Source organism: Saccopteryx bilineata, chromosome 7 (genome assembly GCF_036850765.1).
Source record: "Saccopteryx bilineata isolate mSacBil1 chromosome 7, mSacBil1_pri_phased_curated, whole genome shotgun sequence".
In the NCBI taxonomy this organism is placed as follows: Eukaryota; Metazoa; Chordata; class Mammalia; order Chiroptera; family Emballonuridae; genus Saccopteryx; species Saccopteryx bilineata.
This window is the reverse complement of record NC_089496.1, coordinates 97,293,844-97,427,950: the sequence shown is the minus strand read 5'-3', so window position 1 is coordinate 97,427,950 and position 134,107 is coordinate 97,293,844. Positions and strand designations below refer to the sequence as shown.

At 42.5% G+C, this 134,107-nt stretch overlaps 1 protein-coding gene across 2 annotated transcripts; it reads right to left on the bottom strand.

Moving 5' to 3' along the window:
• Positions 1 to 33,388: 33,388 nt before the first annotated feature.
• SMC3 (structural maintenance of chromosomes 3) lies at positions 33,389 to 72,886 on the bottom strand. Of its 2 annotated transcripts, none has more exons than XM_066239081.1 (29): positions 72,747 to 72,886; positions 71,761 to 71,836; positions 65,657 to 65,704; positions 64,197 to 64,256; positions 62,582 to 62,653; positions 62,157 to 62,236; positions 61,828 to 61,906; positions 59,363 to 59,480; positions 57,527 to 57,702; positions 56,922 to 57,002; positions 56,525 to 56,689; positions 56,127 to 56,248; positions 54,683 to 54,896; positions 50,546 to 50,649; positions 50,266 to 50,365; positions 49,687 to 49,847; positions 49,172 to 49,313; positions 46,580 to 46,730; positions 42,546 to 42,698; positions 39,759 to 39,910; positions 38,841 to 38,999; positions 38,103 to 38,210; positions 37,513 to 37,621; positions 36,740 to 36,987; positions 36,441 to 36,653; positions 35,944 to 36,135; positions 35,617 to 35,794; positions 34,389 to 34,495; positions 33,389 to 33,802 (listed from the first exon to the last, which is right to left on the bottom strand). In XM_066239081.1, exons 2-29 carry the CDS (start codon positions 71,767 to 71,769, stop codon positions 33,731 to 33,733), a joined length of 3,573 nt encoding a protein of 1,190 aa, XP_066095178.1. In that variant the 5' UTR covers positions 71,770 to 71,836; positions 72,747 to 72,886; the 3' UTR covers positions 33,389 to 33,730. The 2 variants fall into 2 exon arrangements, with proteins under 2 accessions (XP_066095178.1, XP_066095177.1); XM_066239080.1 differs by having other exon boundaries at positions 64,197 to 64,264; positions 65,666 to 65,704.
• Between the last annotated feature and the right edge of the window lie 61,221 nt (positions 72,887 to 134,107).

Here is a 134,107-nt window from a genome sequence, read left to right as displayed (position 1 = left end):
TTGTCAAAAGCATTTGCAACAGCTATAGACATAGTCATACTTTTTCATACATTTATTATTATAATGAGCTATATTAATAGTATCAAATTGTCCTTACACTCTTATATAAATCCCACTTAATTATGGTGTATTGTTTTTAATGTCCTCTTAGAATCAATTTGCTAATGTTTGATTTGAGGTTTTTGCATAAATATTTAAAAGTAAGAGCCTGACCAGGTGGTGGTGCAGTGGATAGAGCATCGGACTGGGATGCAGAAGGACCCAGGTTCGAGACCCCAAGGTCGCCAGCTTGAGCGATGGCTCATGTGGTTTGAGCAAAGCTCACCAGCTTGGACCCAAGGTCGCTGGCTCCAGCAAGGGGTTGCTCTGTCTGCTGAAGGCCCATGGTCAAGGCACATATGAGAAAGCAATCAATGAACAACTAAGAAGTCACAACGAAAAACTAATAATTGATGCTTCTCATCTCTCTCCATTCCTGTCTGTCTGTCCCTGTCTATCTCTGCCTCTGTAAAAATAAATAAATAAATAAAAATTAGTGTTTAAAAGTAAGATCTACACATTTTATTTTTTGTATTTGTTGCATTTAGATATCAATGTTATATTTACTTCATAAAAAGAGTTTGAGTGTTTTCTTTTTCTACACTCTAACATCAGGATTATCTGGTCTCTCAAGGATTGGAAAAATTCCCCTGTGAAATCATATGATTTTAATCATGTGTGTGTGTGTGTGTGTGTGTGAGAGAGAGAGAGAGAGAGAGAGAGAGAGAGAGAGAGATGTTTAATAGCCTTTTCTGTTTTATCTATGGAACTGATTCTTGGATAAGTGAACTGAGGACCCCCAGAGGTCCTTATAACCCTTTCAGAATGACTGCAGATTTCCCCTTTACAACTAAATATCTGCATGAGGTTTCTATAGTTTTCAAACCAAATAACAGTTAGCAAAGGATTGACTGCAAAAACAGACATGTCTTGGCCCTGGCCAGTTGGCTTAGTGGTAGAGCATCGGCCTGGCGTGCAGGAGGCCCGGGTTCAATTCCCGGCCAGGGCACACAGGAGAAACAACCATCTGCTTCTCCATCCCTCCTCCTCTCCTTCCTCTCTGTCTCTCTCTTCCCCTCCTGCAGCCAAGGCTCCACTGGAGCAAAGATGGCCTGGGCACTGAGGATGGCTCCATGGCCTCTGCCTCAGGCGCTAGAATGGCTCTGGTTGCTACAGAGCAACGCCCCAGATGGGCAGAGCATCGCCCCCTGGTGGGCATGCCGGGTGGATCCCGGTCAGGCGCATGCGGGAGTCTGTCTGACTGCCTCCCCGTTTCCAACTTCAGAAAAATACAAAAAAAATAAACAAAAAAAGACATGTCTTTCATAAGCCAAACATTAAAGAGACTTGCAGATGTAAAATAGTCATATTACTAATTACTAATTTATTTTTGTGGAAAATATAGTTATTTTTCTATAAATGGGTTTTTTTGTTTTTTAAATAGTTTCATTTTCTCACTTTTAATATCTAATATGGTATTAATAAATATAACCCATGTAAACAAATGCTCTTTGGGTGTCTTCAAAATTTCTTAAGGGTGTAAAAGTGTCTTGAGATAAAAAAAAAAACCCTGAAAACTGCTGTTTTATGTGAATACTTTTCTATCTTTACAATGGACAATTTTGTTAAATTATAAATTAAGAATTTTATGTTTATTGTCAAGCCTATTCAAAAAGAGTTCTGCAAAATAGTCTTTTTTTTAACTGTATGTATTTTATTTTATTTTAAAATTTTTATTTATTGATGTTAGAAAAAAAGGGAAAGAAGGAGAGAGAGAGACGGGAACACTGATCTGTTCCTGTCTGTGCCCCGACCAGGGATCAAACCGGCAGCCTCTGCGCTTCGGACAATGCTTTAATCAGCCAAGCTCCCTGGCCAAGGTGAAAAATATTCTTTTCCAAATGTTATCTTTTATATCTTTTATATATTTACATATTTTAAAATGTTCTCTTTTCCAGTGATTAGTATGTTTCTGTCTTTTTTTTTTTTTTTTTTTTGTATTTTCTGAAGTTGGAAACAGGGAGGCAGTCAGACAGACTCCCACATGCGCCTGACCAGGATCCACCCAGCATGCCCACCAGGGGGCGATGCTCTGCCCATCTGGGGCGTTGCTCTGTAGCAACCAGAGCCATTCTAGCGCCTGAGGCAGAGGCCATGGAGCCATCCTCAGCGCCAGGGGCCAACTTTGCTCCAATGGAGCCTTGGCTGCGGCAGGGGAAGAGAGAGACAGAGAGGAAGGAGAGGGGAATGGGTGGAGAAGCAGATGGGTGCTTCTCCTGTGTGCCCTGGCCGGGAATCAAACCCAGGACTCTTGCACGCCAGGCCGATGCTCTACCACTGAGCCAACCAGCCAGAGCCTGTTTCTGTCATTTATTTTATGTATTTTCCTTATCTCTTTTTTCTTAATTAGTAAACTAGTGCTTTGTGTATTTTGTTGATTTCTCCCCCAAAGTAACAGCATTTGGATATGTTTACTCTTTCTTCTGTTTTTCTACTTATTTGACACATTAACTTCTTTTTTTTAATTAATTTTAATGGGTGACATTGATAAATAAGGGTACATATGTTTAGAGAAAACATCTCTAGGTTATTTTGACATTTGATGATGCTGCATTCCCATCACCCAAAGTCCAATTGTCTTCTGTCACCTTCTAACTGGTTTTCTTTGTGTCCCTCACCCAACCCCCTCCCTCTCCTCTCCCCACCCCATAACCCCCACACTCTTGTCCATGTCTCTGAGTCTCATTTTTATGTCCCACCTATGTATGGAATCATATAGTTCTTAGTTTTTTCTGATTTACTTATTTCGCTCAGTATAATGTTATCAAGGTCCATCCATGTTGTTGTAAATGATCCAATGTTATCATTTCTTATGGCTGAGTAGTATTCCATAGTATATATGTACCAAAGCTTTTTAATCCACTCGTCCACTGACAGACACTTGGGCTGTTTCCAGATCTTTGCTATTGTGAACAATGCTGCCATAAACATGGGGGTGTATTTCTTCTTTTCAAACAGTACTATGGTGTTCTTAGGGTATATTCCTAAAAGTGGTATAGCTGGGTCAAAAGGCAGTTCAATTTTTAATTTCTTGAAGAATCTCCATACTGTTTTCCACAGTGGCTGCACCAGTCTGCATTCCCACCAGCAGTGCAGGAGGGTTCCCTTTTCTCCACATCCTCGCCAGCACTTATTCTGTGTTGTTTTGTTGATGAGCGCCATTCTGACTGGTGTGAGGTGATATCTCATTGTGGTTTTAATTTGCATTTCTCTAATGATTAGTGATGTTGAGCATTTTTTCATATGCCTATTGGCCATCTGTATGTCCTCTTTGGAGAAGTGTCTATTCATTTCTTTCACCCGTTTTTTGATTGGATGTTTGTCTTCCTGGTATTGAGTTTTACAAGTGCTTTATAAATTTTGGTTATTAACCCCTTATCAGACATATTGTCAAATATATTCTCCAATTGTGTAGTTTGTCTTTTATTCTGTTCTTATTGTCTTTAGCTGTGCAGAAGCTTTTTAGTTTGATATAGTTCCATTTGTTTATCCTGTCTTTTATTTCCCTTGCCCATGGAGATAAATCAGCAAATATACAATATATTGCTGCAAGAGATGTCAGAGAGCTTACTGCCTATATTTTCTTCTAAGATGCTTATGGTTTCACGGCTTACATTTAAGTCTTTTATCCATTTTGAGTTTATTTTTGTGAATGGTGTAAGTTGGTGGTCTAGTTTCTTTTTTTTTTCTTTAATTAATTAATTTATTTATTTTTTTGTATTTTTCTGAAGCTGGAAACGGGGAGAGACAGTCAGACAGACTCCCGCATGCACCCAACCGGGATCCACCGGTACACCCACCAGGGGGCAACGCTCTGCCCACCAGGGGGCGACGCTCTGCCCCTCCAGGGCGTTGCTCTGTTGCGACCCGAGCCACTCTAGCACCTGGGGCAAAGGCCAAGGAGCCATCCCCAGCACCCGGGCCATCTTTGCTCCAATGGAGCCTCAGCTGCGGGAGGGGAAAAGAGAGACAGAGAGGAAGGAGAGGGGGTGGAGAAGCAGATGGGCACTTCTCCTGTGTGCCCTGGCCGGGAATCGAACCCGGGGCTTCTACACGCCAGGCCGATGCTCTACCACTGAGCCAACCGGCCAGGGCCTAGTTTCATTTTTTTGTAGGTAGCTGTCCAATTTTCCCAACACCATTTATTAAAGAGGCTGTCTTTACTCCATTGTATGCTCTTACCTCCTTTGTCAAATATCAGTTGTCCATAGAACTGTGGGTTTATTTCTGGGTTCTCTGTTCTGTTTCATTGATCTATGTGCCTGTTCTTATGCCAGTACCAGGCTGTTTTGAGTACAATGACCTTGTAGTATAACTTGATATCTGGAAGTGTGATACCTCCCACTTTATTCTTCCTTTTCAAAATTGCTGAGGCTATTTGTGTTCTCTTTTGGTTCCATATAAAGTTTTGGAATATGTGTTCTATATCTTTGAAGTAAGTCATTGGTATTTGAATTGGTATTGCATTGAATTTATAAATTGCTTTGGGTAATATAGACATTTTAATGATGTTTATTCTTCCTAACCATGAGCATGGTATATGCTTCCACTTGTTTGTGTCTTCCTTGATTTCTTTTATCAATGTTTTATAATTTTCTGAGTACAAGTCTTTTTTTTAAATTAAATTTTATTTATTATTTATTTTTTTAATGGGGTGACATCACAAGTCTTTAATCTCCCTGGTTAAATTTATTCCCAGGTACTTTATTTTATTGGTTGCAATGGTAAAGGAGATTGCTTCCTTAAATTTCTCTTTCTGACAGTTCATTGTTAGTGTGTAAAAATGCCTATGATTTCTGAGTATTAATTTTATATCCTGCCACCTTGCTGAATTCATTTATCAGGTCTAGTAGTTTTTTGACTGAGACTTTAGGGTTTTCTATATACAATATCATATCATCTGCAAATAATGATAGTTTTATTTCTTCTTTTCCAATTTGGATGCCTTTTATTTCTTTTCTTGTCTGATTGCTGTGGCTAGGACTTCCAGAACTATGTTGAATAAGAGTGGTGAAAGGGGGCACCCCTGCCTTGTTCCTGATCTTAAGGGGATTGCTTTTAATTTTTGCCCATTGAGTATGATGTTGGCTGTGGGTTTGTCATAGATGGCCTTTATCATGTTGAGGTATGTTCCCTGTATTCCCACTTTGCTGAGAGTTTTGATCATGAATGGGTGCTGGATTTTATCAAATGCTTTTTCTGCATCTATTGAAATTATCATGTGGTTTTTCTCCTTCCTTTTGTTTATGTGATGAATCACATTGATTGATTTGCGAATATTGTACCAGCCTTGCCTCCCAAGAATAAATCCCACTTGATCATGGTGTATGATTTTTTTCATTTATTGCTGGATCTGGTTTGCTAATATTTTGTTGAGGATTTTAGCATCTAAATTCATCAGGGATATTGGCCTATAATTTTCTTTCTTCGTGTTGTCTTTGCCTGGTTTTGGAATCAGAATTATACTCGCCTCATAAAAGAAGCTTGGAAGTCTTTCTTCCTCTTGAATTTTGTGAAAGAGCTTGAGAAGGATAGGAATTAGTTCTTCTTTGAATATTTGGTAGAATTCACTTGTGAAGCCATCAGGCCCAGGACTTTTCTTTTTTGGGAGTTTTTTGATAGCTGTTTCAATCTCATTTGTTATAATAGGTTTTCTGATTCTTTCAGATTAATTTTTGGAAGATTATATGTTTCAAGGAATTTGTCCATTTCATCTAGGTTATCTAGTTTTTTGGCATACAGTTCTTCATAGTATTTTCTTACAATATTTTGTATTTCTGTTGTGTCAGTTGTTATTTCTCCACTCTTATTTCTAATTTTATTTATTTGAGTCCTCTCTCTTTTTTTCTTGGTGAGTCTGGTTAAAGGTTCATCGAGCTTGTTTACCTTTCCAAAGAACCCGCTCCTGGTTTCATTGATCCTCTGTATTGTTTCTTTAGCCTCTATGTCATTTATTTCTGCTCTGATCTTTTTTATTTCCTTCCTTCTACTAGCTCTGGGCTTTACTTGCTGTTCTTTTTCTAGTTCGTTTAGATGCAGGGTCAAGTTATTTATTTGAGCTTTTTCTAGCTTCTTGAGGTATGCCTGTAATGCTACGAACTTCCCTGTCAGGACTGCTTTTGCTGTGTACCATAAATTTTGAGATGATGTATGCTCATTATCATTCATTTCTAGGAATTTTTTTATTTCTTCTTTGATCTCATTGGTTTTGTTTGTTTGTTTGTTTGTTTTTTGTATTTTTCTGAAGCTGGAAATGGGGAGAGACAGTCAGACAGACTCCCGCATGCGCCCGACCGGGATCCACCCGGCAGGCCCACCAGGGGCGACGCTCTGCCCCTCCGGGACGTCGCTGTTTTGTGACCAGAGCCACTCTAGCGCCAGGGGCAGAGGCCAAGGAGCCATCCCCAGCGCCCGGGCCATCTTTGCTCCAATGGAGCCTTGGCTGCAGGAGGGGAAGAGAGAGACAGAGAGGAAGGAGGTGGGGGGGTGGAGAAGTAAATGGGCGCTTCTCCTATGTGCCCTGGTCGGGAATCGAACCCAGGTCCCCCGCACGCCAGGCCGACGCTCTACCGCTGAGCCAACCGGCCAGGGCTGATCTCATTGTTAACCCATTCGTTATTTAATAACATGCTATTTAGTTTCCAAGTGTTTGAATATTTTTTATTTTTTCTGTTGTGGTTGATTTCTAGTTTCATGCCATTATGATCAGAGAAAGTGCTCGATATGATTTCTTAAATTTGTTGAGACCGCTTTTGTGCCCTAACATGTGGTCTATCCTAGAGAATGTACCATGAGCAACACATTAACTTCTTTTTTAAATTTCTATTTATTTACTAATTTTAGAGAGTTCACAAGGGAGAGAAAGAGAGAAAGAATAAGAGAGAAAGAGAAGAATTGATTTGTTGTTCCACATAGTTGTATATTCATTAGATATTTCTTATATGTGCCCTAACGGGGGATTAAACCTGCAACATTGGCATATTGGAGGAACGCTTTAACCAACTGAGCTCCCCAGCCATGGCCGACATATGAACTTCCATTTTAATTGTTCCACTTTCAGCATGTTGGACTCAGCCTACTGCAGCCTATTTGGACTAGTAGAAGTAGTTTTCGTTCACATAAGACAGTCAGCAGCATACATCTAGGATCTCCCCCACAGCTATGTATCTTCTCCCATCCTCTGTTATAAAAGAGTCCAAAGAGGCCTCAACAAGCTGAGCATCCTTCACTGTTACACCAGGGCCTCACCTTCAGCTCGTACCAACGTTCACAAGGTAGGTCCTTTATGACCAGCTGACAGACCGGTCACTTGGTACACGGAGCCAAAATGCATGCTGCTGCATGCTTCTCCACTCTGGTGTCGCACTGGAAGAGGGCTAGTCCTCTATTTTGATAACATTATGCTAGTAATACTAGATGAGAAAAGAGAGGCTAAACTTTATAAGGATTCAGGCACCCGCCACATTCATGAATTGTTAAGGATCCAGTGGTCTGGGACCTGCCAGGACAGCCCCACCAAAGTCACAGACAAATCATTGCATCTTGTACCATCCACCACCAAAAAGGAAGCAGAATGCTTGCTTACCCCCTCGGGGTTCTGGAGACAGCATATTGACTCACCTTTGGGATGCCGCTCTGAGCCATCTATCAAGTTATACAAAAAGGCTCCAGCTCTGGACAAGGCACTGACTAGGAAGGATTCTGCAGGAGGTCCAGGCTGTGGTGCAAGTAGCCCTGCTGGGTGGGCCATGAGATGCAGAAAACTCTGTGGTGCTAGAGCAGTTTATGGACGGGGAAGATGCTGTGTAGGACTCATTACAAACCTGAGTTCTGAAACAAGCCATGACATGTACAGCAGAGAATATACACTAATTGAAAAATAGCCTGGTAGAGACAAAACCTCTGATCTTGCTGAGCATGGCCAGAGATGCTGTATTATATTTCTATTGTTATGTAAGAAATTACCATAAATGTAATGGCTTAAAGAAACACAATTATTTTAGCTAACAGTTATGTAGGTCAGAATGACTAAAGCAAGTTCTCTGTTAGGATCTCACAAGGCCACAGTTAAAGTGTTGATCAGGCTGAGCTCTTCTCTGGAGGCTCCAGGTAGGAATCTGCTACCAACCTCACCCGGACTATTGACAGATTTAGCTCCTTGTAGTTGTAGGACTGAAATCTCTGTTTTCTTATTGGCTGTCAACTGAGGCCCTCTCTCAGCAATTTAAGGCTACTGCATTCCTTCTCAGGTGGCCCTTACCATCTCAAGCCAACAACAGTGTATCAAATTCCCCTCATACTTCAAATCTCTCTGACTTCCTCTTTTCCTATCAACCCGAAAACGCTCTTCACTTCAAGAGTCTCATGTGATTCGATCAGGCCCACATGAATAATCTTATCTTTAAGGTCAAATGTGCCACGTGCCCACAGAATCACAGCAGGGCTATCGCATCGTGATCACACGTTCTGGGGATTAGGAGAGAACATTCTGGGAGCCACTTTAGAAATGGTCCCTACCGCAGCTGACATCAGGTACTGGATTATCTTTCTTTTTTTTCCTTTTTATGATAGAGAGAGAGAGAGACAGACAGAGAGAGGGACAGATAGGGACAGACAGACAGGAAGGGAGAGAGATGAGAAGCATCAGTTCTTTTTTGCGGCATATTAATTGTTCATTGATTGCTTTCTCATATGTGCCTTGATCGTGGTCCTTCAGCAGACCGAGTAACCCCTTGCTCAAGCCAGTGACCTTGGGCTCAAGCTGGTGAGCCTTGCTCAAACCAGATGAGCCCGTGCTCAAGCTGGCGACTTCAGGGTTTTGAACCTGGGTCCTCTGAGTCCCAGTCCGACGCTCTATCCACTGTGCTACCGCCTGGTCAGGCAGGTACTGGATTATCTTAGATTCACTAAGTCATAAACTCAGGAAGGTCCATCAGTAATCTCTTGCAATAGGAAGGTGTGTACTGGGTTTAGGCACGAGCAAGGCCAGAGTGTGCAGTTACCCGCACTAGCAGATGGCTGAGGACCCCTTGTCCTCTATCACTGTTATGCCAGAGCCTTGCCTTCAGCTCATACCTATGTTCACAAAGACAGGTCCTTTATGTCCAGCTGACAGATGAGTCATTTGGTACACGGAGCCAAAACGCACTCTGCCGCATACTTCTCCACTCTGGTATCACACTGGACAAGTGGTGACAGGAGATCCTCCCGGCAGGGAGAGCTTCGAGGGCTATACTTGGTCATCCACTTTGTGTGGAAACAGGAATCCAAGATAAGAATATACATAGACTCGTGGGCACTGGTGAGTGATGTGGCTGATTGGATGGGGTCCTGGGAAGAGCAGGATTGGAACATCAAGCACAGGGAAGTCTGGGGTAGAGGCAGGAGGATGGATCCATGGAAGTGAACATCATTTGTCTCATGCAAGTGCTCCCAGAACGTGTTCACCATGGAAGGGACACTGAACAACCAACCACCCAGAATGACTTGGCTAGTTGACATCAGTCAGCTTCTGTCATCAGCCATTCCTGGACTCTCACAATGAGTACGCCAATTAAACATCCAGAGTACCAGGAATAAAGGCCATTTATAAAGTCAACAGCACAGGCTCTGATGGCTCACAACTTTCTGGAAATTGCCCTCAACTGAAGAGAGTGTCCTCCCCTGGAGAATCCCACATCAATCCAGGACCAGAAAGTCCTGGTCCCCTTGACTTAGGACCCCAAGGGCCATCCAAGAGCCACCCAGAGCTTCCTATCAGATCAGGAGGATGGAACCTCTGAGCACCCATACTATAGTCCCACTTTCCCTCGGCCCCACCCCGCGCGCTCCTCACAGACGTCCCTGAGAGGAAGCCTCAGGGACCCTTCAGCACACACATGTCAGTCTTTGTGTCTGCTTTCTGGGGAACCTAGCTGAAGCTATCTGCCTTCAGTTTCGATACAAGGCAGATAGAAAAATAGAGCCATGGGGAATCATCTGCTCTTTCAAAAAAATTTATTGAGAATATTCTCTTTTTTTAATGATATAGGATATTTTGTTTTCATTTTTTATTGGTTTTAGAGAGAGAGGAAAGGCGAGAGTGAGAGAGAGACAGACAGAAACATTGATCTGTTCCTGTATGTGCCCCAGCTTGGGATGGAACCCCACAACCTTTGCCTATTGGGGTAACACTCTGTAACCAATCGGGCTATCTGGTCAGGACAGAGGATAGTATTCCCTACATAACTTAGTGCCATCATAACACTTACTTTTCTAAATGAATTCCAGCAGAAGGAAAAACATGTACTGTGTCTCCATAATAATAGCTTTGCAACTTACAATGCCTCCATTTTTATCATGGCTGCCAGGAAGCTCAGAGCCTATCTTGAGCAATCATAGCAACAGTTAGCATCCTGGCTTTAACTCTTACTCACTAGCACCTATTTTTAAGCCATATGGTAACACTTTTATTGTAAGCTACCTCAAGTCATTTATCAAAAGGGGCAGGATATATACAAATTAAACACAGTCGCTGACCACTAGCACTTTTAGGGTAAATCCAACTCTTTACTCTCAGGGCTCTTAACAAAGTGTTGGTAACACTTTCAGTTAGAGAACTGGCTCCTGTTTGTTAGTGGGCCGAGCTTGAGCAAGTTACCTAACCCCTCTGGTTTAGTTTCTGACCTAAACAATGCAGATAACAACACCACCTTCTAGGGCTGTTGTAAAGATCAATGAAATAACATTTATAAAGTGAGCATGGAGATGTAAGTGTCTAAACCAGCCAGCCCCACAGTCATTCTCATCATTACCACAGGACAATAGAGGCATGAACCCTGAATAGAGCATGAACACTGAATGAATAGAGCATGAACACTGAATAGAGCATGAACATTGAATAGAGCAGGGGTTTCCAAACTATGGCCCGCGGGCCGCATGCAGCCCCCTGAGGTCATTTATCTGGCCCCCGCTACACTTCCGGAAGGGGCACCTCTTTCATTGGCGGTCAGTGAAAGGAGTATAGTTCCCATTGAAGTACTGGTCAGTTTGTTGATTCAAATTTACTTGTTCTTTATTTTATTAAATATTGTAAATGTTCCCGTTTTGTTTTTTTACTTTAAAATAAGATATGTGCAGTGTGCATAGGGATTTGTTCATAGTTTTTTTTATAGTCCAGCCCTCCAATGGTCTGAGGGACAGTGAATTGGCCCCCTGTATAAAAAGTTTGGGGACCCCTGGAATAGAGCATGAACACTGAATAGAGCATGAACATTAAATAGAGCATGAACATTGAGTAGAGCATGAACACTGAAAAGAGCATGAACATTGAATAGAGCATGAACACTGAATAGAGCATGAACACTGAATAGAGCATGAACACTGAATAGAGCATGAACACTGAATAGAGCATGAACAATGAATAGCATGAACACTGAATAGAGCATGAACACTGAATAGAGCATGAACACTGAATAGAGCATGAACACTGAATAGCATGAACACTGAATAGAGCATGAACATTGCTGCCTCAGGCCCTCTGGCCTAAGAAATGACAAACCTTTGATAAGGTTACCATGGAACCAAAATAGTGTGGGCTGAAACTCTGGGACCGCTGAATTCCCAATTCCATCAAAGGGCCGTGGTGACTCAGGTTTGGTGGCTATCACTGATTTTGCAAATTTTGTATATTGGTGGCCATTCAGTGTATTGCAGTCGTCCAGGAGCGGCTGCCGTTGGCCTCAATCGGCAGCTATTCCTCTAACGCTGGGTGGTTTGGGGAGCGGCTAGGACTGCAACCCCCACCGTCTGCCTTGCAATGGCTTCTGGCTGGTTACCTCCCCGAGGGGGCCGTGAGCCACTTAGTGAAGGCAAAGTGTTTTTTGTCTCACTCACCATTGCATCCCCTGGATGAATATAACACCTGACAACATGATCCTATTAAACATTTGTTCAGTAAATGAATGAACAATATCCCCCCCAGCTCTTTCAATCATCATACTTAACAAGGGAAACAAAATTAAGTGAGTTAGGGGAGCTTTTTAAAGCATGTAGCAATTAAAAATGACAATTATGAGTGTTATATGGAAACAGAAAGATAATTTTGTGAGGATGTTGAATGATGGACAAGTTAATGCCTCTTGATCTCACCTAAAATATGAGACTATTAACATTTGCTATACTGGTTTGGGGTGAGGATTAAATGAGACGAAATAGGTAAAGTGTTTGTCATAGTGCCTATGATGAACATGTGTTTGATAAATTATAGTCATTTTGTTGTTATTATTATTTACAGTAATAGTGAAAGAAGAAATAACAAAAAGAAAATAATTCCTTTAGGATGATTATCTCATAGAACAATGGATAGTAATAATTTCTTTTACTATAGCTAAAGATGTTATTTTATCTATCATTTCAAAAACTTTGTGATTCACTGACCTGGTGTATTACCATCTCTCTGTGCCTCATTAATAAAGTTGAAAAAAAAAAGGTATTTTGCGTGACTTGCTTTTGTAGGGTTTCAGTGAATTAAATGAATTTCCAACTGTGACAGTTGCAGCTCTTTCTCTCTTGCCTTCATGTTCCCCCGCCGGTGTCCTTGTGAGGGGTGTACTGGCCACGGGCAGATCCTGAACAGAAAGGGAGAGCCAGCACCGCATGTGAAAATCCGCGTGGGTCTGGCCTTGGCTTCAAGGGACAGGGCGCCAGGGCTGGGAGGGAGCTGGTGGGCAACTCCAGGGAGAGGGGACTCATGGACAGAACCTTGGAATTACAGGGAAATAGAGACAAATTCACAGCTCTGGCTTCCCACCTCTAGTGCCTAAGCCTCCTGTGCCCCACCACCACCATTATTACTACTGGCTGTTTGGATCTGAATGATGAAGGTCTTTGACTCTGCACCCACCCTGCCGCCCATTCCCAGACTGAGCACAACACAGGGCCTGCTTCATCCATTAACCAATTGTTGCAAGTGAGAGGGCCCCAGCAGCTGATCGGCACCAGGGAGGTTAGTCCTGCTACTGTATATGTCCCTTTCTGGCTCCAGAAATACCGCACATTCCGGCCTGTGCGTCCTGCTTGTCCCCTCTGAGAGCACACTGACAGAAACTGGATTAGGAGAGCACTCACACTTAATGTAAACAGTCACATGTATTTGAAGTCCTTTCCTTTTAAAAGTCCAACAGGCTCCTTTGCACCTGTTGGCAGAATATCAACTTTCTCTATTTCATTCATGCTGCATGGGGTGGGGGTGGGGGGGGTCAATTATAGTTTCAATTACAAAGCCAATAACATTCAGGAAGCCCTGCCAGGCACTTCCCCTTAATGCTCACAAAAACTCTGCAAGGTAGGTGTCATTATGCCCAGTTTTGGGGACAAGAGAACTGATGTCACAGGAACCTGATCTAGGTCACACAGCAGAACCAGGTAGAACTCAAAACCAAGCCTCTGGCCTGCGAAGAGGTTGGCTCCCTCTAGCACAGGGGCCCCCAAAATTTTTACTCAGGGGGCCAGTTCACTGTCCCTCAGACATTGGAGGGCCGAACTATAAAAAAAACTATGAACAAATCCCTATGCACACTGCACATATCTTATTTTAAAGTAAAAAAACAAAACAGGAACACATACAATATTTAAAATAAAGAACAAGTAAATTTATTTATTTATTTATTTATTTTTTAATATTTTTAATTCTTTTTTTTTTTAAATATTTTATTTATTGATTTTTTTAGAGAGAGAGGAGTGAGAGAGAGAGAGACAGAGAGAGAGAGAAGGGGGAGGAGCAGGAAGCATCAACTCCCATATGTGCCTTGACCAGGCAAGCCCAAGGTTTCGAACCGAGAACAAGTAAATTTAAATCAACAAAGTGACCAGTATTTCAATGGGAACTATGGGCCTGCTTTTGGCTAATGAGATGGTCAATGTCCGGTTCTATATTTGTCACTGCTAGCCGTAACAAGTGATATGACGCACTTCCGGAGCCGTGATGCGTGTGTCCCATGTCACTGGAAGTAGTACTGTATGTGAGCGACACCACGCTTTGCGCATCCTGTGCTCCTCTCACTGACCATCAATGAAAGAGATGTCCCTTCTGGAAGTGTGGCAGGAGCCAGATAAATGGCCTCAGGGGCCACATGCAGCCCGCGGGCCATAGTTTGGGGACCCCTGCTCTAGTAGATACAGAGTGCCAGACTTGAAAGATTCTCTGCTAAGTCATGTTAAGTCACTACTGCTGCTCCAAGCATGTAAGAACAATAGATCAAACACTTTAAAAATTAATCTTGGCTTAAAAGCACAATGAACATCTCTGTGGACTATTCAGAATGAGCCAGAAAACCAAAATTCTTAAGCACACAAAGAAATATAACCTTAAGAAAGAAAGCTAATAAGATCAAAGAATAAGCCCTGGCCAGGTAACCCAGCTGGTTAGAGCATCATCCCAATATCCCAAGGTTGTGGGTTCAATTCCTGCTCAGGGCACATACAAGAATCAACCAATGAATGCAAGGATGGGTGGAACAACAGATTAATGTTTCTCTCTCTAAATTCAATAAATTTTTTAAAAAGTGTAAATCAGCCCTGGCCGGTTGGCTCAGCGGTAGAGCGTCGGCCTAGCGTGCGGAGGACCCGGGTTCGATTCCCGGCCAGGGCACACAGGAGAAGCGCCCATTTGCTTCTCCACCCCTCCGCCGCGCCTTCCTCTCTGTCTCTCTCTTCCCCTCCCGCAGCCAGGGCTCCATTGGAGCAGAGATGGCCCGGGCGCTGGGGATGGCTCTGTGGTCTCTGCCTCAGGCACTAGAATGGCTCTGGTCGCAACATGGCGACACCCAGGATGGGCAGAGCATCACCCCCTGGTGGGCAGAGCGTAGCCCCTGGTGGGCGTGCCGGGTGGATCCCGGTCGGGCGCATGCGGGAGTCTGTCTGACTGTCTCTCCCTGTTTCCAGCTTCAGAAAAATGCAAAAATGCAAAAAAAAAAAAAAAAAAATTGTAAATCAAACAATAGGCATGGAAATTTAATACAGATAAGTTAAAATAATAGGATTATTTTACAAATATTTTAAGTGATATGTTTAGATTACATTTTTCTTTTCTTTTTTTTTAATTAAAAAAAATTTTTTTTTTCTTTTTTCTGAAGCTGGAAACGGGGAGGCAGTCAGACAGACTCCCGCATGCGCCCGACCGGGATCCACCCGGCACGCCCACCGGGGGGCGATGCTCTGCCCATCCGGGGCGTCGCTCCGTTGCGACCAGAGCCACTCCAGTGCCTGGGGCAGAGGCCAAGAAGCCATCCCCAGCACCCGGGCCATCTTTTGCTCCAATGGAGCCTCCGCTGAGGGAGGGGAAGAGAGAGACAGAGAGGAAGGAGGGGGGGAGGGGTGGAGAAGCAGATGGGCGCTTCTCCTATGTACCCCGGCCGGGAATCGAACCCAGGACTCCTGTACGCCAGGTCAACGCTCTACCACTGAGCCAACCGTCCAGGGCCAGATTACATTTTTCTCATCGCACCTTAGTAAGTGATACAGTTTCAGTCTGTCCCATTAACAATGGTGCTCATTTTTAAAAGATCTTATTTATTGATTTGAGAAGTGAGGGAGGAGGGGAGGAGCGAGAAGCATCAATTCGTATGTGCCTTGACCTGGCAAGCCCAGGGTTTTGAACCAGCGACCTCAGCATTCAAGTAAACTCTTTACCTACTGTACCACCACCACAGGTCAGGCTCTTTATTTTTTTTTTCTTATGGACTTTTTTTCGTTCCCTTTTTTTTTTTTTTTTAGAAAGAGACAGAGAGAGAAAGAGGAAAGGAGAGAGAGAAAAGAATCAACTCATTGCTCCACTTAGGTGTGCATTGATTGCTCCTCATACATGCTTTGACTGGGGATTAAGCTGGTGATCCCTGGCTCAAGCAGGCGACCTTGGGATAACAAAGATTACATTTGATCACTTGGTTAAGATGGCACCTGCCAGGCTTTTCTACTGTACAGTCACTCTTTTCTCCTGTATAGTTAAGAAGAATTATGCGGGGAGGTCATTAGAATGTTACTGCATTTGTGCAAACTGCAGTCAGCAGTGCATTCAACTGAGATAATGGCAAAGAAGGAGACATACTTCATAAAACTCAGGAAATAAGATCCACAAGCTTTGGTAGCTGGTCAGCTATGAGGAATGAGAGTGGGGAGAAGCTAATGATGACGTTAAGTATTCTGGTGGATGGAGGTGAACTATGGCACACAGGAGAGCAAGCAGTCATGGGGAGGTGGAAAGTCCAGACTGTGTAAGTTCTCACTCCCAAACCAACAGTCATTATTTTTATTTTAAATGTATTTACAATTTAATACTTAAGTAAGTAGCATATTTATATGGTATGAAAATATTAAAAATAATCAGAACATTTTATTTAGAAACTAAACAACACACTTCTAAATCATCCATGGGTCAGAGTAGAAATCGCAAGGAAAGTTAGAATAAATTTGGAACTGAATGAAAATAAAAGCACCAGGTACCATCATTTGTAGGATGTAGTTAAAGTGGTACTTAGAGGGATATTTATAGCTTTAAATGCTCATATTAGAAAAAAAGGGAAAGATCTAAAATCAATGATCTAAGCTTTCGTCTTAAGAGCCAACTAAACAAGAACAGATTAAATTCAAGGTAAATAAATAGAAAAAGGAAATAATAAAGACAAGGCAGAAATCCAAGAAATAAGAAATGGGCAAATGGATAAAAATCAATTAAACCAAAAGCTACTATGTACTTTGAAAGGATCAATAAAATTGATTTTTTTTAAATCTAGCAAAAATAGCTTGACCAGGTGGTGGTGCAGTAGATAGAGCATTGGACTGGAATATGAAGGATCCGTGTGCAAAACCTCGAGGTCACCGGCTTGAGCATAGGCTCACCAGCTTGAGCGCGGGGTCGCTGGCTTGAGCGTGGGATCATAGACATGACCCTGTGGTCACTGGCTTGAGCCCAAAGGTTGCTGGCTTGAGCAAGGGGTCACTCACTCTGCTGTAGCCCTCTAGTCAAGGCACATACGAGAAAGCAATCACTGAACAACTAAGGAGCCACAACAAAGAATTGATGCTTCTTATCTCTCTCCCTTCCAGCCAACCTGTCCCTATCTGTCCCTCTCTCTGACTCTCTGTCTCTGTCACACATACACACACACAAAATCTAGCAAAAATAATAAATTAGATAAACACATAATGACAGCCCATATCAAATTCAGAAACACTATGTTGAGCAAAAGAAGCCAAACACAGAAGAATGCATAAAGTATCACTGAAATTAAGGTGACCGATCATCCTCCTTTAGGGAGGACAGTCCTTCTTTTGTAAGTTCCGTCCTCCCTCAAAAAGTGTCCTCCTACATGTCCTCCTTTTTGATATTGGAAGACTAATCTGTAAATGTCCGTATTCAATCGATGCAGAGTCGGTCCATTGCGTGTAATGTGACATATTTGTATCTAAATGAGTACTTTTTTCTTGCAATTATTATTAAAAATTAATAGGTATGTAAACATAATTACAATATAAGATATTAAAAATGTTTTTATTATGCATTTATCATATTATAGTGTATTATTGTTGCAATGAATAAAATGTTTCTTTTATTTACGATATTATTTTCTTCAATTTAATTTTGTCCTCCTTTTCATTGTAAAAAAGTTGGCCACCTTACTGCAATTCTGGAAAAGGCAGATCTAGTTTATAGTGACAGAAAGCTGACTGGTGGTTTCCTGGGATCAGAGTTTGGAGGATTAACTACAAAGGGGAGGTGAGAGGACTCGGGATGGTAAGAATGTATTCATTTCTCTGAGGCATATAGCTTCAAGTAGAATAGCTAATCATAGGATGGTTTATGTTTAGTTTTTTGAAACTAGCGGACCTTTTCCAGGTTGGTTACACCAGCTCCAGTCTCACCAGCCATATACGGGACATTTCCAGGTGCCCGCACCACCCCCACCAACACTGGGATTTGTGAGTCCTGTTCGTTCTAGTTGTACGGAGGGCAGGCTGTGTGCAGTGGTGACTTCTTACATCATCTTAGTTTACATTCTCTGAAGACTTTGCACTGTGTGTTGGCTTTTGGGACATTCTTGTTGAGATCTTTTGCTCATTTTTAAATGAAAATTGAGTTTTCTTTTTTCTGATTATTTTGTAGAATTTCTCTGTAGATTGAAATTGAGTCATTTGTTGGACATAAAGATTAGTACATCTTAAATCTTGATTATCTTTTTTGTAAGTGATGTTAAGCCTCTTTTAATATGCTTACAATCCGTTTGTCCTTTCTTTTTCTGAGAACAGTCATCTTTTGCCCATTTTAAAATTAAGTTTTGGTCTTTTTCTCATAAATGACTAGGAATTCTTTACATGTTATGGAGATTAGCCTTCTGCCTTAATAGTATTAGCAATTTCCCCCTGGCTTAGCATTTATATAATTTTATATAAATATATATATGGCTTTGTACAATTATGGTATGGTTCTTTTTGGCCATGGGGGGTTTTTGGGGTTTTGAGTGTGTGTGTGTGTGTGTGTGAGTGTGTGAGTGTGTGAGTGTGTGTGAGTGTGTGTGTGTGAGTGTGTGTGAGTGTGTGTGTGTGTGAGTGTGTGTGTGAGTGTGTGTGTGAGTGTGTGTGTGAGTGTGTGAGTGTGTGTGTGAGTGTGTGAGTGTGTGTGAGTGTGTGTGTGTGTGAGTGTGTGTGTGTGAGTGTGTGTGTGTGTGAGTGTGTGTGTGTGAGTGTGTGTGTGTGTGAGTGTGTGTGTGTGAGTGTGTGTGTGTGTGAGTGTGTGTGTGTGTGAGTGTGTGTGTGTGTGTGTGAGTGTGTGTGAGTGTGTGTGTGTGTGAGTGTGTGTGTGTGTGTGAGTGTGTGTGAGTGTGTGTGTGTGTGTGTGAGTGTGTGTGTGTGAGTGTGTGAATGCAGTTGAATTTATCAATCTTTTCTACTATGTGTATGGTCCTTTTTAAGTCCATTTTCCCCCATTCGACACCAGAGAGAGATGACTGCAGGAAAGCTCTATCAGCATCGAACAGAGCCTGGGACGGGCCTGAGCTGGTGGGGAAGGGACAGAGATCCACTTCCTTTCTCTGCTATGGACTAGCCCTGAGTCCTTGGACCAATTCCCTTACTCGCCTGGGCTCAGTCGGTTTCCTTATTGGCAAAATAGGGATGAGGCCCGGCTTAGAGAGTTGTCAGAATTAAGTGAGAGAGCATGTGAAAAGCACTGCACGTGCCTAGCACAGAGTACAGACCCTCCTACAAGGTACTTCTCCTATATCTCCGCATGGTGTGTGTGCAGGTGTGTGTGTGTGTGTGTGTGTGTGTGTGTGTGTGTGTGTGACAGGTGGAAATGTGTGTGTGTGCTTGCGGGTGGGAGGAGGCAGGGCCGGCTGTGGGATACAGCACACAGTTGGCTCAATGCCTCATCCTGAAACTAAAAATGTTGCTCTCAATCGACAGGCCCAGGAGGGTCACCAAGCCCACAGCCCTGGCCCCAGGCCAGACCACTCCTTGCCCTTCGCTCCCACCTCCTCCGCTGGTGGCCACAGCCCTGCTGCCTTACTCCGTCTCCGGATGGCCTGACCCTGGGTGCCCAGGTCTTGGAAGGCCACAGAACATCAGAAACTCCAGGTGGGCCTGAAGGGTCCTAAGCACAGGCCAGGCCCCAGTTGTCTGCTGGGGATTTGGAGACCCCCTCTGGACCGCTTGCCTGCTCTGAGGACCTCCCTAGGTTTGATCAGTCCAGAGCCAGCGCACAGAGGGACACTCAACCTGGCCCAGCAGGGGAGCAGATCCCAAGTCCCTCCCACACTGGAGCCCCCAGAGCAGCTGGGTGTGCTTTGGGCCCGGCCTTTCTGAGAAGGGCTGGAATTCCCGTTTCTGTACCCCCTTTCCTGTTGAGCTTTGGGAGGCCCAGCAATTTAAGGGACTCCTGCTGTGAATCTACTCTAAACAGATCAGCCACCTCCTCCCTGCTGAGCTTTATAAAGCTGTTTTCCTGTGACTCTGCTAGAAGTAGTGAGAGGCACACAGACACCTCTGGAAAGTCAGCATGAAGCCAAGCAGGCCTCTCTCAGTTCCCCCAGAAGTTCCAGGTAGCCCTATGGGGATGGGAGGGGAGACAGGGGGGGATTGGGGGGGAGCAAGCAGGCCTCTCTCAGTTCCCCTAGAAGTTCCAGGTAGCCCTATGGGGATGGGAGGGGAGATGGGGGGGGATGGAGGGGGGAGCAAGCAGGCCTCTCTCAGTTCCCCCAGAAGTTCCAGGTAGCCCTATGGGGATGGGAGGGGAGACGGGGGGTGGCAAGCAGGCCTCTCTCAGTTTCCCCAGAAGTTCCTGATAGCCCTATGGGGATGGGAGGGGAGACGGGGGGTGGCAAGCAGGCCTCTCTCAGTTTCCCCAGAAGTTCCTGATAGCCCCATGGGGATGGGAGGGGAGACGGGGGGGGCAAGCAGGCCTCTCTCAGTTTCCCCAGAAGTTCCTGATAGCCCTATGGGGATGGGAGGGGAGACGGGGGGGGGCAAGCAGGTCTCTCTCAGTTTCCCCAGAAGTTCCTGATAGCCCTATGGGGATGGGAGGGGAGACGGGGGGGGGCAAGCAGGCCTCTCTCAGTTCCCCCAGAAGTTCCAGTTAGCCCCATGGGGATGGGAGGGGAGACGGGGGGGGAAGTGGGGGGTCAGGGGGGGTATTGATCCTGGGGCAAGATTCCCTGGACAGAAAGTCCAATCCCCCTCTCATCCCGCTGACCAGAAAAGTGGGGTGTTGACAACAGGGCTGTCCTGAGGTCACCCACATTAGAAGCAGGTCCAGACGGAGGTCTGGCACTAGGAATGCTTGCTTGCCTATATCTGTGTTCCCAGAATTAGATCTAAGACCTCAAGTGATACTTTAACAGGGGCTCAAAGTGATGCTGAGCTGGGCTCAAACCCACGTCTCGTTCTACTCCCCTAAGATGCCACTGAAGAAGTCCCGAACAAAGAAATACTTAGTAAGATCCTACATGAGGGTGACTTGGAAATTAAAGATGGCTGCAGCTCTAGCCAGGTAGCTCAGTTGGTGAGAGCGTCACCCCAATACCCCAAGGTTGTGGGTTTGATCCCCAGTCAGGACACACACGAGAATCAACCAATAAACACATAAATTAGGTGGACCAACAAATTGATGTTTCTATTTCCCTTTCTCTCTAAAATCAATAAATAATTAAATATATATATATTTAATTATTTAATATATATATGGCTGCAAAATCTTGGTTCCTCCCCCCATCAAGAGTAGGGCCCCATCCCCTCACTTTGGAGCTGAGCTTTGTGACTTGCTTGACAATCAGCACCCCTGATGTCATACCAGATATAAGAGTGATGCTATCTTAGACTCTCCGGGTGACCCAAATCCCACTTAGGTGACCATCATCAATGCCACGTGGTTGATGTCCTGCCTAAATTCTTGACCCACAAAATCATGAGATATATATAATACATGGGCAGTTGTTGTATCTACTGAGTGTTGGCGTTCTTTGTTGCATGGTAATTGATAACTGTATAATAACTGTTCATCTTGAACATACCACAGCAACTGTCTGTTGAGTCCTTTCTGAAGCGAGTACACACACCCCTACATTTTATATATGTTGTATGCATGGGTTTCTTTCAAACGTCTCTTAAATCTATTCCTGGTCCCAAAGATTACAAATGTGACTTGGATGCCAATTGGCACAAAATATTAAATCTATTATGGAGCAACCACTATATGCAAATCAATTTGTTCTCATTTAATTCTCAAACCACCTTATAAGATAGTTTCATGTGGTGTCTCCATGTTACTGGAAAAGAAATGGAGACAGGCTAACAAACTTGCCCGAGACCACACAACTAGCAAAAGGCAGGGTTGGGACTCCAAACCCGTTTTCTCTCCATGCACTATGGAGAGATGGTGCTTCCCTGGGGCCCTCGACAGATGGCGCTTCCCTGGGGTCCTCCCCGCATGTGAGACAGCATACCAGGCACACCGTCCGGTGTCCATCGGGATGCTGGGGCAGACACACGGTGAGGGTCCCAGTGCCCCGGGAGAGCTGCCTCCAGGATGATGAATGAGCACAGCCTCTGGCCCAGCCTCTCCCCACCTGCCTGAGCCCCCTCCTCAGGCCCCTGCCACAGCTGTCACCATCACAGCCTCTGATCCGACCACCGACCCCTGAGCCTCTGGCTGCCTCCTCCTCTTCCTTCCAGGGCACAGGGAGGCAGAGACTGTCCGGCCTGGAACAATGCTAAAGCTGGAGGCCCAAGTTATCAGAGGCACTGCCAGCTGCCATCATCCCTGTGGCCCTGCCCTCTGAGCTCATCCCTGGGGTCTCAGGCGGCCCGCGGTGGCGATGTGCGGAATCCTGCAGTTGGCTTTGTTTAGATGTGGAATACTGCACAGGCCTGGCCTCTGCACCTGCTGCAGGAGGAAGTCCCCTCCTCCCACCCAGAGCACATGCATGTGCACACGCACACATGCACACGCATACACACGCCAGAGGAATTCCCCTCCTCCTCCCACAGAGCACATGCATGTGCACACGCACACATGCACACACATACACATGCCAGAGGAAGACCCCTCCTCCTCCCACAGAGCACATGCATGTGCACACACACACATGCACACACATACACACGCCAGAGGAAGTCCCCTCCTCTTCACACCCTGTGGCTTCCCAACACACTATTGGCTCAGGATCCCCAGGCCTGGATTAACTCTGGGCTTCACCATTTATTAATTTGGTGACTCTGGACCTGCTCCTAATCTAACCTTCAGTTTCCTCATCTGTAAAACGGGGTTCATCATAGCACCCAAGTCACAGGTTTTTATATTCCAGGTCCTCACCAAATGCTTATTGAATAAAACCAGAGTCACCTCCCCTCCCAAATCTGTCCAGCCCTGATGGTGCAGGTCCTTGACCACCACCCTCCCCCACACCTCCCTTCCTTCCCTCCATGCCCACACCTTTTCAGCTGGACTTGACTTGAGTTGTTCTTGACTAGGACTCCCCCTTCCAACCCAGGAAGCTACTTTTCTCACGCTTCTGAGGGTTGGATGGAGTGGTCAGACAAGCTTCAGGTGTTTAGAAAATGTATCCAGTACTCAGAAATAAGGCAATAGGCCCACTGGGTGCTCTTTCAAAGTCACACTAGAGCACTGACCAACAGACTCCTATGGGTTATCTGATTCTCTAAGGCAGGAGTTCCCAAACTACAGCCTGCGGGCCGCATGCGGCCCCCTGAGGCCATTTATCCAGCCCCTGCTGCACTTCCTGAAGGGGCACCTCTTTCATTGGTGGTCAGTGAGAGGAGCACATTGACCATCTCATTAGCCAAAAGCAGGCCCATAGTTCCCACTGAAATACTGGTCACTTTGTTGATTTAAATTTACTTGTTCTTTATTTTAAATATTGTATTTGTTCCTGTTTTGTTTTTTTACATTAAAATAAGATATGTGCAGTGTGCATAGGGATTTGTTCAGTTTTTTTTTATAGTCCGGCCCTCCATTGGTCTGAGGGACAGTGAACTGGCCCCCTGTGTAAAAAGTTGGAGGACCCCTGCTCTAAGGGAAGGTCACTTTGCTTATGCCCCTATTTTCTACTGAGTAGAGCCCAGACTATAAAATTAAATGTTTACTTCAAAGAAGTGGAGGGTTAGGGAGTTGGAAACAATTCTCATAGGCTAGAAAGATAACCCTAAAGGTATGGTCACACTGACTTATAGGTTTGTCATCCTGCTAGTTCTGTCATGAATGAAATAAATCCCTGCTACACACTCACTATATTGTGTATGAGAATTGTGTTTTCAACTTTTCAAAAGGTATGCTTTGACCCAGATCTCATGCTTTGGACGAGGCCGGAGCTGGAGCGGGAGGACCCCTGAGGGTGGAAATTGGTAGGAAGAAGGTCAAGCCCTTGTTGATGATGTCAGGGGGGAGAGATGGAGAGGGAGGCAGAACTTACGGTGGGAAGTGCACCTGTGTCCTGAGGAGGTGGCAATGCTTAGGGTGCTGGTGGTAACACTTGTGGCCGGCTTGCGGGCAGGTCGGGGTGATGGACAGACCTACAGACCAGAGATTGCTGAATAGTAGTGGGGAAGCCAAGTGGCCATGGAGAGCCAGGAGCCCATGGGTGGGTCTCTCTACACCTGCGAGGTGGGACATGAGAAAACGTGGCCTCCATCAGAACGGTCAGAGAGGAGAGATTTCACAGGAAATCCTCAGGGGGGCATTAAAAGAATATTTCAGGTCTTGAGATTGAGGCTGAAAGTTGCAGAAGGCTTAGAAATGTAAGAGGTTTTTTGAGAAGGTGGGGCAATACAGAAGATGGCAGACTGCAAGGGCCTGCTCCTCAGGGCCAGCAGCCTGCGGCAGGAGGCAGGGAGCCGTCTGGAAGGGAAGCCTAGTGGTAAGGCCTGGGACAGGCGAGGCCAGCTGGGGGTTTCCTGCCAGGATAGGCCTGGTGCAGCGTCCCAGTTAAGGATGCTTCAGGTCTGCGTCTGGGCTGCGGAGCAAGAGCCGCTGGGGACTTCCCAGTGGGTGGGCTCACTGCTGGGCGGGGGTGGGGGGCAGGCACAGACGACGGGCGGCCACCGAGTTGGTCTGTCTCCCTTTGGCGCTTTCAACTAAAGCTCCCTAGGAACCAGGGGTGCACCGGGAAGGCGTCAGGGCGGCAGGCCCTCCAGCTGCAGGCTCGGAAACCCCAAGGCTGCGGTTCTGCCCCAAATCCAGTGTTCAGAACTGCCGGCAGGCTTGGACCCTCGGCGGGGACCTGCCAGGTCCTGTCTACTGAGAAGGCCTAGGAGTCAAGCTGGAACATTTAAAACTACTCCCTCCTCTAGGCAGGAATTTGCTTAAAGCCCCCACATAAAACGGGGGCCGTGACTCTGGTTCGGGCACCTCCGTCGATCCCGCCCTCGAGCTCCCAGACCGCTACTGTCCGAAGTGCTGCCAGTTACGGCCCCCAGCCCCCACCCCCACATCCAGCCACCACCCACTGTTTACCTTAGATCAGATGGAAGTTTCACTTTCTCTCTGGATAAAAGCAAAACCTACTGTCTGCTGCTTTCCTTCGCACAGGTGCCTCCGAAGGGATTTCTCCCAGGTTCGCCATCTTTTGTTCCAAAGGTCAAAGGGCTCCACAGGCCTGGCCCCACTCTCTGAGGTCAGTAGGTTTTCCTGGTTAATAGGTTTTACGTGTGACCCTCCTGCCCCCCCCCCCGCCCCGACCTGCTGATTTAGAACCTTCATGGGGAAAGGCTGGAGAAATGAGACCTCCAACCACCGCTCCAAGTGAATTTGATCGTGAGGCAAGGCCTGGGTAACGCAGGTGTGGATTAGAACCGCTTCAGTTTGGTAACGAGATATTGTATATATGGGGTCCTGCATCCATTCCTAGACAAGGTTCTGGCTAAATTATTCCAGATTCTTACTTAGACACCATGTTCACCCAGGGGTGGGACCAAGGGGGGCCCACGCCCTCTTCTCTGTGGGAAGAACTGAGTCAAAGAGAACCACGTCTGAGGCAGACAGAGTCTGTGTGAGAAGCCACTGAGGGGAGAGGCCGCATGGGGTGGCCCAGGAAACACCCACAAGCAGGTGGAAGGCTCCCTGATGGGAAAGACAGATCTGTGTTGAGTCTGGCTGCCCCACTTAGAGCCGCACGGCCATGGGTAGGCGAGGAGCCTCTGTGAGGCTCATCTCTGTTTTTGGAAAGTGCAGAGAACAGTCCTTCTCCCATGGTTGCTGTGAGGCTTGTCTGCTGTAAGGAATAGCCATCACTCAGCACAGGGCCTGGCACCTAGTAAGTGCTCAGCACGTATCAGCTGCTGGTACAGTTATTCATCCATTTATTCAGTCATTTATTCCCTGGATAAAAATGGCGAAAACAAACAACTAAACCAAAAATAGATATGGTCCCCACTCATAATGCTTATAGCATAGAGTCTTGAAGGGATTCGACTCTACAGTAAATAAAAGAAGACAAAGGTTTTGGTTTTTAACGTGACAGAGGAAAAGAACTGCAGGAAAAACACAGGTTTGATTCAGAATATGAGAGTCCTGCCCTCCAGTCCCGCTTTCCACTCAGTGGGTTGGAGCAGAATAAACTGTCAAGTCCCAGGAAAGGGGGCGAGGGGCGACACTGAGAACTTAGAAACGTCAACCTGTAGAACAGATAAAATTGATGCCCCTGCCCAGACCCCTGTGCTCATGTCTGGTAGCTTGGTAACTTGGAACTACACTTAGTTCTACCAACTTCCATAACCTTCGTGACCTCAAATGTCTCGAGTTACCATTTAAAAACCCTTCTATACCTGCACATGCTACAAAGTGGAGATTTGAGGACTGAAAGCGAAAGGGGACGATGGCAGACCCAGATCCACAGTCCTGCTCCTGGGAACTGGAACTGCAGGATGAATGAACCGAACCCAGGCTCTTCCCCGGGGGAGCTGAACGCTCCTGCAAGGGCTCCACGCAACCCTTCCCTTTTTAAAAATTGGGAGCGCAGGACAGGGTTTGGGGAGGTGAGCAGAGCTGAAGGTTAACCGCCAGAGGATTCCAGACCCCAAAGCACCCCGCTCCACAGAGATGCGCGTGGCTCCACGAGAGAGGGCAAGAGGCGGCTCCTGGCCTGGGTCTGCAACTTTCTTGGGTTCCTCGGGGATCTCGTTGCAACAAGGCCTTCTGCCTCTGGGGCCTGACATCCTGGGGATGAGTGGGGGGGCGGTGAGGAGGCTGCAGGAAAGAACAGAGCTCCACACATGCACCTCCGGTTCGTAGACAGCTCTGAAGCGGCTGGTCAGAGGTGCTTGCCCCCTGCATAGTGACTGGTGGGTCAGTGAATCAAGTCTTAAAAACAAAACCAGAAAAATTAGGCAGCCTTTGAGGTCTGGAGAAGCAGGAGAGACCGGGTCTACTCTTAGCTCCACCACTTTCTGACAGAAAGTTTTAGGCAAGTTACTTCATCCTCAGGGAAGCGCCATGTCCTCTTCTGCAGAAAGGTTACCAGCCACCCACCTCCAACTTGTTGCCCTGGAGTTAGATAAGAGGGCCTGTTTGGAACTTGGTAGGTGATCCGTCAGCAGGGAGTCGCTTACACAAGGCCGCCCCGCCCCGTGTCAGTCAGGCAGACAGGGAAAGCTGCCGCTCTGAAGAGAAACAAGCCGTGCTGTTGCGGGAAAGGGCTGCCATTTCATCCTCAAGATCCCACTGACCAGCTGCAGTGTAGCTGTAACAATGCAGCCTGTCGCAAGTACGAGGTACCTTGGCTAACAGCATCCAACTTCTAACTGAGCTGCAAGCAGTTAGGACTTAGCTCATAAACTCCTGCAACCGAGAAATCTCAAGGATATTGTCCATCCACCTTCTCATTGCTCCTGGAAATTTATTAAAGGAGGAACTAGAGAGGGCACGAGTTTGAAAGCTAGACTGAAAAGAAATGGAGTAAGGGTTGACATATGTCAAGGTCTCCCTCTAGCGGTGCTGGACATAAATGAATTAACTTGAGATTGAGGATATTGGCAGAAAACAGCAGTTTAGACAAAGCTGAAGTGTCAACCTTACCAAACTTTGCAGTCAAAATTTCTAACTCTGAGATGGTGTGATAGATTTGTGTTTGAAAAACCTCTTCTAGCAAAGATGTGTGCCTTAGAAATGGCACAGTTCTTTACCATGTTACACGTTAACTGCCTCTGTGACCTTAGTCCCAAATGATTTGGCATTACACCCATGTCCTTCAAGTTCAATTTTCTACCGTGGTTTTTCTCTCTCATCTGTATATGCTTCTGTTTCCAGTGTCTCTAACCATTTTTTTTCCTGTTTTTTTTTTAAACTTTTTTTTTAAGGACTTTATTAATTTCTCAGAATGGAGAGAGAGGGAAAGAGGAATAGAGAGCGAGAGAGAAGGGGGAGGAGCAGGAAGCATCAACTCCCATACGTGCGTTGACCAGGCAAGCCCAGGGTTTCGAACCGGCGACCTCAGCATTTCCAGGTCGACGCTTTATCCACTGCGCCACCACAGGTCAGGCTCTAACCATTATTTTTAATGGCTGAATAATTTCAGACTTAATTTATGAGGCTAGGGTAGGACTTGGTATCTTTATACACTTGAATGTTCTACATAACCAACATGCCAGGCCCTGGTCCAAACCACACAGGATCCATAATGGTTAACATTCAAACACTAACAGCGTTCTCTCTGCAGTGGACTCATCCCCACCCATGCAATGACTTGAGAGAGTAAATATATCCCTGTTCTCCCTGCAAACCTACCGGTAATCTCTGAGCGACCTCATCTCCCTGTGAAGTTACTGGCTGCCACAAGGGCTCTTACACCCAGGAGACTCTCTGTCTCTAGGAAGGGGAGACTGAGTGTCACACAGTGGCAGATTTATGGAACAACACTGGTACCTTCCAAGCAGGAGACGGGCAGCCAGTCCTCCTAGGACATTGAGACAAGTGATCAGAGTGTACCAAAATAGGTGAGGTCTAAAGAAAACAGGGGGAGGGCGGAAAGGGAAAGGGTAAAGATAACTAAAGATGGTGACTCACCCATATCTGTTACCCTGATGTAGAGGATCGATCACCACTGTACAAATATAACACATCTCCCCCATTTTCAGAGTTAACCAGAAAGAACAGTTATTGCACCAGAAACCTGCTCTATGTAAGTGGGACAGCCTGGGTTCTGTCTGGCTGTCAGTCACTAAACTTAGTGGGCTCAGTCATTTGGGTTGCTTACCTGGGCATTAACCTGAGCTTCAGATTTCCTCAACTCTAAGATGAAAGTATTAAACTAAAAAACCTTGTATCTCTAGGTCTTATGTGTAAGGTCTGGATGATTTTAGCTTAGAGTGTGTTGACCAAAAAAGCTGTATTTAAGAGGACAGGCTTTACAAAAATCTGAGTTCCTGCCAAACAAAGATTCCTTCTAGAAGTGTAACTGAATCAACCCACTTTATCAGGAATTACTTATCATGACCGAAAGGCCATACCACACTTCTAGGCAATAGACATTGAAATAGTCATTCCTTTTTTCAGAAGAAAGAGCTATTTGTTTTTCCCAAAAGAAGGGGGTATCACTTCTTGCTTAATCCTTATACAAAAGTAGAGGATAACCCTGGCCAGGTAGCTCAGTTGGTCAGGGCATTGTCCTGATACGCCAAGGTCGCAGGTTTGATTCCTGGGCAGGACATATACAACACTCAACCAATGAATGCATAAATAAGTGGAAAAACAAATAATGTTTCTCTCAAATCAATAAATAAAAAAATTTAAAAGTAGAGGATGATTTGTACCTAGTTACATGACTTTAAAAAAAATCAAGGAAAGACATTCCTAGTTTCTTGGTAGGTTAACATTTGCTGTCACCAATTTTAAAAGCATTGGTGTGCATCTGCATTCCGATTCCTCTTCCCCTGTTGAATATGCAAACTTGGATTACTCATCAGTATTCCAGGAGAACGAGAGAGGGCTGAGTAAAAGGTGAAAAAAGATGAAGAAAGAATACCATTACTACTATAAAAACTCCTGACAGCCAATACCTTCTGCACCTCTCTGGCCAGCATCCCAGCAGCACGGTGCCGCCCCAGGGTAAGGTGACCATTTGCTGGGTGACAGTGAAATCTCAATCAGTTTTCTTTTCCTTAGCACTGGTATCCTATCCTCCCTCTGCTGGAAGCTGAACAGAAGTGCCAGTCCTCTATCTTGAGAGCTGGTCCGAAAGAAACTCCATTTAAGAATTAACTGTTCTAAAGACAAGGTTGCTATTGCTTAAATTTTTTTTTAAAAAAGAAACCCTTCAAAACTCATATTGTACCTTTTTTATATTTCTATTGTATGACTATTATACTAGGATTCATATAGTTCTATACACTGAATCATTCTCCTTAAAATGAGTATTTGTCATGTATTTGGGGTAGACAAATGCTTAGCCCACTTTTGCTAATCATTCCATTATTTTATTTTTGAGAAAGGTGCAAAAATTACACAAAACAACCTTTATAAATGTTCAAACTCTGATTTCTATGAATCAATCTTAGGAAAATAATCCTAGATTCCTGAACAATTTTATGTATTGAAATGTGTTTGGTTTAGGGGTTGGTTTGTTTTGGGTAATATAGCTAAAAAAAAACTAAGCATCCAAGTGGAGATATTTAAATAAATTAGCTATTTCTATTTGACAGAATTTTGTGACTATTAAAATTTGTTTCCAAAGAGATTAAACGCAGGGATACTTTATGTTGTATTACTATGTAAAAAGTTTAGGACGTGAAATTATACTTAGTATAAACATAAAAATAACCATAAAACTTCGAATAAAGATTTGAAGGAAATGCCCCAAAATATTAATAGGAACACTCTAGCTGATAAGGTGATTTAAAAATATATATTCCTCAAACTTACTAATATACACCCTTCGTCTTTGTAACAGTATTAAAATCTCAAAGTAGCCCCAAAGTGCAGAGGTTGCCAGTTTTGATCCCCAGTCAGGGCTCATATGGGAGCAGATCTATGTTCCTCTCTCTCTCCCTCTTTTGCTAAAATCAATAAATAAAAAATTTTTTTTAAATCTCAAAGTAGAAAAATCAAGAAAGGACTATCCAGTCACAGAAGTACTTTAGATTATCTTATAAATCACTCACTAATTCCTGGGGTCAATCTCCATTTTTTTCTCTAAGTTTCTGGGTTGACCAAGATTTTCACATTTTTCTGTTCATTTTCATTAGGACAATTTATACTAAGATATAGCAAAAAATATGAGTTTTAAACTTGTATTCTATGTTTCAACATTTAGAATAAAGAACACTTACAATTTATTATCTGCATTCATAAGAATACAAATAGAATTTAAACATGATCAAAAGGTATGAATAGACATCTCACCAAATAAGATACAAAAGACCAATAAACACATAAAAAGATGCTTACCATCATTAGCAGGAAAATTAAAACGAGATAGCTCATGGAATGGCTATAATTAAAAAAAAGACTAACAAACTAACAAGTGTTAGTGAGGATGTAGAAAAACCCTAACCCTCACACATCACTGGTGGAAATGTCAAATGATGCAGTTCGGTTGGGAAAGTTTGGCTCGTCCTCAAAATGTTCAACAGTTCCCGTACAACCCAGCAATTCTAATCATAGGCATGTGCCTCCCACCAAATGAAAACATGTATCCACACACAAACTCATTCATAAATATTCATAGAAGTATTTATAATACCCAAAATGTTGGAACAATCCATGTCCAATTAACGAATGGACGAGGCGACAGCAGTCATCCAACAGGGTATTACTCAGCAATGAGTGAGGTGCCAGTAAGTGCTACGGGAATGAAACTTGAAAACACGCTAAGGCAGAAACAAGTCACAAGTCTCCATAATGTATGACCCCATTTATAGGAAAATCCAGAACCGGCAAAATCCACAGTATGAGCCATTTGTGGTTGCCAGGGGTGAGGGAACAGGCAGATGTACAGATTGTGGACAGGTACAGGGTTTCTTTTTGGGGTAATAAAGGTTGTTCGAAAATTAAGATTGTATAGATGATTGTACAATATACTAAAAAAACAATTTTAATGGGTGAATTTTAAGGTGTGTGAATTATCTCAATAAAGCAATTTTTTAAACACAATGTTTCAATTCTAATCAGAAAAAACCTGTTTGATCTACTTTGCAAGGGCACTTGAAGTATATTTACTAATAAAGACAACTAACACTCTGCCTTTACCCTCATTAGCCTTGATGCCGAATTCACTCCCAGGCCGTAAGTTTTTGTTTCTTTGCTTCCTTCTGGGGTATCTTTTCCTTCTGCGCGACCCCTTCTGGGTTAGGACAACCCCGTCTTCAGTGAGGACCCTCGCACCATGGCAGGGAGAGCCCGTGTGTGAGTTCATCTGCCCACAGACTCCAAGTTGTGCGCTGCACCTTGAGAGCTTTGTTCACCTGGATATGCTCAATGACCAGAGAATCTGTATCTAAACCCTTGTTACTCCATATTTTTAAGCATGTGTGGCAAAGATTCAGCACTATTTTTGGGCCACCGACCCTGTGTCCAGCCCCACTATTTGGTCTGGACACACCCACCAAACCCCACTACTGTAATGAAGGAACGGCCCACGTTGCCGCCGCCAAGGGGCATCCTTCCCGATACCTGTGGCTTTCTGGATGTGCACACCTTGAGGGCCTGGGCAGTTGCACACGCACTCTTTGGACGAACATGAAATTTTCAATTGATTACATAATTTTTGTAGGATTTTCTGGGTCTATTGAACATTTTCAGAGGTCACCTTAGGTCACTTATAGGAAGAGGGCTCAATAAAGCAATTTAAAAACAATAAACAATAAAGATCTCATCTGAGAAAAAAAACCTATTTCAACAACATTTCCCAAAACTATTTACTTACCCAGAAAAACAAGAAAATTTTATGGCTCAATTTTTTAGCTGTAGTGTTCCCAGTTACTCTTAAAACTGTATTTCTAGATGTGCTGTAATATATTGCCATCTTAAATTAAAAATAATTTTTAAGACTCATTTATTGAGTTTAAAGAAGGGTTCTAGCCCTGACTGGATAGTTCAGTTAGTTAGATCATCATCCCAATAAGTAAAAAAAAAGAAGGGGGAGAGGAGGAAGCAGGGAAGGGGGGGGGCAGGGAATCAGAGGTCCGCCCCCTGAAGATCTAGAGCAAGAGTAGTCAACCTTTTAAACCTACTGCCCACTTTTGTATCTCTGTTAGCAGTAAAATTTTCTAACCGCCCACCGGTTCCACAGTAATGGTGATTTATAAAGTAGGGAAGTAACTTTACTTTATAAAATTTATAAAGCAGAGTTATAGCAAGTTAAAGTATTTAATAATAATTACTTACCAAGTACTTTATGTCAGATTTTCGCTAAGTTTGGCAGAATATATCTTTATAAAACAACTTACTATAGTTAAATCTATCTTTTTATTTATACTTTGGTTGCTCTGCTAATGCCCACTATGAAAGCTGGAACACCCACTAGTGGGCAGCAGGGACCAGGTTGACTACCACTGATCTAGAGAATGACTCTTGAAGTGTTTAAAAGCTTCCCCCATGGATTTAAGCATGCAGCCAGGACTGGGAATCACTGATGTAATTCAACTATTGTTTTTGAGGTAAAGGTAAACCTTCACTTTGCCTTTTAAAAAGCTTATTTTACTCTTTTTGTTTTGAAGGCAGACCTTTCCTTAGGCAAAATAAAACATAGATATCTAAGAAAAAATGTGTTTCTAATTGTACAACTATAAACGAAAAACCATATAGAACACAAAATTAGTCATAAAACCAATTATTTAATTGAAGCTATAAAAAAAGGAAATATAATTGATATAATAATTAGGAAACAATATTTAGCACATGTCGAAAGATTTAAAACAGGAACAGGACATTTTACAAAAAGTTGTGTGGGAAATAAAATTCTTACACTATACATAGAAATGTAACATTACAGAGTATCTTATAAAATACAATGACAGAAATATAAAAGGACTGTGGGTGTTCTAAGTCTGGAAACTATTAATAATGACCAGATATTTAGGTTTAAATTTACAGTTCCTGGGTACGAGTACCATACTATTATACACATCTTCCAAAACAGTGGGCAATGTTTTCCAATTAACCATGAGTGGTATCATCTTCTACAAAGTCTTTGGCCATCTCTGCTGTGATCACATCAATATGACTAACCTGAAGAAAAAAAATGTTAAAATCTGTTAAATCTCAAGAAACATACCAGTGTTCCCAACATATACGATAGTATTTAAAATATATAGACTATCACCTATAAAATTTATATATTAAGTCAAATGACTCTAAAACACTAACTGATGAAACCTTTATTTATGTTTATTCAATGTTTAAGTTTAAAAATATTCTGCATTTTAGTGCTCTGAAGATACAGACAAGTACTTATGCCTAAACATTAGCTTGCTATTTCAAAGAACCTTAAAAACTTAAAACATCAGGAAAAACTTTGTGGTCCAGTCAAATATAAATCAATGTACAAAACTGTTAAAGACTTCATTAAATAAGCTCTGAATAGACTAGATAGAAAGATATTCTCTTAATGCCAATGAAAATAGAAACAGTGCAATAAATGCCACAAAAAATTGCTAAACTTCACAGCATCTGAATAAAAGTTTTTTCTTTGCAAAGACATCACCAGATAAGCAACAACTTTTGAAGGTGTTTTTTCCCTGTGCCTTAAGTAACATAAAATAACAACTCAACAAACATAATGGGTTAAACATTACAAACCACATAAGAAAATTACCTTATTTCTGAACTTTACGCCATAGAATTTGTCAGCTGACTCAAGCAGTTCAGGCCTAAAAGTAGTTGTAATAAACTGAGCATGTACAGCAAGTTCCATAATCATATCTGTTTTTAAAAAAAAGGTAATTTAATAAAACCCTTTTCTCAAATCTTAAAATTTGAAAAGCATCTATCTTTAAACTTATTTAAAATTCAAAAACAGCTTGTAATTCTATTTTTCATGCATATACCTACAGAAAATACCACCTTAATTTCTTAAATTAGGGATAAATCTTTAACCCCAATATCTTAGTTATAGAATACAAAGAGGCAGTAACTTTTAAAAATTAATTACAACTTATTAACTGATTTTGAGAGAGAAACATCGATTTGTTGTTCCACCTACTAATGCATTCACTGGCTGATTCTTTTCTTTCTTTTTTATTTTTTTGTATTTTTCTGAAGTTGGAAACGGGGAGGCAGTCAGACAGACTCCCGCATGTGCCCCACCGGGATCCACCCGGCATGCCCACCAGGGGGTGATGCTCTGCCCATCTGGGTCGTTGCTCTGTTGCAACCAGAGCCATTCTAGCGCCTGAGGCAGAGGCCACAGAGCCATCCTCAGTGCCGAGGCCATCTTTGCTCCAATGGAGCCTTGGCTGCAGGAGGGGAAGAGAGAGACAGAGGGGCAGGAGAGGGGGAGGGGTGGAGAAGCAGATGGGCGCTTCTCCTGTGTGCCCTGGCCGGGAATCGAACCCAGGACTCCTGCACACCAGGCCAACGCTCTACCACTGAGCCAGCCAGCCAGGGCCCACTGGCTGATTCTTGCCCGTGCCCTTACTAGGAATTGAACCCACAAATCTTGGCATATCGGGAGGAGCTCTAACCAAATAAACTACCCGACCAGGAATAATGTGAGAGCAAGGTAAGTTTTCTCACACAAAAGACAAACCCTTTCCCCTGCTACCCACTCCACAAAGATCTTCTGACCTTACTAAAGATCAAATACAGATTCTTTAAACACAGAATCAACCGTGTTTATGACAGGAACTACTCAAACATTGAGAAATACTACGTTTTAAAACGAGACTTCTACATAAAAGTTAAAGTAGAATTTTCAAATGATTCAAAGAATTACATCTTTCTCACAGAACTAACCTTTTAAAACCTGTTAAAAGAGGCAGGAATATTATTTACTAAAAACACATACCTACTTAGTACCCCGATAAGCACACACCAGACTGTACCTGACACAGCCTTCCTGTGCTGAGCATCCAGAGCCTGGTCAATCTCATCAAACAAGTAAAAAGGAGCCGGGTCACATTTCTGAATGGCAAAAATCAGAGCAAGAGCCACCAAGGACTTCTGTCCACCTGAAAGCTGTTGCATTTCTCTCATTTCACCTTGTTTTCCTGTAAATGACACCTAAGAAAACATCTCAGTTAACATCCTAAAGGGGTAGTCACAAACAACTCTTCAAATTAAATTGCATATAATGTATCAGTTCAGATTTGCAAAATATTCTATAAATTCTACTATAATGAGTGAGGAAAACTGGATGGAAAGGTATTTACCCTAATTCCTACTCCAGTGAACTGGTCAACTGAGGGGACACTACTCTGTGACCCTGAGCCCCTCTCACTTTCACCACTCCCTTCTCCTTCATCCTGAGACTGACTGCCCTCCACGTCTCCTTTCTTCATCACCAAAGTAGCTTTGCCACCAGGTACCAGCTTCTGGAATACTTCACTGAAGTTCTTGGATACCTTAAAATAAATAAATACATAATGTTGGGTTTCAATTCAAATTACATATTACTGCTTAAAACAGATAAATATTTATATGCAATCAGAAGTTCTTTTTTTAATAACAAGAATAACAGATTGAATCCTTTTTAGAACTATGTAAAACTTTCTATATAGTTATTATGTTAGCTATTTATATGCTGGATTTATTCACATGTATTAGATCCAACTATCCATGGAAAAAAGCTTTAAAATCTTTATAAACTGAACAATAAACTGAACAACAGCTGAAGCTTGTCTTGCGTATTTACTACAAAGGAACATACCTGTTTGAAAGTTAACTGAATAGCCTCATATTTTCGAAGTTCAAGCACATTCATCAGTTCCATGATTGATTTGTATCCCCTATCCAACTCTTCTTGTCGCTTTATTAACTTTTCTTTTTGCTCAGAGAAATTTACAAATTGATCTAAAGCTTTCTTGTTAACATGGCTATACTTCTTCAATTCTGTGTTGCACTGTTCAAGTTTTCGAAACAACTATAAAGAGGAAAAAATTGTATACATAAATTCATACACACAAACATTTGCAATGAGATTTCAAATTTAAAACCAACACGAAGTACCTGTTTGAGGCTCAGTGTCTGGTACTTTTCAAACGCTTCCTGGGGAAGTGACCCAAGTTCTCGGATCTTCTTCATGCACTCTTCTTTCTTCTTCAGCAGCATGCCTTGCCGGTTTGTCATCTTTTCCAGTTCCTTAGTGTCATGATTGATAGCATCCATGTGTTCTTTCTCCATATTTTTCCAACGCTCCATACTCTTCTGAAGCTCCTTAATTCCAGCTTCTGTTTTATCAATGGAATTGTCCAAATCTAAAATGGGGAAAGAAACAAATTAAGCCATAACAACTATTTTATAGCCAGAGTATTATCTGACCAAAGGCTTTGTTTTAATAATCTAATCTATCAAAATAATTAGATTCTTTCAATGTTTGTTTAAATTTTACTGTGAAAATTCATTAAATGCTTAATTCAGGATAAAATTAGTAGTTTACACAAGAATCACTCAAGATAGTTTTTATTATTTGTTTGTTTATAAAAAACAAAAAATAATTTTCTTCTCAGCAATTAGGTGATAATAAAATTCGGCTATTTCATACTTTCATCAACAAAATTAATAATTTACAGTCTCAAAAATTTCAATTAAACAATGATTACTATTTATAATCAACACCCTAAACTTTATTCACTATAGATCATTTATGATGATGAAAAACAAAATCATTACTAGATGCTTTTGCCTATTTGGATATTTCATTTTGTAGTAAATAATGTTATAAAATGAATAGGCTAAATTTAACTAAATACTTAAAAAAACTTTACTAAATAATAATTCACCTTCTGATCGTGCCATAGTATCTTTTACTCTTTTATTGATGGCTTCAAGCTCTGAGGTTGTAGCAGTGAGAACAGTGCCCCCTTCTGTCTCTCTCAGTTCATTCAGTTCCTTCAACACAAAAGGAACTTAGAAGCATTAAACTACGAAATAGGAATTTTGTTAGTTTCAAAATGTTATGACTACCAAGTTTCTATAGCTGTTATGTTTCAACAATCAAGAAAACAAAAGTATACTTCATATAATTTCAAATAACACCATTACAGGGAAAAAAAAGTAATGTATATAATTAACTAAGAAATTTCTCAGAATCTAATTTTTACTGAGTTACCTAGATTGGGCCAGGATAATCCTACAAAACAGTATTAGTGTTATGCTTACTTACACAGGAGGAAAACTAAAGCTTAGGAATATGCAATGATTTATCCGAGATCATACACCAGGTGGCAGTGCTAGAACCACAACTCCACAGGTGGTCAGACTTGCTCGTCTTTGTTCCCAAAGTCCATGCTCTCAAATCAGACCCTCTTATATGAGCACTTTCAAAAAATTAGTCATCAAGAACCTCTCAAAAAAAAAAAAAGAAACATACCTGTTCTACTTGGTCCAAGCGTTTTCTCAAATTCTCATTGAGATAAGTCTCTACTCGAGTAATAATACCTTCTAATTTAATTCTTTCATTTAGCAACTGTCTGTTTTCCTAAAAGAAAAGATAATTATTTGTCTAAATAAGCATGTACATTTCACACACAGGAATGCTGTTAATTTGCTGTCATCTCCATTAGTTGTGTTCAAATGAGCTGAAGTGGAGTTTCATACCCTTCCAAAAAGCCCTATATTTTCATTTTTCTCCCTTCAGAATGCTAAATTTCTGTGCCTGGTTCTTTTTATAAGTATGCTACCAAAAAAATGTTTTTCTTTTCCTGCTTTTCACTTCTTGGATTTAGTGCCATTTACATCTCTGTTCCAATAACAAAATGTTATTAAAATGTTTAATCAAAACATTACTAAACATGTAAAGGTGGTCAGCTCAATAAATACCCCAATAATAGCCCAATAAATACCTCAATAAAAAGCTAACAAGCCCCAACATTACTAATGATAAATGTATACTAAATAAGATCAAATAAAATGAAGATTTCTTTTATAATCTTAACATATACACAATGGTTAAAAAGACATTGAAATCTTATTTTATTTATGTTTATGGAGGTAAGTCCAAGTGCCATTTTTACATTTTCTTAATAATCTTTTGCATTTATTTATTAGCAATAAAGATACTTCGCAGTAGCCAGTTTTCACCAGAACTTTCCCCATCAGTTGCACTTGCCTGCTGAAGCTGACGAATCTCATCGTTCAGGGCGTCGACTCTCTTCTGGTCCTCCAGACTAAGTTGAGAAAGCAAATCAGTTCCCAGCTCCGCTTTCAAAGATTCTCTGGTAGACTCCATAGCATGCAAACTTGCCTCCAAACTTTGTAAGCTACGTTGCTGTGAGACCGATGATTCATTTATTGACAGTATTAATGACTGAATCACTTATAATAGGAAAAAATTGGCAACAATCTATATTTGATATTAAAATGAGCTAAATAATCATATCAATACAAATAAATATTAGGTACCCATTAAATTTGATAATTAGAACTATGCAGCAACAATATTCATGATGCAATACCATAGGGCTGTGTGAACACTATATCCCATAATCAAACTATATAAAAATCTTCATATTAATAAGAAAAAATAAGTTGTTAGAATATGTTACGCTGAATAATTGTGGGCAATTTTTAGAAAACATCTGTTGTTCTAGTACTACTAATATACCAAATTAATAGTTTTTATCAAATGGCTTCACATTTATTAAAATCAGTATGTATTATCATTTGTAACAGCAGTAACAATTTGCTTTCTCATTTTAATACTCTGGACAAAATGCAATCAAATATTCAAATAACACCATAAATAGTACTTTACAGATAAAAATCTCACTGACACATTACTATCAGACAGTATTATTATGCCACAGGTCAAAATGCCTATTTGTTTAATAAAGTTGGAAAGTCTAAATGTGGACTATGAAAGAAGACTTTGGGTTCCCTTGGATATGTGGTATAATAACTGTAGATACCGAAAAAAATATGGACTAAACAAAAATGGAACACATGAAATCCAAGGATAACCTCCCTAAGATGGCCCGCGTAATTCCACAGAATTAAAACACCTGTAACACAAGGCTTACTTACGAACCTTTGGCATAAAGGTTTTCTCCGACTGCTGCCTCTTCTCTTTTAGCATCTTCATTTCTGATAATATGCTATCTCTAGACGCTTTAAATTTTCTTTGTTGTGTCTCTATCTGCTGCATCTGGTTCATCAACTGGTCAATTTCATTATTAATCCATATACAAGGCTAAGGAAAATTCTCTTCAAGTTGTAAATGTATCATATGTTCTAAATTCTCCTCAGTTCTTATAAATACATTTTGTATCCCCTTTCTCTACACTTAATAAAGTTTCCTCGTATTTATGAACCATAACAAAGTTGAATTAAATGGTGCTCACCCCACCATTTCTTTTAAAATAACATATATTATTTTATAAGGTCTAACAGAAAGTTCTGTCCGTTTCTATCACAAGTTTCGACACGTAAGCACATGTTTATTTGGCGCATGTGTGCCTCTCTATTTTTATCACTTAATGTATATATACTGACGTAGCAAATTAACTAAAACAAAGTTTAGAAAAGAGGCTGGCGATATTCAATAGGAAGAACATCATACCGCATCATGATAATGTCAGGCCACATGCTGCTCTGGGGACTCGTCAAAAAATTGCAGAACTAGGCTGGGAAATTCTGTCGCATCCACCATATTCCCCGGACTTAGCACCCTCCAACTATCACTTGTTTCTGCCCTTAAAAATTTTTTGAAGGGCAAAAAACTCAAAAATGAAGAAGATATCAAACAAGCACTGGTTCAATTTTTCACATCAAAAGATAAAACATTTTTCAAAAATGGGATATACAAATTGCCCTCATGCTGGCAAAAAATCATTAATAATAATGGCAATTATATTACTTAATACAGCTTATTGACGGCAAGAAAAATTTGTATTTTGCTTTATTCCAAAAACAAACAACTTTCCGGTAGACCTTATACTAATAGCTATACCAATCAACCAATAATCAATATTCTTAGGAAGCTAAATAAAATTTAATAGTATTTTTTTTTACATCTTTTCATTCAACAAATACTTGCTGTGTAATCTATTATGCTTAAAGCATCACATATGGAAGTTCTGTATGAAAAGGCCTGGTTTTAACCAATGTGGAAGACTAATCCCACCTCACTGGACTATCCAATACAGGAGAGTAATTGGGGTATGCTATCAATTTCCTCCTATTCCTAGTACCCCATCATGATCTCTTAGTGCTAACATCTTGCCAAATTTGGACAGTTCTCAAAGTGAGGCGCACCTGGAGTTCTCAAAGACCTTTGCAAAGTGAAAACTAAGACGTTTACTTTTTTTCCTCTGCACCGTTGCTTACACTGATGGCTGCTCATAAATCTTTATTTTTAATATCATGTGACATAATGTGAAGTGCACATAAAGCACTTTTGCCTTATACCATTGTTTTAAGAAAATGTACAGGCATAATTTCAGTTGTAAACTGAACTAGCCCATGTGTGTGTGTGTGTGTGTGTGTGTGTGTGTGTGTGAGAGAGAGAGAGAGAGAGAGAGAAATTGAGAGATTGATTTTGAAAGTATGTATCAGCCCTGGCCGGTTGGCTCAGTGGTAGAGCGTCGGCCTGACGTGTAGGAGTCCCAGGTTCAACTCCTGGCCAGGGCACACAGGAGAAGCGCCCATCTGCTTCTCCACCCCTCCCCCTCTCCTTCCTCTCTGTCTCTCTCTTCCCCTCCAGCAGCCCAGGCTCCATTGGAGTAAAGATGGCCCAGGTGCTGAGGATGGCTCTGTGGCCTCTGCCTCAGGCGCTAGAATAGCTCTGGATGCAACAGAGCAACACCCCAGAGGGGCAGAGCATCGCCCCCTTCTGGGCATGCCGGGTGGATCCCAGTTGGGTGCATGCGGGAATCTGTCTGACTGCCTCCCCGGTTTCCAGTTTTGGAAAAAATGAAAGAAAAAAAAAAGTATATAGCAAAGCTGGGGAAAGTCAAACAAACAAAGAAGGGCTTAGGATAAAAGAAGCAACAGGAGAGAGCCTGCTTTGACTGCCGGAAACATGAAAAGAACTGAGCCACACAGGGCCACGTGGATTGACTGAGAGGTAAGAGTCGATGACAGAAGTGAGCCACGGTGGGGGGCTGCATTTAGCTCACTGCAAAGTCAGAGTAACAGGAGCCTTGGAAACAGGTTCAGGGGGTTAGCCTGGGACGAGCTGCTGCCGCCACCGCCACCGCCACCGCTTGCCTGGTTGCAAGTCCCATGGGGACCCTTAAGAGTTTAGGAGAAGCCTGTCTGAAAGAAAGGTGTGGGTATGCAGGGAAGGGTGGGCACTTAACTAGCCACTCTTAATGAACACCATTTTTCTGAATTTTGACAGCCATCTCCTCCATTAACACTAAATCTGAACCAAATGACCTCAAGATAGTCAAATCTAATGGACATTTTCAATCCCTACAGATTTTACTCCTCTGAAGTATGTAGCACTCCTGATATGCCCGACCCCACCTTTCTCCCATGAAACAATACTCTCATTTTCCTTCTACAATTCTGACTCATCTTCCTCAGTTCCCTTATAACCTTAATATTCAGTGCTTCTTGAGCTCTTAGAAGTAAGCTCACTGCTACTATCTATTTAACAGCAAAGCAAAGGGTCAACGTTAAAATAGTTTTTAGTGTTTCCATCTTCAGAAGTTATATAGACAAATATAAGCTCCTGTGCTTAAATAAAAGTCAAAGTAAAACATGAAATTTTTTCCCACAGCATTTGAGAAGACACACCCAACATGCAAAAGATTATATATTCCAACCAAAATGCAGTTCTTTATCCATAGTACACAAGACAAAAAGATATTTTCAATATTTCTGCGCAGATTTTCATTGAGCTTTGCTTCAAGCTCACCTAGTTCTTCTTCTGCTTTTCTAACATCTTTTTGTAATTCAAGTCTAGACTTCCTTGTATCATAATAGCCTCCAGTTAGCGCACCCCGATGGCTAACTTGGTCACCTATAAACAAAACATAAGAAAAGCTTTATTCAATGATACACTGACTTATAATCAAACAACAAATCTAAAGGCTTTACCTATTTAATGAGAATTAAAAATAATTTAAGTTATTCTGAAAAAGTTTGCTTTCTAATACTTAAATTTACATGTAAAAAATGTACCTTCCAGGTGAGTTTCAACATCTGCCATAAAAGAAGGAAGTGGTAAAAATTATTGGAAACGTGAACAGGAACAGAAACTAGCCTGGAATTCCCATGGGCCATATTTAGGAAAATTTAATAAAAAATAATAGTGACAATGTAATAACACATCATATAAGAGAAGAATCCATGAATTGCAGTGATAATTTAGAAATAATAATGAAAGGAGAGAGCTTTCTTTACAGAAGAGTACAAGTTAATAAATACAGGAGTCACCATTTTGAAACCCCTAGTGTATTAACTGAGTCAGCTAAGGATCAACAAAGGAGGCTAAATCATTGGTAAAAGTTTGGGGAAACATGGTTTGCAGTATTCTTTTTTTTTTTTTTTTTTTTTTGTATTTTTCCAAAGTTGGAAACAGGGAGGCAGTCAGACAAGACTCCCCGCATGTGCCCGACCGGGATCCACCTGGCATGCCCACCAGGGGGCGATGCTCTGCCCATTTTGGGGCATTGCTCTGCCGCAATCAGAGCCATTCTAGCGCCTAAGGCAGAGGCCACAGAGCCATCCTCAGCGCCTGGGCCATCTCTGCTGCAATGGAGCCTCGGCTGTGGGAGGGGAAGAGAGAGACAGAGAGAAAGGAGAGGGGGAGGGGTGGAGAAGCAGATGGGCGCTTCTCCTGTGTGCCCTGGCCATGAATCGAACCCGGGACTCCTGCACACCAGGCCGACGCTCTACCACTGAGCCAACCGGCCAGGGCCAGTTTGCAGTATTCTTAACCCTTTGAGTAGTGAGTTTTTTTCATGCTCGCTGACCCCCAGGAGTGAGTTTTTTTTTCAAATAAAATTATCAATAGTTCCAGTTACAGTTTTATTAACTTAAAAGTCATGTTTGTTTGATAACCAATTTATGGAAACAAGAACACACATTTGCCTTTAATGTTGCCTTACACATGTATAATCATACTCTGGATGGTCAGGAGGCATGAGGATGTACATGAATGTTTGTACTACTCAAAGGGTTAAAGGTCAAGCCAATATATCATTTATTAATTACAATAAGGAAAAGGTACCTTTACAACCAAGAGATTTGCTATTGGCCATATTTAGCATCACTAACAGTGATACAATATGTACGTAGCACTTAAGCCAAAACATTTTAACCTGAATCTAATGATGAAGAAGCAAGGAGACAAATCCAGAGGAAGGAGCATTCATTCTTTAAGACCATCAATTTCTGGGGGTATGAAGGAAAAGGGGAAACTTCCATATTGCAAGAATCTAAAAAAAAGACAGTGCATGCATTTTTTTTTTTTTTTGACAGAGAGACACAGATAGGGACAGACAAGCAGGAAGGAAGAGAGATGAGAAGTATCGATTCTTCGTGGCAGCTCCTTAGTTGTTTGTTGATTACTTTCTCATATGTGCCTTGTCTGCGGGGCTATAGCAAACTGAGTAACCCCTTGCTGGAGCCAGCGACCTTCGGCTCTAGCTGGTGAGCTTTGCTCAAACCAGATGAGCCCACGCTCAAGCTGGCGATATCAGGGTCTCGAACCTGGGTCCTTCACATCCCCATCTGATGCTCTATCCACTGCGCCACTGCCTGGTCAGACAGACATTGCATGCATCCTTCATTTGGATCATGGATAGAAAAATATTCAGAATGCGGTAATCACTTCATAAAGTATATAATATCCAATCACTATGATGTATACCTGGAACTAATATATTATTATATATCAACTATACTTTAAAGATTTAAAAAACATTTTGAGGCAATAGAAAACTTGAATATAGATGCTTTTTAGATTTTTATTAGGTCAATATCAAGTTTCTTACATGTAATAATGATCCTGTGGTTATAAAGGAGAACGTCCTGCTCTTAGGAGATACATGCTTAATTTTTAGATATCAAGTGTCAGTATATTAAAACTTATTACCAGATGGTTCTAAACAATAACAAAAATGTGTATATAGAGAGAGACAAAGCATAAAGGTGATTTATGTTCTTTCATCAACACACAAATTATAAAGAAGAAAAAAAACAATGAGGGCAGGCGAACCTATATACCAGAGGTTCTTAACCTGGATTCTACAAGTTAAATTCAGAAGATCCATGCCTTGAGTGGGAAAAAAAATTTGCATCTTTTTTTTTTTTTTGTATTTTTCTGAAGCTGGAAACGGGGATAGACAGTCAGACAGACTCTGGCATGCGCCTGAACGGGATCCACCCGGCACGCCCACCAAGGGACAATGCTCTGCCCACCAAGGGGCGATGCTCTGCCCCTCCGGGGCATCACTCTGTTGCGACCAGAGCCACTCCAGCGCCCAGGGCAGAGGCCAAGGAGCCATCCCCAGCGCCCGAGCCATCTTTGCTCCAATGGAGCCTCGCTGCGGGAGGGGAAGAGAGAGACAGAGAGGAAGGAGAGGGGGAGGGGTGGAGAAGCAGATGGGCACTTCTCCTGTGTGCCCTGGCCGGGAATCAAACCCAGGACTTCTGCACGCCAGGCTGATGCTCTACCACTGAGCCAACCAGCCAGGGCAAAAATTTGCATCTTTATTTCTATGCTGACCTCAAATGAAATTTAGCAATTCCCTCTATAATGAATAAGAACCACTGTACTATTATCAGTATTTGTGACTTTGTTACCAAGAGAAATAAATATTTTCTATCAGATAATGTCATAAATCTCAAAATTTTGCTTACATGCAGCAATGCTTCAAAATTATGACTTAGTACACCTAACCAGGCGGTGGCGCAGTGGATAGCGTGTCGGACTGGGATGCGGAGGACCCAGGTTCAAGACCCCGAGGTCGCCAGCTTGAGCTCGGGCTCATCTAGTTTGAGCAAAGCTCACCAGCTTGGACCCAAGGTCGCTGGCTCGAGCAAGGAGTTACTCGGTCTGCTGAAGGCCCGCGGTCAAGGCACATATAAGAAAGCAATCAATGAACTAAGGTGTCGCAACAAAAAATCGATGATTGATGCTTCTCATCTCTCTCTGTTCCTGTTTGTCTGTCCCTATCTATCCCTCTCTCTGACTCTCTCGCTCTCTGTAAAAAAAGAAAAAAAAATTATGACTTAGTAGACCACCGCTAAATCTTGGTTTTAAATACCTTGAGAACTATGATGTCAGTTTCAAAAATGTTGCAATAACCACGCCAATACGATTATAATTGTTTACGATCTGAAGTACATGCATTTAAAAACACTGAAAAAAGGCCCTGGCATGTTGGCTCAGTGGATAGAGCATCGGCCCAGTGTATGGACATCCTGGGTTCAATTCCCAATCATGCCCACAGAGAAGTGACCACCTGCTTCTCTCCTTCTTCCTTCCCACTTCTCTCCCTCCTCTACTCCTACAGCCAGTGGCTCAATTGGTTCAAGCGTCGGCCCCAGGCACTGAGGATGGCTCAGCTGATTCACACATTGGGCCAGATGGGTTGCCTGGTGGATCCTGGTCAGGGAGCATGTGGGAGTCTGTCTCATTATCTCCCCTCCTCTCACTTAAGAAAAAAAAAAATTGAAAAAGTGTTCATAGGCTTTAACAAATGGCCAAGAGTCCAAGGTGTGAAAAAAGTTAAAAAAAAAAAAAAGATTCTACTTAAGAAACATCAATTCAATATAAAGTGTGGACCATGTTTGGATTCTGACTTAAATAAACCAACTATTTTTAAAAATAAGAAATAACTGGACATGAATTTTCAAATACTCTTAAAATGGCAAATAAATTCCATGACAAACCTTCCAGAGTAATGCAGTCCATAGTGAAAGCACGGGCCAGCTGGGTTGAAACTTCCATACTACGACAAATAAGTGTTTTTCCAAACACATGTTTGAAGGCTTTGTCAAATCTGGGATTGTACCTCAATTTACTTATCATAGGAATAGCATCCTAAAAAAATGAGTATTTTGTCAGCAAGCATAGATCACAACAAAAAACATGTTAGCAGAATTATCAATTACATCTTTATGAAGCAGAAATAAATACAAATACTCTTATATTTCAAAACTACTGGTTTCATACCGAAGAAGTCAGAAAAAATCATTCTCCTGAAATAGCCTGGAAATTGTGCTCATGTTGTCATCTAGGTTTTCAATAGTAGAGCACACTGATAAAGAGCTCAGTGACAAGCTGCCGAACTTCTCTATGTAATAGTTTCTTCATTTACAAAATTGCAATAACAGTATTTTCCTCATAAAGCTGTTAAGGCTAGATGAATTAATATGTGAAACACTCAGGACAGCATGTCTCATAGAAGGGCAAAATAAATGCAAACTAATAATATTTCCTCAAAATGTTTTATGTCTTAGAAAACTATTTTTTTAGATAAAACTTATTTCCCCCCCTTTTCCCTAAGCTGTTAAAGCAAAATTTTTAGAATATTTGAATTAGGAAATAAATCCTATATATAAAAAAATGAAATGTGTTAAGCTTAAATTAGTAATTATAAAGAAAATAATAAAATCAGAAAGCAGGACAAGAAACAGAACACTGCTGAAATCCAGAAGCCATGAGTGTACCCCTTTCTTTTTTTTTTTTGCATTCTTCTGAAGCTGGAAACAGGGAAAGACAGTCAGACAGACTCCCGCATGCGCCCGACCGGGATCCACCCAGCACGCCCACCATGGGGCAACGCTCTGCCCTCCAGGGGGCGATGCTCTGCCCATCCTGGGTGTCGCCATATTGCGACCAGAGCCACTCTAGCGCCTGGGGCAGAGGCCAAGGAGCCATCCCCAGCGCCCGGGCCATCTTTGCTCTGATGGAGCCTTGGCTGCGGGAGGGGAAGAGAGAGACAGAGAGGAAAGCGCGGCGGAGGGGTGGAGAAGCAAATGGGCGCTTCTCCTGTGTGCCCTGGCCGGGAATCGAACCCGGGTCCTCCGCACGCTAGGCCGACGCTGTACTCCTTTCTAATCATGTAAAAGTGGTTGTCTCCGGGTGGCTACTGTTATAATTATGACAATTCTTCCTTGCATTTCTTTCTCGTTATCTAAGTTTAGTTTTGTTTAGGTAAAGAAAACCATACAACATGCATTCTTTTGTCTTGCTTCATTCACACGTCATATTTATGACTCCATTTCTCCTTCCCCAAACTTCAAAGATTATTAGTAGATTTAAAAGAAAAAGTTGGGCCTTTAAGTAGCTTATAAGATTCTTACGGCCCTGGCCAGTTGGCTCAGCGGTAGAGCATTGGCCCAGCATGTAGAAGTCCCAGGTTCAACACCTGGTCAGGGCACACAGGAGAAGCAACCATCTGCTTCTCCACCCCTCCCACTCCTTTCTCTCCACACCCCCAACCCTGCAGCTATGGCTCAAATGGTTTGAGCAAGTTGGCCCTGGGCGCTGAGGATGGCTCCATGGCCTCACCTCAGGTACAAAAATAGCTCGGTTGCCAAGCAAAAGAGCAGCGGCTCCACATGGGCAGAGCATTGCCCCATAGGGGGCTTGCTGGGTAGATCCCAGTCAGGGCGCATGTGGGAGTCTGTCTCTGTCTTCCTACCTTTCATTTAAAAAAACAAACAAACTTGCCTAACCAGGTGGTGGTGTAGTGGACAGAGCATGAACCAAGGCCGCTGAGGACCCAGATTCAAAACCATGAGGTCGCTGGCTTGAGTAAGGGGTCTCTGGCTCAGCTGGAGCCCCCAGTCAAGGCATGTATGAAAAGCAATCAATGTACTAAAAAGGTGCCACAACTACAAGTTGATGCTTCTCATCTATCTCCCTTCCATTCTCTCTCTTGCAAAAAAAAAAAAAAAAAATCTCACTTGTTCTTCTGCAATTTCTCATGGTTTCAGCTTTAATCTTAAAGAATAGTAAAATAGTTGCTACACAACAAACATTCTGAAACCAAATACCGCAAAGCAATTAGTTTTTTCCTTAAGAATACCTGATATTTTTAATCCATTTAAAAGTATACCAGCTAGTAACAAATGCAACATTATACTTTCAAGCCTATCATCTTGTTAGACATTTTACATTTCATTTATAAGCCATTTTAAAAAGTATTCAGAAAACTTAAAAATATTCATTTCAAATGACAGTTCCAAAGGAAATTCTCCAACTACCTAACCTTAATTCTGTCACCCTACGATATATTCTCAAAGTATCCTGCACGTCTGTATTTTAACACTTTGCACATATTCAATGATTTGTTTCACGTTGAGGATGTAGCCTCTCTCACCCCACCCAGCACTGACTGTGCTCTATGGGAAAAAAGGCATGTTTATCTCACAGACCATGTGACTCCTAATGGATAGTGCCTGTGCACGAAGCATGCGTTAAACGTGAGAGAAAGTAACTTATTGAAAGAAAGACCTTAACAGAGACCAACTCACATTGGTTTCAGGATAGGCAGTATCCCTTACATCTAGCTTGTTCAGAGGCAGGAAAGTGACCTCTCCAGGAAGATTCATTTTATTAAACTCCATCAAAATCTTCGTGCTGACTTCATCTGAATCAACAATATGATAAAATAACCTACATGTAAACAGAGCAAGACACATTTTTATTACTAGACATTTTTTAAATTGCTCAACTTAAAAGTGCTATAAACATTTAAACAAACAATGCACTTCTTTTCCATGCAAACCAATTTATATGGGGGCTGGGGAGAGGGGGGAGAAGAACTACTTAGAAAAACGAAAATGAGAAAGAAAAAGCCCCAAAAGGGGAAAGTTCTAGATTCTACAATTAGAAACAAAAACTTGGCACCTACACATTTAATTAGAAAATTAAGTAACTGAGGATGCAAGAAGCTAATAGGAGACATATACTAAAACTACAGTTGTTTCTTAGATTATTCTTACTTCCTTTCCTTTAAAAACTCAAGATATCAAGCAAATAAACTCACCTGTTTCCAGCAGTGACTTCCACACATGTGTAGAAAGCAGGCTCACATTCAAAGTTATTCATCACTATGCCATGATAGCCATTTTGAACATGCTGGTTTATTCCTTTTCGACGAAAGTGGTCTAGCACTTTGTTTATGCTGTCTATTCCATTTAAAATGGCCTGTTTAGAAGTTAAAAATATTAAAATAATTTGCCAATTGCACTCTTGCTGGTAAGAAAAAATAAACCCACTACTCTATATATTTTAAAATATGCCAGACATTAAACTGAAAACACCCTCCCCAAAAGCACGCCCCCCCCCAAATTATGCCAACTTTGTAAAATACCATATATTATGGGTTCTGATCTATGACACTAGCATTAAAAATGGGCTCTTCATCGAAAAATCTAAAAATAGAATCTTCATCTAAAAATCAAAGCTTAAACAACACCCAACACTTCATATTTATAGGACGTGACGTGTGCTCTGCTCTTACTTATCTCCTGGAACCAATGACCGACAGCGGGAAAGCTAATACGTTTCTGTGCGAGCACCTGACTCAATGTAAACTTCAGGTAAATGAAAAGAATCTGCCCACCTTTCCTGTTGCTGCTCGAAGAAGCTGCTGTTTCTTTTCAAGATCTTCCCTCTTAGCAGCAAGCGCTTGCTGTTCTGCATTCTCCTCTCTCCACAAGTAACTAACCAATAAAAATCACTGTCTTTAATTTCAAAAGCACTAAGTAGGTGCATAACAGTATATAATTTAGACTAAAATAATGAAATCAAACAAAGAGTTAATTTATAACTTAAGGACCATTTAACAGCCAGTAACTAGCATTTCTCAAAAGAAATTAAGGCACATTTTAGTCTATACTAACTTTCTTTCACTTTGTAATTCATCTTTCTTATTTTTTACTTCATAGTATTTTCTGTCCAGTTCTTCTACTCGAGCTTTGACTTCATTAAGGTCCTGATCCAGTTTCTATGGAAATAAAAATAATTCAAATTTAAAATCTAATTTAATGCAACCTAATCCAAAGTGAAAGAAAACAGGTCAGTTGTTGCCAGGGAATGAGGGGGCAGAGAGGAATCTGCACAGGGTATGGGAACATCTGGGGGTGAACAGACTCATTATCTTAATTGTGACACTTTCACAGAGATATATATATATATATGTGTGTGTACGTATGTGTATATATATACACACACATATACCAAAACTTATCACATTTAATATGTGCAATTTATTGTATGTCAATTATACTTCAACAAAGCTGTTAAAGAATAAAATTTCAATTTTAAAAAATTGCCTTTAGAAAAAAAGAAAACATAAACTATAAAAATGCTCTAGAAAATATTGCTAAAATAAAATTTTTTCACTAATGATCTAAACTTTACTACTTCTATAATACTCCAGAATTTTAGGGGAAAAAACTTGATAAAATCTTAAAACTGCAGTGCATACCTTTTTTTTTTATTCATTTTTTTTTTAGGGGGGGGGAGAGAGAGAGAGGGAGAGAGGGAAGACAGAAAGAGAGAAGGGGGAAGGAGCCGGAAGCATCAACTTCCATATGTGCCTTGACCAGGCAAGCCCAGGGTTTCGAACCGGCAACCTCAGCATTTCCAGGTCGACGCTTTATCCACTGCGCCACCACAGGTCAGGCGCAGTGCATACCTTTTATATTGCCTTTCTGCACACATATAGAACACAAGAGATTGAGAATTATACTGAAAAGCTAATGGTTATTTTGCATAATGTAATCAGCACTGTGAAATCATATCTATCCAGTATAAAGGAGACTTCACCTTCACAAGTGGTTGTTTTGATACCCTAAGGTGTGACTGAAATATTGGAAAATGAGAAACTGCAAGCTTGAGAAAAAATAAATAAAACCTCGCACTGGAAAATTCTGCTTTATCACCAGGCTCTTTCAAAAAAGAAGAGTATGTTTCTAAGAACTCAAGACAAAATGCACTTTCTTTATTTCAGGAAAGGAAATGTAGTTATCACTGTTAGAACTATACTGTCTACCTGGATAACCCTGTTTTCTACATCCTCTATAAAATATGCCAACCAAAGACCAAAAGCACACTGGACTCTCAAGGCCAGCAGGCTATTAACTCCTGGGCACTGCCCACCAATTGACTTATGGTTACAGAGTCAGTTCTGTTTGCTTCCACTGGTTTTCTTCTGGGGGCGGGGGGTGGTGGTGGCGGTGCCTAACTGATTAAATTAAATACTAACTGAGACAATGGAATAGAGTTGTTTCTTTAAAAACTTGATTAAAAAAAAGACTTGATTTAGTTTTGGACACAAAGGTGAGTCACTAAAAATTAAATGGGCAAATCAACTTTAAAAGACTAGGGGAAAATAATTATATAATGTTAATACATAAATATATATCAACATATAATATATACTTTACTAATTCAAAACATCATGTCACAAAAAATCATTTATATACCTTGCTTTGTACGGTATATAAATTTCTTTTTTTATTTTATTTTTTTTAATGGAGACAGAGTCAGAGAGAGGGATAGATAGGGACAGACAGACAGGAATAGAAAGATGAGAAGCATCAATCATCAGTTTTTCGTGGCGACACCTTAGATGTTCATTGATTGCTTTCTCATATATGCCTTGATGCGGGCCTTCAGCAGACCAAGTAACCCCTTGCTTGAGCCAGCAACCTTGGGTCCAAGCTGGTGAGCTTTTGCTCAAACCAGATGAATCTGCACTCAAGCTGGCTCAGAGTCTCGAACCTGGGTCCTTCCGCATCCCAGTATGACACTCTATCCACTGTGCCACTGCCTGGTCAGGCGGGTATATAAATTTCATACCAATTATAATTGAAAAAAGTCACAAAAAGTTAAGGAGCTGATCTAGATTAAAGGAGTTAACAGAAACATAGAAACTAAATACGATATATATCCTAGACTGAATCCTGAATTACATGGTTTTCATCCAAATTTAGAAAGAACTATATTTATATATGTGGCTCATAACAAAAGAGACCCCTGGGAACTCCAATTATGATTTATACAAAAACAAACAGATCATTTTTGGGCTCTACTTCAAGATAGGTACATATTTTGTTGAAGGATGTTGGTAACAGGAGGAGCAATAAAGTGCAGGGAAAATACAGAGAATCTCTATAGCCTCCTCCTCTCAATCTTGCTATGAATCCAAAACTGTTCTGAATAAATCAAGTCTAAAGAAAAAAGATTGGTCCTGACCCAGTAGCTCAGCTGGTTAGATAGGCCCATCCCGATAGGTCAAGATTGTGGGTTCGTTCAATCCTCAATCAGAGCACATAAAAAAACCAACCAATAAGTACATAAATAAGTGGAACAACAAATCAATGTTTCTTTCTCTCTCAAAAATAAAAAAAGACACATGGCACATAAGCATACATTTCCTGTTTAAAATAAAATCCTTAAAGATATGTATGTGTACACTTTTATGTTTATAAATAGTACATATACGTACTATATATAAGTATATACCTATATTAAGATATGTTTTTAGTGGCTTTTTTGATAAACCACCACACCAACTGGTACAGATTGTATCTGATATAAGAGGTCCTTCTGGTGTGTGTGTGTGTGTGTGTGTGTGTGTGTGTGTACACACACCACCCCTGCCCTATACCTTCCCACACACTCTCGTCACTACCATCATCCTCTAATCACCTATACCAGTGTGTGTGTGTGTGTGTGTATGTGTGTGTACACATACCACCCCTGCCCTATACCTTCCCACACACTCTCGTCACTACCATCATCCTCTAATCACCTATACCAGTGTGTGTGTGTGTGTGTGTATGTGTGTGTACACACACCACCCCTGCCCTATACCTTCCCACACACTCTCGTCACTACCATCATCCTCTAATCACCTATACCAGTGGTAGGCAAACTCATTAGTCAACAGAGCCAAATATCAACAGTACAACAATGAAATTTCTTTTGAGACAAATTTTTTAAACTTAAATTATATAGGTAAGGTACATTCCTTATCGAGGTAGCGCCCGCACGTGGTATTTTGTGGAAGAACCACACTCAAGGGGCCAAAGAGCCGCATGTGGCTTGCGAGCTGCAGTTTGCCGACCAGGGACCTTTTACTATGGCCAAACATATCACTTAACAAAAGCATTTTTCTCCTTTTCATTTTAAATACTATGAGATCTATCATACTCTGAAATTAATTTTATCCTCCATTTCAATTTTTTTTAAAGATTTTATTTATTCATTATAGAGAGAGGAGAGAGAGAGAGAAGGAACAGGAAGCATCAACTCCCATATGTGCCTTGACCAGGCAACCTCAGCATTCCCAGGTTGACGCTTTATCCACTGCGCCACCACAGGTCAGGCCTCCTCCATTTCAATTTTTAAGGAAAAACTATCTAAACATTCATAATAAATGTTTAATTCATATAGAAAATGTTATAAAATCACCATCGCTTTAACAAGAAATACGTTCTGCATTATTAAATTGACAGAATTATTATCAAGTTGTTTTAGATTTATATATGATAAAATTAAGGGTAGTTCAGATATACACTACCAATTCATAAAAATATACCGGTATATCAAAAATATACTCAATCTACACGGACACTCATTGCTATAAAAATTTTTTTAAATTTCTTAACTTTTCCATTGATTTGAGGGGGGGGGGGGGGGCGCATCATCTAGTTCCAGTTAGGTGCTCCATCTAGTTGTGTATATTCATTGTCTCAGATGTGCCCTGACCATGGACCGAACCCGAGACACCTCAGCACAGGGGACTACCCTTTATCCACTGAACCACCAGGCCAGGGCTAAAAAAAATATCTGAAAAAAGGAACTACCATATGTATAATATTAAACTGTGTTGGTCTTTTCTAAATTAGTGCCTGTCTTGTGTATTTTAAGAGTAACATGGAACTGTTAAAAATAAAACTAAAATTGGTAAAACTACATTATTTATCTCTTTGGAAATATTTTTATAAAACAGTTGTAAAGGTTCTTACATTATACTGCTCCAAATTTTTCTCTTTATTTGCCTCAGTGTCCTCCAAATCCTTATGTATAGCAGCAATCTGTCTTTTCTTATCATTAATAGCTTGATCTAAAGACTTGAGTTCCTTTTTAATCCACTTATCCCTTTCTTCTTTTGATGTAAATTGGCTCCCACGACCCTGCTTTGCATAAAGATCCGTTCTTTCCTGGGTAGCTTGAGCCAATCTACACAGAGTAAAATAGAATGGATTGAAAAACAGAACAAGAAATAATCGAATTTAACCGCAATCAATATATCAAGAGTATATGAAGACAACAGTCCTTTTAAAAATAGTAAGCATCAAAGCAACTGCTACCTAATAGAGCTCCTTGGCTGGTTCTATAGAAAATTACTTTTACTTCAAAATCAGTTAAGGTCAGGTAAAACAGCCCATCCCCTAAGAATTTCAAACAGAAAATATCTTTACTCCAGGTTTGGGTTAGTCAGTAAACCTAAACAGTTCTAGTTTATATAGTTAACTATATAAACATTTAAACCCCTTACAATAAAAGACACTATATAAAGATTAAAAAGCAGGAGAAAGTATTCACAACACATAGAACTATTAATACCCATATTATATAAAATAACCCTAAACTGAAACAAATATAAATGGAATAAAAACATGACAATGCACTAAATCATAAAATCAGCAAACACTGGCAAGGCCAAATCTATAGACAGATATTAAAGTCTAGATGTTAAGAGAGCCCTGAGTGAAAAAGAAAGTGGTAGAATAAAATATACAGTAAGATGTCACTTGATGGGAAATAAACAAATGTGAATGTGTTTAAAAAGACCAACATCTAGCTCACGGGTTGGAAACCTTTTTGGCTGAGAGAGCCATGAATGCAACATATTTTAAAATGTAATTCCGTGAGAGCCATACCACGACCCGTGTACCTTACGCATTATCCAATAAAAATTTGGCGTTGTCCCGGAGGACAGCGGCTGTGATTGGCTCCAGCCAACCGCAACCATGAACATGAGCAGTTGGAAATGAATGGATTGTAATACATGAGAATGTTTTATATTTTTAATGTTATTATTTTTTTATTAAAGATTTGTCTGCAAGCCAGACGCAGCTGTCAAAAGAGCCACATCTGGCTTGCAAGCCATAGGTTCCCGACCTCTGATCTAGCTGTTATCTTAGGAAGTAATTTAACCTACCAGAGCCTCAAGTTAGTTGAATTTAAAGTGGGGCTAATATGGATCTCTTAGGGCCTTTAAGTAGAAAAAAAGTAGGCAACATGCAGACAGTAATGCCTGGCCCACAGTATTTGTTTAACATTGACTATTATTTTGTAATGGGCATTTAATTTTTGCCCATAATATTGTGCCTTCTTAACCGATAACTGTTTAGGTTCTACAGAAAAACTATAAAGTTATGAGTTGGTGAAAAAAAAATCCCAGACCTAGCAATTCCTCGCTCTTCTTTTTCTTTTACACTGTTGAATTTAGGTTCTGTTTCTGCCAGTTCTTTCTGCTTTTCTTCTATTTTTTCAAGCAGCTTCTGCCTCTCTTTTAACAAGCGTTTCTGTAAATAAAGCAAAATAAAAATGCGATCTGATTAAAAATTTGTTTATGTCTAGCATGAAATATTTCCTCATGAGAAAATCTTGCATCACAAAACTTAATTTTTAAATGTAAGAAACAGAGCTAGTGCTGAGTTGCAATGTGAGTGCAAATTAATTTATTGTGCCAAATTTTTTACAAAAATTCAAGCAGGCACACCTATCACAGAAAGACCTTAGTTCTGCAACTCCTACTCACCTGAACACTTATGTCTTTAATTTTTAGCATCTTAACTTACCCTTTGCTCACTGTTGCCTGCCAATTCATCTTGTAAATCCTTGGCTTTAAGCTCCAACTTAGTCCTCTGCTTAATTTGTTCTTGTCTTTCAGCACTGAGCTGCTCCTTTTCCTCTTTCATAGCGGAAATTTTTGTTTTCAGCTCTCTAACTTGGCGCTCAATATCCTATTCAAAAGTTTAGAAGAAAAATGAATCAGCAATTGAAAGTATAACAGCAGAACTATGACACTATTAATTTTGTCCCATCTTCTTCTTTCATTTACACCTTCAGTGCTATGCGTTTCCAATTCTCAATCACAACGACACCCCATCTAAAGTTGCCATTTCTAATTTTGGTACAAAGAGTTTACTGTGGTAAGAAAACACGAGTTAGCCCAAGCTTAGTTTGCAATCGTACCTCCATTTTATCTCGTGCATCCTGCTGGGCATCTCTTAATTGCCTGGATTTTTCTCCACTAGTTTCTCGCTTAGCAGAAAGCTACAAAAACAAAACAAAACAAAACAAAGAAAACCACTATGATTTTTTATTTATTTTGTAGTTAATATTTCATGACATCTAGTAAAATTTTTAGACATCTGCTAAAATATTCACTTAAAAATTTTTACAAAAAAGAAATTTAGTTTCTTAAAATAAAAAATTCTTACTTTTAAGTATTTCTTAAAACAAATTTTGTACAAAATGTCAGCAGTAGTAATTACAAAATACATTTTAAAAAGCTAAGAAAAAAACTCCTAAGGTGTTAAAGATGGCTTCCTCTCATCTTGGTCTGTCTGACACCACCACCTGATTGTATTTCAGATACAATGACAGCAAGGCCAAAATAGGCCTATGCATTTGTCTTGGAATATAAACTGAAAGAACAAATTTGCTAACTAATAAATCCATTAAGGGGTTTTCAAATTTAAATGTGTATTTAAAAATCATTAAAAAGTATGAATACAGCACGAGTTGAACATATTCATAATAAAGTCAATCTGAATGTAAGTGGCAAAAGTAAATACCTCATCCAGTTTAGCACGAGTCTCATTCAGTTCCTGATTGTAAATGGTATATTCCAGGGCTCGTCGCATTTTATCCCACTTCTGGTACTGAGCTAGCTCCTCCTTTTCTTCCTCTAAGGTATGCAATCTCTCTTCAATGTATTTTAACAACTCATTGATTTTTTCCCGTTTTCCCTCTTTAAAAAAAAATAGGAGGAATGAAGGAAATGAATAAAATTTTATGTAGTATCACTTCTCGACTATACCATGAGTTAAACTTCATTTTAAGAATAGTATTATTTTTTTGAAATTATGTGGTAACCAAATCTAAGATAATAAAATGGCAACTAATATGCTCTATTATGAAATGCAACAAAGAACACAGGCCCTGGCCGGTTGGCTCAGCGGTAGACCATTGGCCTGGCATGTGGAAGTCCCAGGTTCGAGTCCCAGCCAGGGTACACAGGAGAAGCACCTATCTGCTTCTCCACCCTTCCCCCTCTCCTTCCTCTCTCTCTCTTTTCCTCTCCTGCAGCCAAGGCTCCATTGGAGCAAAGTTGGCCCCGGGCGCTGAGGATAGCTCCATGGCTTCCACTTCAGGCGCTAGAATGGCTCTGGCCACAATGGAGCATCGCCCCCTGGTGGGCATGCTGGGTGGATCCTGGTCAGGTGCATGTGGGAGTCTGTCTGCCCCCTCCCACTTCAGAAAAATACAAACAAAACAAGAAAAAGCAACAGAGAACAAACATTATATAGGGTGACACTGAATTTCTTTTTTTTTTTTTACAAGATCTTACATACAATTTTTTTTTTATTTTAGAGAAAAAGGGTGGGTGGGCGGAAGAGAAAAACATCAATTTGTTGGTCCACTTATTTATGCATTCATGAACTGATTCTTTTATGTGGCCTGACCAGGGATTAAACCTGCAACCTTGGTGTATCAGGACATCGCTCTAACCAACTGAGCTACCTGGCCAGGGCTGACATCAATTCTTATACATGTGGTAAGGGCCTCAGTTTGAGCTTCCTTTAAAAACCAGTGCACCTTCCCACAATATTAAAAAAAAAAAAAAGGCCTGACCTGTGGTGGTGCAGTGGATAAAGCGTCAACCTGGAAATGCTGAGGTCGCCGGTTCGAAACCCTGGGCTTGCCTGGTCAAGGCACATATGGGAGTTGATGCTTCCAGCTCCTCCCCCCCTTCTCTCTCTCTGTCTCTCCTCTCTCTCTCTCTCTATCTCTCCCTCTCCAAAATGAATAAATTTAAAAAAAAAAAAAAAAACAAAAAAAAAAAAACCCTAACATCACTGGTGTCATTGATTATCAAATTTACAATAACAGCACCATCTACAGCTGCCATACAAAATATGAAAAAGTGTTTTACAGATGAGGAAGCTTTGGACCAGAGAGACTGCGTCAAAAGTCATGTCAGTTAATTATTACTAAGATTTTGAATCCAGGACTGTCTGACTCTATGCTATCCTAGAACACAGCACTTGAAAAGCAAAATGGTGTTTCCATAATAAATATACTAATGAAGTTTTACATTTACTTGCTCTTGAATAAAAAAAAATTTTAAGGAATACATCCAAGATTGTTATCCTCACACAATGACAAGGGCACTAAAGGCACAAAGCAGTTGATTTTAAAAGGCATTACAGTAATGATTTTTATTCAAAGAAATAAAGTACTGAAAATCTCAAACCTCAAATTGCTTAAAACTCATTTTCTCTCCATTCAGCACATAAGCAAATTATTTTACAATATATTCCTGAGAACAGACATAACTCTTTTCCACTATAATACAATAAAAACCTACTCACAACAAAAAAAATAAAGTAGAAACATATTTATTTTACCTGTTTCTTTCATTAAAGAGATGCTTTCTTCTTTCCGTTCGTCATACACTCTAGTACCAGCTACTTCTCTTAATAGCTTTAGTCTTTGAGAGTCTGGCGCTGTTGCCATCTGGTTGATCTTAAAATTTTAGAGAAACAACTATTACAGCACTGCAGACCGTGATTTAAGAACTCTATCTTGAAAGGGTATTCACTCATATAATCAACTGAGTATGAGTTTGCCAATATAGTCTGTATTCAGCAGTAGGTTTACAGATGTTCATGTGGAAAATGATTCGATTAATAAGTAACACAACACATTCTGCTTCAAGTATTCACAACTATAAACCTCCTTTTGCCCACCCCTGTATACCTATATACCTGCATTCCCTTTTAGTCCAATGAAACTTACCAAATATCCAAATAGAACTGATATATTCTTCAGTCTAATTTATGGATAAAACTCTCCAAACTATAAACGGCAAAGGAATATTCCACCAACAGTTTTTCTTAGTTAATATGATAAGATACAAAAGCTGAGCTTCTTCCCTGGCAGGGTAGCTTGGGTGGTTAGAGCACCGTCCTGATGCACCGAGATGCCGGTTACATCCCAGGCCCAGGCACACACAGGAACAGACTGATGTTCCTGTGTCTCCCTCTCTCTAAAATCAATAAGTAAATTAAAAAAAAATTTAAGATGAGATTTATTCTAAAATATATTTTTAAAAGGGGAAACCATCACTACACATTTTTTAAAAGACATAATGATATTAAAAGTATAACAAAAATGGTATGCTTAAAATATAGATAAAAATAATTGTCTCACAGGGGTAGTACACATTAATAGGCAAAAATATCTTTAAACTCTCATTTACAAATACAGAGCAAAGAATACATGACAAAAAGTGGTAAAATTTAACTGCCATGCAACTGTGTATATAACACGCATGAATTTTAGATACTCATAAAAATAAAATTAGGCACTAAAAGTAAAAACTGTTATCATGCATTATAATTTCAAGTAACAGTTACTTTAACACTTTTACAAAAAAATAAAATAAAAAAAAATCCAGCTCTGAACTAAGAATGGTCTGTTGAAATTATATTCAGCCTGATTGGTGGTGGCAGTGGATAGAGCAATGACCTGGGATGCTGAAGTCCCAGCTTGAGCATAGGTTTACCAGCTTAAGCATGGGATCATTAACATGGTCTTATGGTCATTGGCTTGAAGACCAAAGTCAGTGGTTTGAGCCCAAGGTCATTGGCTTGAGCAAGGGGTCACTGTCTCAGCTGGAGCCCATCAGTGAAGCAATCAATGAACACCACCATAATCTTCCTAATCACTTCTGAATGCTAACTTTCCAACACATATCTTAAAAAGTCTCCCATTTAGTAAGTGGAAATTTGTCAAGAATTTTTCCCCTAGACCAAAAAAATACTACAGAAAACTTTAGGATATTACAGGTATGTTCTAAGAAAAATTACCTTAGATATAGTTTAAAATATATGAGGAAATAATAAGACAATTAGATATAAAGTACATGAGAAAACAGTAGAACAAACAGCTGAAGTATATAGAAACTAAAGTGTAAAGAATGTAATCTCTATAAGGAAGATAATACATAGCATTATGATGTAAGCTTTTAGTATTTTAATTGTGATATTCTGAGTAACAGAATATCAATTTTATTTATTTTAATTTTTCCATCGATTTAAGAGAGAAAGGGGAGAGGGGGAGGGAGAGAGAGGGAGAGAAGAAAGGGGAGAAGGGAGAAGGATAAAAGAAGGGAGGAGGGGGGGGAAGGGAGGTATCAACTCACTGTTCCATTTAGTTGTCACTTACTGACTGCTCCTCGTAGTGCCCTGACCAGAGATAGAACTCTGTGACCTCAGCACTCCAGGACAATGCTTTATCCACTGAGCCACCTGGCCAGGGCCTAAAGTTTCAATTTTAGAAAGTAATTTTTTTCAAATGTGATTTTATAGAATTTCTACAGTATTTTCTTTTAAAAAAAGTTTTTATTAATTTTAGAGACATCGATTTGTTGTTCCTCTGATTTATGCATTCATTTGTTGTTTCTCGTATGTGCTGTGAACCAGGGATCGAACCTGTAACCTTGGCATATCAGGATGATGCTCAAACCAACAGGGCTCTACAATATTCTTAAATTATGATTATCATGGACTTTCACAAACCAAAAAATGTCTTCAGGTACAATACACCTTAGTAAGTGATAGAGGTCATTAAGGAAAGGTTCACTTAAACTCTGCTGAAATAGTTCCATCTCATTATGCAATAGATCTATTTTGTATTTTATGGTCACATAAAAGGTAATACTAACTTCAATACAAAATAAATCAATGAAAACCAGACATAAGGTATATTTTAGCTTGAACTATACCGCTAGAATCAACAAACCAATTCATCATTCAATGAAGATACTCAGAAAGCAAATTATACTGAAAAAGGACATAGCATTTTTTACCTTTCCTTGTTTAACAATATAATAAGGATTACTTCGAGAAAAACCAGCACTTTCAAGGAGGTTCATCACATCATTTTTCCTGTTGATAAAGATGAAAAACTTCAGATAAATAACAACCCAACAATAACCAAATTGAGTACATTAACTTTTGAGTTACAGAACATGAAAGAGTATAGGACAGTCCTTAAACCATCTGTTTTACCAGCTTCAAGAGAATCTTCGGATTCTTATGTTTATGCTCTAAATACTGCTTTGTTGAACACGAGGCAAGTAAAATAATACTTTTACTCTTTTGTAAAAAAATTAAAAATGTAGAGAAAAATGCTTACGTGACCATTTTCTTGTCTAAAAAATACTGATCCTTTTTGGCACCAATAACTCTTCGAAGTGAAACCTCCTCTTTATCAATCTATGAAAAAAATGTAAAAGCCCAAAGTTAATTTAATAGTACAAGTTAAACTGTTTTAGTTAAAGAGATCATTTTAGAGTCCCTCACCATAATAATGACTTAAAATTTTCAATCTCACTAAGGGCATGCTATGAATATTCAATTCTTATGATTAAAACATTTTTTTCACAGCAGCGTGCACATTCCCATTTATTTAAAGAATGTCCATTATAATTTTAAGATAAAATTAGCATGTAAACTGTATAGTTATTTTCACATAAACTAAATGTTTTTAAAGCATGAAAAAATTAAATCAGCTGCAACAACAAAATTCTCAACATTGCTGGAAAAAAAGCCACTACTCACTGGCAACCGGTTGTCCGAATTGTCAAAAATGATCTCCACAAAAGCAGAAATGACACGAGGACCAGTACCCTCCTAGAATATGAGATAAAACTTTAATTCAAATGGTATTTTCATATCCTTTAAACACATTCAAAGTTTAGTACTTGGTAACAAGCCGGATTCAACAGAGAAAATGTTCTACCACACTAGTATATACACCTCTTGCCAAAACAGCAGACACTGGAGTAGGATAATATTTTTCAACCAAAGGTTTCTAATTGTCAATCACAGTAATACAAGAGATATCAAAGTTAGGTCCTTTAATTAGAGTACAAGACCCCCAGAGACACTAAATTCTACCTATTTAATATCCTAAAACACTCTGAGGCTTTTCTTTAATAGACTCATTTTAATGCTGAAAATGAAACCTAACAAAACATACTATTCCAATTTTCTAAACATTTGAGATAGTCTGTGCAGTTTTAAATTTGCTAAGAAGACACACATTTAACACGTGTCACATTTAGACCAATTTATGACCCCACCACTTACAAAGTCCAGGGAATTTCCAGATTCTGGACACTGTTATTAATGTAGTGGCTCAACATAGTGAAAAATATCTAATAAAATTATTCTTTTAATGCCAATCTGAGAAACCTAAACAGAAATTTTTCTATAGGGAATTAGTACTGATTACCAAGCTATAAATTCAAATGGGGGGAAGGGGCAGGAAGATTAAAAAAAAAAAATCCTAACTGTAAGATATTATTGAGATATATGGAGGAATCTTGCTTTTCTGGTCTTTAAATTATAAGCCATATTGAAACCAGAAAAATAAATTATTAGTTTTATAATTTTTATCCTAAAATTACTTTAGTTCATTATTTATAATAATCTAATGAAAGCTTATAATTTTTTTACATGTACTTTCATATTAGGAAGTGTTACCATTTAATATGTACTTTCATATTAGTTGTTAAAAATAGTTAACAACTTCTTTGTTGCTTAGTCTGCAATGTTTCTCTATGTTCCCACTTATTTTCTGGTTCTAAGTCTAAAAAGTTCCAAATTCCAAATCTCAAACTCTTCTTTCTCCTCAGCAAACCTTCTTCTAGAGCCTTACCAGGTAATACTCTTAATAAAGAATTTATACTTGTATGGAAGACATATCCATTTATAGGTTAATCTTATCATTTCCTTATCCTTATATAACATTAGGGCTTTATCCTGCATTATTAGTATAGCAAACTAGCCCTGACTGGCGTCACAGTGGACAGCTCAACCCTGGGGTCACTGGTCAGGACACATATGAGAAGCAATAAATGGGTGCACAACTAACTGGAACAAGTTGATGCTTCTCTCACCTCCTTCCTCTTGTCTTTTTAAAAATATAGAGAGCTGACCCTTGTACACCATAGGTTTGAAATGTGCAAGTCCACTTATATGTGGGTTTTTTAAATTGACCTGCATGATTCAAACCCATGTTCAAGAATACACTGGCAGCTGGGAATCCGCATATTCAAAGGACCAACTAGTTACATGCAGATTTTTAACTGAAGGAATGGATGCCATTGTCCCTTGAGCTGTTCAACGGTCAACTATAAAATCAATAATGTCTTAAAGCAGTCTCACTCACATGCAATAAAGCCAATCGTTGTTCCGGACGAAGATGACTAAACTCATCACTGAGAACAAACTGAATTGCTAGAAATACAAAAACATACCTATTAGTACAGTCTAAAAAGAATTTATGCCTTATCGATAATTTCCCATACCTTCAAAGAATACAGTGTTATCAGGTAATGAACAATGCAGAAGTAAAAGATTACCTGCCTTGTACAGACAAAAGCAATACAAAAAATTTGCCTGTACTTCAGACTAATCAGCTAGAAAATTATGATAAAAAAAATTAAGAAGCTTTCCCTGAAACATTTAGGCAAAGAAAACACAAACATATACGAAGAGACAAGGAGAACTCAAGTCTACCTCTTAAAACATTCACTGACTGGTTAAGTTAATAAATTAACACTTTACTTGCGTTTACCCACTAGACATAAGTAATATAAATTATTAACAAAATTGGATATATTACTACAATATCCTTAACTGGATACTTTGTCAAAAAAAATAAGAGCCCTGGCTAGGTTCCTCAATTGGTTAGAGCAGTGCTTTTCAACCACGGGTCAGACAGAAATTTTGTGTCAGTCCACAAAAGAGTTAACACCCTAATGTTGTATGATCACAGACCCAATGATCTTAGTCAAATTCACCTACCCTCAGGGTGATTTCTGAGGTAAAGTTCCCTGAAATAATTATATTTCCACAGGTCCTCAAGTGTAAAAAAAGTTGAAAATCATTGATACAGAGTAACCTTTAGATTTATGAGCATAGACAGAACAGAACCTTTGCTCTTTTAAACCCTTTCTCTCAAACACTACTCAACTATAAGGTTCAAAATTGTTTCAGCTCACTCCTTGTACAGTCCAATTCTGTTAACATGATTTTTTCTCCTCAGAGTATTTAGTAACAGGCATTACTATACTTAAATGCATTTCATCTTTAGATATAATTTCAAAGCTCTATTTACTATCTTCAAACTGACAACAGTCTTTGTTGAGTCTATAAAGTTTTTATAACCCCTCTATCCTTTATAAAAATAGTAATAGGGCTAGAAAATATTTTTAAAAGATGAAAAAGAAATATAAGCCACCTAGAAAAAATATTATTTACTGCATTTATATAAAAATGCATTTATAATATTTATATATTTCAGTCAAGTTTAAAAAGCACCTCCATACATATTATCTCATGTGATTCTCACAACCTATCCAAGTAAGGTAAGCAGGGCAAACACCTCTGTTCTTAAAATGGAAAGAGTAATTTGAGGGTTAAGTGCTTTGCCCAGTATCACACAGCTCATTAATCACTTGGTATAGAGGACAACTCAGATCCTTACACTGAACTCTCTACATGAAACTACAACTCTCTAAAAGAAGTATTTCTAGAGCTTCATAAAGACATAATTTCTGAAGACTAATTTTTTAAATTATTGATCTTTAGATAGCTAGATCCTAATATATTTAGAATTCAAAAAACAATACCTACCATAAAAAAAGTTGCTTTTTCCAGATCCATTTCTGCCCACTATAAAATTTCAAATAGTACATGTTATTTTGTATAAAAAACAAAAGCAAAATTTTACTGAAAGTTCATAAATCCAAGTTTCTAATTTAACATCTTAATATTTTCTATTAAATACAACAGTAAACAACTCAATAAACAAAACTTTAGTCACCAAATGAATGTAATTTTTGTATAGACTCCAAATAGTAAAGAAATTCACTTCACTGTTGATTCTTATGCTTTTTATCAATAGTTTAAAATTAATAAAAATAACTAAATACACAACCTGGCTTTCATATTTTATAACCATTACAAAAAATAGTAGTTCTATTTTAATTGTATAAAATAAAGTATTTTTAAAAATTTAAAGACTCAAAATTTAAATTGCTAACATTTAAAAAATACTTAAAGAATCATTTTAAATTCTCAAACTACTCACATGTTAAGCTATTTATGATCATCCCTATATATAATGTAGTTCACAGACTCACAGAAGTATAGACAACTGTAAGGCACTGTTTTTACCATCAAAATTCAGAAATAGGACCCTGGACAGTTGCCTCAGCTGTAGAGCATCAGCCTGGCGTGTGGAAGTTCCAGGTTCAATTCCGGGTCAGGGCACCAGGAGAAGCGCCCATTTGCTTTTCTTTCTTTCCTTCTTTCCTTCCTCCCTTCCTCCCTCCCTCCCTCTCTCTCTTTCTCTTCCCCTCCTGCAGCCAAGGCTCCATTGGAGCAAAGTTGGCCAGGGCACTGAAATGGCTCTATGGCCTCTGCCTCAGGCACTAGGATGGCTCTGGCTGCAATACGGCCCAGATGGGCTGAGCATCGCCCCCTGGTGGGCATGCCAGGTGGATCTCCGTCTTGGCACACGTGGGAGTCTCTCTGCCTCCCCACTTCTCACTTCGGAAAAATACCCCCCAAATAAATAAATAAAAATCAGAAATAAGCAATCCTATACATAAAAGGGTATCAAATGTCTCAAATTTAATAAATTAATTTGAGTTCTTTTGATTAGCAAAACTTTCAATAAGAGTCTTAATCTTGACTAAAATATGGAAAATTTAGCTCCAAAGTTATCACCTTTAATGCAAAGTAAATCGTAAACAGATCGTTCGTGTTATGCCAGAAAGTAATGAAGTACTTTTAAAAAGAGGGATATAACAGACACAGAGGTCAGGCAGAGGGCTTCCACTGGCTAAGTCTAAGACAAAAGAGTACTAAAATAATTAGATGAATTATAAATTAGTGCTGCAGAGAATAATCCATAAATTCACACTAATAAAAAGATACATAAACAGCTTAGCTGCTCATGATAAATGTGAAGAAAAGTGCTGGAAATGGGGAGGGAAAACATCATTTTGTAGCCATCAGAATAAAAGCAAGAATTATCAAGGGATACAAAATCTTGAGGAACATTTTTATAAGCAGCACAATATTTGCATGTCTAAAAGTATCTCCCCATCCCCACAGTACCTATTAGTTGCAAAGTAAAAACACTAACTCTACAGTGAAAACTGGATACTACTTTGACTGGGTGATTAAAAGTTAACATCAATAAAAGGTAGATGACTATCATATACCTCCAGATGTAATACCCAGAGGATATTATTGTGAAAAAACCGCCAATTATCAACATATTACACTACAAATTCATTTTTTAAATTTTATTAACTGTTTATTTTTTTTTATTTTGAGTACGTTTATTAAAGCTGGGACAGTGAGACAAGGAAGGGCTTAGGACAGAAGATGCAACACGAGAGCCTAGACCGGGAGCTTCGGCTCACTGAGAAGTCAGAGAAAAGAGGTCCTGGAGACAAGTTCACCAGGCTGGCCCAGGAGGAGCTGCCACCGCCCACTGCTCCTGTAGTGGCAGGTCTGGTGGGGACACTAAGAGTTTAGGAGATACATGCCTGAGATGAAAAAGGGTGTGGGCGTGTTCCCAAGAGGGAGAGAGCCCGTTTTTATTTTAAAAAGTGTTCTTACAGCCTGGCCTGTGGCGGCGCGGTGGGTAAAGCGTTGACTTGGAACGCTGAGGTTGCCGGTTCGAAGCCCTGGGCTTGCCGGTCAAGGCACATACAACAAGCAATCAATGAATAACTAAAGTGAAGCAACTATGACTTGATACTTCTTGTTCTCTCCTCTCCTCTCTCTGTAAAATCAATCAATAAAATTTAAAAAAAAATTTTTTTAAATATGGAAATTAAAAAAAAAAAGTGTTCTTACATATATGTACACAAAGACTGAGAGGTATTGATGTAGATCCAGTTCATATGTGCTCCCAATTCAACTATCCCCAAAACCCAGTCCTTAGCTGTCTGTCAATGATAGGTTTGATTTCCCAACACTTTAGAATGTTTCAGCCTATCCCCAGGACAGGGAGTCCATTCAGGTCAGATCTGTGAAACATAAAGGAGGTCATAGTACCCCAACTACTTTGGGGGGTTAGTCCCTAGAGTAACACAATCCAAAAGCATGGGGGAATTAATGTCCTATGTGGTAAACTCTGACCAATTAGAAACAGAAATCAGCAGACCAAAGCCTCTCCATTCCTCCCATCTGAATCTTCCAAAGCATGGGTTCATCAAGTCTGTCTGGAAATTATCCAATGTGACCACAAACCAGCTGTCGTCCCCCCTCACTCTTGCCCTCAGACTGCACCCTCCTATTAAAGCCTTAATAACTAAGCAGGCCTCGGGCTCGGTTTTCTAAGAAACCAGGGCAAATACTACATTGTAGCCTGACTAGGGGGTGGCGCAGTGGATAGAACATTGGACTGGGACATGAAGGACCCAGGTTTGAATCTTCAAAGTCGCAGGCTTGAGCGTGGAATTATAGACAGGACCCCATGGTAGCTGACTTGAGCCCAAGGTTGCTGGCTTGAGCAAGAGGTCACTAGCTCTGCTGTAGCCACCCCCTCTTCAAGACACATATGAGAAAGCAATCAATGAACAACTAAGGAGCCGCCACAAAGAATTGATGCTTCTCATCTCTCTCCCTTCCTGTCTGTCCCTCTCTCTGACTCTGTCTCTGTCAAAAAACAAAAACAAAAAAACCCTTTTGTTAAAAGGTTGGGAAAAAAGATAACCTTAAAAAGATGTATGTTTGGTACGTTCAAACACCAAACATTTAAACATCAGCAAAGAGATATCTGCCTTCAAATCTTGTTTTTTTAAAAGGGTCAAAATCCTTAAACAGTCAAAGCAGTATGCATTCACAAGATATTTTTAGGGTCAATCTCAGTCTATATTATTTTTGGTCTGACATTGTTAAGGTATTAAAACATGTTAAATTAATAAAATCATAGTTTTTATTCTCAGTTAGTACAAAAAGAACATTTAGATAATTTCCTTTGTAACTGTAACCATTAACAATGCTAATGTTATACCCAAAGTACAGCAGTAAAACACCAGTCTCTTTAATAGCTAAAACAAAAATACATGATAGGCCCTACAGACATAATTTAATCATTCTAGGTAATAATGGTCTTCATATTAAATCTCACTTATAAAAACGTACAATTGATATATTAAAGTGTCTATATATAAATTAAAGAAATAATATAAATCTAGTTAATATTCCTTGTTCTCTTTCTCTTTTCTTTTTTTAAGTGAGAGAAGAGATAGAGACAGACTCCCGCATGTGCCCCAACCGGGATCAACCCAGCAACCCATCTGGGGCAGATGAACCCAGCTATCCTCAAGGCCTGAGTCCTGTGATTGGACCAATAGAGCTACCCTCAGCACCCAGGGCCAATGCTAGAACCAATCCAGCCACTGGCTGCTAGAGTAGAGGGGAAGAGAAAGAGAAGGGGGATAGGGACGGGAGGAGAGGTTGCTTCTCACCTGTGCCCTGACCTGAGATCAAACCCAAGTCATCTGCATGTAGGGGTAACACTATATCCACTCAGCCAATTGGCCAGGGCCATTGTTCTCTATTTCTAAAGATTTTCTGATTCATAAAAATCAGAAAGCACTTACTTATGATCAGAATGTAAATAAAACCCCTGTATGGTTAAGTTACCTATACTTCATACCAAAACAAAAAATACGTTTCCTTTATTCCCAACTACAAGTTGTAACTGATATGTTAAAAGCAGGGGTTTTTTCTTGCTCTGAATTTTTAAAATGGATTCTCCATGGTTCTCCAGGAACACCAGCATTGAGAAGTCACCCTTTACTGATTTCTATGATTTTTCACTTTAACCCATGCTATCACTGAATTATGAGCCCTCCCATTCATATGCATAAAATCCTAACCCAATATAAAGCTTCCTGGAGAAAGGGGCCTTAAGAGACATCTTGGATTCAAGTCATGGGGGTGGGGCCTTCGTGATAGGATTAACACTCAAACCATGGGGGAAGGGAAAAGGAGGAAGACAAAGAGGAGGTGAGGCCCTAGTGAGGTAGCCCAGTTGGTTAGGGTATAGTTCCAATACCCTGAGCAGGTTCAACCTTTGGTCAGGGCACATACAAGAAACCATCAATGAATGCAAAATAAGTAGAGCAATAAATCAGCATTTTTCTCTTCCAAAAAAAAAAAAAAAAAATCAATTTAAAAAAGGGAAAAGGAGAGGGCCTGGCCTGTGGTGGTGCAGTTGATAAGACCTGAAACGCCGAGGACACGGGTTCAAATCCCTGGGCTAGCCTGGTCAAGGCACATATGGGAGTTGATGCTTCCTGCTCCTCCCCTTTCTCTCTCTCTCTCCCCCCCTATCTAAAATGAATAAATAAAGTCTAAAAAAAAAAAAAAAAAGGGGAAGAAGAAGGGGAAAAGGGAGGGAGGGGAAAGGGCAGGAGAGAGGTGCAAACAGAGCATGATAGAGATGGCCCCAGAATGTGGTCATGCTGGCCCCCTAACGATGGACTTGAGCCTCCAGAACTGTGAGACAATAAGTCCCTGTTGTTTAAGTCACCCAGTCTATACTTTGTTATGGTAGACAAAGCAGAATATCTACCATTATATATTACTCCACAAGGAGGATGCTCTGTAGCAGAACTATCAACAGCACATTCTATGCTTTTCTGGTGTCTAGCACTCATTCCATCTGTCCTTTAAAAATTCAGAACATCCAAACACATTGTTGCTGGCACTATCAGCAAAATGGAACCATGTCATTTGAAGAACATAAACTAAATATTGTATCATAGGCCCTTCGTACTCATACATTTGCTTTCTCATTTAATCTTCCCAATAACCCTATGAGATGGGTTCCATCATCTCCCCTTTACAAACGAGAAAACTACAGCTCCTGAGGGAGTGGTCTGAAAAAGAATACCTGCCAAAACAAGGATACGAATCCCATTGTTTTGCTCCTAAGTTTATGCTCTTTCCACCAAGCCGCATGGTCTATCCTCAGCCATTGTGACAAAGAAAACAAATCTGACGACCATGTAATTTGTGAATACAGAATAGTCATCTTTGCCCTGGCTGGACAGCTCAGTCAGTTAAGAGCCACATATCATAAGCCAAGGTTGCAGACTAGATCCTAGGTCAGGGCACATAGAAGACTCAATCAATGAATGCATAAATACATAGAACAACAAATCTATGTTTCTCTCTTTCTAAAATCAATTTAAAAGAAGAAAAAGAACGGTCATCTTTAAAATAAGGCAACAGTGAGCATTTTTGACTAGGAAATCACAAATAAAGAACAGAATAGCTCAAACACTAAATTTAGTGTCACTATAAAGTTATTAAAATACATACACAAATGAAATCTGTCCAAATAAAAATAAGTAATTTATGACTTAATTCTTTTTTTTCCCCCCTTAACACTGGGGATCCTTTCCATTTTTTTAAATTGAATTCATTGGGGGGACTCTGGTTAACATAATTATACAGGTTGCAGGTGCCCAATTCGACAACACAGCTGTCTGTACACATTAAGGGTCTTATTCTTTTAACCGGAAAATAAGCACTTCATCAGTGTGGACAGCGAACAAGAAGGTTATTTCATATGGGAAAAAACACAAACTTACTTATACTCAAAGATAATTCTTGTCTCCTTAAGCCTAGATACAGCAAGAATAAATGGCTTTAAAGATATAAATACGACCCAGTAAACCGTGAACACTTACCAATAACATTATGTTTTGAACTGAAGGGATCTACAATTGTTTGATCTCTATAACTTCGAAAACCTTGGATGATAACCTAATAAATAAATGAGATATTTTTCAGAACGCACACAAAGAAATGACTCCTAAACATTCCCTTTTGCGCTTCCTTTTCTGGTTTCTAATGCAAGACAGGAAACGTTCCATTTCACACAAGGAGACTTTCATTTTGGAAAGGTGCTTAAAAATCGTCGTTAAGCCCAGTCCGCCGGTGAGTAACCCCTGTCAGCGTTTAAGGACTTTTCAAGCAAGTGCCCTGCTGCGAGTGTCGCTGGGTACCAGTCAAAGCAGCACGCAGGCAGACTGGCCCCGGGTCTCCCGGGTCTCCCGGCTCCGGGACACAGCGCACGGCCAGAAGGAGATGCTCCGAGGAAGGAGGGCTCAGAGCCCAGCACTGCCCACGGGGACCCTCGTCCCCCGACCGACCGCGAGCCTCCCGCGCGGGAAGACCACGCTGACAGCAGCACACACCGCGACCCGGCCCGCCGCACTCCCTGCCGGGAGGTCCCTTTCACTCCGCCGGGCAGTCGGGAAGACAGAGGCCCCCGGGGAGGCTGGCATCCCACCCCTGCCCCCAGGGGCCCCCCGGGACTGGGGTGACACACCCCTCGTGACAGCGCGCGCGGGGTCCTCCCCTGCCCCCAGGGGCCCCCGGGAAGGCCGGGTCTCCGCACAGGGCCCGCCCCACCGACCCCTCCGAACCTGTTGGAGGTCCTTCCTCCCACCCGCGCCCTCCCTGCACACAGGCCCGGGCTGCAGGGGGGCGCTCCGATCCTCCACGCTCCCCGCGCTCCCGCGGCCGGGCCTCTTCCCTCCCCCCGTCCCCGTCCAGCCCGGGTCCCCTCGCCCGGGAAAGGGGAGAGGCCGCAGCTCGTGCCGCGACACCCCCGCCTCAAAGAGCGGTCCTTACGGGCCCGCGGCCGGTGGGAAGAACGCACGGGCCTTACCTGCTTTATGTACATGATTCGGCGACCCGAGCCGGGGAGGAGGGCTGCCCCACGAGAAATAACAGCGACCGAGGGGCCCGGTGAGGCACCAGCGCGACCCCTCCCCCCAAGAACCACTCACTCCCCGCCAGCCCAGCAAAATGGCGTCGCCCACGGAGGCGGAGTCCGCGCCTCGGGCAGAACCACCCTCGTTTTCCTCACAAAGCGTAGGGGGAGTCCGAGTCAGGACTGCTCTTTCTTCTCTGAAAAAGGAGGCTTCTACGGCGTCCTTCGGTGGATTTCATTTGATTCTTTAATTTTAAGCTGAAACTTCCCTGAGGGTTGAACGCAAGCTTCATTCATAAAAGCTTTAATCGTGAAGCTGGCCCGTATTCCCTCCGAGCGCGGAGCCAATGGTTGCGTCCACAAGGGGGGAAAGCTTCGGCGCCAAAGCCAACTAGGAGAGTCGTAGAGCCAATAGCAGTGCTTGCCAGCGGCCACGTGGTCTGGGGTTATTTAAGGAAGTGTACACCCCCGCGCCCCGGAGCGATGTCACCGAACGCACAGAGTGATGTTGTTCCCTGGATTGTGTGCGCCGAGTCTTTGCTGTTACATGTTTTCTCAATTGCTCTGTCTCTCTAGGAATTTTTATACATTTAGGACGGCGCTCATTGACTCCGGACCAACCACTGCCAGGACAGCCCCTAAGGGACTTGACGCTCGGAAATCTGTTTTAATAACGATAATTAGCCTGACCAGGCGGTGGCGCAGTGGATAGAGCGTCAGACTGGGATGCGGAAGGACCCAGGTTCGAGACCCCGGGGGTTGCCAGCTTGAGCGCAGGCTCATCTGGCTTGAGCATAAAGCTCACTAGCATGGACCCAAGGTCACTGGCTCAAGCAGGGGGCTGCTCAGTCTGCTGAAGGCCCACGGTCATGGCACATATGAGAAAGCAATCAATGAACAACTAAAGTGTCGCAACGAAAAACTGATGATTGATGCTTCTCATCTCTCTCCGTTCCTGTCTGTCTGTCCCTATCTATCCCTCTATCTGACTCTCTCTCTGTCCCTGTAAATAAATAAATAAACAAATAAATAACGATAATTAATACCGCGGGAGCTGTTACTGCTCTGCCGCTTGCTAAAAATCTAGGCAGCTGTGGACAGTTGCAACAAATAAGTATATCTGATCTGTATCAGCCTTGGGGAAAAACATTAAATTAGATTTCCGGGCCACACAATTTGTCCTCGCTGCCTCTCCCTCTCCCGCTGCTGCGGGCAGTTCCAGTCCTAATTATTTCTAGATTGAACTGCTTTAATAACCTCCTAACCATCCCTGTCAACACCCTTTGGCGATGGCAGAATCCTTTATCAAGACCCCATCAAATCCTATCCAGACTTTGGCTTGGAAAAAAAATCTCTTTAAACATTTCTCTGGGATTTAGCGTCTCTACACCGAATTTATAACTGCGATTGCAGACATATTAATATTTAAAGTTTTACGCCTCCATTTCCTAGTGTATAAAATCAGGATGACAAAACCTGTCCACATTTATAATTAAAAATAGGGCGTAAAAAATTTACCTCGATTTTCCTACATTTTATAAATAATATATAAATGAAAGGATGATCACCAAACATCTTGAGTCAATGTCTTAACAATGATGAGATTTTTACTTCCTTACACTTTTCCATATTAAATAAACCTTATACAACTAGTTTATACAGGCAGAAAAAATAAAGATCAGTAAAAACTTAAAAGAGAGGCCCTGGCTGGTTGGCTCAGTGGTAGAGCGTCGGCCTGGTGTGCAGAAGTCCCGGGTTCGATTACTGGCCAGGGCACACAGGAGAGGCGCCCATCTGCCTCTCCACCCCTCCCCCTCTCCTTCCTCTCTGTCTCTTTCTTCCTCTCCCACAGCGGAGGCTCCATTGGAGCAAAAGATGGCCCGGGCGCTGGGGATGGCTCTTTGGCCTCTGTCCCAGGCGCTGGAGTGCTCTGGTCGCAACAGAGCGACGCCCCGGAGGGGCAGAGCATCGCCCCCTGGGCAGAGCGTCGCCCCCTGATGGGCGTGCTGGGTGGATCCCGGTTGGGCGCATGTGGGAGTCTGTCTGACTATCTCTCCCCGTTTCCAGCTTCAGAAAAATACAAAAAAAAAAAAAAAAAAAAAAAAAAAAACCTTAAAAGAGAGAAAGGTGTTTCTGAGAATATTAACACACATATTCATGTATTTATTGATTCTCTACTACAATATCAATCTAAGAGAGAAGATACTTTATCTTGTTCCTGCTGTCTCTTTAGTAACCTGTTACTTAAAAGTACTCAAATACCTATAAATGAAAAATGCAGGAAAGCAAAGTACTGACCACAATCCCTGGTTCATTTACACCAGCGATTGGTATTCAATATTCCCCATGATCCCATCCCACCCACATACCATCCTCATGGCAACGTCATTCTTTTCTGGAAAGCATTTAACAGTAGAACACGTGGGCCTCCTTCAGCACGGAGATTCATCAAAGCCCTGCACAACGGAGGCAAAGGGACGTTCCCAAAAGAAATTGACACCATAAAGCAGATAACTACAGGCCCTGGCCGGTTGGCTCAGCGGTAGAGCCTCGGCCTAGCATACAGAAGTCTCGGGTTCGATTCCCGGCCAGGGCACATAGGAGAGGCGCCCATTTACTTCTCCACCCCTCCCCCTTTCCTTCCTCTCTGTCTCTCTCTTCCCCTCCTGCAGCGAGGCTCCATTGGAGCAAAGATGGCCTGGGCGTTGGGGATGGCTCTGTGGCCTCTGCCTCAGGCGCTAGACTGGCTCTGGATGCAACAGAGCGACGCCCAGAGGCTCTGGCAGAGCATCGCCCCCTTGTGGGCATGCCGGATGGATCCCGGTCGGGCGCATGCAGGAGTCTGTCTGACTGCCTCCCGGTTTCCAGCTTCGAAAAAATGAAAGAAAAAAAAAAAAAAAAAGCAGATAACTACAGCAAGGCCTATGCTCCTCGTCAAGCAATTGAACACTGCAGCTTTTTACATCAAAAGACCCTATTAACACAGCATCATTTCCTTCAGTGCTTTTACTTTTCTCCCTCGACCTTACCTCATTGGTTCAGCATGATCCTCAGACACCCTGGAGCTGGAGTGGGGGTAGGGGTGAGAGGAGGCACTGATAATAAAGTCTCTTTAAGAACAATTCTATTCAATACCCAAAACATAGATACACAACAATTATAACCTCTTATATTTGGATAGCTCTTTATCAGCTTCGAAATGCTATCATGTGTATGACCTCATTTTTCTCACTATGATATTGTGAGAAACAAGGATGTTTGTTATTCTGCACTGAACTGGAAAACAAGGGGTCTTATAATGACTTCATCTTGCAATTCCCACGACTCCGAGATACACCATTGTCCTGTAATTAAAAATGGGATCTCTCTCTGCCTTCCAAGCAGCGGAGACAAAGAATGCCTCCACAAAGAGGCATGAGTAGGCTGAGGGCTTAACTTTGGGAGTTCCATGTCACATCCCAGCTGTGCCACTTGGTGGTTATATGAACTGAGGAATAGTAACCTCTTAGAGCCCCTGTCTTCTCATCTATAAAATGGGGATTATAATGATACCTACTAAAACCTCTATACAGCAAAATTGAGATGATTTTTGCAAAACAGCTTACACAAGAGATAATATTAGCAATTGTTGTTCATAGTTTATAAAACAGACCAGCAAGTCCCTGGGAAAAGACAGCAAACAGCTAGATGGAAAGGTCAAGCCTGACCAGTGGTGGCGCAGTGGATAGAGTGTCGACCTGGAATGCTAAGGTCACTGGTTCAAAACCTGAGGTTGCCAGCTTGAGCTCAGGGTTGCAGGCTTGAGCCTGAGTTCACCAGTCAGATTAAGACATGTACAAAAAGCAATCAGTGCATAACTAAGCAAAGCAACAAGTTGATGCTTCTCTCTCTCTCTCACTCTCAAAAAAAAATAAATGGTAAAGACATCAGAGGAGAACTGACCAATATTTTTGGACATCCTAATTATTTATTCAACAGATATTTGCTGAGTACCTCCTCTAGTATGAATGTGTCTTACTGCTGTTGGGAAAGAAAAAAACTTTCCTCTACCTTCTTAAGTAATTGGGAGCCTTCGACTTAAACTCAAACTGACAAATTAGCAAGAAAAAAACCCAGATTTCAAACATACAGGTATTGATCAACTTATGACCTATGCAACTTACGGCCATTCGACTTTATGACCACAATCGCTAGCTACGACTGCTCCGCGTCTGGCAGCACAAGCATTGCCCAGCTGGGCGTACAACAGTGCTGACCAATAAAATGTTTCATACATGTTTATATATTTTGATATGTTTTGCAATTGGGAAAATGTTTCCTATGGTATTTTTTACACCTGTATTTTGTATTTTTGTATGCACCTGTATTTTGTCATTTTGTATGTTTTGCAAATATTAAACCAGTTATACTGGTAATGCAGTGTTTTACTTAAACCTGACGAATGTAAAAATAAGAAACAAAATGGTGTAGAGATGATACAAATGGCATAAAATGAACAAAGAAAATTATGACATATAACAGTAATGAAAGAAAATTATAACATATGACTTAAAGATTTTAATAACATCATTTCACAGTACTGTACATATAGCCTACTCAACTTACGACCAAATTGTGTTACGACCAGTCTGTCGGAACCAATCGTGGTAGTAAGTTGAGCACTAGCTGTATACGTACTTTTCACAAAGAAATTTGACTCAAAGTGGTGGTTAGAAATTGAACTTTATGGCCAAGACATGGAAACAACCAAAAAGCCCTTCAATAGAAGACTGGATAAAGAAGATGTGGCACATATACACTATGGAATACTACTCAGCCATAAGAAATGATGACATCAGATCATTTACAGCAAAATGGTGGGATCTTGATAACATTATAAGGAGTGAAATAAGTAAATCAGAAAAAAACAAGAACTACATGATTCCATACATTGGTGGAACATAAAAATGAGACTAAGAGACATGGACAAGAGTGTGGGGGTTACCAAGGGTGGGGGGGGAGGGAGGACATGGGAGGGAGGGAGGGAGAGAGTTAGGGGGAGGGGGAGGGGCACAGAGAACTAGATGGAGGGTGACGGAGGACAATCTGACTTTGGGCGAGGGGTTTGCAACATAATTTGATGACAAAATAACCTAGACATGTTTTCTTTGAATATATGTACCCTGATTTATTAATGTCATCCCATTACCATTAATAAAAATTTATTAAAAAAAAAAAAAAAAAAGAAATTGAACTTTAGATATAATTTTAATAGATAAAAGGGAAGGGGAGAATGACATGTAAGGGAAAACAATGACTTATTACAGGGGTCCCCAAACTACAGCCTGTGGGCCGCATGCAGCCCCCTGAGGCCATTTATCCAGCCCTGCAGCACTTCCGGAAGGGGCACTTCTTTCATTGGTGGTCAGTGAGAGGAGCATAGTTCCCATTGAAATACTGGTCAGTTTGTTGATTTAAATTTACTTGTTCTTTATTTTAAATATTGTATTTGTTCCCGTTTTGTTTATTTACTTTAAAATAAGATATGTGCAGTGTGCATTGGGATTTGTTCATAGTTTTTTTTATAGTCTGGCCCTCCAACAGTCTGAGGGACAGTGAACTGGCCCTGTGTAAAAAGTTTGGGGAACCCTGACTTATTAGAACAGGAATAGAGAAAGAGCACTTAAGGGAAAACATAACTTTTAGGAAAGATATGCTAGTTCTGTGACATTGTTTGGGTGTAGCATGGAGACATCTTACCTCAGTAGAAGAATCAGATTTCCTTGGAAGGGGATTTATGACAATTGAGTTACTTTGAGCTCTTTAGGAGACTATGCTTTAAGGCAGAGGTCTCCAAAACTACGGCCGCATGCGGCCCCCTGAGGCCATTTATCCAGCCCTGCAGCACTTCCGGAAGGGGCACTTCTTTCATTGGTGGTCAGTGAGAGGAGCATAGTTCCCATTGAAATACTGGTCAGTTTGTTTATTTAAATTTACTTGTTCTTTATTTTAAATATTGTATTTGTTCCCATTTTGTTTTTCTACTTTAAAATAAGATATGTGCAGTGTGCATAGGGATTTGTTCAGTTTTTTTATAGTCTGGCCCTCCAACGGTCTGAGGGACAGTGAACTGGCTCCCTGTGTAAAAAGTTTGGGGACCCCTGCTTTAATGTAACTAACAGATTTCAGAAACTCAAATACTTTTCACTCAAAATAATTTTTATGCCACAGGGGTGTATTCTTTCTTCTCTAGGATATCCAGAGTACTTGCCACTTCCTCCTTCCCCAGTCTCAGGAACATGATATTATCACATAGTGGCCCAACATCATGTTCTTAGACTATAGTATGACACAATTAATGTGGCCCAGAGGTATAATGTTGAATATGAATTGCTGCCCGATACCACAAGAATGCTCTACTCCTTCCAGATGGAGATTAAAAAGAAGGCATTTACCAGATAACAGCTGCATAGTAAGTGCCAAAGGCTGTGTTGATCTCTTCTAGTGAAGATTCCACATCCCATATGGCAGTTGAGTCACCTCTTGCTTAAATGATACAACTCGTAATTCACTATCATCTGACAGGATCCATCTGGTTTTTGCAAGGATGTAGGAGGGACCACTTCACTTCATTCTTTACGCCTTTGAGGGTGGCACTCATCCCTGCCGTTCTGCCCAAGATGTGGCTGCTCCTAACTTACTATCTTGGCTGGGCTTGAGGGCAGCTTTAGGGACTTCCTCTTGGTCTCTCCTACACTAATGGCTCTTCGTCCGTAGATCTGGAAACTAAAGGGACTACTGTCAGTTACTAAGCATATCAGTCACCATGACTGCACTCATGTGCCAGGGAAATGACCACAGAATGAGTTTTTGGACCCATTGTAACCAATGTGAAACAGACCCGGGCCAGAACTTCATTTATCAGCGGGCCTCTACCCGCCTCCACTCTTAGGGGGGCCATGAATGCGTTTGCACTCCACCTGTGTTCGTGTCAGCTCAGATGGGTAAAGTGTCGACCTGGAATGCGGAGGTCACTGGTTTGAAACGCGGGCTTGCCTGATCTAGGCACAGATGGGAGTTGATGTTTCCTCCTCCTCCCTCCCTTCTCTCTCTCTCTCTATAAAGATCTGGGTGTTAACCTTTTCCCAGGGTTCAGTTACTCTGATATCTTTTATATTGAAGACACTTTGGAAGAAATATTATATATCTTCCTCAAGACCCAGCCTACCCCGCAGTTGCTGGGCTGTGGTGTGAGATCAGGCTCCCATCTTGAACTAGGGAGGGGGGGGTGCTCTCCCTCCCAGGATCATGCCCATGTCTTTCTTCCCTCTCAGATGTGCATCTCCTAAACACCAAGGGTCCCCACAGGACTGGCAACTGGGGGAGCAGTGGGCAATGGCAGCTTGCCCTGGGTTAACTCCCTGAACCTGTCTCCAAGGACCCTTTGCTCTGACTTCCCAGAGAGCCAGAGCAGCCCCCACAGGCTCTCTCCTGTGGCTTCTTTTATCTTAAACCCTTTCTTGTTTCACTGTCCTCAGCTTCAAGAAATGTACACTCATAATCACCTGGGCTTGCCCTGGCTGTGTAGCTTAGTTGATGAGAGTGTCGCCAAGGTTGCGGGTTCAATTCCAGATCAGGGCACATACAAGAATCAACAGATGAATGCATAAATAAGTGGGACAACAAAAGACGTTTCTCTTCCTCTCTCTCTCTCTCTCTCTCTCTCTCTCGCTCGCTCAAATCAATCAATCAACAACAACAAAAATTTTTTAAGTACCTGGACTAGAAACTGGGAGAGGGGTGATTTTCCATCATGGCAACTGACAGCCTCTGCTCATCCAAGTATAATATAACTAGAAAACCCGGCAGTCATACAAAATGACCACTGTTCTAGATATTATAAATTGTAATTAAAATGATTTTTGCAAAGGTGTCTGCTAATCCAAACTGAATTACCCAGGGTAGGCGGCGAGGATGCCCCTTTGCTTACTGCCCCACGGGGTTTCCTCCTTCTACTTGCTTAATTGCTTAAAGTAGAGTGCAATGAAGGAAACCACTGGCGGTACATTTCTTAAGAGCCACCGCTAGCTCAATAAATAAAGGTGATTTAAATAATAAAATGTTAATTCACATGTCAAAGATCTCTTTGTACACAACATTTCTTGTGTAAATCTTTCCATCATTTTTAAGCTCGCCTTGCAGAGGACCATCAATTATTTTTAATTTTACATCCGTTCTTTCATGAACTCTTGAACAGGCAACATAAAGTTGACTGTGTCCAAATGCAGGCTCAGGTAAAAAAAATGCCAACACGCTTAAGCGTTTGGTCCTGAGACTTATTGATGGTCATAGCAAAGGCAAGTTTTACAGGAAATTGTCTACGTCTCAATTGAAACGGCAACCCTGTTTGAGATGGAGCCAAATCAATTCTTGGAATGACATGCATTTCACCTTTAGAGGAGCCAGTCAAAGACTTAGCTATTATGACATTATTTTTCAATTGGAGAACCTCTAGTCTTGTACCATTGCAAAGACCCCTTCTGGTGTTAAGATTTCTTAACAGCGTAATAATTGCTCCAATCTTTAACCTCAATTTGTGAGGTGGCATGCCAGAAGGCGGGACTATTTGAATGCCGTGGCAACTTCACCCCATTGGCTAGTACAGTTACGCAAGCAACCAATAAGCTATCGGTGACAAACAGACACTTAAGCCGTATATAATAAAGATTTGATATGTAAATGAAGCTCTAGCCTATCTGCTCACTCACTAGGAGCAACATGGTCTATTAGCCATAGCGACAGATCTCTGTGGATCATAAACTTAAATGTAAAAGCTAAAACCAGTGGTGGGATTCAGCCTGCTTGCACCAGTTCAGCAAAACCGATACCTAATTTTTTGTTGAGTTCGGCAAACCAGTTGTAAAATGGCACCTGTAATCAGTGTTTTCTCTAAGGTGAGCACCTGGGCAGCCGCCCAATGTGGAAATTAGAAATTTACATTCTTTACTCTCTTTTAACGTTCATCTGCACAACAGCGTATTCTAAGCACCCACAGGAATATTCATTCTGTCCACGGCTGAAAAAATTGCAAGTAAGAATGCCAATCAAGAAGCGATATGGTGCCCTGGCCGGTTGGCTCAGCGGTAGAGCGTCGGCCTAGCGTGCGGAGGACCCGGGTTCGATTCCCGGCCAGGGCACACAGGAGAAGCGCCCATTTGCTTCTCCACCCCTCCGCCGCACTTTCCTCTCTGTCTCTCTCTTCCCCTCCCGCAGCCGAGGCTCCATTGGAGCAAAGATGGCCCGGGCGCTGGGGATGGCTCCTTGGCCTCTGCCCCAGGCGCTAGAGTGGCTCTGGTCGCAATATGGCGACGCCCAGGATGGGCAGAGCATCGCCCCCTGGTGGGCAGAGCATCGCCCCTGGTGGGCGTACCGGGTGGATCCCGGTCCGGCGCATGCGGGAGTCTGTCTGACTGTCTCTCCCTGTTTCCAGCTTCAGAAAAATGAAAAAAAAAAAAAAAAAAAGAAGCGATATGGGAATATCTTTTTTTTTCTTTTTCTTTTTAACTTTTATTATTAGGTGAGAGGCGGGGAGGCAGAGAGACAGACTCCCACATGCACCCCAACTGGGATCCACCCAGCAAGCCCACTAGGGGCGATGCTCCGCCCATCTGGGGCCATTGCTTCGTTGCTCAGCAACTTGAGCTATTTCAGCACCTGAGGCAAGGCCATGGAGCCATCCTCAGCACCTGGGGCCAACTTGCTCGAATGAGCCATGGCTGCAGAAGGGGAAGAGAAAGAGAGAGAGAGAAGCGTGGAGAAGTAGATGGTTGCTTCTCCTGTGTGCCCTGACCAGGAATCGAACCTGGGACTTCCACACACCGGGCCAATGATCTACTGCTGAGCCAACCGGCCAGGGCCAATATGGAAATATCTTAAATAACAGTTTTATTGTTTTTGTCAGGTATTATTTAATATTTTTTCATTAATATTTTAAAACTCTCATAACATAATCTAGTTTTGTGTACCTTTTTTATTGTTCCTATTTAAGTATTAAATGCATGAAATAATAAACTACCTTTTGGTATATCATTCTTTTTATACTTAAAACAGTCATTAGGGCAGAAAACTGGTTATTAAATTATTTGAATCCTACCACTGACTAAAACTATGAACTCCTAGATGAAATCATAAGTAGTGAATCTTTGTGACCATGGGTTAGGGAATAGTTTCTTAAATACAATATGATGCTAGCCTGACCAGGCGGTGGCACAGTGGATAGAGCTTTGGACTGGGATGCAGAGGACCCAAGTTCAAGACCCCGAGGTCGCCAGCTTGAGCATAGGTTCATCTGGTTTGAGCGAAGCTCACCATCTTGGACCCAAGGTTGCTGGCTTGAGCAATGGGTCACTCAGTCTGCTGTAGCCCCATGGTCAAGGCACATATGAGAAAGCAAACAATGAACAACTAAAGCGCCACAATGAAAAAACAAACTGATGCTTCTCATCTCTCTCCCTTCCTGTCTGTCTGTCCCTATCTATCCCTCTCTCTGACTCTCTCTCTGTCTCTGTCCAACAAACAAACAAAAAAAAAAAAAACACACAAAAAAACCCAATATGATGCGAAAGGCACAAGTGACAAAAGAAAAAAGAGCTAAATGATACTTCATCAAAACTTGTGTGTTGGCCCTGGCCGGTTGGCTCAGCGGTAGAGCGTCGGCCTGGCGTGTGGGGGACCCGGGTTCAATTCCCGGCCAGGGCACATAGGAGAAGTGCCCATTTGCTTCTCCACCACCCCCTCCTTCCTCTCTGTCTCTCTCTTCCCCTCCCGCAGCCGAGGCTCCATTGGAGCAAAGATGGCCTGGGCGCTGGGGATGGCTCCTTGGCCTCTGCCCCAGGCGCTAGAGCGGAGGGGCAGAGCATCGCCCCCTGGTGGGCAGAGCATCGCCCCTGGTGGGCGTGCCGGGTGGATCCCGGTCGGGCGCATGCGGGAGTCTGTCTGACTGTCTCTCCCCGTTTCCAGCTTCAGGAAAAAAAAACAAAAAAACTTGTGTGCAACAAAAGAATTGAAAAGACAAGCCACAGACTGTGTGAAAATATTAATGAATTATACATCTGACAAGGGACTTATATTCAAAATATATGAAGAACTCTTACAATAAAAAGACAAATAACTCAAAAATAATACAAGGAATTGAATAATCACACATTTTCCCCAGTGGCCAGTAAACTTATGAAAAGATGCTCACTATCATAAGTCATCAGGGAAATGCAAATCAAAACGACCGTCAGTATCACTTCACACTCACGAAGAGAGCTAAAATAAAAAAGACAGAATAGGCCCTGGCTGGTTGGCTCAGTGGTAGAGCATCGGCCTGGCGTGCAGGAGTCCCAGGTTTGATTCCCAGCTAGGGCACACAGAAGAAGCGCCCATCTGCTTCTCCACCCCTCCCCCTCTCCTTCCTCTCTGTCTCTCTCTTCCCCTCCCGCAGCCAAGGCTCCATTGGAGCAAAGTTGGCCCGGGCACTGAGGATGGCTCTGTGGCCTCTGCCTCAGATGCTAGAATGGCTCTGGTTGCATCGCCCCCTGGTGGGCATGCCAGTTGGATCCCAGTGGGTGCATTTGGGAGTCTGTCTGACTGCCTCCCCATTTCCAACTTCAGAAAAATACAAAAAAAAAAAAAAAAGACAGAATAACAGGCATTGGCTAGGATACAGAGAAATCGGAACCCTCATATTACTTGCTGGAGGGAATGTAAAATGCTGCAGTAGCATTGCCATGACCTGGCAATTCCATTCCAGGGTATGTGCACAAGAGAAACGAAAACACACTTCCACACAAAAATTTGTATTTGAATGTTTATAGCAGCGTTATTCACAGAAAGTAGAAATAACCTAAATGTTCATCATCTGATGGATAGCTAGATAAACAAAATAGAGTCCATCCATACAATGTAATATGATTCATCAATTAAAAAATGGGTTCCACCCTAGCCAGATAACTTGGTTGGTTAGAGCTTCATCTGGAAGCAAGGAGGTGGCTAGTTCGATCCTGGTCAGGGCACATACAGGGACAGATTGATGTTTCTCTCTCTCTCTCTCTCTTTTTTCTTCCCTCCCTTCCTCTCTCGCTAAAATTAAAAAGTAAAATATTTTTAGAAAATGGGTACCAATACATGCTTAAGGATGTACTGATACATACACTTAAGAATACTAATGCAACATGGATAAATCTTGAAAATGTTATGCTAAGTGGAAGAACCCAGTTACAAAGAGCATATATTGTATGATTTCATTTCTATTAAATGTCCAGAATAGGAAAATCCATAGAGACAAAAAGTGGATTAGTGCTGTCTGGGGCTGGAGACTCGGTGGGAAGATTTAACAATGAAGCACCAGATTTTGGGGGGAGGGTGTTCTAAATATACTAAAACTAGATTATAATAATGGTTGCACAACTTTTTGAATATAGGAAAATACCTCTGAATTACATACTTGCAATAGGTGAATATTTTTGTATGTAAAATATATCTCAATAAAGCAGAAAAAAGCTTTAAAACTTAATGCTTACTTTTTAAAAAAAATACTTTTTTTCTTTCTTTAAAAAAATATTTATTTTATTGCGTTTTAGAAAGGGAGGAAGGGAGAGAGAGAGAGATAGGAACATCGAGTTGTTCCCGTATGTGCCCTGACTGGTGCCGGGATCAAACCGGCAACCTCTCTGCTTTGGGACAGTACTGTAACCAACTGAGCTATCTGACCAGGTTCTTTCCTTTTTTTACTTTATTGATTTTAGAGAGAAAGGAAGGGAGAGACAGAAAGACAGAAACACTTATCTGTCTCTGTATGTGCCCTGACTGGGGATTGAATTGGCACCTTCGCATTTCGGGTCAGTGCTCTAACCAATCGAGCTATCCAACTAGAATAATACATACTTTAAATCACATACAATCAAATGTAAGTGAAAACATTCTGAGGGATCAGATTCAGCTATCAGTAACAGAAAATACCCAGTATTCTTTTTTTTTATTTTATTTTATTTTATTTATTCGTTTTTAGAGAGGAGAGAGAGACAGAGAGGGAGAGAGAGGAGAGAGAGACAGAGAGAGAGAAGGGGGGAGGAGCTGGAAGCATCGACTCCCATATGTGCCTTGACCAGGAAAGCCCAGGGTTTTGAACCGGCGACCTCAGCATTCCAGGTCGACGCTTTACCCACTGCGCCACCACAGGTCAGGCCTAAAGGATTTTTTTTTTTATTTATTCATTTTAGAGGAGAGAGAGAGATAGATAGATAGAGACAGAGAGAGAGAGAAGGGGGGGGAGCAGGAAGCTTCAACTCCCATATGTGCCTTGACCGGGCAAGCCCAGGGTTTTGAACCGGCGACCTCAGCATTCCAGGTCAATGCTTTATCCACTGCGCCACCACAGGTCAGGCTCCAGTATTCTTGAGAGAAAGTAGGTGCTTACTGTCCCATTCAAGAACCAGGTCAAGCCAACCATTGCACATTGTATATATAATAGCGAAACTAACTCCCACGTTCTTTTCTTCAGAGCACGATTGCAGATGTCATGATGAAGGAAGAACACATACTTACCAGCACTATCAACAGCATAAGCTGTTTCCTATGCAAGTTAGGCCTTCTATAGATATAACCTAGAAAGGAGGGAATCAGATAATATTTCCATGTATGAAAGGCTGAATTAGTTCTCTGGTGGACACAAGAGAGGTTACAGAAAAAGCCAGACTCTGATGGACCTTTGAAGTGAATCTTGTAAAGACATGAATGGAAAACCACATCTCCAAGAAAGTGTAAGAAAGAATCTTACCTACAGGCAGACTCCCCAAATCTAGATTTTTTTTATCATGTCACAGGTATCTCCCCTTATATCAAAATACAACCAACATGCCTGTCAGAAGAAAAATTCAAAAGCACAAGGTCAAATATCAAAGTGACAATAAACATAAAAAGACATCTTTTCATAAACTTGACATACATAAAATTAACCTCAACTTTTTTTTTTTGGTAAGGAAAAAAGAGAAAAGTCTGTTATACTCACTACCCCCAAAAAGGAGCTTTGTTGGTAAGAAACAGAGAATGGAGGTAATGCATTAGGGCTATCCACAAAATTTCACAAAGCCAGTAGGAAAATTCAAACGGCAAAATCAGAGATAACAAACTCATTTTTCAATGTTCCCTTAACACAAAACAAATAAAATATCATAAAAAATAGGCCTGACCTGTGGTGGCGCAGTGGATAAAGCGTCGACCTGGAATGCTGAGGTTGCCAGTTCGAAACCCTGGGTTTGCCTGGTCAAGGCACATAGGGGAGCTGATGCTTCCTGCTCCTCTCCCCTTCTCTCTCTCTCTCTCTCTTTCTCCCCCTTCTCTAAAATGAATAAATAAAATCTTTTTAAAAATCATAAAAAATAAACCTACTCAAAATAAATTAATAAATAAACCTATTGCATATTAGAAATACACTTGAATTCACACAATTTAAATCCAGCAGGTTTCAAAAAAGTAAATAGACAATATTAGTAATAAAAAAATCACTCCTTATTAATATGCAATATTGTTGAAAGACAACTCCCAAAATTATCTCACTGCAATACTTATTTCTGAAAGTATTTATAATTAGCCCTTGAACAGCACAGGGTTGAGCTGCATGGGTTCACTTACAAGCAGCAGTTCAAACCCTCATTGTTAAAGGGGAAACTAGTTTCTTTTCATTTATGGTTGGGAGGCCACGTGGAGGACTGGCTGAAGTTATACAAAAATTTTTGACTAGAAATGGTGCTGCCTCTAATCCCTCCATTGTTCAAGGGACAACATTCCTATAACACACTTAAAGAAAGTTGTTAAACACAATTCTTATAATTTTAATAACACTCTTTAACCTTAAAGATTTTCTGGAACATTATGTATAAATTAATTTTCAGCCTGACCAGGCAGTGGCTCAGTGAATAGAGTATCAGACTGGGATGCAGAGGATCCAGGTTAGAAACCCTAAGGTCGCTGGCTTGAGCCCAAGGTTGCTGGCTTAAGCCCAAAGTCACTGGCTTGAGCAAAGGGTCACTCACTCTGCTCCTCCCCCCGCCCCCCCCTCAAGGCACATATGAGAAAGCAATCAATGAACAACTAGGGAGCCACAACAAAGAATTGATGCTTCTCAACTCTCTCCCTTCCTGCCCATCTGTCCCCATCTGTCCCTCTCTCTGTCTCTGTCACAAGAAAAATTGTTTTTCATCGAGCTTTATCAGGTGATTTATGATTTTATGTCTTTCAGTGGAGTTTTCACATGTAAAGATGTGTGCTAACTGAAGTCTTTTCCACACTATAAACACTCATTGTTTGGTGAGCCTCTTGTGCCTTTGAAAGGAAGAGGGATCATTGAAGGTTGTCCCACAGTCTTCCTATGGATATTGTTTCGCTCCACTGTGCACACTCTCAAATGTAATCGAACGGTTGTTACAAGTGAAGGCTTTTCTCCATTTCTCACATTTAAACGGCTTCTCTCCGGTATGATTCCTTTGTGTATATGTAGGGAGCCATGATCTCCGTAGGTTTGACCCCATTGTTTGCATTCATAGGGTGTCTCTCCAGTGTGAGTTCTTTCATGTCTCTGATACTACCTGGGTAGATGCCTTCCCACAGTCCTTCTGCTGATAAGGAGTATAGCCAGTGAGCATTTCTCTGTGTGCTTGAAGGGAGCTGTGATAACTGTAGCTTTACCAGAATGTTTACATCCACAGGAGTTCTGTCTTGTGAGTCTCTTCATGTGTAAGAAACTGTAGTGTTTGAGTGCTCTTTCCAAATACATTCATAGTGTTTTTTCCAGTGTGACATCTTTCCTGTCTTTTAAGGTTTTCAAACATCTGAAGGTTTTCCCACAGTGTTCACACCAACAGGGCTTCTCTCTAGTGTGGGTTCTGTCATGTCTTTGGAGAGCAGCTGAAGAATGAACGTTTCCCCCATGCCTCTCGCATTTATAAGGAGCATCTGCAGTATGTGTGACCATGTGTCTCAGAAGGAATTTGAGTGCCGTGAAGGCTTTTCCACATTTCTTCCATTTATAGGTTTTCTCTTCCTTGTGGGTTCTTTCGTGTTTTTCAATACACTAAGGAGCACTGAAAGCTCGCCTGCATATGTTACATTTATAAGGCTTCTTTCTGTATATCTGACACTCAGAGAGCTTGCATCCAGGGTGACAGCTGGTGTGCCTGTTACAAGATGAATGATCCATGAAGGCTTTTCCACACACTCTGTATTCTTACAGTTTCCCCAGAAAGCAATTTCTTGTTCAGGCTGAGATTTGGAACAAGGCTGAAGTTTTCTCCACACCGACCAACCATTTTCCCTTCACAGAATCTTTTTTTTTTTTTTTCACTTTTCCGAAGCTGGAAACAGGGAAGCAGTCAGACAGACTCCCGCATGCGCCCGACCAGGATCCACCCGGCATGCCCACCAGGGGGCGATGCTTTGCCCCTCTGGGGCATCGCTCTGTTGCATCCAGAGCCATTCCAGCGCCTGAGGCAGAGGCCACAGAGCCATCCCCAGCACCCGGGCCATCTTTGCTCCAATGGAGCCTTGGCTGCAGGAGGGGAAGAGAGAGACAGAGAGGAAGCAGAGGGGGAGGGGTGGAGAAGCAAATGGGCGCCTCTCCTGTGTGCCCTGGCCGGGAATCGAACCCAGGACTCCTGCACGCCAGGCCGATGCTCTACCACTGAGCCAACCGGCCAGGGCCCACAGAATCTCTTTAACAGAAGAATTCTGTTTTCGCCCCTGGCTTTTGCACTGATCTTCAATATCATGGTCTTCCCATTGTTTACCTATTGAAGCCCAGTTCCTGGTGTTTTCTTTCTCATATTACAATCCCTGTAGAGTTTCTTCTGTGCAGAGTTCAGTAAAACTCACTACTCCAGGGTGAACTTTACTGCATCTTCAAGGACAAATGAGTCCACTTCTTGGTTTCCTGGGTCTGTCTGAGTCCTTCCTATGACTCCAACCACCTGTACAGATCACAGCATGACCTTAACTGTGAATTTTTAAATCGTACCCAGATTTAGACCATGTGCAGATTCATATAATGTACAGATTATCTGGGTCATTCTAGAACCATTTCATAAAAGACACCAGTAGTGTATATAAGTAAAATACATCATTGCAAATATGCTATTAAAATCTCAGGTTTACATCACCTTTACACAAAGCTTTCGCTAGATTAGTAAGGAAATTCAAATTCTGGCATGAAATCAAACATGTCATGTTCTATATTCCTAATTTTGCATTTTGTAGTAATCTCAGCATTATGAAGTTAGACACAAAATTACATTCTTTAACAATAAATTGAGATAATAATTTTTTAAAAAATTTAATTGATGTTTTAAAATTATTTTTTATAATTTAAAATGTAGTTAATATAAAATCTCCAAATTCAGTATAAGTATTTTCTTGGAGAAAGGTAACACCCTTTTTCTAGAACCAGAGTTTTCTCTATAGGCAAGATTCACAGACCCTAACCTCAAACCCAAGCTTCTTTCCAATTCCTTGGCCTGTAGTCCAAAGTTAAATTTCTTTTTTTCAAGTTGAAATTCAGCTAGAAAAAAGTAATTATTACTTTAAAACCCATTTAACACAGTCACTGTATCTAATTTTTTGAGGGGGGCTAAAAAACAAACCTGCAAATAATAATTCATTCAATCACTTTTCTCAAAAGCAACTTCACATTTTATACTTTTATCATATATTCTTTAGCTGTTGGTTTGGTGCCTTTCCAAAAGAGGTAATTTGAAAGATCCTGAAATCTCTGAACATTTTAAAAGCTGGCACATTTAAGATTTGTTTTTATACCACTAAACACCCATCAGAATGGCTAAAATTAAAAACAATGCTAAATTGACATTGCTAAGTCTTGGCAAGGTCTTGGAGCAACTGAAACTTTTATACATTTAAGATAGAAATGTAATATGATACAATGACTTTGCAAAGAGTTCTACTTTTTCCTAAAACTAAATATTCATCTACCCTATGACCGAAGCCCCTGATGAACACATATGTCCCCAATGACCCAATGATTTGTATAAGAATGTCCATAGCACCTTTGTTTACAACAGCCCCAAACTGTTAACAACCAAAATGTCCATCGACAGGTGACTTAATCAATAAATTGAGGTATATCTTTACATTGACAATAAAAAGAATCTGAAGTACAAAAATATACTGAGTGAATCTCAAAAATATACTGATGAATCTTATACAGATAGTCAAATAAATGTATTCTAAGTGATACACTGTATTCCAATTATACACTGTATAATTCTGTGCATATGAGGTTCTAGGACAGGTGAAACCTATGGTGGAAAAAAATCAGAAAAGTGGTGCCTAACCAGGCAGTGGCGCAGTGGATAAAGCGTCAGACTGGGATGCCGAGGACCCAGGTTCAAGACCCCGAGGTCACCAGCTTGAGTGCGGGCTCATCTAGTTTGAGCAAAAAGCTCACCAGCTTGGACCAAAGGTCGCTGGCTCAAGCAAGGGGTTACTCGGTCCACTGAAGGCCCACAGTCAAGGCACGTATGAGAAGGCAATCAATGAACAACTAAGGTGTCGCAATGTGCTACAAAAAACTAATGATTGATGCTTCTCATCTCTCTTTTTCTGTCTGTCTGTCCTTGTCTATCCCTCTCTCTGACTCTGTCTCTGAAAAAAATAAAATAAAGTCACAAAAGTGATTGTTTTGTGGAGGGTAGGAAGGAATTGGGAAGGAACATAAAAGGAGTTTTCTGGGTGATGATGGTAATGTTCTATATCTTTATAAGGATTTAGGTTCCAAGGTTTATGCATTTATCAAAACTCAGTGACTATTTGCTTAAGAATTTTGCATTTTGCCTAACTTGTGGTGACACAGTGGATGAAGTATTCACCTAGAATGCTGAGGTCGCCAGTTCGAAACCCTGAGTTTGCCTGGTCAAGGCACATATATGGGAGTTGCTGCTTCCTGCTCCTCCCCCCTTCTTTATCTCTCTCTCTCCCCTCTCTAAAATGAATAAATAAAATCATTTGGCCTTGGCCAGTTGGCTCAGTGGTAGAGCGTGGCCCGGCATGTGGGTGTCCCAGGTTCGATTCCTAGACAGCACACACAGGAGAAGTGCCCATCTGCTTCTGTACCCCTCCCCCTCTTGCTTCTCTCTCTCTCTTCTCTTTCCCTCCTGCAGTCATGGCTCAATTGGAGCAAGTTGGCCCCAGGCACTGAGGATGGCTCCATGGCCTCCATCTCAGGCACTAAAACATAGCTCCAGTTGCAACAGAGCAAGGGCCCCAGATGGGTGACACTTTGCCTTCTAGCGGGTTGGCTGGGTGGATCCGGTCGGGGCATATGTGGGGAGTCTGTCTCTGCCTCCCCTCCTCTCACTAAATTAGAAAAAAAAAAAAAAAGAATAAATAAAATAATTAAAAAAAAGAATTTTGCATTTCATTTCATGTGAATTTTACAACAAAAGAAAGAACATAAATACAGAATTGTAGTTACTGAGAGGTCAGTGTAGGCCCGGATGGGATTTCACTCTGGCTCAGGGGCTGTTGAATGCACACAGGCTGCTCACGTGGCCACTGCTTTGATATAATATACAATTTGAACATGCTGGAGATACGAGGAAAAGATTTTTTCAGCTTCACTGATGAGAAACATAACTAGTTCTAGATTGTATAAAACTATGAAGGCTCACACTGTCAAGGGATATGGTTTGAGTTTAAGTTTGATGTAACGACATGCTCCAATGGCACAGTTACATTTACAGAAAAACATTCTGAAGTTATTACCCAAATTAAAGATGTTGCGTGAGGCTGTAAATCAACACACTGTTTCTTCCTTAAGAAAATTCCTCAATGACAAAAAATTTTAGCTGAACTAAACAGTGTCTGGTTACATAGTAAAAAACTGTGAATTAAGCAAAAGGTAATGTATTAAACTTGAGATGCTTATTTTTATTATGTGATCACATGAAAGCTGATGCTAAACAACTGTTGTTGCATGCTGAGGTGTGATGCTTACCGAAAGACAAAGTTCTGGTAGAAATATTTGAATCTCAAGGAACTTTCAGTGTTCCTAGAATGTAGAACAAACAGAAAAACCCCACCTTTACAGGGTCTCAACCTTTTAACAATGTGATTTGGACAAAAGATTTGTTTGTGTGATATTTTTGGCATTTTGGGTGCTCTCGCTACTTTGAAGGAAGGAAAGAACGCAATATAATTTTCCATGGCAGATAAGATTGAAGAGCAAAAATGAAGTTAGGTTTGCCAGTTCAAAACCCTGGGCTGCCCTGGCCGGTTGGCTCAGCGGTAGAGCGTCGGCCTGGCGTGCGGGGGACCCGGGTTCGATTCCCGGCCAGGGCACATAGGAGAAGCGCCCATTTGCTTCTCCACCCCCACCCCCTCCTTCCTCTCTGTCTCTCTCTTCCCCTCCCGCAGCTGAGGCTCCATTGGAGCAAAGATGGCCCGGGCGCTGGGGATGGCTCCTTGGCCTCTGCCCCAGGCGCTGGAGAGGCTCTGGTCTCGGCAGAGCGACCCCCGGAGGGGCAGAGCATCGCCTCCTGGTGGGCAGAGCATCGCCCCTGGTGGGCGTGCCGGGTGGATCCCGGTCGGGCGCATGCGGGAGTCTGTCTGACTATCTCTCCCCGTTTCCAGCTTCAGAAAAATACAAAACAAACAAACAAACAAAAAACCAAAAAAAAAAAACCCTGGGCTTGCCTGGTCAAGACAATATGAGAGTTGATGCTTCCTGCTCCTCCCTCTCCCTTCTCTCTCTCTCTCTCTCTCTCTCTCTTTCTCTCTCACTCTCTCTCCTCTCTAAAAATTAATAAAAAAAAGGAAGTTAGATGCTTAGAAGAACAGAATTCCATAGACTGCAATAACATGCTTCAAAATTTAACAACAATTATCAATAAAATGCTTTGATGGTCTTGATATGGCCAAATGCCTTACAGATTTGCAAGAATTGTTTACATTTTATTTCAATCAAAAGAAGACCTATGCATGATAAATCCACAGATCCAGAAACCATCTCTTTAATTGAAAAATGATTTGATTTATATAACCTTACAGGATAAATTGGTGGAACAGGCAATACTGATAGAAAATTAAAGATAAATTTTGAAAATTAGTATCAGCTGCTTCATTTTGGATACAAGTAAACAATGTATCCAAATGCACATGTTAATGGCTTGTTAGCCTATCTAATCCAGGAAGAAGTATAACAATGTCTGCAGAAACTGCTTCTATGTCTTGTTTTTTAAGAGCCCTAGTTCAGAAGCCAGCCAGGCAGCCTCACTGAAATTTGTTAATGGAATGGAAGAAGAAATTTTAAAGCAATTATAGGAAGCTCAGGATTTTCATGTGTTTTTTAAATAAATAGACCTTTTTATTTCTTTTTCTTTTTAGTGAGAGAGAGAGACAGACAGGAAGGAAGAGAAATGAGAAGCATCAACTCATAGTTGCAGCACCTTAGCTGTTCATAGATTGCTTTCTCATATGTACCTCGACTGGGGGGCTCCAGCAGAGCCAGTGACCCCTTGCTCAAGCCAGCAACCTTGGGCTCACACCAGCAATTTTTGGGTTTAAGCCAGCAACCATGGGGTCATGTCTATGATCCCACCCTCAAGCCAGCCACCTCAGGGTTTCAAACCTGGGTCCTTAGCGTCCCAGGCCAATGCTCTATCCACTGTGCCACTGCCTGGTCAGGCAATAGATTTTATTTTTTAGAATAGTTTTAGATTTACAAAAAAATTTGAGCAAAAAAGTACAAATTGTACACACACCCCACCCCAATTTGCACAGTTTTCTCTATTAACACCTCGTATTAGTGTGGCACATTTGTTGTAACTGATAAGCCAATATTAGAATGTTATTATTAACTAGAGTCCATAACGTACATTGAGCTCACTCTGTGTTGTACCTTCTGTAGGTTTGACAAGGTTTGACAAGTGTATATGATATCTATCCGCCATTACAGAATCGTACAGAATAGTTTCACTGCCCTAAAATTCCTGTGTTCCCCACCCGTTCATCCCTATCCCCCCCCCCACACACACACCAGGCAGCCACTGGTCTTTTTACTGTCTCTGAGGTTTCACTATTTCTAGAAGGTCATATATTATAGTTAGAATCACACACTGACTTCTTTCACTTAGCAATATGCAGGTAAGGTTCCTCATGCCTTGATAGGTCTAGGACTTTTGTGTGTGTGTATTTTTTCTTAAATGAGAAGCAGGCAGGCAGAGAGACAGACTCCTGCATGCACCAGACCAGGATCCACTCGATGCTCTGCCCATCTGGGGCATTGCTCATAGCAACTAGAGCCATTTTAGCATCTGAGGTGAGGCCACAGTGCACTCCTCAGCGCCCGGGCCAACTTTGCTCCAGTGAAGCCTTGACTGTGGGAGGGGAAGAGAGAGATAGAGAGAAAGGAGAGAGAGAAGGTTGAAGAAGCAGGCACTTCTCCTGTTTGCCCTGGCCAGGAATCGAACGCTGAGCCAACACTCTACCACTGAGCCACCGACCAGGACCTGGCCTAGGATGTTTTTATCTGCTTTTCTTTCCTTTTCTTTCTTTTTTTTTTTCTTTTGTATTTTTCCAAAGTGAGAAACGGTGGGGAGACAGACTCCTGCCTGACCAGGATCCACTTGGCATGCCCACCAGGGGGCATGCTCGGCCCATCTGGAGCATTGCTCCGCTGCAATTGGAGCCATTCTAGCACCTGAGGCGAAGGTTATGAAGCCATCCTCAGTGCCCAGGCCTACTTTGCTCCAGTGGAGCCTTGGCTGCAGGAAGGGAAGAGAGAGATAGAGAGAAAGGAGAGGGGGAGGGGTGGAGAAGCAGATGGGCGCTTTGCCTGTGTGCCCTGGCTGGGAATCAAACCCGGGACTTCCACACACTGGGCTGACGCTCTACCACTGAGCCAACTGGTGAGGGTCTATCTGCATTTTAATCAAGCATTGTAAGTGAGGCTAATGCTGAACCAAAGTATAAGAACTGCTTCTTCAGAGTTACGGGTTGTTGTTTTTTTTCACAACTGTTTTTGGGTTTTGTTTTTGTTTTTGTTTTTAGGTTTTGTTTTTTTGTTTGTTTGTTTTTTGTTTTTTACAGGGACAGAGAAAGAGTCAGAGAGAGGGATAGACAGGGACAGACAGACAAGAATGGAGAGAGATGAGAAGCATCAATCATCAATCATCAGTTTTTCGTTGCGATACCTTAGTTGTTTATTGATTGCTTTCTCATATGTACCTTGACCGTGGGCCTTCAGCAGACTGAGTGACCCCTTGCTCGAGCCAGCGACTTTGGGTCCAAGCTGGTGAGCTTTGCTCAAACCAGATGAGCCCAAGTTCAAACTGGCAACCTCAGGGTCTCGAACCTGGGTCCTACACATCCTAGTCCGATGCTCTATCTACTGCGTTACTGCCTGGTCAGGCTCACCACAACTGTTTTTTAAAATTAAGGTATTATTCATATACCATACAACTTCACCTATTTAATATTCACATTCCATGCAAATGGAAATTTTTTTTAATGAAAAAAAAAAGCACAATTACATGGGTTTTTTAGTATATTCACGGAGTTTTGCAACCATTCATCACTACAATCAATTTAGAACATTTTCACCTTCCCCCCTAAAGAAACCTTGTACCCTTTAGCTATCAATTCCCTATTCCCTATTATTTCCTCAGCCCTAGGCAACCACTAAATCTACTTCTGTCTCTGTGGATTTGCCTATTATGGACATTTCACATAAATGAAATCATGTAACACATTCTTTTATGACTAGTTATCTCCACTCAGGATGTTTTCAGATCTCATCCACATTGTAACGTCTATTAGTCCTCATTCCTTTTTATGTTTAATAATATTCCACTGAATGGATATATGACATTTTAAAAATCCATTCAGCAATTAATGGACATTTGGGGTTTTTCTATCTTTCGGCTATTACGAATAACATGTTATGAATATTCATGTACAAGTTTTTGTGGGAACATAAATTTTCATTTCTCTTAAGTATATGGCTAGGAGTAGACTTGCTCAAATTGTAATGTAACTTTTTGAGAAACTCCTAGACTGTTTTCCATAGTAGCAACATCATTTTACACTCACACCAGCAATGTATGAGGGTTTCAATGTCTCCACATCCTTGCCAACACTTACCTGTTTTTTCATTAAATCCATCCGCATTCATGTAAAGTAACATCTCACTGGGGATTTGATTTTCATCTCCCTGACTACATGACTTTGAGCATCTTTTTATGCGCTCATTGAACATTTGCATACCTCATTCAGAGAAATGTCTATCCATAATTTTGCCTCTTTTTTACTTAGCTTCTTTCTTTTTATTATTAAGCTGTAAGAGTTCTTCATATAGTCTAGATTCAAATCTCTTACTAAATGTATAATTTGCTAATAATTTCACGTTTTTGATATCCTCTGAAGCACAAATGTTTTTAATTTTGATGGCATCCAATTTATCCATTTTTTTTCTTTTGTTATTTGTACGTTTAGTATCATTATCTTAGAAGCCATTGCCAAGTTCATGGTCACAAAAATTCACCCTCTTTTCCTGAAAGTTTAGCTCTCACATTGAGGTATTTGACCCATTTTGAGTTAATTTTTGTACACGGTATGAAATAGAGGTCTGACTTCATATCCAGTAGCTGTCCCAGAAGCATTTGTTAAAAAGATAGTCATTCTTATCATCAAATTGTTTTGACACTCTTATCAAAATCTATTGTAAGTGTATTTCTGGATTCTCACTTCTATTCTATTATTTACATGTCTATCCTTATACCAGGATCATACAGTCTTGATTACTCTAAGTTTTGAAATCAGGAAGTATGAGTTCTCCAACTCTGTTGTCCTTTTTCAAGATGATTTTGGTTCTTGTGTGTTCCATATAAAATTTAGGATCAATTTGTCAGTTTCCCCAAAACACCCAGCTGACCAGATGGTGTCGAATCTATAGCTTAATTTAAGAAGTATTGGACATCTTCCCTGACCCTCCAGACTAGTCTCATAGCACCCTGTACATAGCACAGCGGTTCTCAACCTGTGGGTTGCGACCACGGCGGGGGTCGAACGACCAAAACACAGGGGTCGCCTGAAGCCATCGGAAAATACATATTTATTATACAATACATTTTTAAATAAAATATGTATTTCCGATGGCTCTAGGCGACCCCTGTGTTTTGGTTGTTCGACCCCCGCCGCGGTCGCAACCCACAGGTTGAGAACCGCTGACATAGCAGCATTATAACAATTACATGTCAGCATCATTCTCCTTCGTCACTTGTCCCAACTTTGTTCACAGTTGTTCCCCCATCCCAAATGTTGATACAAACTAGCCTCATGTATGCTGCTCTGTTCCGGACCTTGTCAAGGATACCATTCTAAAGGTTCCACGTCTGCCTCTGCACCTCAAGGATAGGACCCTGCTTTTATTTTATTTTATTTATTTATTTTTTTTGTATTTTTCTGAAGTGAGAAGCAGGGAGACAGAAAGACAGACTCCCGCATGCGCCCGGCCGGGATCCACGCAGCATGCTCACCCATCTAGGTCATTGCTCTGTTGCAACCAGAGCCATTCTAGCATCTGAGATGGAGGCCATGGGGCCATCCTCAGTGCCCAGGCCAACTTTGCTCCAATGGAGCCTTGACTGCAGGAGAGGAAGAGAGAGACAGAGAGGAAGGAGAGGGAGAAGGGTGGAGAAGCAGATGCCCTGACTGGGAATCAAACCCGGGACTTCTACACGCTGGGCCGATGCTCTACCACTGAGCCAACTGGCCAGGGCAGGACCCTGCTTTATTCAGCTTTACACCCAGCACAAAACACAGAGTCTGGCACAGTAACCTTTAGTAACCTCCGCAAATCATTCTGAGGCTACTCAAGAAAATATTAAGAAAGGTTACATGTAATTTTGCCCAAGAACAACAGAAAAAGGAAACTGTACCTTTTAAAGGGCCAATTTGATGGGTTACAGCAAATCTAAGCACTGTTTCTTCTTCACTGTACAAGGCAGAGACCTGGTCTCCACTCAGCGGCTGAGTGGTGGGAGTGCCCAGGAGTGCCTGGTGGACGCCGTAGGACAGTGTGTGGTTGTTCCAGAGAGCAGTCGCTGCAAACTGTGGAAGTCACAACTGTGTCCTGGTGGTGATAGAGCTCCTCACTGGGAGCCACGTGGGCTGTGAAATTTGTTGGAATGTAAGGCACCTGGCCTGGAATATTGGTCTTCATGGTCAGATAGTTCTCTGGGCCAAACCCCTCAAGCAGTGGGAGTGATTCGAAACCTCTTCTTTCCCGGGAAGAAAGGAACTTCCATGTCAGGGATAAATGATGCACAGCTGTGAAGCTGCAGCATTCGCCCAGCCTGGTGTCTCTAGCAAAGAGCCAGCCAAACAGTCCTCGGATTGGTGTCAGGGGAGAAGGACTGGGCCGTGGGCTCTGGGATGAGACCAGTGGCCTTGCAGGCTCTGCCGTCATTGCTCACAATGTGAGCGTGCAGGTCCACATCAGTGAAGGTCACGGGCTATGGGATGAGACCGGAGGCCTCGCAGGCTCTGCCGTCATTGCTCACAATGTGAGCGTGCAGGTCCACATCAGTGAAGGTCACGAGCGTGTGGTCCATGCAGAGGCGGCCCTCACTTTCCCATTCACTGGATGAGGTGCCCTGCTGGTGGGCGGTGCTTCCCATCTCCATAAAACCTGGACTGGCAGCGGCCGCGGAGGCCAGTGGCACAGTACGCACCAAAGGCGTGCCGTGAGCACCATCTGTGGTTGTGTCCACAGGGCTCCTTGTGGGATGCTCTGGACATGAAGATGAGACAGGGAGCCTGTGGAGGAGCAGGGTTGTAGGAGATCAGTTCTAGCAGCAGTTTTAAGGCAGGAAAGTTTATATTAAAAACCCCTAGTGTTGCCTGACCTGTGGTGGTGCAGTGGATGAAGCGTTGACCTGGAAATGCTAAGGTCACCAGTTTGAAGCCCTGGGCGTGCCTGGTCAAGGCACATATGGGAGTTGATGCTTCTAGCTCCTCCCCTCCTTCTCTCTCTCTGTCTCTCTCTCTCTCTCTGTCCTCTCTAAAATGAATAAATAAAAAAAAAACTAAAAAAAACCAAAACCCTAGTGTTAATATACATGGTGTTCATTCAAAGTAAGGAAACACTATGTCTTACTTAGAATTTTTTCATTTAGTTTTGATTGCAGAATAACAAAAAAGTTAACACAATAGCAATTCTCTGTATTAATCACCTATATATAATATATACATTCAATGAACACGTACAAATTTTGCAATTATATATTTTTTTTCTGTTACATTTGTTCTGATTATATTTATTTAAATGTGATTTTTGTCTTTTGAATCTGATAATAAAAATTAGATTTTAATTTTGTATGTCCTTGTTTTAAATGTAACTATCTATGGGTTCATCTTTATCATATTTTACAAATGAATTGGTTTGCAACATATAAAATTTTTTAAAAAACTGGTCATTCACTACTGTTTTATGTGTCCAACTTCATCTATAAGTTGAGGATAAATGGCCAACTTTGGATAGATCACAATTTTGGATGGTGTGACATCCAGTGAGTTAGGGGAATAGGGCCACTTCATTCCTGCAGAAAAGATGACCAATGTTCTGAGTTTCACTTCTTCATCTTTCCACAAGAGGGCAGTCAAGAAGTGCTTATAATTGTCAGGTGCATTGTAAAGCCAAACTTGCTCTTAAACGGAGATTAAAGCACACAGTAAAAAAATAATAAAACAGAGCAAGACCAATTCCCAGTGAACATTTATTGAGCACCAACACTGTCCTGTACCACATTAAAGCTCACTAAAAAGTTCGAAACCCATTGTCTGACACAGACTAAAGAGTCAGTTTTGCAAGACAGAGTTCTGGAGATTGGTTGCATGACAATGTGAATATACATAACACTAGTGGACTGTACATTTAAAAACTGCTAGGATGGTGAGTTTTGTATTATGTGTATTTTACAGAGAGAGAGAGAGAGAGAGAGAGAGAGAGAGAATGAGATGAGGAGAGGGAGAGGAAGAGGAGATTCTTCAGGGCAGAACTCCTGTGGTTAAGAGTACAGGTGGGCTGTGCACAACCGTGTATGTTGACAGCTCCAGATCACAACATTAGAAGGGAGGAGTGGGGGACACGGGCCAACACATCACAAGGGTTACTGAGACTTTACTTTGGGGCACACAGCACACACCTGTATACACACACGTACTTTTTTTCTGGGGGGCTACTACAAATATGAGCTCATCGCTCTACCCCTGTTTTCTGGCTGAGTACTTTTGGGAGCTCCTTTTCCTAATTAGTGCATCCATTCAACATTTCCTGAGCACCTGCTTTGTTCCAGACACCGTGTAAGGCTCTGGGGCACGGCTGTGAAGGAGATAGACCGGTCTGCTCTCGAACTGACTGGAGAACCTATCTCTTTCTGTTTGAGGCCCTGAAGATCTTGGAGACTTTTTTATTTTGGGTTAGCACTGTCTTTGAACACTGATAAGTGGGCCACGTGGACCTGCCATCTCTCCGGTACTCTCTTGAAAAGATGGGGAGACAAGAAGAAGCCAGAGGGAGGATAACTACAGAGCTACACAGCCATCCAGGGTTGCCTTGACAACAAGATCAGAGAAACCAGCCAAGCCCTTGAGGTGCCAGGCCCGGACTCCGCACCTTGGCCAATTGTCCACGGAAGGATGTCACCTTTTGACTCCACTGAAGTGAGTCTTTGAAATCCAAAGGAAGACAGGCCCACGCACTGAGGAACTCATCCCACGTCTACTCCAGCCTTGTTCCGATCGGGCAGGAACACAGGACGTTCTCACTCCAAGGCTTTCTGAGACCGCTGGAGGCTGCCTAGGGTACGGGTGAGACTCTGGCTTAAGATTCCAACAAGCCTCAGTGAAAACTCAGGCAGGGTCTCACGGTAGTCATGTAACCTATATCTATATGTCTGTGCCCAGTTTCCCCACTTCTATGGGGAACTAATAATAGGAGTGTCTTGGAGGGCTGTGAGGATACAGAACACTCGTGAAGTTCTCAGCACAGTGCCTGGCATGCAATAAGCACACAATTAATGCTGGCTTTTTAAAAAGGAAGCAGAATTGGGCTCTGGCTGGTTAGCTCATTTGGTTAGAGCACCGTCCTGAAATGACAAGGTTGTGGGTTCAATCCCCCGGTCAGGGCACACACGGAAAGCAACAAATGAGTTCACAACTGAGTGGGACAACAAATGCTTCCTTTCCTCCTCCCCTTTCTCTCCCTTCCTTTCTCTGTCTCTCTAAAAATCAATCAATAAATAAAAAATGAAGCCCTGGCTGGATAGCTTGGTTGGTTGGAGTGACATCCCGAAGGACAGAGGTGGCCAGTTTGATCCCTGGTCAGGGCACATACAGGAACAGCTCAATGTTCCTGTGTTTTTGTCTCTATCTCCCTGCCTCTCTAAAAAAATTTTTTTAATTTAAGAAAAAAAAAGCAGAATTGGAGCTCAGAGATCACCTCACCCAGCTCCTTCATTCTACGGAAGACAGAACCGAGGGAAGCCTAGCAGCCTGGTAATAATGGAAAGATGATGAATCTTGGAGTTACACAGACCTGGTTTGGAATCTTGGATCTACCAGTAGATTTTGTGTGTGTGTGTGTGTGTGTGTGACAGAGACAGAGACAGAATGACAGAGAAAGAGACAAATAGGAACAGACAGACAGGAAGGAAGAGAGATGAGAAGCATCAATTCTTTGTTGCGGCACCTTAATCGTTCATTGATTGCTCTCTCATATGTGCCTTGACCGGGGGCCTACAGCAGACCGAGTAACCCCTTGCTCAAGCTGGTGAGCTTTGCTCATACCAGATGAGCCGGCACTCAGGCCAGCAACCTCGGCGTTTCGAATCTGGGTCCTCTGCGTCCCAGTCCAACGCTCTAACCACTATGCCACTGCCTGGTCAGGCTCTACCAGCAGATTTAAAAACTTTATGTAATCTCTCTAAACCTTAGTTTCCTCATTTGTGAAATGGACATTAAGGTGGTACCAAGGTGCTGGCATGTCGTAGTTGCCCAATAAAATGTTCCTTTGCTTCTTTTCTTCTCTTTGGTTGTCCGGAGTCATACTTGGTCCTCAGGGAAATTCATGCTGACCCTCATGATACCAATGTGAAAGCCAAACATATCTCCACTCAGATCCACTTCCTGACCTTCAGCAAGTTACTTATCCTTTTTCTGCTGCAGTTTACTTCTCTGTGAAATGAGAAAAATAAGAGGACCTGCTTTACGGTGCTGGCATAAAAATCACGGTCTTTTCTGAAGTGTCCCATAAATGTTTACTATTATGTCCTGCAGCCATGGCTCTGACCTACAAGAGACTCTCAGGCAGATATGTAGTAATGCTCATATTCATTCATTCATTCATTCATTCATTCATTCATTCATTCATGTGACAGGCTGATATCAAAGCTAGGATTCACACAATTAGACATGACCCCTGTTCTCGACTTGTTCAGTCTAGAGGAGACTTCAGCAATGGCTGTTTGACTGTGGGTAAAGGGTTTTGTGGAAAGGCCAGGCCACCAGTGTTTAAGAGTATAGGCTTTATAGTCAGAAAGCTTAGGCCTGACCAGGCAGTGTGGCGCAGTGGATAGAGCGTCGGACTGGGATGCGGAGGACCCAGGTTTGAGACTCCGAAGTCACCAGCTTGAGCGTGGGCTCATCTGGTTTGAGAAAAGCTCACCAGCTTGGACCCAAGGTCGGTGGCTCGGGCAAGGTGTTACTCGGTCTGCTGTAGCCCCATAGTCAAGGCCCATGTGAGAAAGCAATCAATGAACAACTAAGGTTTCGCAACGAAAAACTGATGATTGATGCTTCTCATCTCTCTCTGTTCCTGTCTGTCTGTCCTTATCTATCCCTCTCTCTCTGTCTCTGTAAAAAAAAAAAAGAAAGAAAAAAAAAGAAAGCTTAGGTTTGATCTCAGACCTGCTGCTGTGTGTTCTCGTGCAAGTTACTCAACCTCTCTGAACCTCTGTAAAATGGGGGTTACCACTCCACGTAGTAATAAGCACTCTGTGCAGACTTGTCCAAACAATAGAAGCATACAAATGGCATCAGTAGCATTCAGGGCAGAGGGTGAAGTTGCGGAGGAAGAATTAGAGAAACTCAGGAGAAATGCAGTGTAACACTTACACCTCAGTCACCTCCGTTCTCCTGTGTTTCACATTTCAAAATATTCCCACCAGCCAAACCAAGGGACCCTGAGAGCTTTTGGCTGAAGACTCACATTTTGCAGGTGAGAAAGTCAGGCCAGGGAGGGAAAGCAACTCGCCCCGGTGAGGCGGACAGAATAATGACCATGACTCTGTCCTAGTCCGAGTCCCCAGAACCTATGGTACGTGACCTTACGTGGCAAAAGGGACTTGGCCAAAGCGATTAAACTAAGAATGTTGAGACAGGGCAATTATCCTGGATTATTTGGGTGGGCCCAATGTAATCACAAGGGTCCTTGTAAGGCAGGGGTCGGGAACCTATGGCTTGCAAGCCAGATGTGGCTCTTTTGATGGCTGCATCTGGCTCGCAGACAAATCTTTAATAAAAAAATAATAACGTTAAAAATATAAAACATTAACATGTATTAAAATCCATTCATTTCCTACCGCTCATGTTCATGGTTGTGGGTGGCTGGAGCCAATCACAGCTGTCCTCCGGGACAACACCAAAGTTTTATTGGATAATGCGTAAGGTACACGGTTCATTGTATGGCTCTCATGGAATTACATTTTAAAATATGTGGCATTCATGGCTCTCTGAGCCAAAAAGTTTCCCGACCGCTGTTGTAAGGGAAAGGAGGCAGGAGAATCTGAGAAGCAGATAGGATGAGAGAAGCTGAGGCTGGAGGGGGCCAAAGAGACAAGAAATGTACGTGTGAACCCCGCCTCTGCTTTCTCCCCGCCCTTCCCCTCCCCCGCCCCCAGCAAGGGTGCCCTTCCTTTGATCTGAACTCTCATTTCCTGCTATTTGTCCCAGGAATCCTATTTGCTCCTTTCGGCTTTGATAAAATGCCCTCCTCCCCAACCCTGACTTTTAGAGACAAAGCCAGGGCCTCACTCTCTCTTGGAAGTGGAAACCAGGAGTGTCAACAGAACATGAACGACAGGAGCTAACTGTGGCAATCTTCTCAGGAAAGAGTTCGCCCTGGATGAGATTTGTGAACAAGGCCGATGAGATCGGGGACATGGAACCAATAGCAGATAAACAGTCACCTAATCACCACGGTTCCTCTGTGAGACAAGACTTGGCTGCCATGGAAAATTAGCAGGATAGAATAGTCAAAGCTTGAGTTTAGAGCTAGACAGGGCAGAAAAGGCCTTATGAGGCGAGGAGACCAAATTTACGAATTTGGACAGAAATGTTTCTAGAGTGGAGGAGAGAAAAATTACGACTGCTGATGAAAACTAAGGTTCATCTGCCATCCAGATCATGGATGTGGCTGGCCTTGGTAGAGGGAACACACACCGTCAAGGTTTGGGAAGGCTGTTTGTCAATATGGACCAACAATTCTTCTTCTGAAAATTCATCATTGGGGAGTAATGAAAGAGGTTCATTTCAGCATGGTTTATAAAGGAGAAAATAATACTCAACAATGTGAGATCTGTTAAAGAAATGATGATCATATGGTAGGACACCATGCGAGACATCTTTTTAAACAGTGCTGCAAAAGATCTTTTCCAGCCTGACCAGGCGGTGGCGCAGTGCATAGAGTGTCGGACTGGGATGCCGAGGACCCAGGTTCGAGACCCCGAGGTCACCAGCTTGAGCACGGGCTCATCTGGTTTGAGCAAAAGCTCACTAGCTTGGACCCAAGGTCGCTGGCTTGAGCAAGGGGTTACTCCATCTGCTGAAAGCCCCTGGTCAAGGCACATATGAGAAAACAATCAATGAATAACTAAGGTGTCTCAACAAAAAACTAATGATTGATGCTTCTCATCTCTCCATTCCTGTCTATCCCCCTCTCTGACTCTGTCTCTGTATATAAAAAAAAGACACAAAACAATGCTAATATTCACTCATAAGAGAAAAGAGCAGGTATAAGACAGCATAGGAGCAGGATTCCAGTTTTTCTTTAAAAAATAATGATACTCAAAAAGCCTGGAAGGACAAATATTACAGTACTACCAACAAATCCCTCTGTACGATAGAATTAGGGAATGTTTTCATTTGTTCCTTTTGGTTTATAATATTTTCCATAATCAATAATTAACATGCATTATCTTTGCAGACTGAAGTTTCTATAAAAAATAGTTCAAAGGAAGTGACTACTTGGTGATGCCTAGTTTGTGCTGATTTTTCCTGTGTTATCTCATTTATATTTTGAAACAGTGTGAGTTAGGAGCTCCTGTACCCATTGCACTGACAGAGAAACTGACACAGTGACTTTAAGTAACTCAGCCAAGATCACACAATTAGTAAGTGTTGGAGTCAACATTTCAAGCCCCGAATTCTTCTGATTCTAAGGTCATTCTTTTTCTACAACATCATTTGCCTCCCTTTAAAGAACTCCCAGATGCCTGACCTGTGGTGGCGCAGTGGATAAAGCGTCAACCTGGGAACACTGAGGTTGCCGGTTCAAAACCCTGGGCTTGCCTGGTCAAGGCACATATGGGAGTTGATGCTTCCTGCTCCTCCCCCTTCTCTCTCTCTCTCTCTCTCTCTCTCTCTCTCTCTCTCTCTCTCTCTCCTCTCTATAATGAATAAAATCTTTAAAAAAAAAAAATGTATCCTTGCCTGACCTGTGGTGGCGCAGTGGATAAAGCATCGACCTGGAAATGCTGGGGTCGCCGGTTCGAAACCCTGGGCTTGCCTGGTCAAGGCACATATGGGAGCTGATGCTTCCAGCTCCTCCCCCCTTCTCTCTCTCCTCTCTCTCTCCCCCTCCCTCTCTTCTCTCTAAAATGAAAATAAAGAAAAAAAAAAAAAAAGATAAAGAACTCCCAGGTCCCTCTGTGCTCTTTCTATGCTCTGAGCAACCTTCTGCTTACATAGTAGCTTGGCTTGCCTCATCCTCAGGAGCAAGAACAATACCGCTGCTTCTGGACTCAAGGAATTGTCTTATAAACTAACACATCCATTTCTTGTTTCATTGTTTCCACTCTTGCTGATGACTTGGAATAAATTGGTCCCTCCAGACGTGATTAGAGCTGGGGGAGCTGGACGATCAAGGCCCGGGATCCATGCTGGCATGCTCTGGCTACCCTGTCTGGTTTCCTGCCCAGCCTCTTCACTCTAGCTCCCATTGGGTCATTTAAAGCAAGCTGTGGCTTCTGCAAACACCAGAATCTGGGTGATCCTCCAGCATGTTAGCCCAGGCAGGGCACTGGGATAAATGCGCAGTTCCCATCATGCCAGTTAAAAGGAGAGGAACTGGTCTAAAGGGACTCGGTTTCCATACCACTTAGCATGGTGCACTACTGGAGAAGAGATTTGATCAATAGAGAAGGTATCCATGGTTACAGGAAACAAGCCAGGTCAATCTCCCTGCCGGCACTGCCTTCTCTCTTCTCTTAGGTCACACATTGACCTACTGGTGGAGAAATGAGCAAACTTAGTATTTTCTGAAGACCTGCATTACTTCCTATTATCTGAAATGACTAAAGGAAAGGTGACAAGAAGAACAACTATTAAAAAAAAAAGCCCTGGCCAGTTGGCTCAGTGGTAGAGTGCTAGCCTGGCGTGTGGAAGTCCTGGGTTCCTGTGTTCGATTCCTGGTGAGGGCACACAGGAGAAGCGCCCATCTGCTTCTCCACCCTTCCCCCTCCACTTTCTTTCTCTCTTCCCCTCCCACAGGCAAGGCTCCATTGGAACAATGTTGGCCCAGGCGCTGAGGATGGTTCCATGGCCTCTGCCTCAGGTGCTAGAATGGCTCTGGCCACAATGGAGCAACGCCTCAGATGGGCTGAGCATCACCCCCCGGTGGGCATGCCAGGTGGATCCCAGTGGAGCGCATGTGGAAGTCTGTCTGTCTGCCTCCCTGCTTCTCACTTCGGAAAAATACAAAAAAAAAAGAACGACTATCGAGTCTTCTTTTTGGTATTCATTCATTCACTCATTTGACAAATATACAACTTCGTGAATGTCTACTGTAAACTAGATCTTGTACTGGATGCCAGAGAGAATAAACAGGTAAAAAATTGCCATAAAAAGAGCTTCCTACGAAAAGTAAAGAATTATTTGTGTGTCTATCATGTTTCTGTTGTTATTGTTGTTGTTTTTACTTAATACCTTCACCTTTTCCACCCAGTCTTCCAAACCCCTCCCCTCTGCCAGCTGTCCGTCTATTCTCTGTCTCTATGAAATCTGTTCCTATTTCGTTTGTTAGTTTATTTTGTTCATTAGACTCCACATATTAGTGAAATGATATGGTACTTGTCTTTCTCTGACTGGCTTATTTCACTTAGCTTAATACTCTCCAGGTCACAAAGTGTAAGACTTCCTTCCCTTTTTTTTTTTTAAAAGATTTTATTTGTTCATTTTAGACAGTAGGGGGAGAGAGAGAGAGAGAGAGAGAGAGAGAGAGAGAGAGAGAGAAAGGGGGGAGGAACAGGAAACATCAACTCCCATATGTGCCTTGACCAGGCAAGCCTGGGGTTTCGAACCAGTGACCTCAGCGTTCCAGGTTGACACTTTATCCACTGCGCCACCATAGGTCAGGCGACTTCCTTCCTTTTTTACGACCAAGTAGCATTCCACAGTGTAAATGTTATCACAGCTTTTTAATCCACTGATGGTCACTTGGGCTGCTTTCAAATCTTAGCTATCATAAAAATAATCCTGCAATGAACACATGGGTACATATATTCTTTCGAGTTAGTGTTTCTGGTTTCTCCAGATATAGTCCCAGAAGTGGAATCCCTGGGCCAAAACGCCATTACATTTTTAATTTTTTTTTTGGAGATAACTCCTTACTGCTTTCCACAGCAGCTGTACCCATCTGCATTCCCACCAACAGTGCCTGAGGGTTCTGTTGACTCCACGTCCTCAGCAACACTTGCTGTTTGTTGATTTATTGAAGATAGCCATTTTGATAGGTGTCAGGAGACATCTCACTGTGGTTTTAATTTGCATTTCTCTGGTGATTAGTGATGTTGAGCAACTTTTCATATGTCTATTGGTCATTTGTATGTCCTCTTTGAAGAAGTGTCTATTCAGATCCTTAGCCCAATTTTTAGATTATTTTTTTGTTGTTAAGTTTTATAAGTTCTTTACAAACTTTGGATAGTAACCCCTTATCAGATGTTGAAGATGTTCTCCCATTCAGTGGGCTGTCTTTTCATTTTGTTGGTGGTTTCCTTTGCTGTGCAAAAACTTTTTAGTTTGATATAGTCCCGTTTGTTTATTTTTTTTTCTTCTCTTTCCCTTTCCCAAGAAGATATATCAGAAAAAAAGCATTGCCACAAGAAATGTCTGACAAGCATAAGATTTAAAAGAAAAATTGTTTTCAAGTTATTATACAGAAAAAAATTGACATTTTCTTCTGGTATATAGTTCTTTGCATTTTAACATATATAGATTTATGTAACCAGCATCACAATCAGAATACAGAACAAGGTGTAGAAATGTTCATTTCTAGTTGACTTGAGGATATTGAGACCCAGAGGGTTTCAGCGGTGCCCCCGGGATTGACAAGACGACGAAAGAAATGGGGGTTTTGCCGAGGAGTTACGGGAAGGCTCTGTGGTCCAGCATCGATCTTGACATGGACGTCCCCTCTCCTCTGTGATGATTGCAGACTTCTTAGTGTCAGCAAAGTCTGCTCTGTCGACCTTCAGAAAGCCTGCTGGGAGTGAGAATTTAGCTAGGTCCAGCAGTTTACTCTCCCTGATTATCTGCCCAGTCTCAAGGTGTAAGTCTTGTCGGGAATAGCCAATTTTAGCTAAGAAGGATTTTTTTTTAATTTTTTTTTTAGTATTTTTCTGAAGCTGGAAACGGGGAGAGACAGTCAGACAGACTCCCGCATGCGCCCGACCAGGATCCACCCGGCACGCCCACCAGAGGCGACGCTCTGCCCCTCCAGGGCGTCGCTCTGCCACGACCAGAGCCACTCTAGCACCTGGGGCAGAGGCCAAGGAGCCATCCCCAGCGCCGGGCTATCTTTGCTCCAATGGAGCCTTGGCTGCGGGAGGGGAAGAGAAAGACAGAGAGGAAGGGAGGGGGTGGAGAGGCAAATGGGCGTTTCTCCTATGTGCCCTGGCCGGGAATCGAACCAGGGACCCCTCCCTCCTCCCCCTCCCCCCCCACCCCCGCACGCCAGGCCGACGCTCTACCGCTGAGCCAACCGGCCAGGGCGCTAAGAAGGATTTTGACTCACTTTCGTTTTTTAAAAAAATGTGAATTCAAGGTAATATTTTACCAATAACTCCTGGTCATCTCAGTGACTGTCAAAGTGATGTAACCAAAATGAAACCCTCGAGTGTCTGACTTTTCTCTTGGGGAGCGTGTCCCTCATCACAAGCCCACTCTTGACCTGATATGTTTAAGGGAAATCATATGGCTCTCTACTGGAAAATAAACACTTTAGTGTTGTGATACTTGTAAACTGAAAGTCAGTAAAGTTGAATAAAAGGTCAAGAGCCTCTTCGGCCTGACCAGGCGGTGGTTCAGTGGATAGAGCATCACACTGGGATGCGTAGGACCCAGGTTTGAGACCCTGAGGTCGCCAGCTTGAGTGCGGGCTCATCTGGTTTGAGCAAAAGCTCACCAGCTTGAACCCAAGGTCACTGGCTCGAGCAAAGGGTTACTTGATCTGCTGAAGGCCCATGGTCAAGGCACATATGAGAAAGCAATCAATGAACAACTAAGGTGCCACAATGAAAAACTAATGATTTATGCTTCTCATCTCTCTTCGTTCCTGTCTGTCTGTCCCTATCTATCCCTCTCTCTGACTCTCTCTGTCTCTAAAAAAAAAAAAGGGGGGGGGGCCTCTTTGAAGGAGTGTCACACACTTGCAACATCTAGTACTTATTTACACCTATTAAATCACTTGCTGTGGCAGTTGAAAGCACTTTGGAAACTTTTGAACCCAGCATTTTTATTCTAGTTGATATAACTAAAAAACACACATGATAAAGATGACATCGCCTGCCCTGTGGTGGCACGGTGGATAAAGCAGGGACCTGGAACACTGAGATCGCCGCTGTGAAGCCCTGGGCTGCCTCGTCAAGGCACATACAGGAAGCAACTACTATGAGTTAATGCTTCCCGCTTCTCCTCCCACCTCTCCTTTCCTCTCTCTAAAAATCAATAAATAAAAATTAAAAAAAGAAAATGACATCAAGTGACCGATATTCTCCCTCCATTCCCGGACCCATGTCCCCTATGTCTCCCTTTTCAGAGACAAACACCATGGCTTCCCATGTAGCCTTTTGGAAAGTCACTAAACTATCAGAAGGCATTTATTTATTGTCTATAGAATGTATATACTGCCCAAAAGAAGTATGCCATCCTGACTCTATTCATTCAGTTAATTCAACTGGGGGCTGGCCCCAGGGTACAAGGACCGACAGACAGGCAGTGGTGGCTCTCAAGGAGCTCCTGCCAGAGCAGAGGAAGGAGCACATGTACACAGGGCTGCACACAGAGCGAGCAGATTGGTGGCTCTCATGCCCCTTCAGTCTGCCCATTTGGTCTAGTCCCACCTTGTGACAGTGGCTGGTTTTCTAGATGTAGCCACAGGCTGGTCCAAGGCCTCCAAGGCAGGGCTATGTTTGCCTTCTTGGTAGAAAAGGAAATTCTTCTTCTCCAAGTCCCCAACAGGTCCCCTGAGGCCACCCTCACAGCTGGCAACCCCTAGCCTAGAGTACGTCTCATGAACCCTTTCCTTCCAAAGTGCTTAAAATGCCCACCCTAGCGTCATTGGACTGGAAGGGACTCTAGAGCAGTGGTTCTCAACCTGTGGGTCGCGACCCCGGCGGGGGTCGAACGACCAAAACACAGGGGTCGCCTAGAGCCATCGGAAAATACATATTTATTATACAATACATTTTTAAATAAAATATTTATTATACAATACATTTTTAAATAAAATAGTTATTATACAATACATTTTTAAATAAAATATTTATTATACAATACATTTTTAAATAAAATATGTATTTCCGATGGCTTTAGGCGACCCCTGTGTTTTGGTCGTTCGACCCCCGCCGGGGTCGCGACCCACAGGTTGAGAACCACTGCTCTAGAGGCTGATCCGCCCTCTTTCTAGACTTCCCCTCCCACACATCCTGTCCCTATGCAAGGGACTTGTGGCCTTTTTTTTTTTTTTTTTTTTTTTCTGAAGCTGGAAACGGGGAGAGACAGTCAGACAGACTCCCGCATGCGCCCGACCGGGATCCACCCTGCACGCCCATCAGGGGCGACGCTCCGCGCCCCTCCGGGGCATCACTCTGCCGCGACCAGAGCCACTCTAGAGGCCGGGGCAGAGGCCAAGGAGCCATCCCCAGCGCCCGGGCCATCCCTGCTCCAATGGAGCCTCGGCTGCGGGAGGGGAAGAGAGAGACAGAGAGGAAGGAGGGGGGGGGGGTGGAGAAGCAAATGGGCGCTTCTCCTATGTGCCCTGGCTGGGAATCGAACCCGGGTCCCCCGCACACCAGGCCGACGCTCCACCGCTGAGCCAACTGGCCAGGGCCTGTGGCTTTGATGGGTATGCAAACACACCAGTGACTAGGTACCACCTCCCTAGGGCAGCCCAGTGGTCACATAACACAAATGGTTGGAAAGCGTTGGCACACGGGGCCCAGTGACACCATCGCTGTTCCAGTGCAGGATTATCCAACAGGGTAACCAAGCAGAGCTGACAGGATCAGCAGAGTCGAGGCACTTGAAAGAATAAAAATGTTTTTTGATTTTTCCATTGATTTTGAGAGAAGGGAAGGGAGGGGGAAAGGAAAAGAGAGAGAGAGAAAAGCATCATCTTGTTGCTCTACTTAGATGAGCACCCATTGATCACTTCTATTTTTATTTTATTTATTCATTTTTAGAGAGGAGAGAGAGACAGAGAGAAAGGAGAGAGAGACAGAAGGGGGGAGGAGCTGGAAGCATCAACTCCCATATGTGCCTTGACCAGGCAAGCCCAGGGTTTTGAACCGGCGGCCTCAGCATTTCCAGGTCGACGCTTTATCCACTGCGCCACCACAGGTCAGGCCAATCACTTCCCACATGTGCTCTGACTGGGGTTTGGGGGTTGGAGCTTGAACTGGCGACCTCAGGGTGGAGCCAGCAGGCTCAGCATTCCGGGAGGGTGCTCTATCCACTGCACCACCAGCCAAGGCAAAGCATAAAAGTGTTTTTCAAAGGACATTAATAATGAAGAGTATCAAAAAGAATAAAAGCACTGAAGTGTTTATCATGCAGGAAAAAATCAGAACTTTGTTAGATTTCCTTAGACTTATTTTTAAGGTTTTTTATTGCTTTATTTTGTACTACCTGTGGAGGTGGGAGGTGGGCAAGAAATACCATAATCTTAGAGGCTTAGAACTAAAGATCTGAGACGGTCCAGCTGGTCGCAGATTCTGCTCTCTGCATGTCCCCAGAGAAAGTCCCCTCCTCCAGGCAGCCCCTCAAATAGCTGACGACTTTCCCCGCTCTCACACTCAACATTCGTTTCAGTTTGTCAACGTCCAGGAAGTCCTTTCTGAGCAACTGGGAGAAAATCGGGGTTTCCCCGCAAGACACAGAACCCTGTCTGCATTTGTGTTTCCACTTGGTTTGCTGACCCGTGCACAGAGACAACAGTACCCCCTGAGGGCGTGTCCACGAGCTGCCCACAGGCTCAGCAACGGCTCCTTTACTCCACAGCTGGTGCGTGAACACCGCCCACTTGCCCCCAGCAGCCTCCTGTCACCAGTCTGAAGGGATGGGGGTTACCCCTTGTCCCCTTACACAGCCCTGGAATAACTAGGGACCGCAGGCCCTCCATCCAGGGTTGTGGGATACGGCTGGCGCTAAGAGCTGGAGCCCCTCTGCCTGGCAGGATGAGGGCATCAGAGGGGGTGACTAAGCCTTCCTAGCAGCCCAGAGGTCATAGATATCATGGCTCTTATTACTAAACAGGGCATGGCAGAGCGAGGGCCCCAGAAAACAGGGGACCCTGAATGGAACAGGAAGTGGTCATTGTGATTCAACCACAGAGCTTTTTCCTGACTGTCATTTGTTAAGGGTGACACAGCTTTTGGGGAAAGTCACTGTGCTGAGGTGAGGGCGTGGGTGGGTGGGAGGATGTTCAAGTTGCAGGCTAGTGTCGCCACAGAAACTGGGCAACGAGACCAGGAAGGAGAGCAGCTCCTGCAGCATCGGAGCCCCGGCCAGTGGCGGGCCCTCCCACGTGGGAGAATGCTTCCTTCTCTGACCCCTCTTTCCTTCTCAGTATCTAATGGGAATAATAACAGAGTCCCCCAGCGGGGTTGTTGTGGTCATCAAATGAGATGTAGAGGTTGGTATAAGGTGGGCGATAATAAACAATAACTACTATTATTTTATATTTATTATGATCAGGGATTCTCAGAGGTGGAAATCTCAGCCTGAATCATCTGTAGGCGTCAGGAGGGGTAGCGACGTTCCCAAGGTCTCACATAACTAACCAGAGCCACAGCTGCGCCTAGAACCAAGATCACCTGCTTTTCCGAAAGATCATCTCTCTCTTTCTCTTCCCCTTCCCTCTCCTTCTTCATCACCCACTTTTCACTGGGGTCTTGTTACATGCCAACCCTTTCATATACGTGATTGCGGTCAATTCTCACGGAAGGTAGGGAGAACTGTGCCGTCTCTCAGAAGCCATGTCATTCAGAATGCTTCTATCCAATCTTCTCATCAATTGCTTTAAAGTTCTGTCCTCAACCTCCTCACTTCCAGGAAGTCCCCCTGGATTAGACCTCCTCCAGAACTCTAATCCCTCCCAAACTGTGAGTCCTCTCAGCTATTAGCCAAGAGCCTGATTTAGGAAATGCTTCTACCACTATCAACAATTCACACAAACATATGGGGAGGGAGACTGCATCCTCCAAACATGGGGCTTTAAATCATCGAACTTGTAAACTTGTAGAAAATATATTTAAAGTACTTTTCTAATTTCTGCCCTTGGAGGAGGATCAGTTACAAGTGAGGCCACAGAGCACCAGGATGGGGGACAAGGACTGGAGGGCGTCAAAGACTTGAGGTACATCTGGGGACAACCAGCCAAACATATTCATTGTCATTTTAAAAATATTTCTGTGGCTTATGTCTGATTCCCTCAGATCAGTGGCAGCCTGAGGGTAGGTCACCAGGTCTATGGTGTAAAGTCCAAAAACCTTAGGGGACATTCTTGGCCTGGTGGCTTCTGTACCGCCCCAACATACCTGCTCATGACCTGGCCTCTTCCCCTGACCCCTGACCCTGAGTTTCCCACATCAATGAACTTTGCTGCCATTTCCTGGGATAAACTGGTGGTGTCACGCAGCTGGATGTCTGTGTATTCCCTTCCCTGTTTCGAACACGCCCCCTCACCCCTGCTTGTCGCCTAAGGACATTCACTGAGAATTAAATAAATACTCCATTTGGACTTATCTCCTCTGATCAAACTGTGGGTTCCTCAAAACAGGGACTGGGATTTTGTCTTAAGAAACCCTTATTTACAAAAACAAGCTGCAGGCCTTTTGGCCATAATTTGCTGATTTGATTTTTTTTAAATATTGCATTAAAATATTTATTTATCCTGTTCACTTAGGTTTTTGGCACACACACATCCCCCCTTAGGTTTTTTGTTTGTTTGTTTATTTGTTTTGTATGTTTCCAAAGTTAGAAGCCAGGAGGCAGTCAGACTCCCGCATGTGCCTGATCAGGATCCACCCAGCATGCCGACCAGGGGGTGATGCTCAGCCCATCTGGGGCATTGCTCCATTGTGGCCAGAGCCATTCTAGCTCCTGAGGTGGAGGCCATGGAGCCATCCTCAGCACCCGGGCCAACTTTGCTCCAATGGAGGCTTGCCTGTGGGAGGGGAAGAGAGATATAGAGAGAAGGGAGAGGAAGAAGGGTGGAGAAGCAGATGGGCGCTTCTCTGGTGTGCCCTGGCTGGGAATCGAACCCGGGACTCCTGCACGCCAGGCCAACGCTCTACTGCTGAGCCAACCAGCCAGGCCCCCCCCCTTAGGTTTTTTATTTTTTTATTAATTTTTTATTTTTTATTTATTCATTTTAGAGAGGAGAGAGAAAGGGAGAGAGAGAGGAAAGAGAGACAGAGAGAGAAGGTGGGGAGGAGCTGGAAGCATCAACTCCCATATGTGCCTTGACCAGGCAAGCCCAGGGTTTCAAACTGGCGACCTCAGCATTTCCAGGTCGACGCTTTATCCACTGCGCCACCACAGGTCAGGCCAGGTTTTTTTTTTTTGGTTTTTTTTTTTGTTTGTTTGTTTTACAGAGACAGAGAGAGAGTCAGAGAGAGGGATAGATAGGAACAGACAGACAGGAACAGAGAGAAATGAGAAGCATCAATCATTAGTTTTTCGTTGCGCATTGTGACACCTTAGTTGTTCATTGATTGCTTTCTCATATGTGCCTTGACCATGGGCCTTCAGCAGACCGAGTAACCCCTTGCTTGATCCAGCGACCTTGGGTCCAAGCTGGTGAATTTTTGCTCAAACCAGATGAGCCCGTGCTCAAGCTGGCGACCTCGGGGTCTCAAACCTGGGTCTTCCGCATCCCAGTCCAACGCTTTATCCACTGCACCACCGCCTGGTCAGGCCCCTTAGGTTTTTTTACTCACAGCAAGGGCTCTAATCTCCTCACACTGTTTGTATTTCCAGAGCCCAGCATACCTCCTGGAGGTTTATGGGCTCAGTTCTCATAGTTGGATAAATGAATGGAGGAATGAATGAAAGCCAAAGGACCCCAGACTGCGCATTGAGAGCTCTGAGGTCCAGACTCTGCCACGAGGTAACCCAGGCACACCTTTACCCTACAGACCTCAGTCTTCTCATCTGTGAAATGCACAAAGCAGATCGGACAGACCCACAGGATTCCTTCTGCAAACACTCAACCAACATTCATAGATAAAGTTATGAATTAACCACAGAAAAGATGGACCTGATTCAGTTCTTTGCCCTGGAGGTGCTCACAGTTCAATGGATTTAGTACATCTCTGAGCCTGAGGTCTTTCTTCTGGAAAATAGGGTGATTGTCACCTAAGGCTCAAGTGAGAGAAAGCCAGCATTCTGCACTGTGTTACTCCAAGCCCTCTCAAACCCTGAACTCCAAGGACTTGATTTCACACTTTTCCATAAACCAGTTGACAAAAATACTAACACCAGACCCTGTACTGGGCTGTGGGAGGCACTGAGTGCCATGATTTCAGCCCTGCCTGGGCACTTGCTGTCTGTCCTTGGGCAGGTTGCTTAAGGACTGGGAATGACAGATGAGGGTTCCCCCACGCCATAGCATTGTCAAAAGGTGCCCGGAGACGGCCACTGCCCGTGCACTGAAAACTGAACACACACCCTCGTGTGAGGGCCCCTTCTGCCACACTGAAGTTCTACATCTCCGTTCACTCCCTCCATCCCACCTGCCCTCGGGAAAGGAACAGAAACTCCTTCTCGGTGACATGGGAAGCGATCCCTGCCAGAGGAAGCTTAACTTTCCATTGGCATCAAAGCCCTAAAGGGAAGGGAGTGACATGAAATTTGGGGACGGGGAGTAGAAGGATTTGGGATCAGAGAGCCTCTGTCCGTCACTGCGGGTTGCAGCCAACGAGCAATGAATACTGGGATAGCACTTTCCGACGCACCGGTCTCTCATTTGGCCATTCCTTATAGAAATGTGAAGTAGAGTAATTCACTCCTCGGGGACCTCAGTTTTCTCCTGTGTGAAATGGGAGAGTCAGACCTGGAGATCTCTGAGCTCTCCCCACCCGCCCCTGCTTCTTTTAGGTTCTAATGGAGATCTGGAAGGGTGGAGGGTCAGCAGGGAAGGGTCGATTTCACTTCCCTTTGGCCTGCTCAGAAACCGTTTGGTTACCCCCACTCCCTGGTGGGGGGGCGGGGGGCAGAGTCCAGCCACCCAGTGTGGGGCCCAGGGTAGGCCCAGGATGGATTCAGGACCCTGTGTGCGTCCCTGCCCGGACACTGCAGGGGAAAGGTTAGTGCTCCGCCCCTCCCGCCTATCCAAGCTGGTCAGGCCGGGGCACATCCTCCGCCGGCCCGGCCCGCCCCGCCCCACCCTGGGAGCCTGCGGGTGCCCATTGCGCAATCGCTGCTGGGGGAATGCGGCCAGGGCAGTTCCCACGGGGCTCCCAGCTCAGGGTGGGACCCTCTCCTTGGCGGGGTGATCAGAATCACACTTGGCAAAATATTAATTATTGTTGCTTCCAAAGCCCCACCACCGGCAGGTGTCTTGCCCTGCCCAGGAAGTCCAAACAATCAGCATCACTGGCATTTTAGTCACCCCCAGTGGGGAGCTCGGTCACGTGAGGCACATCCTGGAACCCAGCTTGGGACCTGAAAGTGCCAGAGGCTGGTGGGAGTGACCGGAGGTGGGGGGTGGGTGACGAGGGTGGCGGGGGTGGTGGTGGAGAAGGTGGGGGTGGGGTGGGGAGGTGGGGGGTGGAGAAGGTGGGGGTGGGGTGGGGAGGTGGGGGGTGGAGAAGGTGGGGGGTGGCGGGGGGAGGGGGTGGAGAAGGTGGGGGGGCGGGGTGAGGATGGGGGGAGGGGTGGGGGGGAGGGGGTGGGGTGGGGGGGGGGAGGGGAGAGTAAGGGAGAACAGAATATGAAACTCTCCAAGAAAGAAACAAGCTTACTAAGAGATTCTTTTTATTTTCTAGAAGAGGTTGAGAGGCATAAGATAATCACTCCAGGTCCCAAGCTGGCAAGAGCAGAGCTGGGGGCACTTTCCACTAACATCACTAATGACAGGAAATCTCACAGGAAGGGTAAACCACCCAAGTCTAATCCGTGGGTGAGCATGTGGGGCACGTGAGAAAGCAGTGGGCAGGCTGGCGGTGTCGAGCTGAAGATGGGACTCTGCAACTCGCAGTCTCTCAGTGGCAGCAAGAAGGGACGTCCTGTCAAAATGCAGCGAGGTGGTCCGCATCCAGGGGTTACACCCCTTCACCTGCATCCAATTTCTGGGCATTTTAGGAAGCAGCCTCTTGAACAAACATTCCTTGAAATACGGCGCTTCACTGATGTCAATTCAGCATCGATGGGGATTCGGACACAGCAGTGCGGAGTCAGAAGCATTATTTTGAAAACACCCATAATTTATAAATGCAAACGGCTCCCTCTCCCCTGCCCCCTCCCAGACAGTGGAAACAACAATGGGGGGGGGGGGTGAGTCCATCCCGCCGCCCAGGGAGATTTTGCAGCTCTTAGGAATGATGATTACAAAGAGTCTTTAATAACACAAGGAAGTGCACGTGCGACACGGTGGGGCACACAGCTGCACACACAGGACGGTCATGCAATGGTCATCGCTGTTTGCATGAAAAAAGAGGAGGAATGAAAGGACCCAAACCCAATATATAGTAAACAGATCGGTAGGAAACACCAAAATGTTGACAGTAGTTTTCTGTGGGTGGTGGGCGATTTCTTTCTTTTCTTTCAACTTTTCAGTATTTTTCAACTTTTCTGTCTATGGCCTATGTTACTTTATAGGCCATAAAGGACCAACATATAAAAGTATATTTTAGCCTGACCTGTTGTGGCGCAGTGGATAAAACGTCGACCTGGAAATGCTGAGGTTGCCGGTTCGAAACCCTGGGCTTGCCTAGTCAAGGCACATATGGGAGTTGATGATTCCAGCTCCTCCCCCCTTCTCTCTCTCTGTCTCTCCTCTCTCTCTCTCTCTGTCTCTCCCTCTCCTCTCTAAAAATGAATTTTAAAAAAAGCACCTCTTACCTAAGAGTGTGACTTAAAAAAAAAGTATATTTTATATTTAAAACACTATTCATATTTTACTTTACAAGAAAGTGGCTAGTAGTAATAACCCAACAACAATAATGGTAAATTAACACTTACTGAGCATTCACTGGGTGTCTGGCACTGTGCTAAGTACTTTATTTGCTTTTTTTGTTTTTGTTTTTTAATGCTCATAGCAATCCTGTGGGGTGGGCATTATTAACGTCTCTATTTGACGAAGGCTCTGAGATGTTAGGGCATGTCCTGGACATTGAGTTTTTGGCTGTCCGGGATCCACAGCTTCCTGGATAGTGGGCAGGACTTGCCCTTGTGTGTTGGCTTGCAGGAAGGGAGCGCCTGACCCCTCACCACTGAGGCCCAAGGGCAAATCTTCCCTGTTCCAGCTTGCTGGCAACGGATGTGAATGAACGATAAAGGCCCGGACAGTTGGGTGCTGGAAGGTTAGGACTCCATTCCCTGGGCTATCAGGCTACAATGGCCTCAGCGTCCTGATCAGACGCTTCCCAGCCAAGGGATGGTTTTGTGCCTCCTGCCAGTCTGGGCCTCAAGGACTGCTACCTTAACATCTGCCCCTTCCCTAAGACTGTCCCCTCTTGCACCTCTGCCAGTTCTATTGCATTTGATTCCCTTCTCTGTTTAAGATAGCTGGGATCCGTCTCTGTGGCATGTGACCAGGAGCTCTGATTGACTGATTGACACTGGTGGTTCTCCAGCTGTCCCAGAGCACGTGGGAATCAGGACTCCACTCCGGATCCGTCCCCCCAAGCATTTAACCAATCCTCTGTGGGACCCACTCTTCCCCAGAGAATGATAAACATTTCCTGACCTTCTGCAAAATAGCCGGAAACAGTGTCTTAAACATTTTCTCAAAAGTTAGGGGTCCACCACCCACCCTAGCACCGTGGGAGCAGGGCAAGCCATTTTGTGAAGGGCAGGAAGCTCAAGGCAAGAGCCAGGTCAGGGAGGAGCCGGCCAGGGCCGGTCCAGCGGGATCCGGGGAGGACAGGAAGCAGAGGCGTCTCAGGCCTCTCTGGCACTTCCTGACTGGTGCCAGAGGGCTGACTCAGCATAGGGTCTCCTCCCTTCGGAAACCTTCTATGACCCTTGGGGTCTGGGAGAGGAACCCCTGGTTTGACCCCATGGTAGTGTGTCCTCCCCTCTCCCATTGAGGTTATGAATGCTTATTTACATGTTCACCCCATGCAACTGAACTTCTAGGAGACAGAACTGGGTCTTTTCCCCCCTGAACCCCTCATGCTTGGCATATCAGTATTATTGGAATGAATGAGAGAATGAATGAAGAGCTCTCCTCATCCCCATGCAGAACAATAAAAAAATCCTGGGACTTTTTGAAGGCATCTTGGCCAAATAAAACAACTCTGGGCTTTGGAGTTGACAAACCTTGCTTCAAACCCTGGCTCTCTCGCAAGCAAATTATTTCTTCACCTCTCTGAACCTCAGTTGCCTCATCTGCAGTACTGGGATTGCACCTAATTCTCACACCGAGCAGTTGGGAAGACAGCAGAAGTGGTGGGCACATAGTAGGCCCTCACGGTATCCCCACTTGCTTCCTCATCCCAACACTCCATTCTCACCCACTTCCTTCTCTCTGCCCCTCACCTGAGTAAATGTCAAACAACAGGATAAAGATTAAATAAATGGTGGCATGCTAATAAGAAAATGTTAGGCAGTCAATAAAAATGTTGTTCAACTAGTCATTTTTAACAGAATAGAAAATGCTCTTGTATTCGGGTGAAGTAAGAGAAGGTTAAGTTACTCATACAGTGTGAACTCAACCACGTGAGATGCGTATGCACGTGCCTGCTTGTATGGCTAACGGGCGATTTCTGAAAAATGCACAAGAACCTCCTAACAATGTTTCCTCTGGGGTGGGAATAGAAAGTTGGGGTGGACTTTGACTTTTTACTCTATAACCTGTCCTATTGTATGTATATGAAATCACATAATATAAAATATTATAATACAGATCATTTTTGCCATAACCATATATTGGTTTTTAAATAAAAAACAAACAGAATAAATAGAAAGGAAACAGAACAAGATTTCAACAGTGGTTATTTGGGGAATGGAAAAATTATGAAATTAACAGAATATTTATATTTTTTCTCTGTTTATATAATATCTAATATATGTAATATTTATATTGTCTACTTTATATTTTTCTATATATTTTTAAGTGTTTTTATAATGAGCTTATAGTTCTTCTATCATCAGGAGTCAGGCAAACATCCCTCCAAGTGACCACCCTGGGGTAAGGGGAGGAGGGAGAAGGAGCAGGTGACGGTGTCCACAGGGACAAGGGAGCAGGAGGTAGAACTGAACAGGGGCAGTGGTATTTTTGGAGCCATGTGGTTCCTGCTGAGTCAACTAACTAGTTGTTTGGCCCCAGCCTGCCTGTGGAGGCCGGAAATGCTCCCACTCCTGCCCTGGTTCTCTCTGCGTCACCCTCCGGGAAAGAGGGGAGGGGTGGGGAAGAAGGCAGCTTGAGGCCTCCATCTGCCCCTGGGTCATTCTAGGCACAGAAGTCCCGGGAGGCAGTCTAGACCTACACGCACTATATCCCCTGGCATTGTCATCTTGGGGACAAGCAGCAGCTGAGGGTGAGCAGGAAGGGTTGGGGAGGGGTACTGGACAATGCCCCCCACTGGCCTTTGGCAGGCGGCACCCACCCCATCCTCCTCGGAAGCTGCTGTGAAAATTAATTACCGTTTGTCCAGGGCTTTCAGATTCCCCAGATGAAAGACACAGCAGAAGGCGTGTCATGATGAGTGCGTGTTTATGGCATTGACTTTCCTCCCAGACACCCATCATGATGATCACGTGCCCCTCCCCTCACCTCCTACTGCCCTGACATCCTGGCCTCAAAGCACAGAAGTTGGGCATCGGTATCAAATGCTGCTGAGGGGGAGGAGGGAGGGGCAGGGGATTGCTCTAGGCCAGAGCCCAGGTCTCTGAGCCTCTTGTGGATTGAGGGATGGGAGGAACTCCAGAACTCACAGGCTGGGCATTGCCAAACAGATCCATCCCTAGAAGCACAAGGTAGAAGGAGCTTATTCCAGTTTCTAATTCCCCTAGCGAACTGACTTGATTCTTTGTTGATTGCTTCTGAACACTTGCCCACAGCTGAATTCTTTCATCTCTTGGCTCTATGAATTTGGGTGGGAAACCCTTTGGTTTTCTGAATTCTTCACGTTCTCTTCTTTCCTTTTTAATTTATACAAGAAGATAATTGATCTGTAAAACTGCTTAATGTGCTTCTGGGCAAGTATACAGAGCAGATTCAATGGGAGAGAGGATGAGGAAGGGGCCAGCCCCTTCCTCAAGGAGACTACATTCTTATTAGAGAGTCGGGTCCTTGCTTAGGAGACATTTAAACAATCGTCAGAGCGGGCAGGCAGAGAAAAGTCCTGAGCCGCCAAAAGAGCAGGACAATTGTGGACTAGAGAACTCAGAAGACTTTCTTAGGACCCACGTATGGAGGTAAAGGGTCACAGCCTAAGTGGAGACAGTGAAGAGCCCTTTGAGGCCAGAATGGAAGGTTCATGTGAGGACAAGGCGGGCAGATGGGCAGGCTGAGTGAGATTGTGAAGGCCCTTGAGCTGCAAGCTAAAGAATTGGGATTTTGTCCAAAGGGCAATGGAAACCCACCAAATGTTTCACAGCCAGAAAATGATAACAATGTGGAGTTTGAAAGGAGGTTAAAATATTCTCCCCAGGAAGGTGAATCTTAGCATCTCTGAGTCAGCAGCCTTACTGTGAAATTCACCATCCTCCTCCTCAGTCCAGCCCTTGACTTCTATTTCAGCTAATGGCATGGAAGCACAAATGTCACCTCCCCCGCTGCTCTCTGACACCCTACCCAGTGTTATTTTCTTCATAGCATTTATCACCTTTGGAAATGATTGGGTTTATGTACTTGTTTACTTCCTTTTTCTCTGTTGTCTCATAGAATATAAGCAAAAAGGGGTAGGTGGTGGAGGTCGTTAACTCTTTTGCTTGCTGTCTCATCTCTGGCACCTGTGACAGTATTGGGCTGGTGGGAGGTGCTCGATGTGTATTTCTAGAATGCATGAGTAGATGGATTGATACACAAATTAATGGTCTTATTTTCTCAGCTACCCTGGCCGCAAACCCCTTGGTGATTCTTGACGCCTCCTTTTCCCTCCGCTGCAGAATCCAGTCATTCAGTCCCTGCATATGGATATTATTTCCGGAATCCCTCCATGCCCTCCCCCTCCCCTCCCCCTTTGCATTTACACCTCTACCCTAGAGAACAGCTCTAAGCTTTCTGAAGGCAGGAGCTCCTGTCTCTGTCACATACACACACACACACAAAAGAAACCAGACACAAAGTTAAAGGGGTAGGAAGATTCTGAATCCAAAGGAGACATTATTTACTGGTTTGTGAGCATTCGTGTTTATAAGCAACGAATGAGTATTAAAAATATAAGCAATGGACAAAAATTGCAAAGAACAAAAATGTATGAAGAAAATATGAAATGAAAGTTGCCTGTTATTTCTCCACCCAGAAAAAGCCATTCTAACTTTTTGATATACATTCTTTCAGACTACATAAATGTGAACATTAGTATAAAAATCTATATCTATATACACAAGCACACACATTTGTTGTTTTTTAAAAAAATAAAATGGGATCCATACAGTTTTGTAACCTGCTTTTTGTTCAGTTAATATGTAGTGAACAGAAAAGAGATTTTATAAGCCCAAAAGGTGGTTTGAAAAGATAACCTTTGGGATAAACAGGAAGCCAGAGGAGATAAGTGAGCATAAAGTGAGCGGCTGAGTTCTACGGTTTTGATAAACATTAGTAAAGTAAATAAATCTTAGCTGTCCTGCCAGTTAGGTAATTATTAGTTATCAGCAAGGTCACTAATTCATAGACTCATAGAATGTCAGTACTTGAAGGAGCCGTTGCAGTGATCTAATTCAATCCCCTTACCTTATGTATTGAGAAACTACATGCTCAGAGATATTAACTAATGTGCCAAAAGGGATATGACTGGTGAGCCACAGGACTGGAATGAGAACGGAGTGCCCTGAACCCCAGCCCAGTGCTCTTGCCACTAAACCACATGCATCAGCAGTACATGTGCTCTTCGACCACAGTCACTGATGTGCAGAATGAAACAGGGAGAGATGAGAACCAAACCCAGCGGTTCTCAGGTGTATAACATCAATGGAGGTACCGGTACGTGAGTTAAGAGGGCAGCAAAACGTGCCTGGGCAGGTCACTGGGGAGAGGTCCAGCATAGTAGTTGAAAGTGTGTGGTTCTGATGTTAGACACTGAGGACCAAATTCTGGTTCTGTTATGGACCTTGTTGTATGGCTTTGGGAAATTTACTTAAACCTTCTTGCCTCCATTTCTTCACTTGTAAAAAGGGTAGCGGTGTCTACCTCATCGGATTGCAGTGAGAATTAAGAGATAATGCACACGAAGGGCGTAGCAAGGTGTTTGGCATATAGAAAGAGCTCAATTAATGTGAGCCATGATGATCATTCATGCTCTAGCATGAAGGTTGGTGCTCTTGTAAGCGTTAAAGAAAGCTTAAAGGCATTTTACAGCTATTCTTGGCTGTGGGTATGAGTAGGAAAAGGGGACTTAGAAAGAAGGTCAGTTATGGAGCTCTTTGAGCCTTGTCCACTATGAGGGCAGTACATAAGAAAGACCGTTATCCAAAGGATGACATGTGGCCTGGAGTGGAGCTGTAGGCATCCGGGGACTTAGCAACTGTTCAGTATTCTACTGAACAATTTCTGAGTGGTTGTAACCCCCAAGATGCAGAAATGAGGCATCCTCATGTTCCCTGTGCTAGTCAATTATTATACAAATCAAGGACCTAGAAACTTTTTTCCTTATTTTTAAATCCATTTAAAAGTTAATCAACTGTTTAAAGCAAAAATGATAAACTATTATGAAGTTTGTAACTTATGTAGAACTAAATTCATTTCAAGAGTACAAAGATTAGAAGGGGGACATAGAAATATATGATTACAAGTTCTTTTACTATATACAAGGCAGTATAGAATAGTACCATTTGCAGGTAGTGATAAGTTAAAGATGTGTATTTAAACTTAGCACAACCATTAACAACAATAAGATAAGTATAACCAATAAGCCAACAGTGGAGAAAATATGAAATGATTAAAAAAAATAACTTATCTAAAAGAAGTCAGGAGAAGAGGAGAAAAGTCACAAAGAACAGCAAGGAAAAATAGAACACAAATAGCAAAATAGTAGATTTAAACTCAACAATATTAATAATCACATTAAAGGTAATTTTAAAGACAGAGATAGATTGGATAAGAAAAGCAAGATCCCGCTATATTCTATGCACAAGAAAATAACTCTATAAATATACATAGCCTGACCAGGCGGTTGTGCAGTGGATAGAGCGTCAGACTGGATGCCGAGGACCCAGGTTCGAGACCCTGAGCTCTCCAGCTTGAGCGCGGGCTCATCTGGTTTGAGCAAAGCTCACCAGCTTGGACCCAAGGTTGCTGGTTTGAGCAAGGGGTCACTTGGTCTGCTGTAGCCCCATGGTCAAGGTACATATGAGAAAGCAATCAATGAACGACTAAGGTGCCGCAACGAAAAACTGATGATTGATGCTTCTCATCTCTTCGTTCCTGTCTGTCTGTCCCTATCTATCCCTCTATCTGACTCTCTCTCTAGCTCTGAAAAAAAAACACATATAAATATAAATATACATAGAGGTTAAAAGTAAAATAAAAAGCTATACCATGCAAACACTAATCAAAAAGAAAGCAAGAGTAGTGACATTAATATCAGGCAAAAATATAGACAACAGAATGAGAAATACTACCAGAGACAAAGAGGGACATTTCATAATGATAAAGAGGTCAACTCATCAAGAGGACACATCAATTCTAAACACTGCTGCCCTAACGGAACTTAGAATACATGAAGCAAAACTAATAGAACTGAAAGGAAAGACAGGCAAATTCCAACTTTAGCCGAAGCCTTCAACACTTCTTTCTCAGTCACTGAGAGAAGACTAGACAGAAAATCAGTAAGGCTATAGAAGATCTAAACAACATTATTAATCAACTTGACCTAATTGAGATTTGATAACACTCCACCCCAAAGCAGCAGAACACACTTTTGTTTTCTAAGTGCACATAAAACATTCACCAAGATAGACCATATTTTGGGCCATAAAGTTAGTCCGAATAATTTAAGGAATTGAAATCACACAAAATATGTTCCTTAACCACCACAGAATTAAACTAAAAATCAATAATAGGATGATATATAGAAAATCCCCTAAATTTTGGAAAATAATCAAAGAGATCAAAAAGAAATTACAGGGTCCTGGCCGGTTGGCTCAGCGGTAGAGCGTTGGCCTGGCGTGCGGAGGACCTAGGTTCGATTCCCGGCCAGGGCACACAGGAGAAGCACCCATTTGCTTCTCCACCCCTCCGCCGTGCTTTCCTCTCTGTCTCTCTCTTCCCCTCCCGCAGCCGAGGCTCCATTGGAGCAAAGATGGCCCGGGCGCTGGGGATGGCTCTGTGGCCTCTGCTTCAGGCGCTAGAGTGGCTCTGGTCGCAACATGGCGACGCCCAGGATGGGCAGAGCATCGTCCCCTGGTGGGCAGAGCGTCAGCCCCTGGTGGGCGTGCCGGGTGGATCCCGGTCGGGCGCATGCGGGAGTCTGTCTGACTGTCTCTCCCTGTTTCCAGCTTCAGAAAAATGAAAAAAAAAAAAAAAAAAGAAATTACAGGGAAGTTAGGACAGATTTTGAATTAAATGAAAATGAAAATACAACATATCAAAATTTGTAGGATGCTTAGAGGAAAATCTATAGCTTTAAATGCTCATATTAGAAAAGAAGAATAACATCAATGACAGATTTTTTACCTTAAGAAACTATAAAAAAAAGAGTAAATTGAACCCAAAGAAAACAGAAGGAAAGGAAAACAAAGATAAGAGTAGAAATCAATGAAATAAGAAAGTACATAAATAGTACAGAAAAATCAATGAAACCAAAAGCCAGTTCTTTGAAAATATAAATAAAATTAATAAATTTCTAACCAGAGTGATCAGGAAAAAAACAAGAAAAGACAAATATTACTAATATCAGGAATGAGAGAGGGAATATCACTATTGGTCCTGAGACCTTAAAATGATAAGAAGGAAGTATCTATTCACAACTTTATGCCACACAGTTCATTAACTTTGATAAAATGAAGAAGTTATTTGAAAGACACAAAATAACAAAGCTCATTTAAGAAGATATAAGTAACTGGAATAGCTCTGTATCTATTAAAAGAAATGGAATGTATATCTAAAAAGCTTCACAAAAAGAAAATCTCAGGCCCCGATGACTTTAGTGGTAAATTCTACAAAATACTTAAGAAGAAGAAAGTCATATCAGTTTTATACAATCTCTTATAGAAAGTGGAAGAGGAAGAAATTGTTCCCTAATAATTTTATGAGAACAGCATTATCATGATATCAAAACCAGACAAATACATGACAGGAAGAGACTATAGCCCATACCCCTCATACACATAGATACAATACTTTTAGCAAAATTTTAGCAAGTCAAACCCAGCAATAGATAAAGGAGATTATAATTCATGGTAAGTGGGGTTTATTCCAGAAACACAAGGTTTGATCAATACTTAAAAATCAATCCATGTAGTGAAAATAAGAAAATGGCTCCATTTACAATGACATGAAAAAATACTCAGGAATACATTTTTTTTCTTCTTTTCCAAGTGAGAGGAGGGCAGATGGAGAGACAGACTCCTGCATGTGCCCCAACCAGGATCGACCTAGCAACACCCATCTGGGGCCAATCTCACAACCACACTATTTTTAGCACCTGAGCGAGGCTCCCTAGATCCATCCTCAGCACCTGGGACTGATGCACTTGAACCAATCGAGCCATGGCTGTGGGAGGGGGGGAGAGAGAGAGAGAGAGAGAGAGAGAGAGAGAGAAGGGAAGAAGGGAGATAGAGAAGCAGATGATCACATCTCCTGCATGCCCTGACCAGGAATATCCACACACCAAACTGATGCTCTACCACTGAGCAACCAGCCAGGGCCAGGAATACATTTAACAACAAAAGTACAAGGCTTGTACACTGAAAACTACAAAACACTGCTGAAATAAATTAAAGAAGATTTAAATAAATGAAAAGACATCCCATGTTCAGGGATCAGAAGACTTAGCATTGTTAAGACGGCAATACTTGGCCCTGGCCGGTTGGCTCAGTGGTAGAGCGTCGGCCTGGCGTGTAGAAGACCCGGGTTCGATTCCCAGCCAGGGCACACAGGAGAAGCGCCCATCTGCTTCTCCACCCCTCCCCTTCTCCTTCCTCTCTGTCTCTCCCCCCCCCCCCCCCCCCCCCCGCAGCGAGGCTCCATTGGAGCAAAGATGGCCCTGGCGCTGGGGATGGCTCCTTGGCCTCTGCCCCAGGCGCTAGAGTGGCTCTGGTTGCGACAGAGCGACGCCTCAGAGGGGCAGAGCATCGCCCCCTGGTGGGCAGAGTGTCGCCCCCTGGTGGGCGTGCTGAGTGGATCCAGGTTGGGCGCATGCGGGAGTCTGTCTATCTCTCCCCGTTTCCAGCTTCAGAAAAATATAAAATAAAAAAAAAGATGGCAATACTCCCCAAATTGATTTACAGATTAAACACAAACTGTATCAAAATCCCAGCTTCCCTCTTTGCAGAAATTGGCAAGCTGACACTAAAATTCATATAAAAATACAAAAGACCCAGAAGAGCCAAAACAATCTTGAAAAAGAAGAATAAACAGTTGAAGGACTCATACTTCCTGATTTCAAAACTTGTTACAAAACTACAGTAATCAAGATAGTGTGGTACTTGCATAGGCTGAACATATAGATTGATGGAATATATAAATAACTCTTAAAACAATAATAAAACCAACAGCTTATCTAAACAATTCTCAACAGATGTTTTATAAAAGAAAATATATGAATGGCCAATAAGTTCATGAAATAATTCTCCACATCATTAGTAATTATGGAAATGCAAACCTAAAAATCCAGTGAGGCCCTGGCCAGGTAACTCAGTTGGTTAGAGCATCATCCCAATATGCCAAGGTTATGGCTTTGATGGCTGGTCAGGGCACTTAAAAGAATCAGCCAATGAATGCATAAATAAGTGGAACAACAAATAAATGTTTCCATCTGTCTGTCTGTCTGTCTTCCTCTCTCTCTAAAAATCAATAAGTGAAAAAAAAAATCCCCCGAGGGACCACTACGTACTATTAGAATGACTAAACTGAAAAAAAAAAAAAAAAAGAACAATACCAAGTATGAGCTAGACTATGGAGCAACCAGAATTCTCATTCATTAATGGTAGGTATGCAAAATGGTATAACCAACTTTAAACAAATGGCTTAACAGCCTGACCAGGTGGTGGCTCAGTGGATAGAGCGTCGGACTGGGATGCCGAGAACCCAGGTTTGAGACCCTGAGGACGCCAGCTTGAGCGCAGGCTCATCTGGTTTGAGCAAAAGCTCACCAGCTTGGGCTCAAGGTTGCTGGCTCGAGCAAGGGGTTACTCGGTCTGCTGAAGGCCCGTGGTCAAGGCACATATGAGAAAGCAATCAATAAACAACTCAATGTGCAACAAAAAACTAATGATTGATGTTTCTCATCTCTCCGTTCCTGTCTGTCTTTCCCTGTCTATCCCTCTCTCTGACTCTCTGTCTCTGTTAAAAAAAAAAAAAAAAAAAAGGCTAAACAATAGTTTGGCCATTTCTTATAAAATTAGATATATACTTACCATATGTCCAGAAATATCATACATCCATGAATGTTCATAGCAGCTTTATCTTTAAGAGCCTAAAGTTGAAAACAACCCAAATAATCATCAATGGGTAAATTGATAAAAAAATGTTGCCATATCCATATCATGCAATATTATTACAATAAAAAGAAATAAATTATTAGTACTTATGAAAATATGGATGGCTCTCAAATGTATTATGCTAAGTAAAATTACCCAGTGTCCAACACCTACATACTGAATGATCCCATTTATATAAAATTTTAGAAAAGGCACAATTAAATTACCAGAGGATGGGATGGGGGAGGGGCACAAGGAAATTTGGGGGGTGAATAACATAGTCCATATCTTTTTTTTTTCATAGTCTACATCTTGATTGTAGGGATGGTTACACCACTGAATAGGTACAGTTATTAAAACTCACTTAACTAGAATGAAAATGGGTAAATTTTATACTATGCAAATTATACTTCAATAAAGCTGAGCTTTAAAAATTATGAGCACCATAAATTTCCACTGTGATCATGCTCTGAAGGGAAAGTATAGGTGCTGGGACACATTTGATATAGACTCTGAGGCGGCTTTCTTAACGAAGTGAAATCATGAGTGAGGTGTTACAGAGGCCCAGAATGAGATGGAGGGGTGTGTGCAAAGGCCCTGAGGCTTGAATCCTCTCCACTGCAGCCTTTCCAGTAGAAACCCCACTTCTGCTTGCCCAACCCTCACACCAGTGGGTAGTTCACTGCTGCAATTATTGTAATTAATAATCATGACCGCTATTCATGGAGCACACATTATGTCTTTAACCTCATGCTAGGCAATTATTTCTCATCACATTTACTCTTCAAAATTGTACCCACAAGGTAGATTCAATTAGTGTTCCCCTTTTATGGATAATAGTTTCAAGGTTTAGAGAGATGAAGTAATTTGTCCATGTCCACACAGCTAACAAGTAATGGAGCCAGAATTCAAACTCAAGGTTTTGAAACTCCAGCCCAAGTTCCTAGACACTGCTCTACAACTTCAGTTAGACACGTCACTGGCTCTTCCCTCCAGGCTAAATACCTCTACCTTTCCCAATTCTTCTTATAACATACTCAATCCCTTCATTGCCAAATATCTGTAAACATACTAGTTCGTCCACGTCTTGAAATTCAGCTCCCAAATATAAACCTAATAATCTTGGAAGAGAAGGCTTTGAAAAGTTAACAAACTACAGTGTGTCCGTAAAGTCATGGTGCACTTTTGACCGGTCACAGGAAAGCAACAAAAGACAAGAGAAATGTGAAATCTGCACCAAATAAAAGGAAAACCCTCCCAGTTTCTGTAGGATGATGTGGCAGCATGTGCACATGCGCAGATGATGACATAACACCATGTATACAGCGGAGCAACCCATGGCCATGCCAGTCGAGATGTGGACGGTACAGAGGAAAGTTCAGTGTGTTCTGTGGCTCGCTAAATTCGAATCCATGACCAAAACGCAACGTGAATACCGGCGCATTTATAACGAAGTGCCACCACATGGGAATGACATTACTCGGTGGGATAAGCAGTTGAAGGAAACCGGCAGTTTGGTGGAGAAACCCCGTTCTGGTAGGCCATCAGTCAGTGACGAGTCTGTAGAGGCTCTACGGAATAGCTACCTAAGGAGCCCTAAAAAATCTGTGCGTGAGCCCACATCGAACTGCACTGAATAGGTATGAAACTGGGAAAGTTTTCCTTTTTTTGGTGCAGATTTCACATTTCTATCGTCTTTTGTTGCTTTCCTGTGACCGGTCAAAAGTGCACCATGACTTTACAGACACACTGTATTACAGTGAAATCACTTGAAACCCCACTCTAAAAGAACAGATAGATTTCATAACCACATTTAAGGTCTATAGACCTGGAGACATATAACCGAGAAGCTTTTGAATTTCCTCTTCCTGGAAACACTGTAGTGTAGGGGAAAGAGAACAGCCTTGGGGATCCAGTGCAAGTTGGGTATCTTGGCTTTGACATTCACAGGCTCTCGCTGGACCACCTTGGGCAGGGTATGTAACTTCACAGTAAGCAAGGATAACAGTATTCATCCTGCAGGATTTTGTGGCTTTTAAATGAGAGAACATATGCAAAGCATGCAGCATACAGCCTGCCTATAGTAAGTGCTTTTTTTGGAAGGTTTTTTTTAAAGGCACTAAGCAGTCAGCTTCCTTGGGGTCTGACAGCTTCGCTTCCCGATTCTAAGTCTACTGTTGTTTTCCTTGAAGGCTGGACATAATATATATTTTTCATCTTCCTACCACAGAGATATACTAGAGGCTTTACTACCTGGGAGGTTTGTGTCTCTGGAGCAGCACATTTTCTCCTGGCAACTGGAGAAGCCTAGAACAAAAGTGTTTACATCACCCTGGCTGGATAGAGCCTTGTCTTGACATGCCAAGGTTGTGGGTTTGATCCCTGATCAGGGCACATACAAGAATCAACCAATGAATGCATAAATACGTGGAACAAGTAGATGTTCTCTCTCTCTCCTCCTTCCCCCACCCCCAAATAAATAAATAAAAAATTTTAAGAAGACTGCAAATGCTTCTAGGGTCTGTTTTAAGCTCCTACCTAACAGCTTCTTAAGTGGATGCTGTACATGTGTGCACAGGATAGATCTGACCTGTCACTATAAATAAGTACTAGCAAGATTTTTTTTTTTATTTTTTTATTTTTTGTATTTTTCTGAAGCTGGAAACGGGGAGAGACAGTCAGACAGACTCCCGCATGCGCCCGACCGGGATCCACCCAGCACGCCCACCAGGGGGTGATGCTCTGCCCCTCCGGGGGGTCGCTCTGCCCGACCAGAGCCACTCTAGCACCTGGGGCAGAGGCCAAGGAACCATCCCCAGCGCCAGGGCCATCTTTGCTCCAATGGAGCCTCGGCTGCAGGAGGGGAAGAGAGAGACAGAGAGGAAGGAGGGGGGGTGGAGAAGCAAATGGGCGCTTCTTCTATGTGCCCTGGCTGGGAATCGAACCCGGGTCCCCCACACGCCAGGCTGACGCTCTACCGCTGAGCCAACTGGCCAAGGCCAGTACTAGCAGGATTTTAAACTTAGGTACCATAATTGATCACCCTAGGGTGCTCACTGGGGGTGGGACAAGAGGGGTAGGGTTGAGTTTTTTGTGCCCAGGCTATGTCAGTCTTCTGGGCCTTCTAACTGAATAGTCCGCTGGTGTTAATTAAGCGCTATACATGGCAAGTTAGCCAAACGTATAGAAGGATCTCCACTCCTTGTAGCTGACACTGCCCCATCTCCAGCCCCAGCACAGAAACTCTGAGCTAGGCAGGTCTCTAAACTTAGAGGAAACTCTTTGGTCCTATGGTGGGCACCTGACCCACTCATAGGATGACCAGTGACCAAATGAGGTGATGTGGTGACATGAACTCTGACCAATAGGGTAGCAGTAATTAAATCTAGGAAACCTGTTTCCTCCAGGATGGGGGAGGAATTGGCAAATGGCATGGGATGAAGGATGCTCACGGGCAGACTGGTGCGCACAGGCCTTGAGAG

Excerpts from the sequence above, each read along its gene's own strand:
- SMC3 (XM_066239080.1), bottom strand. Across the intron at positions 57,703-59,362 it reads CTCTTTAATGAAAGAAACAG|AGGGAAAACGGGAAAAAATC; the intron begins GTAAAATAAATA and ends TTTTTTTTAAAG. Across the intron at positions 38,211-38,840 it reads AGATTCGTCAGCTTCAGCAG|GAAAACAGACAGTTGCTAAA; the intron begins GCAAGTGCAACT and ends CTTTTCTTTTAG.